Source organism: Culex quinquefasciatus, chromosome 3 (genome assembly GCF_015732765.1).
Source record: "Culex quinquefasciatus strain JHB chromosome 3, VPISU_Cqui_1.0_pri_paternal, whole genome shotgun sequence".
NCBI lineage: Eukaryota > Metazoa > Arthropoda > Insecta > Diptera > Culicidae > Culex > Culex quinquefasciatus.
This window is the reverse complement of record NC_051863.1, coordinates 83835729-83979907: the sequence shown is the minus strand read 5'-3', so window position 1 is coordinate 83979907 and position 144179 is coordinate 83835729. Positions and strand designations below refer to the sequence as shown.

The following is a 144179-nucleotide window of genomic DNA, read 5'->3' as shown; positions in this document are numbered from 1 at the left end:
CAAATGTAATCTGAACTAGAATCTGAACATATTTACCACTTCTTCCACCGCCTCGTCTCAGATGACCTGATGGTCATCGGCACAGACTGTTGTCCTCTTGATCGGAGATCCGAATCCACACCAATCGTCGTGGACCTCCGGATCGGTTCCTTCGGCGACGATAGCCTCTTTCAGCGCAATGAAGTACCCGCCGTCGAGCAGTTTTTGACAGTTCGCTCCATAAGAAATACATTGTAGAAAAAAGCAAAAACTGCTCGACGGCGGGTGCTCCATTGGCCGCGGCCGGTTCCCGTGCGGGGGAATTACTCGTTCGCACTCAGTAATCTTAGAAATAAATTGAAGGAAATCAATCTTATCGGAATGAACACTAAAGTCAAAGTTGATCTGTCATAAAATTTCATCACCGCCTGCCCAGTTTTTTACTAGCCGATCAAAACGCACGACAAACGCTCGAAAATGGCAGGACTCAATCGACTTCGAGCAGGTAACGCTTCAAATCGCACGACCGCGGGACTTGACAGAAGAAGACGTGTTTTGGTTTTCGTTGCGCGGCAAAGTGCTTTCAGATGGAGGTGGAGATGGGGGACGAGTTTTGTTCCGTAAACGGAACGCGGAAGCGGAAGAAGACCAGCGACGGAGTCGTTGTTGGAAATGGCCAAGAGGAGCATCTTCTCAACTACAACAAGTTCAGCCCGCTGGTGAAGAACAACAACAACAATGGTAAACAAGCCGGGAAAGGAGACGTCCCAACGGTACCAGTGGTTCCAGTGGCCAAGAAATCACCACCTCTGGTGGTAAAGAATACGAGCTACGCCAAGCTGATAAGTGTAATGTCGCCGTGCACAACCAAGCCAAGTTACAAGCTAACTCCGTTCGGGATCAAATTGCTGTGTTCCTCCGAGGAGCGTTTTGAGATCGCGCGGGCCCACTTGATTGCGAACAAAGTGGGGTTCTACACCCACGAGAAACGAAGCGAGCGGCAACTCCGCGTCGTTGTCCGGCGTTCACACCGGCGGAGTTCCCTCCGTCACAGAGAAAGACAGAGTCACTACTGCCATTTGATTTTTGGTTCCACTTTGTGGTACATCGCAGGTACATCGCATGCCTGCTACCAGCAAAGCTTATGGAGCCAAAAAATAAAATGACATGTCTTCAGACTGCTCGCTCTGTGTTACTCTGTGCCTCCGCTGCCGGGTGAAGGATCGCCCTCAACCCGCAGGAAGCAGCCACGGTGGCCCCCGAGACGGTGGAGCGGTGTCGATCGAAACGACACGCACGTCTTTTCTTTCGCTCTCCCTCTGTGAGGCTCCCGCAAGACTCCCAAGAAGTCCCGAGTACTAGGAGGTGACAGCCCTCGCGCTGTTTCCAATGACCCTTTTCAGAATGGCAGAGATCATAGCGGCCCAATTCCGAGGACATTGGGCATTGTCTGGCCCCGCCTAAACATAGAAGCAAGAACCGCACGGTCCACATTCTCCGGGCTAGTATACCAAAAAGCAAAGCAATCCACTTTAACGAGCCCCGGGTCTTTTGTGGTCTCTGTTACAAGTTTCGGCCGAAGGTTATGTGTGCACACTCGGCTACGACAGCTTTGAGAGAGTAGACGTGTTTGTGACGTGCGCGCTAAAGGCAACATTGAGTGCCTCGAGTTGAGTTGACGGATGGAGGTGGAAGAGACCTCCGAGACGGATGTTTTTCTACTAATCCCCGTAAATCGAAAGTGGAATGAGTCACCGGAGCTGTCGTCGGAGAAGGAAAAGGGGAGCTTTTCAACAAGTTCACTCCGCTGGCGGAAGACAAAAACAACAATAATGGCTGCCGAGCAGGAAGAGGAGACGGCCGAGCGGTTCCACTAGAGACCCTAAATAGGGAGACTGGTCGAACATTGCTAAATCGATCTGGCAACGTATGTTTTGAGCTTGGCAACACTGACAAGTTTTGCTGGGCGTAAAGGCAAATCCTCTTTTGGATACGTCAAACTCGTGTATGTTTGGGTACGTCAAATTCACTTCGACCAGTCTCCCTATTTAGGCAAGGTTACTCTAAGACAGGTTGGGCTGTCTTTGTAAGGTTGTATTAGTGCGAACACGCAGAAAAAAATAAAACGTCAGTTTTCGCATGAAAATTCATTTTTCGAAATTTTTTATCTCCGTGCACAGTTGAAGAGGAGCACTGTGACGTCACAAAGTTTGTCTTTCCTTTGAGCAAAGTGGCAGACGGGCGATTTTGAGCTAGTTTTGAGGAATCGGTAACGATATTCCGTCCCGTCTTGACTAAAATTATCGCAAAATAGTCGATAATCGTAACGGAAGGTAATTTGCAGCATGATTATTTTATCAGGACATATTTTAATTTAATATTTCCTCCAAATCCAGCCTCACCCACTCATCGTTGTCGGCTGTTCCTGACCGTCTTCTCCGACTCGGACCGAACGAAGCTAAAGGACATATTCCGCGGCAACAACGGGGCGACTTACGGTTCAAAGTGCATGAATGCACCGGAGTGTACGTAACGTGGCAGGACTAACACACCGCGGCGTGCACCAACTGCGTCGAGACGGTTCACTTTGTCGACGAGTTCCGGAACCTGTGCAGACAGTCCAATTGAAGTTTTGAACGGGCGACGTTTGGTGGAGTGACCGGGTTTGGTCCGGCACGATGGAAGAGCTACTCGAACCGCAGCAGGAGGAGGATGTTGGCTTAAGTCGTTACTTGCCGGAGACGATGTTTGTGAAGGGTCAACAAGGAGCGGTCGAGGCTGGGTTCGAGTGGGAGGACGTGGAAGAGATGGTGGTCATTAAGCAGGAGGTTGGCAGCGATGACGAGGATGATGTCGTTCGGTGCTTTGGAATGCAAGATGGTCACTGGCAGTCGTACCAGCGAGATCGTGCTTGCCACAGAAACTTGCCACGGAATTGAAAATGTGGTACAGCTTGATCGACATTTTCCGCCGGAAACGCTGGGGTTCTGACGCGTCGGACGTTCAACTCTACCAGCTACTGGTAGCATTCGCCGGTGGAGCAAATTTTTTCTACTTCTGGATAAAATGTGGATCAAAAATTCCCGACCAGCTCAGGCAACCGGGTCCAGTCCACCACCGCAAACATCTGCCCGAAGAAGTGGAACCACATCCGGCCAACAATCGCATGCAGCTCACCCAGCTGGTCCACGACCGGAAGTCATCTGGAACCGGTCCCATCCGGACCACCCCGTTCTGGCCAAACGGGACGAAGTGTTCGACGAGGTGACCCGCGAGCTGGGCATGTCGATGCCGGAGTTGAAGCAAAATGGCCACCAAAATCAACAACACGATCGCGGCCTGGTAGAGGTTAAAAGGATGGGCAGTCGCGTGCAGGAGGTCAAAGATAAGTAGACCCAGGTCGAGCCGGAAGATTACATCGAAGATGGTTATGCCAGCGGCGTGATTTCATGCATTACAAGCAAGTCCATCTGCAATTGGGGCTGTGATCCGCATAGCCGAATCCCGCAGGAAGAAGTTAAATCCAAATCGAAGAAGAGCATCCACCAAATCCGTCTCGTCGAAGGTGACGCTGAGGGGCGGTCCCCGGTCTGTCTCGACTCCGAGCTGGTCGAAGTCGCGCACGTCTAAAAGCTACTCTTATTGCAGTCGAAAATTAAATCAATTTATTTATATTTTTGTAATAAAGAAATCCTCATTTAATTCTTTCAACAAGTGTATGTATCTGCTTTTTATTCCTTTAATCCAGTTTATCTCGAAAATCGCCGTTTAATTTAAAATTATTCAAATTTTCATTCAATTTCGTATACTATCCATAAGAAACGATAGCGTTGTGACGTCATCACTTGAAGCATCGCAAATGTTGACACTTTTTTGCTTACTAATACTAAACCAACACGTTTTCAGCCCAACCTTTCTTACAGTAACCTTGCTATTTAGGGTCCTTAGGTTCCACCACCCGGTAAACAATCAAGAAAACCAGCTTCTCTGTTGAAGACTTCGACAAGTTGCAAGTGCTTTTCAAGAAGTAACAAAGTTAACCCACGAACGACGGATCGAACAATATCATCGGGTAGTTCTTCGTGGTTTACCTGATGAACTAAAACCGGATGAGGTCAAGTACTTACCTGCTGAAGATGGATCTCAAGCTTAACGCGCTGGAGGTGCATGTCACCACTTACTTACCACCTTGCACGTTGCGCCCCCCTCCGCCGCGTTCCAACCGGCTCCGAATTAAACACCAACTTCACCGGATTGATAGTCTGGTTCGGTTGGCGCGCATCCAGCGCGTCCGGCATTCTTGCGACGTGTCCGGCCCACCGGATTCGGCCAGCTTTGGCGACCTTCCGAATACTTGGCTTGCCGCAGAGTTGCGCCAGCTCGTGGTTCATTCTTCTCCTCCATCCAGTGTTCTCACGCACGTCGCCAAAGATTGTCCTAAGTACTCGCCGTTCGAAAACTTCAAGCGCTTGTAGGTCCTCCTCTAGCATCGTCCACGTCTCGTGCCCGTAGAGAACGACCGGTCTTATCAGCGTTTCGTACATGGTACACTTTGTACGCCGGGAAAGGTGACCAGACCGTAGGGTCTTGTGGAGTCCATAGTAGGCACGACTACCGGTGATGATGCGCCTCCGAATTTCTCTGCTGCAGTTGTTGTCCGACGTAACCAACGATCCGAGGTACACAAACTCCTCCACGACCTCGAACTCGTCCCCGTCGATCGTCACGCTCGATCCTATGCGAGCCCTAAGGGACTCGGTTCCTCCTGCCAGCAGATACTTCGTCTTCACCACATTCATCTTCAATCCAACCTCCACCTCCTCGAACGTTCTGCCGACAATGTCCATGTCGTCGGCGTAGCAGATGAACTGGCTGGACCGGTTGATAATCGTGCTCCGCATGTTGAAGCGCGCCCGCCTCATAACACCTTCAAGCCCAATTTTGAAACAGAGGCCGGAGATACCGTCGCCTTGTCGCAGTCCCTTGCGCGATTCGATCGGGTCGGACATAGCACCCGAAATCTTCACGCTGCACCGCGCCCCGTCCATCGTTGATTTCACCATTCTGATCAGCTTCCCGGGAAAGCCGTTCTCGTACATGATCTTCCATAGCTCATCGTGATCGACCGAGTCGTACGCGGTTTTGAAATCGATGAACAGGTGGTGCGTCGGAATCTGGTACTCGCGACATTTTTGGAGGATTTGGCGCAGCAAAAAGATTTGGTCCGTCGTCGATTTTCCCTCCACGAAATTGGCTTGGTACGTCCCAACGAAATCCTTTGCTCGCTCCGACAGACGACACAAAATCAAAAAAAAAATGTGGCTGTCATGCCATGGCACACTTTTTACGTAATGTGGTTTTGTCATTTCGGGCGTTCACCATTCGAACGCCATTTTCGCTTAAAAAGCTGGATAGGTAATCAGGCAGGCGAGCAAGCTCGTGAGAGAGATTGAACCCGAGAGAGAGCACGTGTGTGTATACGAATTGGAAATAAACATCGTTGTTAGGTAGCCCCTTACAGCTGGCCGCGCAAAAAATCGTAAAAATATGGTGTCTTCGGGAAAGTTGTTCTAAATTTAATGAAGGTTCTGCATTTGAGAAATTGTAAGAACACACAAAGAAAAAATACTCTAAATTTTAAAAGATCGTTCGTGGGATTAAAAGTTCGCCTTGGTGAATATTCGTAGAAAGTTCAAACTTTTCATTTTTAAGGCTAGTCTGCAGATCGGAAGGAAAGGGGTCAAGAAACAGCTTTACGAACAGCAGAACAAAGGAGAGGGAGCGATTTCTTGGGGCCTTTCTTCACCCTCTCTGACTTGCTTACGCTACCGCTGCTGCCCATTTGATTTTTTTCTTGACCGGTTCCTTCCGAAGTGCATATATCGCTTAAATGTTGGAAAGTTTTTGATACAACCATGCATTTTTCGAACAAAATCGTTGTATCGGTAAAAGTATTTGACTTTTGATTGGAAAAGAAACCTTTTATGGCAAGAATACACAACATTCAACACTACTACACTAATTTCAAAATGTGCTTGATTTTTATATAAACTTAAAAAAAAATTAAACAGTATGTCAAAAAAACTTTTTTATTGTATTTAACGGCTCTGGCCAAGGCAGGACAACATCCGAGTCTAAGCCAAAGCTGTACCGATTCTTACGGTACGCCACCGGTCACTTCTGAATACCCCAGGCTGGGCGGTTCCGGATGGTGGTCTTGGAGGAGTTGGTTGTTGATTCGGGAAGGGTGGTCGACGTTTCCCGGCTTTCTTGGATCCTTCTACTCACCGTGGAAATCTGGAGTTTTTTTTTGAAAAAGTCCAATAAACCAAATTTCCAGTTTTTGCTTTTTGGGTGTTTTTGAAACCGCCTTGAGTCCGGGGTATTAAAAAACACCCAAAAAGCAAAAACTGGAAATTTGGTTTATTGGACCTTTTAAAAAAAATCCAGAAATTCAGTTTCTCGCACTTGTCCAAAAACCAGAAGTTAATCTTCTTCAACGCAATCTCGTTGTTCACGCAACGCTTCGGCAGCGCCATCTCCTCGATGATCTCGCCCTGGTCCTCGCGCGTATTGACCTTCAACCACCAATCCCGATTTAGTGTTCGCCATTCGAGATACAAATGACTTGTCTCTTGCATGTCCGGCAGTTGATCGACAATTAAATACAGCCCCAATCTGACCTAAAAAACTAAACTGCATCACCCCAGATTGTCAAAAGTAATTTTTCATGCGTAACTTGCTGCACAGGAGGGAAAATATCTCCAAACTTGAAGAATTTAAACCGAAAAATCAATCATTACTCTCAATTTGTATTTGTATTTGTATTTTATTTTTCAATCATTCCACAAACGTGCGCCTCGAACTGCGAATGAATTTCCCATAAAGTTAGTGTGGTGAACTGGAATTATAATATCAATTCAATTCAATTTTTATTTTTGAATAAACAAGTTACAATAAGTTCAATTTGTGTACAATACAGAGTTTTGGAGTTCCTTGCAGCTGTGTGTTACACTAGTCCATGTTGGAGGAATTATTGTTTTGACTATGGGCTTAACAAAAAGTAAGAAAAGTTTCAAAAAACTTACTAGAGTTACTAAGGAAAAAGGATAGGGGAGAAAAGCTTACAACTAGATCACAGTTCAAATTTATCGAGTATAGATGTACTTGATCATTAATTTGCCTAAAGCCATGAATTGTTCCGCCTTGTTACGGCAGGCCTTGAACCGCGTCAGCATCTCACCCGCGAGAGTGAAGAACTCTGGCAGGGTGAAAAGATATTCGCCAGTTATTTCTTGCTGCGCCGAATCGCCGCAACCGGCAACGACGCTGGCAAAAGATCGTCCCCAGCCAGGAGGAGGCGTTGAATTGTTCAACGGGACCGTACGCTGCCCAGCTGCAGGAACGGTTGTGCTCGTACTGCGGTGAGGAGGGCGGGACGCTGCCGGTTTCTTCTTCCTCTTTTCCTGGTCCTCGATGTATGCTTTCCGTGCGCTGCATCCACGGTAATTGCTGGTATGATTACCTTCGCAGTTGGCGCACTTGATGCGCGGCTTGGTTTGGGCTGCGTCGTCCCCCAAATCCACCTTCCGTGGCAGTGAACACACCTCAGAAAGGTGTGTGCCACCGCATTTCACACAACGCGGCTGGAGGTTGCAGTGTCGCGAGCCGTGGCCGTACTTCTGGCAACGGTGACATTGCGCTGCGTCGTTTGGGTGTTTCGAGTAAAACCGCCAGTTTACCCAAAAACCGTCCAACGTTTTAATCCGCCGCAGGTCCTGGATCTTGACGGTGCCGCGGTTGAAGTACAACAAGTACAGCGTGTGCGTACCTGTCTCTGTTGTCTTGCGCGAGAGCACTTTTATCTCCGCGGTCGTACTTTCGCATTTTGGAGGTGTTCCTCCAGCTGCGAAATGGGGTGATCCATACCCACCAAGGATAACCTTCACGGGGACGTCATCAGCATGGTCAAATGTGTAGTGCCTTATGCCATTTGCTTTGAGCGTCGCAATCACATCGGCAAAACTTTTTTGTCGAGTGTGATCACTTGCACAGCAGTTTGAGTGATTCATCAATATCGTCCCTATCTAGACAATAGATAGGCGGCGGCCTTCATTCTTGCGATCGCGTTTTGTTCTTCTGGTTCTTCTCCTTTGCGCTGGACTCAGGAATGTTGCTATTGTCGTCGTCGTCGTCACTGGTCGTTTCGCCGTCTTCTTCCTCTTCCCCGCTGAGGGGCTCGTACGGGTTGCTGATAATTATTCCACCCGTTGATTTATTGCCGTCGAGTTTCGGCATGTTCACCTGGCTGGAACCGGCGGCGACTCTCCCACGTGTTCTCACGGGGCTACGTGGAGAGGATTCTATGACAATTTCCGGAATTCCATTTCCCGGAATGGACGTTTTCCGGAATGGACATTATCCGGAATGGACGTTTTCCGGAATGGACGTTATCCGGAATGAAATTTCCCGGAATGGACGTTTCCCGGAATGGAAATTTCCCGGAAAATTAGTTTTTTTTTATATTACCTGATATGAGTATTAATGGAATCTTGCCTACTCGCTTACTTGTGGTTAAGAATTATTTAGTTTGTACCCCGTTGGTTTGACCTAGTCACTGTAGTGAGCTACGCGGGATTTCGGAGTGGATTCAGAAGAGGTCTGCTTGGTTTCGTAGTCGAGAGTAAAACTGTTTTATTCCAACATGTCAGTGTTGCCATACTATCTGGACTTGTGACGTATATTAAATGGTGTGGTTCCAATGTGGCATATAAAAGGTGCGATAGTTTTCAATGTACAATACTACATTCCTCCCTTAGTTTAAGAAGAGTTAAGACTAGAAGTAATGTCAGATTTAATAATGCAAAGTTGGTCAAGGTCCTAGTTATTTATAAGCTTAAATTTGAAGTTTGAAACTGTCGTACTTCTTGCGCGTTTAAAACAAATTATTGATTTCGTAATCATCGAAGTGTGCTGGACGTTTCATAGCCCGTCGCGGTCGTAGTTCAACGTTATTGCTTGGGTTGAGGTGTGACTGTTCCCCGTCATCGGATGGTTGATCCTCAGCTCCGTCTAGTTGTCCTTCTGCGTCCGTCGTCTGATCGAGACCTGATGTAAATAAACAACCCTTATTAAAATATACATTTAAAATACCAATTGTTACCCTCCGATATCACCTATGGGAATCTTTTTCAAGTGAGAGACATTCCTTTGATAAATCCTTCCTGTGTCTCGAGACTTCACTGTTAAGCTTGATCCCGTCTTACCAATGATTGTCAGTTCTTCTGGGTCAAAAGCGGTCGACAACTTGTTCTCCTTATGAACCCGTTTGGCCACAACGGTGTCCCTGACCTCCAACTCGCTTGCTCTGGCTTGGCGGCGTTTATCCGTGTACTCAGCTCCCTTAAGTTTCTTCTCCGCGTCTCGATCGATGATCTCTTCCAAGATCTTGTGCCCTTTTGTTACTAATCCCGGCAGTTTATCCTTCAGAACACGCCCGAACATTAGAGTCGAAGGTGGTGCTCCCGTTGTTGAGTGAGGAGTTGAGTTGTGCATGAGCGTGAACATCCGGAGATCCCACTGCCAATCCGAGCCGTCCGTTTCCTGGCTGATTTTCAGTCTTTTCACTATATTCCGGTTCATGCGTTCCACCTCACCATTGGCCTGTGGCCAATACGGGGTGGTCTTTCGGTGGTCGATTCCAAATTGACTGCAGAATCTCTGTAACTCGGAGCTTATGAACTGTGGTCCGTTGTCGGTCTTCAGGGATTCTGGGAAACCAAAGCGACAGAATGTTTCATGCAACGCACGAACCGTTTGCGCTGCTGTTATCTGCTTCATTACAATTATCTCGGTAAACCGACTAAAATAGTCTACAATCACCAGCAGATTATGTCCTGATGGCAAAGGGCCAAGGAAGTCCGCGGCGAGGTCGGCCCAGGGACGGTCCGGCATCTTCGTTGTTTGCAGGGGTTCTGGTGGGTTTTGTCCAGAAACGAGTGTACAACACTTGCATTGCTTGACGTACTTCTCAACATCTTTGTCAAGACGAGGCCACCACACCTTCAATCGCAGCCGCCTTTTCATGACTTCGATCCCAGGTGTGACTCGTGTGCTATCTGCAGGGTTCGTGATCGAAGGCTTTCGGGAATAACTAAGCGATCGCCTCGTAGCAACAGATTCCCAACTCTGCATAGTTCCGTGTAGAACGGTTTAAACTCCTGGTATCGCCTGTCCAGACACCTTCCTCCAAGCTGCGAAAGACATCCTGAATAACTTCATCCTTGGCTGATCCTTGTTCCACCTCCTGCAACGTGACGGCGTCTGGAACCACCGTGATCGCTACTTGATAGATGCAGGCTTCCGTTGCAACATCAAACTCCGTCGCCTTCGAAGTTGCCAGTCTGGAGATGGCATCCGCCAAGTTTTCCGGTCCCGGTTTGTACTCCACCTCGTATCGATAGCACTGGAGTCGCAAAACCCACCTTTCGATCCTTGCACATGGTTTAGCTCGTTCTTTGAATAGGAATAAAAGTGGCTTGCAATCCGTGATCAACTTGAAGTGAGTCCCCAACAAGTAAAGTTGAAATTTATCCACTGCCCACACAAGTCCTAAGGCTTCTCGCTCGGTTTGACAGTACTTCCGTTCTAGGTCCGTTAGTGTTTTGCTGGCGAATGAAATGATCCTCGTGTTGCTGTACTTGTCGTGCTGCAAAGCACCGCTCCCAATCCTGTTGGACTCGCATCCGCAATCACCGTACAGCGATCCCTTGGGTCGTAATATCCCAGGTAGTCAGTGTTACTGACTGCTTGTTTAATCTCCTCGAAACTGCGTTGGCATTGTTCACTCCAGACAAATTTCTCTCCTGAACGAAGTAGGGTTCTGAGGCTTTCCGTCTTGTCAGCGAGACTCGGTATGAAGCGACCGACATAAGTCACCAGCCCTAGAAAACTGCGCAGTTCTGAAACATTTTGAGGCTCCCGAAATGATTGAATCGCCGCCACCCGGCTTTCCTTCGGTTTTATTCCTTCATCCGACAGCTCGTAACCCAGAAATTCCAAACATGTTGCGTTGAATATGCATTTTTCCTTGTTGAGGAGGATTCCGTACGACGCCAAGCGAAGTAAGAGCTTTTCAAGTCTCTCGTCATGTTCTTCTTGTGTACTTCCGGTCACCAGTAAGTCATCCAAATAGACTACTACCCCCTCCAATCCTGCAATGATCGATTCCATCACTTTTTGGAACAGCTCAGGGGCGCATGAAATCCCAAACATAAGTCTTTTATATCGAAACAATCCTTGCTTCGTTATGAACGTAGTAATCTCCCTCGATCGTACGGAAATCTCGACTTGATGGTAGGCCTCTCTGATGTCCAACTTTGAAAACTTCTTTGCTCCGTTTATCCCCGCAAATAGTTCTTCGACTATCGGGAACGGATGTGTCTCTCTGAGAACAGCCTGATTCGCACGTCGCATGTCCACACACAAGCGGATTTCTCCAGAGTCCTTGAGAATCGGAACCAGCGGTGAAACCCAGGCCGATGGTCCGTTCACTCGTTCGATGATGTCCTGTTCTAGCAGACTGTTCAGTTTCTGTGCAATCTTGTCTTCAAGAGCAAACGGGACCCGCCGGTAGTGTTGTTGCACAGGAAGTATGTTGTTGTTGATCGGGATTTCCACTACGACTCCCTTAATCTTCGGGAACGCCGCCATCTGCTCTCTTACCGCACCAACGTTGAACCCAATTTTCAACACCTTCAGCCGCTTGGCCGTCTCGTCTCCCAGCAAGCATTGGCCACCGTCTCTTGCGACGTAGAACACCGCTTCCGTCTGCTGGCCGTCAGCTTCGATCACAGCTGTGAACATTCCGAGCATTTCCAGCGTTTTTTCGGAACCGTATGCCTTGAACGCTCGATCTGTGTACCTCCGGAATCCAACTTCAGCTCCCGACTTCTGTAACAGCTCCCAAGTGGCCAGGTCAATTAAGTTTGCTGCAGCTCCCGAGTCGATCGCCATAGGAATTTCAACTCCGCCGACCTTGAAACGAAAACGTTCTGGCCCATGACAAAACAGATATCGTCCGTTTCGCGCTTAGGATTGTGAGCCGCCTCGCTCTCTTCCACCATCCGAATTTTCTTTGGCAACATCCCGCCTTCCTGTGGTCTCTTTGTGCACCACTTCGCAAAGTGTCCAATGCGCTTGCACTGTACACATTGGGCTTCTTTCGCTGGACAGTTTGCGCTCTCCTTAAGGTGCCCTCGCCGCCCACACGCAAAACACATCCGGTTATCCGCGTCTTTCTGCTGGTAAGCGTACTGCTGCTGCGACCTTGCCGGTGGACCAGGCAACGTCCTGTTTGGCCTAAACACCGCCCTTTGATCTGGGTACAAACGTTGATCGCGTTTGAAACCGTTCTGCTGCGCCCTAGCAAATTGCCAGTTTTGTTCCTTAAACGAAGACAGCCCGTACGCATGAGGCGATTGTCGTGCTGGATGTGGCTGCCGGTGCTGGTGTACTTCATGCACCACCGACGACCTGTTTTCCTGGTCACTGTTCTGTTTCATCTCCTTGCACTGCAGCTCGACGTCCTCGATGGTTTTTCCTATCGCCACCACCTCGCTGAGTGGGCGGTCCTTCTCCAGGATCTTCTTCCGCAGCGCTTCCGATGTGCACTTCTCCGCGATCTGGTCGATGATCATGCTCTCCATAACTTCAGTCCCGAATTGGTCGAACTCACAGCGATTTGCCTGGACTCGCAGACGCATCACAAAAGCATTGAACTTTTCCCTTGTTGCTGCTTAATCTTCCGGAAAACGTGTCGTTCGTACGTTCGCATCCGAGTAGGTTGAAAATGCTCGTCCAGCTTGGCAATAGCAACGTTGTAGTAAGGTGGATCCGGTGAAACATGGGAACGTTGTTCACGTCAGGTAGGTTGTCATAAATATCCTGGAGATCTGGTCCCCCGAGATGAAGCAGCTGATTACGCTTGTCCCGTTGGTTTGTGATCCCTTGTGCTTCCAAGAAGTACTCCAATCCACGTTTCCACTTCCGCCATTCTGCCGCGAGCTGTGACTGGTCAACCTTCCCATCAAACGGTTTTATCGGTCTCGCCTGATCCATCCCTAAAATAGTTGAACATTTAATATAAACTTACTTTTCTTTTATCCCGATTGTCTATTCCTGCGACGTTAAAACCTTATTCGTATGACAGTTTATAATTAATTTCACCCTAACAAGACAAAAAACAAATATGACTCTCGGTCACGTTAAAGACATTTTAAATCCGGCTCGGCCCATTTCTTTTGTTGACTAAAGAAATCCTTGAATCCGGCGCTCGGCCCTTTCAAATAAGCAATCATTCCTTGAATTAGGCACTTGACACGATTCATTTTCTTTAGTAACTAGTTGAATCCGGTACTCGACCCTTTCTAACGCAGCATCGTAGATATTTATGCATCCGGCCCTGGGCCCTTCTTGACTTAATTATTAATTTTCTTGAATCCAGCTCGCGGCTCATTTCATTTGATTATGTAGCCAAATTCCTTTAACCCGAACTCCGCGTATCACTTCCATTCAGTAAAAATATTGAATCTGGTTCTCGACCGTTTCAAATATATTACCCCAATTTCACTTGAATCCGGCACTCGGCCCATTTCATTTGCACTTCTTTTTTTTACTTTTCGTCGACTCTCAAATCCAGTGCTCGACCATTTTAAAGAAAATTTTAATAGTCAAATCATCTTCACTGTGATAATGCACTCTACACATTACTTTCACTTTCAGTAAACTCTTGAGTAAACTTCTTGATTTCGGCGTTTGGCCCTTTTGTTTTTGTTTGCTGTCCGTTTTCAATCGTTTTCCTTTTTTTAGTACATTTTAGTACACACCATCTGTCATTCTATTTTGTGCTTACCAATACCTTGAAGTACACTAAACTCCAGGTTGATCACACGCACACTACAACTGTTGATGTGCTCACTAATACATAAATGCGATTTCCGGTCATCTCTTGCTGCGGGAGCCATTTTTCAATACTCCAATCGGTATTCCTTTTGAAAATTGAAAATTTTTTTTTTTTATCACGATTTTTAACACTTAAGGCAAACTTAAGGTACTACTCATTTTGCTTCCTTTCAGGATCCACACTCGAAACTCTCTTGTCATTCTGACCCCGACAAGGAAAATCTTAGCCGCCATTTTTTTCCCCACATAATAGCGATTGCTTGGCTCAAATTTCTTTACCCTAACTCTATTTTTTTCCTCGGTAATCTTTTCTACGCCACAGGACAGACTCCATCAACTTTTTTCACCTTTCTTTCGATCAGACTCCATACTTACTTTCCTTTTCTTCACAAAGCAATTTGCGTCCGCACGTAAAACTTTCTTTTTCCGAACTAGTCCTCGTACTCGTCGCCAAATGTAGTGAGCTACGCGGGATTTCGGAGTGGATTCAGAAGAGGTCTGCTTGGTTTCGTAGTCGAGAGTAAAACTGTTTTATTCCAACATGTCAGTGTTGCCATACTATCTGGACTTGTGACGTATATTAAATGGTGTGGTTCCAATGTGGCATATAAAAGGTGCGATAGTTTTCAATGTACAATACTACAGTCACATTGAAGGAACTCGATATTTTGACAACATGAATGATAAAAAGAAAGTAAAATTTGCGGACACTAACAATAGATGCAAGCGTTGACTATTGAAACAATACTTTATCAACCACCACGAGATCTAACAATGGGTCCATCCACAAACCACGTGGACACTTTTTTGGGAATCTGCCCCCCCCCCCCCGTGGACAATAGTCCATACAAAACAAACTTGTATGGATCGTGGACAATCGCCAACCACCCACCCCCCAACCTTAAAGTGTCCACGTGGTTTATGGATGGTTCCAATGTAGATCGATAGATATTAGATGTTTTTAACATTCTGTCAATGTGTTGTTTCTTAAGAATTTTTCCTTCTTTTGTTAGTCAGTTGACTTTTGTGAATAAATTCTACCAATTTTTAGTAGGTATTCAAAGAAGGGCAAACCTCAAGAAAATAAAAAGGTTTTCAGAAATTCAATGTAATGTGTACTTTTTGAGGTTTTCCTTCTTAAAAATACGCGATCTTTCATCAAAGTAATGAGATTTTATATAAGAATTTTCCTTCTTTGTTAATTCAACTAAATTTTACCTAGTTTTCATTAAAGGCTTCTGCACTATAAAGCAGAGTGGGGGGGGGGGGGGATTACTTCTAGAAAATGAAAAGCTTTTCAGAAAATCAATGTATAACGTGTAATTTCTTGAGGTTTTCCCTGTGTTTCTGTGTCTGGTCCAATCCAATACCCGCTAACCGGTAGCGAAATTATGGGAAAGTATAATTTGTATCAGACTGTGTACATGCCGAATGCTGATACAGCTTATCTCAGTCCCGGGTATTAGGTGGTGATAGCCCTCGCGCTGCTTCCAACGACCCATTTCAGAATGACAGAGCTCCTTGCGGTCCAATTCCGAGGTCGCTGGGCATTGTTCGGCCCCGCCTAAACATAGAAGCGAGCATCTGAGGGAAACTCGATCTATATTTAGACTTCCAATCCCGTCAGGCAAATCAGGGATCAGCGCGTATTTAATAATATGAGAAGAAGAGATAACATGTATCAACACTACGGATCAATTCACTGATAGAGTGTAAACCTTCTGATGGCCGATTGCTTAGCGTCCCAGACCACCACCAATCCAAAGGTGTGAGTTCGAATCCCATCTGATTCATTTTAGTTTTTATTCATATTCAAATTCCTGATTCCAAATTTCAAAGGTACCGACCGGGATTTGATCCCTGAACCTTCTGCTTGGGAGACAGAAGCCGTAACCATTAAGCCACTGAGCCGGTTATATTTTTTTTTCTTGAGGTTTTCCCTTCTTTAAAAATACACGATCTTTAATCGATGTGATGGAATTTCGTTTAAGAGATTTCCCTTCTTGTGTTAATCAGTTGACTTTTGTGACTAAATTCTACCAATTTTTATTATAAAGCAGAATGATTATTTTCAAAGAAGGGAAAACCTCTAGAAAATAAAAAGCTTTTCAGAAAACCAATGTATAATGTGTACTTCCTTGAGGTTTTTCATTCTTTATAAATACACTCAAGCTATTTATTTTCTTGACAAGCCACATTACACATTGATTTTCTGAAAAGCTTTTTATTTTCTTGAGGATTTCCCTTCTTTGAAAATAATCATTCTGCTTTATAGTAAAATTTGGTAGAATTTAGTCACATAAGTCAAATGATTAACAAAAGAAGGGAAAATTCTTACATAACAACACATTGAAAGAATGTTAAAAACATCTAGCGTTTGTATAATATCTATCGATCTACATTGTTACATCTCGTGGTGGTTGATAAAGTATTGTTTCAATAGTCAACGCTTGCTTCTATTGTTCATGTCCGATCATTTCACTTTCTTTTTATCATTCATGTATTTATATTCATATTATTTTCAAAATATCGAGTTCCATCAATGTGACTAGGTGAAACAAACTAAATAATTCTTAACCACAAGTAAGCGAGTAGGCAAGATTCCATTCATTCTCGTATCAGGTAATATAAAAAAACTAATTTTCCGGGAAATGTCCATTCCAGGAAACGTCAATTCCGGGAAATTTCATTCCGGATAACGTCCATTCCGGAAAACGTCCATTCCGGGAAATGGAATTCCGGAAATTGTCATAGAATCCGTGGAGAGAATCCACGTGGGGAGATCCCACGTGGCCGGTATTCCGGGTGCAGGAGGTTTTTGACGATGACACTGTCGTTCGTTTTAGCGATGGCGGTGGTTTTGGCGATGGTTTGTTTACCACCTTTTTGCACTCGGCCGGCGGAGGAACTTCGCGAATGTTTCGAGGCCGCACTCGTCCATTCCGGAAAACGTCCATTCCGGGAAATGGAATTCCGGAAATTGTCATAGAATCCGTGGAGAGAATCCACGTGGGGAGATCCCACGTGGCCGGTATTCCGGGTGCAGGAGGTTTTTGACGATGACACTGTCGTTCGTTTTAGCGATGGCGGTGGTTTTGGCGATGGTTTGTTTACCACCTTTTTGCACTCGGCCGGCGGAGGAACTTCGCGAATGTTTCGAGGCCGCACTCGAGCTGCCACGGCCCCGGCCGGACTTCGGCATCTCGGGGAGGCAGTTTCGCGGATAAACTGGTAACTCGCGACGTTAAAATCGAAAAAACTTGAGGAGCGTCGAACACCGTGTTGTTGCTGGCTCAAGCGTTGCCAGTGTTCTGGGAATTATAATATTATTTGTGCGATTTGAACGACTGAAAACTAAACTTTCGAAAAGATATTGCGGCACTTTGAAATTTATAAGTTTGAATAAAAATAACAATAATTGAAACTGATAGAACTTGCTCAAAGACAAATCAAAAATTGACTTTTGAAATTGTGAAACATGATCGAATCTCCTTAAATTGTAGATGAAACGGATACAACTGTTGAAGCAAACTTGTAGGTGTCTTTCAGTGTCAACATTCATTTTAGAAAATATAACATTACCGTAAATAAAATGAGAAATTAATAGTGTGTGTGCTAGCTTTATTTTAGTGTCAATTTATAATGTGTGTCTATGGCAATTTAGAGTTCGAAGAGTTGAATAGACCTTTTTCTTTATTAGAGATACATGATCATCCCATGTAAGATGTTTGTTCATTTTAATACCTAAGTTCAAGCATTCATCAACTATTTATACATTTTCATTGTCGATTTGAATAGGAGGTAAGTGAGGAAGAACTGTATTCGGACGGGAAAAAAATATTGCTTTTGTTTAGATTCGGATGAACACGGATGAACTCGAACCTAAATTATTGTCGCCGCGGCACTAAACCGAATTGAGCAAGTTTAACTCTCGCGACGATTTTCTGTCGCGAAATATCTGTCAAGCACGTTTAGGTAATTTTGAAACAGTGTGTTTGCTTTTTTTGTTTTGACAGCTTTGGATGATAAGAAAACGGCTTTTTCTTGATCTGCCAAGGTGGAATGCTTAGATTAAATTATTGTTTAAAATCTTGGTTTTTAGTTCTACTTGGTAGAATAGAACTGTTTCATTTGGGGTAATTTATGAAGTTCAGTCAGTTTCCAGCTTAAGGAAAAGATGCAGAAGGGAAAAGTCTTGGTTAAGTTGCTGATTACGGATGGATTTCCGTCTGAATAAAACAAAATAAGTGGCCTCATTGTCGAAGACCCAGCTGGTTCGTTGTGTTCTCGCACCGGAGAGTTTTGGCGATGGGATGTTGCGGGTGTCGTTTGAATAATATAGAGTCAAAATGGTAGACCCAGCCACCAATTTGAAAATCAAGCGCCGTAATTGTCCTCCAAGCTAGACATCATGAAATGGTCCATCCGGATGATCGAATCCACGCTACATAACGATTTCCGGTAGATTTTCGTGATCGATTCCATGCCCGTGTAAGACGCGGTGCGAGTCTTGTCGCAGCTCAACTGGCGACATTTCAGTTTGGTGCCGCGGCGAAATTTTGTTTTGGTTTCGCGTGTGACATTTGAGGTACACTCAGAAAAGAATCAACAGAAAATTGCTTCGCGAGATGAAAAACATTCGCGCTGTTATTTCGATTTATTTCAAAAACCACAATAGCTCTCGCACAAGTACCCCGGTGGGCTTGACGCGGGTGCCAAATTAGCTTTGCAACGCAATAAGGTCCCTGCAGTGGAGATGCCCTTAAGAACCGTGTCAACCCTTCAAACGTTGCCCCAGAAATGGGATAACTCAAAAATAGTGTTTTTTTTACTGGTTTTATTAAATTTACATGGATTTGAAACTGCAACAGGTAGATAAAAAATAGTTACTAGCTAACAGTCGTTGGTGTATCGGTTAGTTAAAGTAAATCAACATGGATTTGCGATCGTCCCAATTTTCGCTTGCACAGTGGACACTTTGGCGCAGCTGATCTCCTGTTTCGCAGGCAAAACAGAACAAGTGGCCGCACACTGTGGACGAGGCTTGCTTTTGAAGATGGAATCGTAGCAGATCGGACATACCACCGACCGAGCAGTGCGCCGCCGTCCGAGCTTTGTGAAAGATCCAGCTCGCTCGAACTTTGGGCCGCTTCGCATCCGGACGATCGTTGTCGGCCACAGGTGGTTGTCGTCGTCGCGTTGAAGGCTCCGAAATTGTGTCGTCCAGCGTGATTAAATCCAATCGGGCAGTTTCGGCGGCTCGCCTTAGGCGGTTCTGTCGCGTGGTGTTTCCGGCGGTTCATTGTCGTCCTCGAATGCGGGAGAACAGAGGTCAATCGTGGGAACCTGAACGGAGGACACAAAATGCAATCGTCCGCATCGGTGTCGGCCAGCGGAGGAACGTAGGTACGGCGTCCGGTACGTCCACCTCGTACGGAATCGCTGTTGAATCGTTGCTCGTCGTCATCCGACGAATCATCATCCGTTAGCAGTTCAATCTGGCTTGTTTGATCGTTGCTGCTGCGCCCAGATGAGGTAGACGCCGTTGCGTTGCTGCTTCTGTCGAACTGCCGGGAGATTCCTCTGCAGCGTTGAAAGATTCCTGCTCTTCGACGCTCGATTCGAACATATTGCTGCTGCTGCTGCTGGAATGATTCCGCCGTGATGTTGTTTGTTCCGGTGGCGTTCGGTTGACCAGGGTGGCGTGCGCAGAAAGAAAAGCTTCGGCGCGCTCGATTAAATCCACCATGCTTTCGTTCAGATCAATGGTATCGTTGTCCATTATGTGTTGCGTTGTAGTGGATTTACGGAGAGAAACAATAAAACAGTGTAATTTTTTACACCAACATGTTGGAATTTTCAACGGAAAGACATAAAAACAAACAACAACGTTTAGTTCAGTTCACTCGCAGATTTTGTTTTTTTAATGACATTTCAAGCTTACACGATTAAATTGGTTTGCATGAGAGAAAAAACAATGTGACTCATACCCGAAACCGTTCATTTTTTACATTCTCGCTCAAGCGTGTACCCATCGGCTAGTGCGAGCTGTCAAACCTGCAAAACGCTCAAGCGTGTTTTGGACTGTGCGAAGAAATGGTGGTCAAAATGATCGAAAATCCACGTGCTGGAAAAAAACTCAAACCCGGGAACAGCAACAAACGGATCCGGCTCCAGAAGCCGGTGGTGGAAGCGGCGGAGGCGGAACCAGTTGCAGTCGCCCAAGCAGAGGAAAGGTCCATCCTCGTTGCGAAGGAGCTCAAGTTTGTGAAATCGCTCGCCGGGAATGATCCGAAGCTGCGTCGGAAGGTGCTGAAAAACCTCAAAATTTGGCTGAATACCCGAGTCGCAGCTCGTTCGGTAGGTTTCCCAGGGAAAGCGGTTGACCAACTGGATGAACATATTTCGGTTTGTTTGTGTTTCTTGCAGCCTTTACCGATGCCGACTTCCTGCGCCTTTGGAAGGGTTTGTTTTACTGCATGTGGATGTCGGATAAGCCGCTGATTCAGGAAAATTTGGCCGACGAGATCGCATCCCTGGTGCAGTGCTTCGAGGATTTGTCCATAGCGTTGCAATATTTCGGCGCCTTCTTGGAGACAATGTCCATCGAATGGTTTGGCATCGATAACTGGAGGATCGACAAATTTATGATGGTGAGAAATCTGTCAAAATCGGGGACGTTTTCAGGTAAATGTTCAACATTCTATTTTGCTTTCAGCTTGTTCGTCGTTGTACGCGTCAGATGCTTATCGCACTACACGAAGCAGAATGGCCCAAGCAGCACGTCGAAACGTTGATGAAGTACGTCGATCGGTTCTTGTTAAACTCGGAAAAGTCCCTTCGGATTGACCAAGCACTTTGGCGATTTGCTGCTGGAAGAGCTGGCCAAGGTCAGCGAGGGCGATATCGACGCGGACATTGTTCACACCATCGTCGAGACGTACGCAATCCGGCTGCTCAGCACAAACGATATGCGGCTCATCAAGCACATAACGTCGAGCGTGTTCCATTCGCTTCTGTACCAGTCGGAACTCGGCCAGGACTACCAGGAAAAATTTGACCTATGGAAAAAGACCAACTTCGTGACGGGAAACATTGACAGTGTAGATTACGAAGTCAATTGCGAGTATGAAGACGAAAAGGAGGGAGGAGAACTCGATCAGGAAGGCGACAGCGATGAGGAAGGTCGAGAAGATCGAGTATTTGATCCCCGGGCGGGACAAGTCGATGTTGTCATCAATGAGCTGCACTTTGATCCGCTGAGAATTGTGGAAGTTTTCGAAGCCAATCGATTCAAACCATTCGTCACTAACAAAGGCCGAAAACAGATGAAGATGTTGGTAAAACAGTACAAGAAATTCGCCACGGGCGTTTTCCACTTGGTATCCAAACCGTCGATAGTATCGACAATAAGGACTACAAAGTAGACATCGAAGAGCAGATCGAAGAACTGGAAAACTTTGAACGGGAGTTGGTTGGGGAGAAACCAGGCAAAAAGAAGAAGAAAAAGGTCGAAATTACGGAAGAAACTACACAAACAGATGCAACGGAAACAGATTCAGCCCAGAAAGCCACTAAAAGCCTAAAAAGAAGAAACCCACTAAGAACGATGTAAAACAGCAAAAACTGAAGCTCCTAAAAGCGAAGCGTGAAACGAAATTGGAAGCTCTAAAAGAGAAAAACTGGTCAAATCTAAAAACACTCTGGCAAAAGAAACAAACGCGCAAAATCCTTCCAGTTCCAGCAAAAACACAGTCAAAGCGGTGAGTGAAACCAAATTCGCGTCTGCTGCCTCCACCAACGGAACGTTTAAGATCGCCGACGAATGGTCAGAACCGCTAAAGGACGGAGAAACAGAACAATTTATTCCCTCCCGCAAGACGAAGCTCAAGCAGATCAAGCAGCAGCACGCGGAGGAGGAAGACGCGAAGCTAGTGCGAAACCCGTTTGCCACCCCCAAAAACAACGCCAAAGCGTTGAAGCGTACGGCTGAGACTCCGCAAACCGACGGTGCCGTTGGCGTGGCAGCGAAGAAGAAACGAGTGAAAATCGCCCTCAACAAGAACGTTTCGCAGGACCTGAAGGAGCACATAAACCAGGTGCTGAGTTCGCCCCAGGTGCCATACGACTCGAGCAAGAAGCCGTCGAAGGGAGCGCTCAAGCCGAACCTGATGCCAAGCCCGATCAATCCGTTCTACAGGAAAAAGATTGGCCTCAAGTTGAACGGTACGCTGTAGAGAAATTGCAATTTGATGTTTCATTATTTTGGTAGGTGAAATAAATGGTTGTTATTTTTGGGAATCCGAAGAACCATTTCTGGTGGGTTTAAGCAATCAATTTCTACTTCTTAATTTTATAATCGATTGATGAAATTCGAACGAATATCACAATCAATTGGCTGCGAAAATAATGTATGTACATTATCAAGCTTTTATCGTCAAACCCTTAAGTACGGTATGCTGATCGGAAGGAACGCGGTCAAGAAATGTTGCGTGTTCTTTTCGTGACCCCCCCAAAAAAAGTTGACAGCTCGGTTGACAGTTCGGTATGAGCGCGATTGAGGTTCTTTCGAGGAAAAATAAAAAGATTAAAAATATTCAAAAGTTAAAATTAAATCGATTAAAAATGTTTATTCAAAAACATTTCACAACAATTATAAACAAAATTAAGAAATCAATAAATAAAAAAAATTAGAAATTCTTATATTCTAAAACAAGAAAAACTGAAATAAAAAAAATGTAATTATGAAATAAGGAAATTAAAAAACTATCAAATTATGAAATAAGGAAATTAATATATGTATTAGGAAACCAGGAAATTTGGAAATTATGATAATAGCAAATTAGTAAAATAAAGAAAATAAGAAAATTAGGAAATTATGAAACAAGAAAATTAAGAAATTAGGAAATTAGAAAATTAATATTCGCAATTTCGCAATTTTCAGTTAGGAAACAGGCCTTGACCGATCTTTTGAAAATTAGGAAACTACGAAATTAGGAAGTAACAATTGGGAAATTAGGATCTCAGGAACTAGGAAATTAGGAAGTTAGGATATTACGCTTTGAGTGTTCGTGCTAGGCATGACACCTTAGGCAGTTAGGAAGTTAAGCATTTGAAATTAATAGGTTGGTAATTAGAAGCTAGGAAATTAAGAAATTATGAAATAAGGAAAATAGGAAATTCAGAAATTAGAAAATCAGAATAAGAAAAATAATATGTTTGAAATAAGGAAGTTTGAAATTAGAAAATTAGGAAGTGAAGTCTGAAATTAAATTATGAAATTAGAATATTTGGAAGTGTGGAAGTACAAGTTTGGAAATTGTAAATTAGGATATCAAAACTACAAATTAAATTCTCAAATTTAAAATTTAAATTTTAAATTTTAACGTCTTAAATTCTAAATTTAAATTTGAAATTTTTAAATTCTTATTTTTAAATTTCTTAATTCTAAATTTTTGAATTTCTTTATTCTTAAATTTTCATTCTGATTTTTGAATTTTGGAAGAAATAGTGTTTGATTTATATTGAGGTATTAAAATTAAAATTTACAATTTAATATTTAGAGATTTAAAACTTTTAGATTTTAGTTATGATAATTTTAGGAATTTTAAGATTATTAAATCTATTGAATTTATAAAAACATTAAAATTAAAAATGATTATACAATTCTGCATAAAAGTAATTTTTAATTTCCAAATTTCAGATTTTTGTTGGAAATTTTCTTTGAGATTTTTAAAAATGTTATTTGAAATTAAAATCAAATGTTGGATATTCAAATAGAAGAATCAGTGAAGAATTGGATTTCAAAATTTCAGATTATTATTGTATTTTCAGCAAGAACATAGATATTTGTATGATTATTGTCAAGTTTAATTTCACTCTGATTTACTTCATTTTGGTCCCGCGAGTGTGGGTAAATCGGACTTAAATTCAGAGGTAGCTGGTTGGTACTAGCAATAAATTGTTGGTGACACGATGGCCGACATCTATAAAGACAACTTCTTTTTTTACTCCATTTCGACCAAAAAACTAAATCTCTCCTTTTGGTTTCAATATTCTGCTTTTGAGATTCGGCGGGAATTTTAAATATTATTATATCCAATTCAAAATTATTAAAACGTTTGTAATTATCAGTCGCATTCAAAAGAAAAATTACAATTCTTTGATTTTTCATCAAAACATATTAGGAGCGTTCTTTTATTACGTAACGCGAAAAATCGGACTTTTAGACCCTCCCCCCTCGTAAACAAAATTTCCATACAAATTTTAAAAATTTGTATGGAGCGTAACACGCCCTCCGACCCCCTCCTCTACTGCGTTACGTAATAAAAGAACGCTCCCTTACAAACAAGCACCGCGCGAAGAAACGTCAAACGCAATCTTTCCGTTTCTGTTACTTTTCAGCTGCGTACCGCTTAAGAAAAATCTTTTTGACCCTTTCCTTGACCGTTTCTTGGGCGTTTTTTTGTATGGGACCATCCATATACCACGTGGACACTTTTTTGGGAATCTTTTACCCCCTTCGTGGACAATTGTCCATACAAAAAAATCTTTTGTATGGATCGTGGACAATCAAGTGTCCACGTGGTTTATGGATGGTCCCTATGGATGATTCCTTCCCATCTGCGTATCAGCCTTTAAGTGTATGCACTTCGGAAGGAATTGGTCAAGAAAATTTCAAATGGGCAGCAGCGAGCAAGCCAGAGAGGGTGAAGAAAACCCCAAGAAATCGCTCCCTCCTTTGTTCTGCTGTTCGTAAAGCCATTTCTTGTTCCAGCGTACTAGCCTTTACGAAGCAAAATAGACGAATCTCCGGAAAGGTGGAGTTTTTCATCCATAATTTAACTTTCAATCTATCTTATTGGCATCATTGCTGTAGCAGCCTGTTTAAGATAATCATCATCGTAAATGTGTAAAAATTTATTCCAACTGGATCGAATGAAGGTAAAGCGACAAGAAAGCGTTATCTAAATTTGAAATAGGAAGCAGCCCATAGGCTGGCACGGCGAAACGAAAGCCAGAGAGGCTGCCTAAGAAAACAAGATAAACAAAATGCCAAGTCACAAACTCGAATCTGACCTCTCTCCTTTGTGTCTGCAGTGATTCGTAAATCGACTAACATTCCCATTTCTTGACCCCTTTCCTTCCGATTTAGCATATAGCCTTTACGAAGCAAAATAGACGACATCGTGGATGTAACTTCTGGAGGTCCTGGTCAATAACGGAGTAGCAACTGCGGTGGGCACCTATGCTTATGCTTATGCATAATTTAACTTAAGCAATCAGACTTTTATTTCTATTTGGTAAACAATGAAGCAACAATCTAAGGCTATGCCGTTCCCAGGATAATATACGTAACAAAGGGTATAACCAAATTGTCCACCTGATCGGTTCTAGCCTCAATCAAACTGTTAATGATAATCGCAACTCCGGCAGTCGCTGCCTTCAGCGTATTCAACTGAACATATCGAAAATAAAACAGCGCGTAAATCGTGGCCACCTGGCCAAGCATGCAGCCCAGCGTTCCTTCCACCGATTTAACCGAGCCGGGCCATCGATGCCGTCCGAGGTAGAACCCGCAAACACTGGCCATCGTGTCACCGATTCCAACGGACAACACACCTGCCATTAGTTTGAGCAGATCGAGCCCCGCGGAATCGGTAAGGTCACACGGCACCGGATGGATCCACAGGGGCATGGAACAACCTACAAGGAGGTAGATCGGGGTGAGTGCCACCGCTCCGGCGTCTTTCTCGTCTATAAAACATGCTACCGCCCTGTCCAGGGTTCCGTATATTGGCGCGAGTTTAACGAGACGACAGGTCTAGGGAAAGAATAATGTTAGATTCGAATTAAAATCAATTAATTTAAACGTAACCTACCTCCAGCAGCAGTAGCAACGCCAGCATAAATCCGGAACCCACGTAAAGTATCGTGCACTGGTACCAAAGTCCTGGTAAGTAAACCAGCACGATGAGCAGGTGAAAAATCTTTCGCGTCGTCGTATTCGTGCTGGAACTCTTCCGGATTTGCCACACGACAAAAATGCTGGTCAGTAGGAGCATCGTCAGGTAGAGCGAAACAATTTGCATCCGCTGCGGCTCGTGCAGGATAAATTGCACCACAACTATTAGGGCAGGGTAGCACTACCCATCACCGCGATGGCCAGTAACCAAAAGAGAAATGTTTTGCGTAGCAATTTTATGAAATGACACAGCGTGATGACAACGCAGGCTCCCAGCACAATGATCTAAAAAGTACAACAAAGTATAACGATACTATACATTAAATGTAAAAATTTGATCCTACCTGCATTATCAGTGCAAGCTGATTCACCATCGGCGGTGCCTTCCCATCCAGAAGCAGCCTTGGAACCTTGAGAAACGCATTGTACAGAAACACGACAAATCCTTGGCAAATAATGGAAGCCTCCCCAAGGGTAAAGCATTGGGGCATTCGTCGCAATATCCGAAAGTAAACTAAATCGTACAACACGATTCCCGCCGTGGCGCTTGCCAGACCGATGGCGACATTGTCCTTTAGGCACACCCAGAAGAGGAAAGCGGTTGAGCCCGCGTTGCAGGTCAAGTATAGCAGCTTGGTCGCGGATCGAGCACTGGTTCGACCACGTAGGAAAGGAATATTGCCAGCGATTGTAGGAACAGACCAAAGCAAAGAATTGTGGATCGCTTGTAGGCCAGATCGACGGGAAGTTTGTCGCGACCCCAAACGTTCACCGAGTGGCATAGAACCGGCAGGATCGATAGGTAGTATCCATTTCCGGCCGGCCTGTAAGTTGAAATTTTAAAATATTTTTTTAACATAAATGCTTACAATAATTACCTTGTTATTATTCCAATATCTCTGCAATTCTTTACAGCTAATTTATTTTCCATTTTTTTTTTATTCAAACATATCTCCAGATCCTGAAAATTTTATTTAATGTGGTCAAAATCGTAAACGTGTATGGATTTTAATCATTTTGTTTTAATAATAACATTGGGAACGTCCTTTAATTACGTAAAGCAGACAGATCGGCGGAGGGGTCAGATTAACGATTGTTTAACTTTAACGCTTCAATTTTAATTTGTAGGTAGGTATGTATGCACCCCAATAAAAATTAACAAATTCCTGAGTAAACGAACTGTTCGTTTTCCCACCTTTTATACAAATTTTTGAGTTCAAGTACCGAAAATTACAAATTTTGCGTTAAGACTTAATAATAAAAGTAAATACACATATTTTGTTGCCCTTCTGGACGCAATGTGGTTGTCCAGAAAGGTAACGCGTGAACCGTCTGATTGTCATTAGCGCCTATCTAATCATCTTTTTCAGACATTTAATTTGGCGCGGCGATGTCATTCGTGTTGTTACCGGAAAATAAATATCAGATTGATAAAAATTGTATGTTTTGTTTTAAATCGCGGGTTTACATTGATTCTTAACATTCATCTGCTTAAATAAACACATATTAGTTGAATAGGTAAGTTTTTAGATGTTCTTGAATGTCATGCAAATCGTGTTTACCGCTGTAAACCCGTTTGATCGAATCAAAAATTGCGCGCTGTTAAAATCAAATCAGATTCAATTTTCATGGCTTGTCCGCGGGAACTGGAACTAGACGTAATTACTTCGGCAAACATAGACCTGGTAAAACATATCAGCGATTTCGGTGCATATTTGGCTAAAACACAAGCATGAATTTTAGTGATTGCCGTAAACTGGGGTCAATCGGGAAGCATGGTGCGAATTGGGACAGCAGTTTGAACCATGTTGGAGCACAATATTGTGATTTTTCTTGTTGGTTCCGGTTAGAACAGACTCAGGCCAACAAAATGTGTACATCCATTTCCAAATTTAAAAGCTTTAAGTGCTCTTAAAACTGCTGTCCCTATTCAGACTGTAGTCCCGATTCACCCCAGATTACGGTAACAAATTTTCGGGCCAAAATCTACAAAATTACCAAATCCACATCGAATCACTAGGGATCATCCATAAGAACGACTACTTTGATAGAATTGCTTTTTTTAGCAGGAAAAGCCAGTAGCCACTAAAAACTCCGGGTCCGGTGGTTGTGTGGTTAGCGTGATAGCCTCTAACCCCAGCAGGCCTGGGTTTAATCCCAGACGGACCCGGTGGCATTTTTCGAGACGAGATTTGCCTGATCACGCCTTCTATCGGATGGGGAAGTAAAACGTTGGTCCATTTGCGTAAAAGAGGTTTTGGGTGACTCACCACTAGGGTGACAAAGAAAAATCGACATCAGAGATACCCTCTGACTCGATTCCTAATGCAAGAATAAGTATCTGTGCCAATTTTGAGCCAAATCGGTTAAGGCTAAGGGGTCGTTTTTCATCGTTGAAGTTTATATGGAGAAAATCACGAAAATGTATGGGGAAAAACATCAAACTAAAAAAGTGTCAAACGAAAAACTGACCAACCACCGGGGGTTGAGTGTAGCCTTTTCCTACCACATTGAAGTGAAAATCTCGGTGAAAATGGTTGGTGATGAACAAAGCTTTTTCAGGTTGCGTGAAATTCCTGTCTTAAAAATTTTGAGATGGGCCTGCAAGTCTGAGGACGGTCAGTTAGCTGCTGATTCTCATCAACGTACACTCAAAAAACTGTTCATCACAATGCTGCATGAAAAGGTATGTGGATTTTTTTTCCAAACCTGTTCCCATGCGATTGTATCATGAAATTCATGCATACCGAAAACCAGCTGACACACACATTGAAATCAAGTTTGCATGCGCCTCTGACGAATTTCACCGGACTTTCATGTAGCTTCCACCGCATTGTCCTGTGCATTTTATTGGATTTTAACGTGATCCTCATGTGCAGCAGAATGTATTGGCTTTATTTGCATGCGTTTTTGCCTCGAGTGTCTTGTGATTTGTTCTAGGATTTGTTACAAGTAATGTTTTTTTTTTTGCGTTTTGTCATTACTTGTCAAAGAAAAAAAAGGTTGCTCTTTTGGCATTCTTTTACTAAAATTTTCTGCTATTTTCTGGTCAGGAGACATTTCAAGGAATAATTTCACACACGCACTCTTGGTTCTCGTTTTGGTTTATCACTCGCGGAACGCGGGCCCAGGGAGACTTCTTTTTTTTCATAAAATGGAGCACCCGCAGTCGAGCAGTTTTTGACAGTTCGCTCCATAAGAAATACATTGTAGAAAAAAGCAAAAACTGCTCGAATGGAAATGCTCCATTATTTTTATTAGACTGTCTGCAGCGCGAAGTTTTATAATTGTTTCAAATTACGAGCAGTTTTAAATTTTTGGAACTGGCGGAAATGAAACTAAAACACGGTGCTCGCAACGCGCTGATCTAAATGTTGTTTCAAAATAATGCTTTTAATTGTGTGCGTATGATTATCAACACAGCATCATAGTGTGTGTGTAAGAATACGTGGATATCTTTATATATCTGATTTTTTTTGAAACTGAGTTCTATTCCAGTTCCAAACCGTCTCACGTTTGAAACAAACTCGTCGAGCAGTTTTATTCCGGTTTCAAAATACTGCTCGAAAAATAAAACTGCAACTCCGCGTTGCGCGTGGTTTTTTTTTTTTTTTTTTTTGAAATTAAATATGTCTTTATTGAACATTCTTATAATAATTACATTTCTTTTACATGATAAGTGGTATGGCCTAATGCTCTTCATCTTTGTTGTATTTTTCGTTTTATTATTAACTGATCACATTTATTTTATTTACTTCAAATTGTTTTACATTATTGCATTGAATTGAATACATTTGGGTAAAAAGAAAAAAATCACTTTAACAGCTAATCCTAACTAAAACTAAAAAAATAAATCCATTGAAATATTCAAAATCACTAGAACGAGTAAACTACGAACTGTATTTTAAGATGAATGCTCCAAGAGTTCTTACTTGTTCCTGGCGAGTTTTGCACCCACGCAGAGTTGTTGTCATCTCGATGAAAATGTTCAGAAGTTCTTGTGGTGAAAACAGGTCACTACTGCCTTCACCCGTTGATGTTGGTTGGCTTTCCATCGGTTGCTGACTGAAGCCTGGAGGTGTTGTATGCTCTGCAACTCTTTGCCGCTGATTCAACGGCAATGGGTGCAGATTTGGAACCACTCGAACAGATCCCGCTCCAGGTGACGCCAAAGCAGGAAAATCCACGTCCGTGAAAGTTGGTGGTGTTTTGCGACGATTTGGTTGGTGCCTCGTCGTCGCTTGCTGCCGAATTTTTACAAACTCAGCACGTTTTGGGCAGCTTCGATTCTTGGTAGAATGGTCGCCGCCGCAATTGAAGCATTTCACTTCGATGTTCTCGTTGATTGTTTCGCAAGCTTGAGTTTTGTGCTCACCTCCGCAGGTTGCACAACGACTCTTGATGAAACAGTTCCTTCCACCATGTCCAAACTGCAAACAGTTCGAACACTGCGTCACGTCACGGTGCACTGGACGATAACGTTCCCAAGTCACGATGATGTTGAAAATTGCCCGAACTGCTTTCAGCTCAGACGGCGTTGTCGATCCTCTCTCGAGATGAACCAGGTACAGTTGATCACGATACTTGATGTCCTTGTTGTGTCTCGTCATCTTGAAGACTTCGATCACGTTCAACTTAAGAGTTTTGAGCTCTTCTTCAGCACACTCCATCCATGTCGTACAAGCCACGGAGGACCTGTTTCATGGGGCGTTTACCTGGATCGTCATGGCTGTAGTATTCAATTTTTGTGTTGTTCAAGAAATCCCGAACGTAGTTGTAATCCTTTCTGGTAGGTAGCAGAATTTTGAGTCCATCAGCACACAAGCGAATGGACGCTCGTAAAGCACCAGATTTGATAAACCCGGTCAGCCACTTTCGCACCGAATCCGATGACGATGTTTTCACAAAATGGGTGGCAACTTTTCCCGTCGTTCAAATTCTTCCTTCTCGCTCACGTCCACAGGAGGGTAGCGAACTGGTTTCCAGACAATTTTTGAGCGTCCTTGCTCAAACTGCCTGGCTTTGCAGGTAGCGCTTCGGCATTCTTTAGCTTCTTCAAATCTGCCGATCCTGCTGGTGAGGACCGCCTCTTTTTCTTGCCGTGAGGCATTTTTGCACTTTTTAAGCACTTTTCAGGAGCTAAAATCCAGGAGTACCTCACTGAATGATGGTCCACAAAGGAATCGCGTTGCGCGTGGTCTGTTTCAGTTCTATTTGAAAAACGAAACAGCTAGAACAAAGTAGAGCCGCGTTGCAACCAGTCTTAGGTCCTTTTCGGTACTGGGACCTGGTTAGGACCAAGTCGGCTTTTGTAATGGAGCACTTCCATTCGAGCAGTTTTTGCTTTTTTCTACAATGTATTTCTTATGGAGCGAACTGTCAAAAACTGCTCGACTGCGGGTGCTCCATTACATTTAACTTAATAATTACAGAGGATCTTGTGTGTAAATGTTAGTGGGAGGGGAGCCGATTATCCGCGGCCTACTCGGGGTTAGTAGGGAAGGGATTGATGTTAAAGACAAGGCGTGGGAAGGGAAGGGGGATTGTGTAGGGGTCTTGGAGGGAGACTTCTTTAGCGATCCTCACCTTCTGCCGGACGCGACCAGTGCCTTTGTTACCTTCTTAGCTTGTTTGACTCGTTTGTCCTGGTAGTTGATTTATTTCAGGCAGCTTTAACATGTTTGTCATTCGCTGCCTACTTCGGAAGGAATCGGTCAAGAAAAATTTCAAATGGGCAGCAGCGGCAGCTAAAGCAAGCCAGAGAGGGTGAAGAAAAGCCCCAAGAAATCGCTCCCTCTCCTTTGTTCTGCTGTTCGTAAAGCTGTTTCTTGACCCCTTTTTTCTTCCGATCTGCGTACTAGCCTTAACACACAAGAACACTCACACACAGTTATTTGAATATCTAATAATTGAAAATTTTGCGCCGCTATTAACTCGGGCTTTTAAAATCGCAAAATATATTCGCAAGCACGAAAGAACAGCAATTACTTTAAAAAATGACGCTCAAAACGCGAATAATCCTGCAAGGCAAGCGCGCTGCCCCACCATCCACAATCGACTCTCCAAGTCTGGCTGGCAGCGAAATTACTAGAAAGTATAATTTGTTTCTGACTTGAAATATGTTGATATGTATAGCTTACCACTTCCCCGGCTACTAGGTGGTGATGGCCCTGCTTTCAACAACGTCTTTCAGGAATTAGTTTTTTTTATGGGGTCGTTTAGCATAAATATGCTCCAAAGTGTTTTATTCATTTGGTATTGTAGCATGCAGTCATGATTTGATTATCCCAAGTTCCTTTGAAGACCTTCGTATAATCTATACTGTAGATAATTAAGTAAGACTTTATTGTTTGTTACACTAGTATCAATAATGTCCTTACAAATAAGAAAAAAAAATATCATCTTTTTTTCTAAACAAAAGTTTAGCTCACGATGTACTGGAATCCCAACCACGCGGACAATGAATCTGAAGACGACCAGGAGTTTGGTTTCGGCGGACGCGAAGGGTTGCTGGCGCTCATTGATTGTTCCGATTCCATGTTCAACGAGGCCAGCGGAAAACACAACTTTAGAGAAGCACTCGAGCTGATTGAAGCAGTCATGAAAAACAAGATCATCACCAGCGACAAGGACTTGGTGAGAGTAGATTAGGGTTACACGCTCGAAATTTGGGCATCTTAATAACAGCACAACTATTTTTCAGATTGGAATCGTGCTCTACAATACGGAGCATAGTCCGCCTCCTCCGGATGATAGTGAAATCGAGACCGGCATTGTGGTCCCCAAACATACGGCCATCTTTATGCCACTTGCAAGCCCATCGGCGGACTCTATCCGCAAGGTCATCAATTTTCGCGAGTCGGAAGATTTGTTCGACTTTGGCCGCAAATTCGGTCATTCAAATGGTGAGTTTGCTTATCGGATAAATATCGTTTTGTTTTGTTATTAGAGTTTAATTTCAGACAGTAACTTCTCTGACGTGCTATGGCTATGCTCGCGGCTGTTCACACGGTGCGGGTACAAGCTGGAGCAGTCGAGCATCGTGCTGTTCACTTCGAACGATGAGCCACATTCGGCCGGAAGCTACCAGTATCAGCAGAGCTATGTAAAGGCCCGCGATTTGCAGCAGCTAGGCGTGAATTTGGTTCTGGTTCCGATGGTGGCCGAGTTTGACGGGTCAAAGTTTTACCAGGAATTTATCTGCACTGTAACGGATGAGGATCCGGAACAGTTTCGTTTTCCGTGCTACCAGGAGTCGCGCGATTGTTTGCTTAACCGAATTTTTCGGCGGGATTTCAGGAAGAAGGCCCTGTCACACATCAATTTTCAGCTTTCGGAGGATGTCGCGCTTGGCGTGAATATTTATTCTCTTTCAAGGTAATACGAGGTTAGCTTTTTTTAATCTGATTTTAAATGCAAGTTTATTGTTTTTTTTTTTTTAAAGAAAAACCAAATATCCCGCCAAAGTTAACCTGTTGAGAGAAACAAACGAGGTCATCATTTCAAAGAGATCGTATCAGGTCGCAACCGATGAAGAAAACGAAACTGGTTTCGTTAGTCAACCACTGCTCCCCGGCAATCAAAGGTAATCGAGATACTTTTAATACACGTTGTCCAGATCTGATTGATTCCATTTTAAACAGAAAAACACAAAACATCGGCTTCATGTCGAAGGTTTCACTGGTCAACCATTTGCGATCCTCGCTTTTCCTTTATCCGGACGAAAATTCCATCAGTGGATCCACAACGCTGTTTAGGGCACTTTACGAAAAGTGTCTCGCTAAGCACAAAGCCGCCTATTGTATGCTGACCATGCGACGCAAGCAACCGTCCAAGTAAGTTCGAAAAACCGGACTTAAATTCTTAGTTTTTACTTTGAATTTTACCTTTCAGACTGATTGCGCTTATCCCCCAAGAATGCTGCTATGACGACGATGGAGAACCGTTTAGGCACAGTGGCTTTCGGATAGAGTTTATTCCCTACGCTGGTAATTTTCTTTAATGTTTCTCTATTTTTCCCACAACATTAACCGTAATTATCTATCTTCCAGCCGATATCAGGAAACTGGATGTGCTGGAACGGCCACCGCCTAGCGTCACCCAGGAACAGGTGGACGTGTTCAAATCTGTCGTCAAGAAGATCAAATTCAAATTTCATCCGTCCCAGTTTGATAATCCAGTTTTGATGACGGTCTACACGAACATAGAAGCGCTGCTTTTTAATAGAGCGGAGGAGGTTTATGATTCCACCAAATCAGACCTTGACCGAATCGACGCAAAGTTGGAACCATTTGTGGAAACGATCAGAGAGCTGTTGGGCGAGGTAAGTTCGATTTGTGATTTTTCCTTTTTAACCCTCTAACGCCCAGAGCTGTTTGCTTATCGTAAAAATAGTAAATGGCTTAATTTTGGTACAATAATGCAGGAAATACTTTACTTTGACCCACAAACATCGAATTGAGGCAAAAAAGTAGAATTTGAAGTGGTGCACCAGAGCACCATCAGGAAGATGAGCAACTTTTTTAAACCACAAAATCTCGTTTTCTTCAAATCTATTGGTTCATTTGTTTGAAAACGCTTCGAAATGTGTTAAAAACTACTTATTCTTTGCTGTAAGACCATATTTCTGAAGTATTAACTACAATTTCTAAAATCTCTGCATTTTCAGGTTTCTTTGATTGGCTCATTCAAAATCCACAAACAACCATTTTCATGAAAAATGAAAAATAATAAAATATCGGTCTAATAACAATGTTTTGTCTTGTTTATGAATAGTCAAAACGTTTATAAACTTTGTTTTGATAAAATAAGCTTTTCTGTAATTTAGAAAAAGTGCTCCTGAATATTTAGTTGCTCATATGCCTAGGTGGTGCTCTGGTGCACCAAATGAAAAAGGTTGAAAAACACTAAAACCGGTCCAAACTCACAATGTTATTCACAGGGTTCTTGTCCAAGGTTCAAATGATAGCAAAACATTTTTGTTTCATAAAATTTTGTGTTTGGTATTTTTACGGGCTTTCGAAAACAGGTCTTATTTATTTCCCTAAAATTGGCCCATTTTTGTTTACATTTCACACTGTAACTTGGCTTGTGCTTAACCAAATTTGATGAAATTTGGGGAGATGTTAGTATACATTCTAAATGAACACCTGCAACTTAAAGCATCATGAAAAGTTGTGTCAGTTCCGAGATATTTGAGTTCAAAGTTTTGGTGCTCTGGAGTAACCATGGGCGTGAGAGGGTTAAATAATACAAAATGAACCAATCTCCAATGAATCATTAGTCCAGTTGATAGGTCTATTCCCGTATTTGCAGAATTGCAGAATTCTGCAGTACAAAAAAGGTTGGTTCATCCACCGACATAAATTTTCGTCAATCAAAACAATATGGAGGAATCACAACAAAGTTGGCTTACACACTGATCAAGTAATACCAAATTAAGCTTGACAGAAAAAGGCCGAGAGAAAAAGTGCGGCGAGAGTGAAAATCGCTCGATTCGGTTTAGTGCCAGAGCGACAATACATCCGTAATGCTGTTAGATCTATTGGACTTTCAGAGCAAAGGCAAAACACGTCCGGCTCGGGAGAGAATGCACACGAATGATGTTTATTGACTAAAAATAATAATAATAATAATAATAATAATAATAATAATAATAATAATAATAATAATAATAATAATAATAATAATAATAATAATAATAATAATAATAATAATAATAATAATAATAATAATAATAATAATAATAATAATAATAATAATAATAATAATAATAATAATAATAATAATAATAATAATAATAATAATAATAATAATAATAATAATAATAATAATAATAATAATAATAATAATAATAATAATAATAATAATAATAATAATAATAATAATAATAATAATAATAATAATAATAATAATAATAATAATAATAATAATAATAATAATAATAATAATAATAATAATAATAATAATAATAATAATAATAATAATAATAATAATAATAATAATAATAATAATAATAATAATAATAATAATAATAATAATAATAATAATAATAATAATAATAATAATAATAATAATAATAATAATAATAATAATAATAATAATAATAATAATAATAATAATAATAATAATAATAATAATAATAATAATAATAATAATAATAATAATAATAATAATAATAATAATAATAATAATAATAATAATAATAATAATAATAATAATAATAATAATAATAATAATAATAATAATAATAATAATAATAATAATAATAATAATAATAATAATAATAATAATAATAATAATAATAATAATAATAATAATAATAATAATAATAATAATAATAATAATAATAATAATAATAATAATAATAATAATAATAATAATAATAATAATAATAATAATAATAATAATAATAATAATAATAATAATAATAATAATAATAATAATAATAATAATAATAATAATAATAATAATAATAATAATAATAATAATAATAATAATAATAATAATAATAATAATAATAATAATAATAATAATAATAATAATAATAATAATAATAATAATAATAATAATAATAATAATAATAATAATAATAATAATAATAATAATAATAATAATAATAATAATAATAATAATAATAATAATAATAATAATAATAATAATAATAATAATAATAATAATAATAATAATAATAATAATAATAATAATAATAATAATAATAATAATAATAATAATAATAATAATAATAATAATAATAATAATAATAATAATAATAATAATAATAATAATAATAATAATAATAATAATAATAATAATAATAATAATAATAATAATAATAATAATAATAATAATAATAATAATAATAATAATAATAATAATAATAATAATAATAATAATAATAATAATAATAATAATAATAATAATAATAATAATAATAATAATAATAATAATAATAATAATAATAATAATAATAATAATAATAATAATAATAATAATAATAATAATAATAATAATAATAATAATAATAATAATAATAATAATAATAATAATAATAATAATAATAATAATAATAATAATAATAATAATAATAATAATAATAATAATAATAATAATAATAATAATAATAATAATAATAATAATAATAATAATAATAATAATAATAATAATAATAATAATAATAATAATAATAATAATAATAATAATAATAATAATAATAATAATAATAATAATAATAATAATAATAATAATAATAATAATAATAATAATAATAATAATAATAATAATAATAATAATATCTTAATAATAATAATAATAATAATAATAATAATAATAATAATAATAATAATAATAATAATAATAATAATAATAATAATAATAATAATAATAATAATAATAATAATAATAATAATAATAATAATAATAATAATAATAATAATAATAATAATAATAATAATAATAATAATAATAATAATAATAATAATAATAATAATAATAATAATAATAATAATAATAATAATAATAATAATAATAATAATAATAATAATAATAATAATAATAATAATAATAATAATAATAATAATAATAATAATAATAATAATAATAATAATAATAATAATAATAATAATAATAATAATAATAATAATAATAATAATAATAATAATAATAATAATAATAATAATAATAATAATAACATAATAATAATAATAATAATAATAATAATAATAATAATAATAATAATAATAATAATAATAATAATAATAATAATAATAATAATAATAATAATAATAATAATAATAATAATAATAATAATAATAATAATAATAATAATAATAATAATAATAATAATAATAATAATAATAATAATAATAATAATAATAATAATAATAATAATAATAATAATAATAATAATAATAATAATAATAATAATAATAATAATAATAATAATAATAATAATAATAATAATAATAATAATAATAATAATAATAATAATAATAATAATAATAATAATAATAATAATAATAATAATAATAATAATAATAATAATAATAATAATAATAATAATAATAATAATAATAATAATAATAATAATAATAATAATAATAATAATAATAATAATAATAATAATAATAATAATAATAATAATAATAATAATAATAATAATAATAATAATAATAATAATAATAATAATAATAATAATAATAATAATAATAATAATAATAATAATAATAATAATAATAATAATAATAATAATAATAATAATAATAATAATAATAATAATAATAATAATAATAATAATAATAATAATAATAATAATAATAATAATAATAATAATAATAATAATAATAATAATAATAATAATAATAATAATAATAATAATAATAATAATAATAATAATAATAATAATAATAATAATAATAATAATAATAATAATAATAATAATAATAATAATAATAATAATAATAATAATAATAATAATAATAATAATAATAATAATAATAATAATAATAATAATAATAATAATAATAATAATAATAATAATAATAATAATAATAATAATAATAATAATAATAATAATAATAATAATAATAATAATAATAATAATAATAATAATAATAATAATAATAATAATAATAATAATAATAATAATAATAATAATAATAATAATAATAATAATAATAATAATAATAATAATAATAATAATAATAATAATAATAATAATAATAATAATAATAATAATAATAATAATAATAATAATAATAATAATAATAATAATAATAATAATAATAATAATAATAATAATAATAATAATAATAATAATAATAATAATAATAATAATAATAATAATAATAATAATAATAATAATAATAATAATAATAATAATAATAATAATAATAATAATAATAATAATAATAATAATAATAATAATAATAATAATAATAATAATAATAATAATAATAATAATAATAATAATAATAATAATAATAATAATAATAATAATAATAATAATAATAATAATAATAATAATAATAATAATAAATAATAATAATAATAATAATAATAATAATAATAATAATAATAATAATAATAATAATAATAATAATAATAATAATAATAATAATAATAATAATAATAATAATAATAATAATAATAATAATAATAATAATAATAATAATAATAATAATAATAATAATAATAAGAAAAAAATAGCGCGCGGTGCTGTCAACAACTTGGCAGGGTTGCCAGTTTAACAAGATCATCTTGGTCAAAACAGTTTAGCTGGTTCCTTGCAAGTGCCTTATATATTGTCCTACCTCCACGTTGGCTTGGTTTAGTCATCATGATGACAAGGTGTAAGCTAGCTGGTGTTCTGTGGAAACGACTCATAAACCTTAGACCAGCGAGGTCAGAGTCGAGACGGCTAGAAGAAAGGGGCGAGTCATTGTGGGAAAGGGAAGATATTTTGTGATTGTTGACGGTACTGTTTTGATTCGCAGCATGTTGTAGTTGTACCTGAACCATGGCTTTCTACACCATACCATACATCTGATCTGATATACAGCCTTGTACCTGAACATCGCAGAACAGGGTTTCTCTTCTTATCATTTTAGGAAAATTGCAGGAGGAAACAATACACAGTTAAATAACTATTAGTTTATTGATAAAAAAAATAAACTGTTTTTGCTTCAATGAAAGTTGATAGGCACACTATAAATGGTTAGGCGCTTATACTTACATCAAACCCAACAATATATACCATCCCGGAACGAGTTAAAATGTGTAACCGGAAAAGAAGGTGCAGGGTTGTTACGGACGGCGCGGATCGCGCGGATGGCGCGTTTCGCGCGGATTAGCTGGCTAATTTAGCTTAGGCGCGGATTTCGCGCGAATGTGAAATTTGATTAGTAAAATAATTGAGAGAGATAGAATTACTTTCAAGTTAAAAAGAAAAGTGTTACCAGGAATCAGGGTAATTGTTTTTGAATTTGCGCTTTGATTTCTTAGAAAATGTTACTGAAACAAAATTGAATTTTCTTCCGAAAATGTTTGTTTGTATTCTTATTAAGAGCATACGTCGAAATAATCTTCTGGCTTGGTTTCGTCATCATGATGACAAAGTGTGACCTTGCTGGTGGCCTGTGGAAACGGCTCGTACAGTTTTGACCAGCGATGGTTAGAGTCGAGACGACTAAAAGAAAGGGGCGTGCCAATGTGGGACAGGGAAGTAATTTGTGATTGTAGACGGTATTGTTTTGATTCGCAGTATGTTGAGTCAACTGCTGTGGATGTACCTGAACGTCGCAGAACGGGGTTTCTCTTCTTTCCATTTTTATCTACCATCTATCTTCTGTTTATTTTGTTTCACTGATTCTCTAACACGCCTTCTGTTTATTATCGTCCTTTGTTTTCGATTTTACTTTCTTGATTCTCTTATTTCTCAACGCTTTTCCACTCTATTTACTAATTAATGCTGCTGTAACAAACTGTCTTTTTTTCCTTAATTTAGCAGTGTCAATTTTGTTTGTCATGTGCCTTTTCTTTATATATATATACAGCAATTCCATTTGAAAAGAGCCTAAACCGAAAAAAAATTCTCCAATCGGGCTCAAAATTTTTGTGGGGGTTCCTTGGCCAAAATAATTAGACCCGTATTTTTTTGTTTGGCCATTAGGGTGACCTACATCTTGTTAGGGTGGTTCGAAAAAAGGCAATTTCCGTAATTTTTCGCAAAAACCACTTTTTTCGAAAAATCTTATCTCCGCGCCATTTCATCCGATTTTAGCTGTCTTAGACGCAAAAGAAAGGTGATGAGTTTGGCTATTTGAGAAAAATAGTAAGAAGTTCCAAAAAACTAGCTTAACTATTGAAAAAGTTGTATGAAAACTTAAAATGGCGTTTTGACCGTGTCTGGACCAAAGAGCCTATGTCTGCAAATATTTTTATCGGATTTCTCGGAAAATTTCAAAAAATTGGCGATGTCGAACCGTACGTTTCCAAGATATGATTTTTTGAAAATAAAAACTGAGTTTTTCGACGCGCCACGCGCAAAAACAGGAAAATGACGAAATCGGCAAAAAATCAACTTTTTTCACTAAAACTGCGATAACTTAAAAATTTCAGCGATTCCCAAATAGCCAAACTCATCACCTTTCTTTTGCGTCTAAGACAGCTAAAATCGGATGAAATGGCGCGGAGATATGATATGCCTTGCACGAACACTCAAAGCGTGTTCTAGCGTGTTGCTCGTACTGACTCAGAGCAAGGGTGAGATGTAGGTGTAAGGGCAGTGCGTGTTCGTCGGGAACATAGTGCATAAAATCGGTCAAGGCCCGTTCTTACACTGAAAATTGCGAATTGCGAATGTATTGTTGGAGGCCGTGTTACGCTCCATCCAAGCTTCCCTGCACCGTGCGGTACACGCGGTACACTTGCACCTCGGGTTTGCTTTGCGCCTGCTTTGTTCGGTTTACACCCGTACCCGACTCACACGAACCGAGGGTATTTTGGTTCATCGTACCAGCGCACCACGACACTCTCGGTTCGCCGCGTCGGTTTTGTGTCTGGCACTCACCCATGGCATGAACCCGGTATATGAGCCAAGGTGCTTCACTCGTTACGAGCCGAGGTACGTGCCGTGGTACGCGCTGGCGGTACAAAACGGGTTCAATACCACGGCACGCTGGGTTCATGCCATGGGTGAGTGCCAGACACAAAACCGATGGGGCGAGCCGAGAGTGTCGTGGTGCGCTGGTACGATGTACCAAGATACCAATACATAAATGGGTTCAGGCACGTACCGAAGCTAGAAAACCAAACCCGCGGTGTGCGTTGGCACTGGCGCATGGGAAGCTTGCTCCATACAACATTTTCAAAATTTGTATGGAAATTTTGTTACGAGGGGGGAGGGGGTCTCAAATTCATTTTTTTGCGTTACGTAAGAAAAGAACGCCCCCATACCAGATAATTTTGTTCAAACAACCAACCCGTGAAAATGCAGTCTGGTGTGGTCAAACCGACGTTTCTTAAAAGATGTGTGCCTTGCTTTTTAATTTATTACAGGACGGAATCGATGGCCCAAAGAAACGGACAAAGGCACCCACCGGGGAGGGTCCAAGTGCAAAAGTTCCCAAAGTAACGGCCGAAGTGAACCCAACGGCAATCGTAGAATCGGTTAGGAACGGAAAGGTATGGTTTGTTCAACATCCTAGGGGATTATACTTTACAGTTTTAAATATTTCAGACAACCGGATTACTTGTGGGCACGCTTCGTGCTTATCTTCAGCAGCAGGGCGTTGATGGCACCGCAAAGATGAATAAGGCTGCTCTTATTGATCAAGTGAAGCAACTTCACGATTTGTAAAATAGTATCATTTATTCGTTTAATAAACTATCGTTTCTCGTTACATAACATACATATACGATGTCTCACAAATATTATACTGGATTTCAATTGGATATGGCACGTCCATGCAGATGCCGCCGCCTAAACTATAAAAATGCAAAATTGTCTTAGCTAGAAATAAGGTGTATCACTCGGAACGTTGCTTCTATTTAGAATCCGTTTTGTCGTGCAGCCATGGTCTGAAAATTGGCAATGTTGACGGATAGTGCGTGTCCGGCCTGTACACGGTTTCGGCCCATTCGTTTGTGTCCTCGTCGTCGTTAGTTTTAAACGGATATGTGCCTAGTGTGATGGGCAATTGCAGCTTAACCTGTTTCTCCAATGATTTCGGTTCGATCAAAAACTGTAAGAAATATTTTGTTTGTTAAGTTTAAAAAATATCTAACACATAGAGTTATCTACGCGCGCATGTATTGCATGTACGTACACGAAAAAGATTGAGGTTAAATTTTTTACCAGCCAGCAAACCAAATGGCGTGCTAGTGTGCGTGAGCGCGGGCTTAGATAACTCTATCGAGAAATTAAAAGTGAGAGTGTGTGCAACATGGAGTTAAACTAACTGTCAAGGGGCTGTGAAGATTACCATGGAACTTTAAAAAGTTTAACCCCATGTTGCACGCACACACTCTCACTTTTAATTTCTCGATAGCTCTAATAGAGCTTTATGACGTTTCGCGTACGCACACTAGCGCACCATTTGATTTTGCTGGCCGGACAAAATTTAACCTCACTTTATTTTCATGTACATATACGCAATACATGCGCACGTAGACAAAAACTATAAGGAAAAGTCAATTTGCCAAAGCGTAGAGAATTACTCAGTAGGGTAGGGTAGTCATCAATGAGATACTTTTGGTTTTTAACATTCAACGATTGTTTTATTTTTTTTTTCATCAGCATGTTTTATGAGCTTTTTGTTGCATTTACTTTCTTTTAATGTGTTCTAACACTGACCAAAATATGACATCGATATAACGTCTACAGCCCGAGTTATTCAACTGTCTCATTGTAGACGCACTTGGCAGTAACAATGAGACCACAGAGTAACACAGAGTTACCACTGCCTCTTGATTTTTGGTTCAACTTTGTGGTACATCGAACGCCTGCTACCAGCAAACCTTATGGAGCCAAAAAATAAAATGACTTTTCTTCGGACTGGTCACTCTGGGTTACTCTGTGATGAGACACTCTACGAAAATCAATAATTTTCTTGTGAAACGTCATGTTTTTGTATTGTTCCGTTGCAGGTAACTTGCCTTAGTTATTTTAAAGCAATTTCACCAACTTGAAAGTTTAATTAACAAAAGTTATACTAAAAAGTATTTTAATTTTGTAAAATCCATATATTTATACCATACAAATTTATATTTTTGGTAAAATAGAGTTAAAACTCAATAAATATGCCAAAAATCACTTTAAATTCATGTTTTGAAAGAATTACATAGATTTTGGAATGTTTATTGAAGAAAAATCTTAATTTTGGTCAAACCTAAAGAAAGGACATTGTAGCCCAATTCATTCGCTATGAAACGACGGAGAAAAAGGTGCAGGTGGTTATGTTTTACATGACCAATATGATAAAGAACTTTGTACAAAACTCCTAAAAAATTATTTTATATTATTTCATATTTTTAAATCATTGCCTATTTATTAAATCCTAAATAATTTATTCCAAATAAATGTTTTCAATCTTTGGCACCTCTGGGGAAATAAATTGCCAAAACACGAAAATATTGCCAAAACAACTATGGTTCGGAAAATGTCCCCCCGGAAGGACCTCCCAGAGGGAACCGGCCACTCTAGGTTGTGATCAAAACAATCAAAATGGTAATTTTCATGTCCAGCATCAACCATGAATTTTGATGCCCATATTGCCCCAAGTCGTATGGTTCTATTAATGTCCCCCCGGTAGAACCTTCCCGAGGGCACTAGCCACTCCGGTCAAAATGGCCATTTTCATTACCAGTTTCAAAAACCATGAATTTTGATACCCATAGTGCCCCAAGTCGTATGGTTCGATTAATGTCCTCCCGGTAGAACCTTCCCCAGGGCACTGGCCTCTCCGGGTGTGGCCAATATCCTATAAATGTGGTCCCAACCCCATTGCCCCAAATCATTCTGGTTTTCCAGAATTCTTCATTAGAACAGAATTCCTCCCAAGTTGGTGCACAAACTGTGTCTTTCAATGTGTGCGTGTGTGTGTGAGCAATAAAATTACCACCGTGGATCCATCTTTGATGAAACCAAGGTACAGTCATCCCACATATTCGGAACACCCACAAATTCGGAACACTTTTGTGTTAATTTGTCAATAGAATGCCAAATGCATCTTTCCTGGTGACCCTTTTATTTTTAGGACCTTGTTTAGGACCTTTATTTGGACATTCTCTTGCTATTTCACTAGCAAAAGTAGTTAGCATTTTGAGACTATTTTATTCTGAGCGGCAAAACACTGCCTCCAAATTGCCTGTTCCATAACTGTGGGATGTTATTGTGCCTCCCACAATTGTGGAACACCTGAATTTAACAGATATTTTCACAAAAAAGTTATCAGACCATTCATAAAACATTACTAAGCTTGAGTTTCACTGGTTCCAGTGTGTGAAGTCATTATTTTGTAGAAAATATGTACTCCTGGAGAGAATCAAAGTTTGTTTACATCCGCAAGAAAAAAGTGTTCCGAATTTGTGGATTTCAAGGGTAAATGTTTTTCTTTGAAAACTTGATATAAAACGTAAAAATGTACAGCCGGTCAAAACATCAATCAAAAGATCGCAAGAAAAGCTTTCACATGCAGGAAGAAGCAAGTTATTATGTTCAATTATCGATTTTCTATGATTTTTCGAACATTGGCCGATCTGTAAACTGTTCCGAATATGAGGGATGACTGTAGGCACTGAAATTTTCTGAGGCTAAGTGCTAGCTGAAATAGTTCACATGAAATGTGGCAACAGTGGTGCAACATTCTCGCGTAACAGTTCCACGAAAGCAGGAGACAAGGCAAAATTTGCTAAGTGCTCTCAGCCAATCAGCAGCCGGGATTTTTCCTGCTTTCATTTTTTATTTTCATCTTAACGTTTGAATACTTTAACAAAGTTTAATCAACTTTGTGAGGTAGTCTACTTGCAATTTAAGACTTCCCCTTTCGTTTGGTGGATAAAGCATGCAGATTGCTTGAATTGGGTGGAAGATATAAGCGTTCAAACAATTACACAAATCGTTACACTTTCGCTTCGCGAAATTTTGGATTGACACCCGTAGACAATGCCCTTAGGACAAAGTTCTTTGTCAAAATCCGAAGAAATGTTAGTTTTGGTGTTAACGGCAGCCTACGAGCGAAATAGTAATTTTTGTCAGTTATGGCGAACGTGTATCCTGTAGACACACTTTTCCCCAAAATATGAGCCTGATTGGTTGAAACTACTACTTGTGAGAGCCATTTTATCATTGTCCCCGTGTCTCATTGATGACTACTCTACCCTACTGTGCTTTGAATAGAGTACCTAACTTAGATGGCACGTGATTATAAATCAATTTCTTTGATTAATAGTATCTCAAAAGATGCACTTCAAAATATTATTGCAACAACAACTCACGCAAACATCGTACTGTATCCGGATGAGATGGCATCCGCGTAGGTTCGTTGGAGGCAGCGGGGGAACATACAGAGATTCGTTTTGCCAATCGTCCCGACAGCCAGCTCGAATTTTTCCACGAGCAATTACCGCCAGCTCACGTTTTTCCGTTTGTACCACCTTATCGTGCGCGAAATATTGAATGGTCTTAAACAATGAAAAGGTTAGATATTATATAGTGTATGCACTTAGCAAACGATCTTACCTCTGTTAATGCAGCCTTCGTGCTTTTGATTGTTACATTGCTGGAGTTGTTTACAGTTGCATTAATCAAAATTGATTCCCCCGGTACATATCCGCCTCTGTCCAGGATTATTTTGCATTTTACGATGCCACCACCCACGCAGGCAACTCCGAGGTTGTGCTCAATGTTGCACTTGAAAGGATCCTGGTTTCAAATTAAAATTTAACGTTAGATCATCAACGAAATTATTGTTGAGAAATTTTACCGCCAAATAGGATTGTTCGGTGTTCAGGTCGATCGGATTCATAACAATGAACACTTGGTGATTTTTGTGAATCAGCCCGGACGGCTCGCGCAAGGCAGCTTTGCAAAAGTATTGCACCCATCCGTAGCGGCCAAGAAACGTGGAAGGGAGATCGACGGGAAGCCCCAGCTTAAACGGAAAACTGTGTATCCCAGGTGAAAGAACGGTCGCTCCTTGATGGTCCGGTTCGCCCAGAAGCCGCATGCGAAAATCGATGTAGTTTTCCTTGTCGTACGATCGCTCATGTCTACCGGAACGTACCCGCACCACACATTCGCCAACCACGTGGAAGTGCAATCCTTAAAAAGAAATAGGGAACGAAATAGACTTTTTTTTTAAGGGAAATCAATGATTCACGTTAATCGGTAAGACGTGTAGGAAAAACAACGGAACCATTCGCTCTACATCTACAATCCACAGGTCTTTGCGGTTTCTATATTGCAAGATTTCTATTCGAAACTCGAAGCAGTTTTCTTCCATCCAGGAAAACGAACTGACAACGTTTGGATTGCGAGTCCAACTGCCGAACAGCGACTCCATCGAAGCAGGAGAGACCTTAAATCTTCCACCGTAACAAGCAAAAGGTCAGCGGTTTTTGACCACGGATCATTTTTTTTTCTTAACTTATTTTTATTAGGTCCTTTTAGGTGCTGTGACCAGGTTGGGACCGAGGATCAGTAAAACAATATATTACAACAAAAAAAAAAAAACTTAAATTCCATACTTGGAGATCATGTAACTGACGAGGGTTACTTGGTCCAAGCGCGGGTCTTGCATGTCTTGAACCTGCCGATGTACTCGGAGAAAATCCCCCACAGCTCAGCCGAACTGTAGAGTACCTCCCCGGCTTCCTTCTCCGTGGCTCCACCGTCTCGGGGGCCACCTTGGCTGCTTCCTGCGAGTCGAGGGCGATCCTTCAATTTTCCGTCCGGAACTGCGCCCGGCAGCGGCGGGAACTCCGCCGGCGTGAACGCCGGAACTGCTGTACTCTGCTTCTCCGCCTTCCTTGCTGGCGGTTTTGGTTTCAACGCCTGCTGTCGCCGCTGGATGAAATTCGCACGCTTGGGGCAGCTGCGGTCCGTAGCTTCGTGGGCACCAGAGCAGTTGGCACACCGCTTTGGCTGGGCTTCCTGCACTTCGCACTCGTCCGTCTTGTGGGGACCCCCACAGTTGTTGCATCTCCCCTTGAGGTGACAGTTCCTGGTTCCATGACCCAGCTGCAAGCAGTTCCTACACTGGGTCACGTTCGGTCGCTTGTTCCGGTAGGCCTCCCTCCGGATGTGAAATCTTTTCAAGCGCTTGATTTCACTCAGCTGCTTGAGGCTGGTGTACCCCTTGGGGAACGTAACAATGTACGGGGTTTCCTCAGACGAGGCGAACTCTCCCTTTCTCTTGATGGCGTGCACCTCCACAGTATCCAGGTTTTGCGATTCCTTGAGGTTCTTCTTGACGAATTCAGGTGAAGCCGACGGAAGTCCTCGGACGACGACGCGGAGTTGCCGCTCGCTTCGTTTCTCGTAGGTGTAGAACTCCACTTTGTTCGCAATCAAGTGGGCCCGCGCGATCTCAAAACGCTCCTCGGAGGAACACAGCAATTTGATCCCAAACGGAGTTAGCTTGTAACTTGGCTTGGTTGTGCACGGCGACATTACACTCCTCAGCTTGGCGTAGCTCGTATTCTTTACCACCAGAGGTGGAGGTTTCTTGGGCACTGGAACCACTGGAACCGGTGAGACGCTTCCTTTCCCGGCTGGGATACGATTGTTATTGTTGTTGTTGTTGTTCTCCGCCAGCGGGCTGAACTGTTGTTGAGAAGATTCTCCTCTGGGCCATTCCCGACAACGGCTCCGTCACTGGTCTTCCTCCGCTTCCCCGTTCCATTTACGGAACGAAACTCGTCCCCGTCGGAGGATTCTTCCACCTCCATCCGTAAGCACTGTGCCGCGCCACGAAAACAGCAGAAAAAACAACCGCTGTCTCCGGCTGTCAGACGTAAACTCTGACCACGGATCATACCCGCATAGCTTCAGTGAGTATGGTAGATTACTTTTCTATTATGTTGGGATGTCCGAGTAGTCTACGCTACTCACGGTAACTATACGGGTATGATCTGTGGTCAAAAACCGCTGACCTCTTGCTTGTTACGGCGATAGACCCACAGATCTTAAGTCCAGAGAGTTCAGTAACAACATTTCAAAAGGGCGAAACCCACAATCCTGCCGTTTCAGGAAAATCAACATTCGAAATTTTGCCATTTCGATCAATTCCTATTTCTTCAAAAAAGCATGAAAACCATCAATTTTGTCAAAACGTAATAGAAAATAGCAATAATTTCATCATAGAGAGCAATTTGAAATTAATTAAGGTGTTTTTGCTATTCAAAATTGAGAAAAAGAAATTACGCCTTTTTGAAGAGCGTGCACGGTGGGTAAGAAGGGGATTATTATGCAACTTGCATGCACCTCGGAAATTGTTTCTGGAGGTTGTTGGGGGGACTATTCTGAGTCAGAAAAGTCAATTCTCAAAATATGCTGTCGGTGAAAACTGATTTTATCTCGACTTGAAGTTAAAAAACCTAATATTTCACCTAAAAACTCAAAAATACGTCTGAAAACTTGGTCTATTTCTAAACAAAGATGTACATTTTCATCTAAATATCAATTTTCAGTTCACAAAATATATTCCTGGCATAGAACACCTTAAATCGATCCATTACTTGATTCCCAGCGTCATCACGAGGTGTAAAACAATGTTATTTCTAAAAAATATTTTCAAATTGCTCTGGTAAATAAACTGTCATGTCTGAATTCAAAAACTAAAGTTGTAGCATTGTTGCAAACGAAATGAAGAACAGTTTTGCAGAAAAATGTATGACATTTTATCCATTTACAGTAAAGTTATGTCTATTTTAGTATGAAAATTTCTGCCAATTTTCAAAATTCTTCAATATTTAACTCATTCCTGTTACAAACAGCTACGTCTCAGCAGGAAAGATAAGCGTCGCGCCATTTCATTTTGCTCAAAACATCCACAAGGATCTGTCCTTGTGATTATGATCATAGTAGCTGTTTATAACAGGAATGAGTTAAATATTGAAGAATTTTGAAAATTGGCAGAAATTTTCACACAAAAATAGACATAACTTTTCTGTAAATGGATAAAATGTCATACTTTTATCTGCAAAATTGTTCTTCATTTCGACTACAACAATGCTAACATTAGTTTGAATTCAGGCACATGGCATTTATTTACCGAAGCAAATATTTTTAGAAATAACATTATTTTATACCATCTGAAACGCTGGGTTCAAGTAATGGATCGATTTAGGTGTACTATGTCAGGGATATATTTTGTGAACTAAAAATTGATATCTAGATGAAAATGTACATCTTTGTCCAGAGATAGACCGAGTTTTTAGACGTATTTTTGAGTTTTTAGGTTTTATATTAGGTTTTTGAACTTCAACTCAGAATAGTCCCCCCAACAACCTCCAGAAAGAATTGCAGGTGCATGCAAGTTGCATAATAATCCCCTTCTTACCCACCGTGGCGTGCCTACATTTTCGCCCCACCGTATTCGCCACCCACCCAACCAAAACAACGGTATCGCCCGTCAGGTTACGGTGTATATTTTCATTTTTCGGGTTTTTAAGGAAAAAAGTGGTTAAACAACTAATTTATCATTGTGAAACGTTACAGTCAGTGATAATACAGTGATATTTGCGGCCTCAGTGATAAAAAATGGGTCTAGAGAGCCTTCAAAAGGAGTCCGACCGATTTAAATTGTCTTATACGCAAATGAAAGGTGATAAGTTGGCCTTTCAAAGAAAAATAATAAGAAGTTTCAAAAATCTTGCCTAACATATGAAAAGGGCGTATGAAACTTTAAAATGCCGTTTCGACGGTGTCCTGACCAAAGAGCCTATATCTGGAAATACTTTTATTGGATTCCCCGGACATATTTACATAACATACTAAAAAATGGGAGGAGTTTTTTAAAAGGATTCCGAGATATGGTTTTTTGAAAATAAAATCCGTGTTTTTTGACGCGCCGCGCGCAAAACCCGGAAAAAGACAAAACCTTTTTTTTTTACTAAAACTGCGATAACTTTAAAATTTTAGCGATGACCTATAGATGTTAGGGTATCATTTTTTTTGTAATTAAAAGGCGCATTTTTTGGCGGCTCTTTTTAATGAGCGAAAGAAAATGAGCGGCTCCTAAAAAAGAGCGGTTTTGCCCACCTCTACTTAAGTGCTAATTACTTTTGATAGGGTTGTCAGATCTCCGATGTTTTAGGCTCATTGGAAAGGTCTTTTAAATACATTTCTAAAAATGTATAACATGACGGGATATTTTACAAAAACCACCCTTTTTACAATCTTTCGGACATTTGCTAAAATCATTTTTTTAGCATAACTTTTGAAGTACTTTACAACACTTCATAATATTAACTAGGGTCTTGTGGGACCCCGAGACGGATCGAATGAGACCAGAACGGATCAAATCGGTTTAGCCAGTCCTGAGATAATCGAGTGCATTTTTTTCAGTGCACGGACTTACAGACATACACACTCACAGACATTTCGTGCTTTCCATTTCGTTAGGGCACACAACTTTTGTAAACAAGAGTGTATCCCTCCTTATGCAAACTGTCATTTGAGTGATTTTATAGCCTTTCCTCAGTAAGGTGAGGAAGGCAAAACCGCTGACCTCTTACATGTTACGGTGGTAGACCCACAGATCTTAACTCCAGGAAGTCCTTAGATGACCCAGAACATCACAAAAAAATATAAAAGTAATTTACCATACCGTCAACTGGGGTGAATTGGGACACATGAGGTGAATTGGGACAGCAGTTTTAACCATCTTAGAGCACAATATTTTGATTTTTCTGGTTGGTTTCGGAAAGAACAGACTCAGACCAACAAAATGTGTACATCCAGTTCCAAATTTAAAACCATTAAATGCTAAAAAAACTGCTGTCCCTATTCAGACTGTAGTTCCGATTCACCCCAGATGACGGTACTCACTGGAGTATGCGGGTATGACCTGCGGTCAAAAACCGCTGACCTCTTGCTTGTTACGGCGGTAGACCCACAGATCTTAACTCCAGGGAGTCATTGGAGGACCCAGGACATCCCAATGGGTTGTTGCAGCCATGCCCTGTAGCCCTCCATAGTCACTTAAACCATCTGCCGCAGCCTTCTGTTGTCAAAATCATGAAATGTTTTTCAATCGCTCATTGATGGTCCCTCTCACTTTCGAGTGGGATTGAGAGGTGAGAGGCAACCACGCAAACCTAATGGTGTAATCACTGCCAATGTTCGCATAAATGTCCCTTGTGCAAAAGTTGTAAGCTGAGAAAAAACAAGGCAAGTTTGTTCCACACAAATGACTACACAAGTGGTAACGTCATGATTCGAAATCCGGACACTTAGTACCATATTATTTTTGTTATAGCTGGCAAAAAATCATGTAATCAGTTGGAAATGTAGAAATATCATCAGGATTTAGTATAAATAGTAGGATGTAACAAAACCACACTTTTTTGCGGGCATTTCAGGGGATGATCCCCTAGGTGTACTGAGTCAGAATCCCAAATATGAGCCCGATTGGATGCGACAGGACCTGGCGCTCCGGCTTTAAAGTTTAAATGGGTTTTAACCCGTAAAATCGGTGCGTTTTGGTTTTTGCCATTTTTGAGTCCTTCAGCGATTTTTGGATTTTTCAAAAACCTCATGAGCTTATAGTTTGTGTTCAAGGGTACAACTTTGCTGAAGACTGCGAAGAGATTTGATAATTAGTACTGCTTGTACAATGATTTGAAAATAAAAAAACTTTTTGCCATTAATTTGTTTGATTAGTATTGGCAACACTTTCTTTGAACGCGCGCATCCAGAACCAGGCGTCGTAACTATAGCAGCGAGAAAACAACCAGCGTGCAACGGTCAAAGTTTGACACATTTGGAAAATTTGGAAGTTGTGCTTATGTTTTCGATGGTGCCGAAGGATTCAATCACCGGTGCTGCTCTTTTAATCTGTCGTAGATTCCTGTATTCTATTTGGCAGTGACTCGCAGGATTTAGTTCTAAACCCACCTGGTCCTGTCATTAACCCGTGTGGATCATTTTCGTCTCGACCAGTTGTGGTGCTGGGGGACATGTTAGCGAACCTATGCTCGAACATAGTGCAATTGGTGTCTAATGAATTCACAAAATATCTAGCCAAAAAACCCTGCTGTATGAAAATTTTATTTACTTATATTGTCAATGCAATACATTAATTTGTTTATCACCGATTTTATTGCCACATTGCCATAACTTTTTGATTGATTACAAAGCGACTGGAAACTCTCACTAAAATGCGTGTCTCTCGAAATATCTTCCGGAATACGGAATATTCAAAATGCACACAACATCCGTGCGTGATAAAGCGCTTTCAAGACAGCCGCGTTAGTTGGCACTCGAGCAAGGTTTAGAATCGGTTCTGCCTGGGCATCCAACAGAACCCTGAGAGCCGAGAGCTATTGCAGTTCCATAAGAACTTTAGTTCTCAACAATCACAACAACAAAAACAACAACACGACGCTTGGACAAATCATGCCGACGTCACGACCTATCGCGACGCCCATAGCACGTTGCATAGTTGCAAAAGCGCGCTCAAAAGCAGTGTTGCCAGAACATATTTTACGTTATCAGAAAAACAAGAAAAGATTTGTAAATTCTGTACCATTTTCAGAGCGGTCAAATCTCTTTGCCAGTCTTCGGCAAAGTTGTATCCTGGAACACAAACTATAAGCTCATGAGGTTTTGAAAAATCCAAAAATCGTTGAAGGACTCAAAAATGGCAAAAACCAAAACGCACCGATTTTACGGGTTAAATCCCATTTAAACTTTAAAGCCGGAGCGCCAGGTCCTGTCGCAACCAATCGGGCTCATATTTGGGATTCTGACTCAGTACACATAGGGGATCATCCCCTAAAATGCCCGCAAAAAAGTGTGGTTTTGTTACATCCTAATAAATAGTCAGTTTTAAGAGAATGCATGCAAAATATGTCTTTTCTAACAATTTTTCATCAGAACTTGAAAATTAAAATGACTTGTTGTGCTTCGAATTCCGGACACTGTTAAAAGGTGATTTGAAATCCGGACACTTTTGCTTCGAATTCCGGACACTCGATTTTGCTTATGAATCGCACAAATTTAGACGCAAATGTTAGTGAATGGCATTCTTTAAGTCTCAAATAAGCTGTTAACATCAAAACAATCGATAGTTTATATAAAAACTTGCTAGAGTTTAAAGAAATCAAAAACATAAATTTCTGCTTTGCCTTCCCGGTGCTTTGGACGCCTATGAAATATTTCCGTTGAAATGTTTCGCATTTTTGGTAAACGTATAATTTTATTTTATTTAATTGTTTTGGCATTAACTACAGCGTTCAAACAAACTTTAATTGAAAGCTGATGTTAGAATTCACCAAATACCAAAGTTTTGACATTCATAATGCGAACTTTTATCCAAATAATTGATAAAACAAGTTGAAGTGTCCGGGTTTCGAAGCGTCCGGGAATTCAAATCATGACGTTACTAGCTTTCTTCCAAATTTCGAGAACAAATGCTGATTTTTTTTTTCAATAGTAATAAAAATGACCACGGGACATTTATGCGAATAGGGGCAGTAGGTTGGTTCGAAATCATGTGCTCTTTCAGAAAAAACTGAAAATATTCAGTATTTTATTCTAGAAAACCGGAGGAAATCTTCCGGTAAAAATGGACCTTATTTGTCCCACATCTGACAGTTTAAAATATAGACAAATCTGGATCTTTTGCAACCAGAAGCATCCAATTTGATGAATTTCACCAAAATTTATAAGATTTTTAAGAAAAAAATAGGGGTCTAATGACTACCCGAACGTTTGAGTGTTGTTATAAACCGAGATTTATACGTAGAAAATTGTGTTCTACCGGCAGTGTTGTGATCCTCACGCGCTCGTTAACACAATTTTTTTGCTCATTCGTGAGGAGGAGCGCTGCGTGAGCTAGCTCTCGTTTGCTCCAATTTTTTCAGCTCGCGTTTGCCCCACGCTCGCGCTCGCGCTCATTTTTCGCTCACGGAGCGCTCATTTTGGAAGTATCACTAAATCGTTTTACATTTTTGAGAAAGTTGCAGTTCAAGTTGGATTTTTTTTGCTTAAGGTACAGTAGAAACATCACTTTGTGAACAATTGTTTTGATTTATTAATTGGAATAACTATATTTTTGAATAATAGGTTGGGTCAAATCATTCAAATTTTCACCTACACAGAAAAAAAAGTTGAATTTTGTAATGTTGAAAATGTGGTAGGTTGAATATTACCACTTTTTTGAATAATATTAAATAAAAAATGTGTAAAAATGTGCATCTGATGGATATTCATCAAAAACTGATGAAAATTTATAATTTTTTGAGGTTAAAAATATTCTTTTTTTACACAAAATCTGTCACCATTTCCTGATGCATATTACCATATTTTTTTCTGTGTACAGTCAGAGTTGAAAGTATAAATATTTTCGAATTAATTAGCCTTACCTTGATACAAATTAAGGTAAGCAGAGACAGGTGCGGAGGGAAGGTTATAACACCTAAATATTGAAAAAGGGCATGAAACCCAAAGAAAACTTACAGAAAAACTCTAGAAATGTTGAAACAGTTCTCTTTTTACAAATAAAAATAAATAAATAAATTACAAATGTATGCATCAAAATTGCTAGGGTTTCAAATAATAACCCACATAGTAAAAAATGTGTTAATTTGGAAGGTGTAATTTTGGAAGGTTGAATATTATCTGTTTTATGATGTAATTTTACCTCAATTAAGACTGAAATTTACACAAGAAAAGTGGTTAAATTACACATTTTTTCTGACATAAAAGATGTACTCCTTCCCAGATGCAATATTGTCATGATTTTTTTTACTGTGCATTTGAATCAGATCATATAAAGTTTATAAAGTGGCAGTGCGTGGCCGAATGGTTACGCTGCCCGCTTTGTAAGCGGATGATTCTGGGTTCGATTCCCATCTGCTTCAACCTTCCATCGGATGAGGAAGTAAAATGTCGGTCCCGGCCTTGGTTGTTAGGCCGTTAAGTCATTCCAGGTGTAGGAGTCGTCTCCATGCCATTAGTACAAACAACACACCAAACCAAGCCTACTCCGGTGGAATCGCTGGCGGCGGTTGGACTCGCAATCCAAAGGTCGTCAGTTCAAACACTGGGGTGGAAGGTTCCTTGGAGTAAAAAGAGGTTTGGGTGCTCTCCCCATTCAAGCCTTCGGACTCCTAGGTTCGAGCAGAAACATGCAATAGAGACCACAAAAGACCCGGGGGTCGTCAATGTGAATGGTTTTTTTTTTAAGTTTCTTCTTCTAGCAAGTGGATTTGATTTACCACTTCCTCTACCAAGCCTCTGAAAATATTCAATTACAGATTGAAATATAAATGATTTTTAGAGTATTGGACATATTCTGAAATGTTTCGAATTTGAGCGATGATTGTAACACTTTAAAGGGAGCGTTCTTTTATTACGTAACGCGAAAAATCGGACTTTTAGACCCCCTCCCCCCCTCGTAACAAAATTTCCATACAAATTTTAAAAATTTTGTATGGAGCGTAACACGGCCTCCGACCCCCTCCCCCTACTGCGTTACGTAATAAAAGAACGCTCCCAAAGGCTTTTTTAGATGGGAATCGAACCCACAATTATCCGCTTACAAAGCGAACAGCGTAATCATTCAACCACGCTGTCCCTAGGCTAATTCTGAATTTAAAATAGAACGTATATTTCAGTTAGCCGACCAAATTCAATTCAATACTTATATTAATTTGTTTGTTCAACACTTTCTTGTTTGTGTTTGCTGCCTGTGCTGAGATAGTTCTAGAATCTTCATTTCAAACGCGCAGCTGCTTCAACTGGAAAAATAAACTAGGGGAACTATACCCTTTCTCAGCCTATTTCTATTATCGGCCTATCAGCACTTTGATCATGAATTACAGCTGTCATAAAATGTTTTTGACTGTTCCAAAGTAATAAATAGCTCAAATAAAAGTGAGCAAGCAACTTTCTATTGTTGATACATCTTAAAATGTTGATTTAATAGCGGAAAACGGCAAAAGTGATGAGAATTGGTCGAACGGCTTAGAGTGATTAAAATGGGCATATTTCCCCTACCTACTTTGTTTCACCAGCTTACGATAGAGAGCCTGGAGCTTACGAGCGTGAGCGAGCACGAGCTACCTGATAAAAACTCACGCTCCAGCTGGAGCGAGTACGCTTTCCGTGAGCCAGCTTACGATGAGTCTGCGATCAGCAGAGAAGCGAGTCAGACGTGCGTCCCTCACACACAAAAAAAAAGTGCTAAAAAGTGCAAAAAATGCCTCACGGCAAGAAAAAGAGGCGGTCCTCACTAGCAGGATCGGCAGATTTGAAGAAGCTAAAGAATGCCGAAGCGCTACCTGCAAAGCCAGGCAGTTTGAGCAAGGACGCTCAAAATTCGTCTGGAAACCAGTTCGCTACCCTCCCTGTGGACGTGAGCGAGAAGGAAGAATTTGAACGACGGGAAAAGTTGCCACCCATTTTTGTGAAAACATCGTCATCGGATTCGGTGCGAAAGTGGCTGACCGGGTTTATCAAATCTGGTGCTTTACGAGCTTCCATTCGCTTGTGTGCTGATGGACTCAAAATTCTGCTACCTACCAGAAAGGATTACAACTACGTTCGGGATTTCCTGAACAACACAAAGATTGAATACTACAGCCATGACGATCCAGGTAAACGCACCATGAAACAGGTCCTCCGAGGCCTGTATGACATGGATGTGAGTGTGCTGAAAGAAGAGCTCAAAACTCTGAAGTTGAACGTGATCGAAGTCTTCAAGATGACGAGACACAACAAGGACATCAAGTATAGTGATCATCTGTACCTGGTTCATCTCGAGAAAGGATCGACAACGCCGTCTGAGCTGAAGGCAGTTCGGGCAATTTTCAACATCATCGTGACTTGGGAACGTTATCGTCCAGTGCACCGTGACGTGACACAATGTTCGAACTGCTTGCAGTTTGGACATGGGGGAAGGAACTGTTTCATCAAGAGTCGTTGTGCAACCTGCGGAGGTGAGCACAAAACTCAAGCTTGCGAAACAATCAACGAGAACATCGAAGCCAAATGCTTCAATTGCGGCGGCGACCATTCGACCAAGAATCGGAGCTGCCCAAAACGGGCTGAGTTTGTAAAAATTCGGCAGCAAGCGACGACAAGGCACCAACCAAATCGTCGCAAAACACCATCAACTTTCACGGACGTGGATTTTCCTGCTTTGGCGTCACCTGGAGCGGGATCTGTTCGAGTGGTTCCAAATCCGCAGCCATTGCCGTTGAATCAGCGGCAAAAAGTTGCAGAGAATACAACACCTCCAGGCTTTATTCAGCAACCGAGGGAAAACCAACCAGCACCAACGGATGAAGGCAGTAGTGACCTGTTTTCACCACAAGAACTTCTGAATATTTTCCTCGAGATGACAACAACTCTGCGTGGTTGCAAAACTCGTGCGGAACAAGTAAGAACGCTTGGAGGATTTATCTTAAAATACAGTTCGTAGTTTACTCGTTCTAATGATTTTGAATATTTCAATGATTTTTTTTAGTTTTAAGTTAGGTTTAGTTGTTAAAGATATTTTTTTCTTTTTTACCCAAATGTACCCAGATTCAATGCAAAAATGTAAAACAATTTGAAGTAAATAAATGGATGTGAACAGTTAATAACAAAACGAAAAATACAAAAAAGATGAAGAGCATTTAGCCATACCACTTAGAATGTAAATGAAATGTAATTATTATAAGAAAGTTCAATAAAGACATATTTAATTTAAAAAAAAACAGCTTACCATAGAGAGCCTGGAGCTTACGAGCGTGAGCGAGCACGAGCTACCTGATAAAAACTCACGCTCCAGCTGAAGCGAGTACGCTTTCCGTGAGCGCTCGCTCATTCGCAACCCTGTCTACCGGCCTAAATCAAAATGTATACTTATCAAATCTTTTTTATTTGTAGGTTTTTAGTTTTTGGTACGGATTTTAATTGATCTGGCCTTAGAGTCGCTTGTGGACGATGGGGCAGTACAGTGGACCGTACGCTTGCCTTGTAGGATTATTCGTCCTGCCTCGATGGAGTCGCTGGTAGGCGGTTGGACTAACAATCCAAAGGGCGTCAGTTCGAATCCCGGGGTGGATGGAAGCTTAGGTGTAAAAAGAGGTTTGCAATTGTCTCAACAATCAAGCCTTCGGACACCTAGTTCTGAGTAGGAATCTCGCAATCGAGAACGCCAAGGCAATGCTGTAGAGCGAATAATTTGATTTTGCGTAAAGCGTCGGGTAAATTGTGCTTTAATTTTTCGAACAATGTGTAAAATTTTCACGGTGAAAAGTAATTTCTATTGAATCGTTTATCGAAAAACACGCTGACATTTTGCTGGTATTAAAATAACTGTGTGTGAGTGTTTTGTGTGTTAACACGTTGATGGTGTTGAGTTCGCCGGGTTTGTCGCTTTACAAAATTATTTTGATTCAGCAAGAACGTTGCGTGGTACGCGAGTGTTTTTGTGTTGAAAAAGACCTTCCCGTAGCTTCGTAGCTCGGAGGCTTCCGTGAGGCTTGAAGGAGATGATGTGGATTCAACGGTCTCATGCGGTGTTAACAGGTATATAGCGAAAAGCTGTATGGTCGATGAGTCTGCACCTTCAACTATCGGACTCTAACATTCCCCATTTTTGTTGAACTACAGGCTTCTTGAGAAGGCGCCGGTATTGACTAATAAAGTTGGGATCTTCAGAAATTGAACAGTGAACGGATGGTTGGCTCCCACTGATTATGTTTGATTCATTGCTTAACTTCAGCTGATCTGTCAATAACGGAGTAGCAGCTCATTGGCAGTCAACCAAGCTCATACTTATGCTCATGCTTATTTTTAATTGATCTAGCCTTAAAGGTGGATCGATCTTCAAAACATATTAGTTACAACAGATTTGTAGAGAATGTTTTTACCTTTTAAACCCTTTTTATACTAGGTTAATCCGTTTTGATTGTCAAAAGATATATGGGTCATTCCTTCCCAAGTGACCACGCGTCCAACATCGACCTTCGCCAAATCTGCTCATATTTGGCATGGGGGTTGTTTTTGCCCCAAAAACAAAGAATCCCAAGTTTGGTGACATTTGGTCCACCCCCGCGCCCGTGGCACCCCCGCGTTTTGGGAAACTTTGTCGAAGAAGATGTTAAAAGTGAAAATTCCCCATAGTAAATTAATTAAAGTTCCATTCTAACTTCAGGTCAAAACTGGACCCACCAACCCTAACCAAATGGGCTCATATTATCAGGCTAGCTTCTGGGGCCATAAAACTAGAAAATTCCGGTTGATGCGCTTGAAATTAAACATTTTGTCATTTTCTTATATCCGTGATCCACGCCAAGTCCTGCCAAGACGAAGGTTCAAATGCATACAAACAATACATACATACACAAATACAGACATACATACAATACATACATACATACATAAATTCCATTTTGGGATATTCACTTGCTTCCGTTAAGAAATTAAAAAAAAGAATATATTAAAATTTCAAGGCCTACTATGCTCTCACGCAATGTACTGTTGAAAATTGATGGTTAAGTAAAACATTTGCTGTGCAATACAGAGCTTTCCAACTTAAAAATGTGATATCTCAAGAAATATTCATTTTACCCTGAGGTTTTGATTGAATTTAATGTAAAAAACTCTCAGCAATCGAATGCAATTGTCAGTTTTCCCGTAAGTGCTCGTCCAAAGGGTTAAAAATGCATTTTAAAACTTAAAGCGCAAAATTTTCATATCTGGCAACACTGTACGTAAATTTTGAGTACGCCATTCGATTCTACATCAAAAAATCTTCAAATATGCATACCCAAAAGTTCCCTTTTTGTAAACTTTTCTCTTAGCAAAATGCATTTTAAAATGAGGTTTTTCAAAAATCTCAGAAAAGAGGGTGCCACGGGCAGGGGTGGACCAAATGTCACCAAACTTGGGATTCTTTGTTTTTGGGGCAAAAACAACCCCCATGCCAAATATGAGCAAATTTGGTGAAGGTCGATGTTGGACGCGTGGTCACTTGGGAAGGAATGACCCATATTCCAGTTTGAACAAAACCATATTTCGACGGTAACATTTCAAAAGGCATCATGTACATTTTGACACTTTCTGGGTTATTGCATATTCTGAAAGTACTCCTAATAACCTACCTCTCCACCAAAAATGAGCAAAAGTTACTTCAGTAAAGTCTGTTTGATCATGATTTTAAATAAAGTAACATAAACAAAATCTCTGCCATCAGCAGTCCCTGTTTATGTAGCCCTGTCAACCTGTCAAACAAAAGACTATATGAACCTCGTGACGAAAAAAAAGCAACATGAACAAAGCGCCATGTACATTCGGCGAAGAAAAAAGAATCATAACAAAGCGTCCCCCTCAATGACAGCAGGGTGATATCGACGTTGGTGATTTCAAAAGAAGTTATGTTTGTTTTCTCAAATAAAATTACGGAAATAATGTTTCATTGAATTTGGATGATCAAGTATCAATGAAAGCAACGTTTTTCATCGTTTGTTATCATTAAAAGATCTTATTTTGCTTTTATATTAAAATGGGAATTGAAAATGGATGCTCAACATTCAAATGCGTTTTTCTCAAAACGCATGGTTTGTACATGGTGCTTTTTGAAATGTTGGCGTCGATTTATGCCGATTTTTAAGTGACATTTATTGGACATTCATGAGTCCCAAAATAAATATGTTCGAAAAAAAGATAGTATGTATAGCCAACAAAAATAATTAAAAAAAAAATCAAACCATCCACGTTAGCGTCTTCTGTGGTCACTATTGCAAATTTCTGCTCGAACCTAAGAGTCCACGGGCTTGAATGGGGAGAGCACCCAAACCACTTTCTACTCCAAGGAATCTTCCACCCCAGGGTTCGAACTGAGGACCTTCGGATTGCGAGTCCAACCGCCACCAGCGATTCCACCGGAGCAGGCAAAAATAATCGAGACATTTGCTATGTTTTCGTTAAGTCTTAATGTTTTGAATATAATCCAATAAGCATAACAAAATATTAAAAATATGTCATTAAAAAAAAACAATGGGCAGTGCAAGAAGCACTAAAATCGTGATCTTATATTCTAAAAATATGTTCACTTCAGTAGCTTATAACACACAAACCACCTTAACACCGAGACATTAAGTCTTCATACAAAAAGGGTGACGTCGTTTTCCTTCTGGGGCCAAACCCACCGTACAAGGTCTTCCCGTATATGAGCATCTTCAGCTCGTTTTATGGTTGGTTGGTTTAGTCTGGTGTGTTGTTATACGTGTTTGCGTTGCGTAATATGTAAGAAGCAAGCATGTGACTGCAAGCGTATGCGTGCGTATCTGCGTAAGCTGATTGAGATATTCCAAATCGCAGCTTGTTCTCATAATAATGCAAATTATGTGTTTTTGCTAAATCTTTGCCGAAAATAATTCGAAAATTTTCAAATTGAATTCCATAAAATCCAAACATTAAATTTCCTGTTAAATTTGCATATCTATCAGACTCCAAACAATGTTCAGTCAACCATTCTGGCGATGGCTCAATGCCATGTCACGACACAATCCATCACAGCACGAGCCATCTTAGAATTAATTATGGCATTGTTGTTGGACTTACCTAGTACTGGCGTGTTTTCCTGTAGTTCCAGTAAAACCCTTCCGGATAAAAATTGACCCGGAAAATACAACAGTGACGTGTTGTCGAATAAAATGAGGAATTTCAGAAGTTTTCTGGGCATGATTCAGCGGCTGTAGAATTGACTTTTCTTAGTGCAATTACTGTCGTCAATGTAAGAGTTGCACTTTTTTCTAATAACTATAAACAGATCACAAAATTCACTTCATTATCACTACAATACTGTTTCCAAGAGCACCATCAACACATTTTCACAATAGATTAGTATTTTATTTAGACGTAATTTGTAGCATCTTGTTGGTGCAGATATTTTTTCAGTACTACACCTAAATTAGTCAGTCGATCATGATCGCTTACGCTAGTTGCAATTGTATAGCTATGTTGGTTTCTCGAGTATAGGTATGGGTGGTATTGAAACATGTTAGTTGTATGTGTGTTAGCTTTATTTTATCTTAAAGAAGACAAGTTATACATTTTTGTTAAAAACGTTTTCAAATCCACTTTTGATAACATCATAAAAAAGTCAATTTTCTGGGGAAAAAATAATCTGCGAGTCTGTGTTGCTTTATCTATTCTTTCTATTACTTTAGAATTTTCCTTAACAAGTTCACAATCAACATGGGACTTATTTTTGGTTAAGAGAAAAAATAAATAAATGGAGTTCGTTTCTATTTTTGCGTTGAAGTCTTTCAGAGGTGAGACATCATCATAGCCTTGGTCGTGGTATTATGATTTATGTTTTGAATTCATATTTTATTTGATTTGTTTTACAAACATAAACGTAAACTATCGGTGTTTTTGACTCTGCAAATAAGCTGTCACCTGCAGTGTATGGCAATATTGTTGTACAGTGCATTTAATGCGATTGCTCACTAACACACTTTCCACAATCCCGATGTTGTCTTATATTACTAGCAGCAGAACCTTTGGTTGTCTTATCCACCCATAATAATAACACCTTTTCTTGTAATACAATTTGAAAGTAGGGTATTTAATTTCAATCATTACTGGACCCCTTGGTAAAGCCGACGAACATTTTTCTAAAATGTTAGATTTTCAAAGTACTATTTGTACAAAACTATATAATATTGGAAGTCTTTTAAGTAGTTTTTACTGGTTTTGCATCAGTCTATTGCTTTAATGCTGATAGAAAACCACTTCAAAATAAAGTTTTCTCTTGTCTGTTATGGCCTAGTTTACCATGTACCTCGCTAATTCATCCCGAAGCTTGTTGGGAGGACAGTCTCGAGTCAGGGAAACTGTTTTTTGAAATCATCTATCGGTGTAAATTGGGTACTAAAGCTCTATGTCAATTTTTATGTACAACGGTGAAAAACACGATCAAAACCATTTCTGATCACTTTTTTCATTTTAATGCAAAAAAGATGACAAGACAACATTTTGTCGATGGGTCAACTATGATTCCCTTGGAACGAGCTATCAAGTAGGAACTTTTCTGTCAAGAAGGACCGCGAGGTTTATTTTTCAAAATTGATTTAAAAATCCATTTTAAACTTTTTGTGGTCGTACAAAGGGTCATTGTATTCAGAAAAATAAGCTTTATCGCTGTAAACAATAATATCAGCAATCTAAGCTTTATTTTAGGACCCAATTGTTTTTTTTCTCTCTTTTTGATGATTTTATACCATAAAAAGATATAATCTCGAAAAGTCTTAAATATCACACTGAAATCAAGATATTGGTTGGCTTTATTCCATTCGTTTAGAGTTCCCTGAAAATTTTTATAAAACTTTTGCTGGATTCGGATGAGAAAAATTATTTCCAACAATTTGGAGTATATCTTTTCAATAGTTGTTTGATTTGTCTATGAGAAAACTGTAAATTTAGAAAGAGATAGTAATTTGGACTATTTGGCAAGAAAGTCTTTCAAAAATCAATAAAAATTGATGAATATACGTTAACACATCTGTTATCAACTATATAACTGTTTATTTCATTGATATCTACGGGAAAACCCATTTTTTCGTGTTCCAAAACATGTTTTTTTAAAAAAAAGGTCACAAATTTTTGTGCGCCCAAAAATTGATGTTCATTATAGAGAATTTGCAGCAAAGCTAAAAGACACGTGTCGCCACCTATGAACAAATAGCGTAAACCTATGATTTTTAGAAAAAATGTGTTTTTTCCTTCCTAATCAACATTTTTATAAAACTTATGCCGGATTCGGATGAGAAAAATTATTTCCAACAATTTGGTGTATAACTTTCCAATATTTGTTTGATTTTTCTATGAGAAAACTGTAAATTTAGAAAAAGATAGTAATCTGGACTATTTGGCAAGAAAGTCTGTCAAAAATCAATAAAAATTGTTGAATATACGTTAACACATCTGTTATCAACTATATAACTGGTTATTTCCTTGATATATACAGAAACTCATTTTTCGTGTTCAAAAACATGTTTTTAAAGAAAAAGGTCACAATTTTGCGCGCCCAAAATTTGATGTTCATTATTTTAAAGCAAAAATTTTCTCGTCTTTTGCAATCAGTTTCATTAAGATTGATGCAGGGAATCATGAGAAATAAGCGATTTTGTTCTTCAATCTAGCTGAAAGGAATACGATTTTTGGCAAGTAACCTCATTTTGGCGCCACCTACATTTGAAACACAGTCGTGCTGCAAAACCTCAATTTTAAAGCACAAAAATTTTTCTCGTTTTCTCGCAGCGCGACTGTGTTTCAAATGAAGGTGGCGCCAAAATGAGGTTACTTGCCAAAAATCGTATTCCTTTCTGCTGGATTGAAGAACAAAATCGCTTATTTCTCATGATTCCCTGCATCGATCTTAATGAAACTGGTTACAAAAGACGAGAAAATTTTGCAAAATAATGAACATCAATTTTTGGGCAAAATGTGAACCTTTTTAAAACATGTTTTGGAACACGAAAATGATTTCCCCACTATATAATGAAATAAACAGTTATATAGTTGATAACAATGTGGTAACATATCAACAATTTTCATTGATTTTTGACAGACTTTCTTGCCAAATAGTCAAATTACTATCTTTTTCTAAATATACAGTTTCCTCATGAAAAATCAAACAAATATTGAAAGTTATACACAAATTGTGGAAATAATCCAATCCGCATAAATTTATAAAAATATTGATTTTGAAGGTACAAACACATTTTTTCGAAAAATCATAAGTTTACGCTATTTGTTCATAGGTGGTGTGTCTGGTGTGTCTTTTACATTTGATTACTTTCAACTTTTGCAACATTTAACTCAAGTTATCCAAAATTTCACAATTAATCACTACAAAACACCACGCATTATGATCGTTAGCGAAATTGCCACACTTTGCAATAGCCACGGCAATACCACACTTATCGGAAAATGTTGGATTTTTCATTACAAACGCATTTTTTCGGTTCTATCCCATTCCCCAGAATGGTCCATTCCCCAGAAACTCATTCCCCAGAAAAGTTTTATTTTTATTATGAATGTACTTTATTTCAAAAAATGATCAGTTTTAAAGTGTGAAGTGTTTAGATTTCGCCTTTATTGTGATAACTGCTGACAAAAGTTACATTTTCCCTTCTTTAAAGAAGAGATAACTCTCTTGACTGTCTGCCGAAAGTTTAATTTTCACTTTAAAGTAGATTTTTCCCTTCTTTAAAGAAGGGAAAACACTGTTGGCTTGTGATGATTTTTTCTTCAGAAGTTTTCCCTAGTAAAGAGAGTTTTCCCTTCTTAAATAATAAAAAAAAAGTGTCGGCAGTTATCACAAGTCGAGAAGGCTTTTTTAAACCGATTCTAAAAATGAATTAATGTTTAATATCATTATGCCAATTGACCATTATGCGCCATTATGCAAAATTATGGTATGCCAAACGGCGCTATACTAAATGGCATTGTATCAAATGGGAAACATAACATGTTTTTCAAGGTCATAAATATGTCTGGGGAATGGGTCATTCTGGGTTAAGGAGTAGAGCGGGCTTTGCGTTGCGACCACGCTCCATACACAAACACATTAAAAAAAAACTGCAGAACCCAACCCTTGAGACATGTGAGACATCCACGAAAAGTATAAATATATTTTTCATACTACACACAAGACCAATAACAGTTTATTCACATTATATCCTTACAAAGTATTCCAAAAGACGTAATGCTAAATTTTTCGGAAGTCAATTGCAACCAAACTCAAACTCCGAAAATTTCACGAAAAAGATATCTAACGGACAACAATTTTATGTTTACTGACACTAACGCAAAAGATGTTTGAAATTAAAGTTATGTCCTCAATCCGACTTTTTTGGTCGTCCCCGACGCTTGACTTTGCTTGATGGTTCGTCTAAAAAAAAAAAAATGAGGAAAAATGCCATTTATAAACGATGCACGATTTAAGCTTAACTAAAAGACTCACCAGTTTCCTCGGATATGGTCTCGAGCGTAAGCTTTCTTGAAGGACTTTCAGTTTCGATGCTCTCCGCATCACTGCCGCCTTCCTTTCTCGAAGACGCTGTGGACCGGGTCGAGCGGGCCCTTCCGGTGAACGGAGGTTTTGCCTTACCCCGGGTTGCGGAAACTTTCCCCTTCTGACTGGTGCGCGAACGTTTCGAGCTGTTGCTCGCATTCGACACGACCGACTCCGATTCACTGTCCTGAGAAGGATCGGCGAGCGGGACGTTTTCCGCATCTTCGGCAATTGTGCCGATTTTACGGACGATTTCGAGCGATTTTTCTATGACGGCCGATTGGTGACGAGTGAGGCGACGTTTTGTCGTGTACTCTGCGAACGATTCTTCCTGGGCTTTTGGCGGGGACGATGGGTTGGGGGCGTCCTCTTCCGATATTGCTGGTTGCACGGATGCGGGTTTGCGGCGCAGGCTGCGGCGGCTGCTAACGCTAACGTTTGATATTTCGGACCGGGCGTCGTCCTGCGTCGAGAAGCTGTCGTTGGCTTTGCTTGGCGAAGCGTGAACTGGCTCGACTGTTTCCGCGTGGAACGTCTCGGAGAGTCTTCGCCGTCTTGTGGGGGTGCTGGTTAGCAGTTCTTTTGCTAGCGATGAAGCTCTCGTTGACCGTCTGCTGGGCGTTAGGGTTGCGGTATCGGGAGTCGACGCTTGTAGATTGTTCATTGACGAATGCCGCTTGGCCTTGATGAGCGGCGTGCTTGGTGGGGACGCAGTGTCTTGTGGCACAACCGAGGAGGCTCGTGTCGCCCGCTTGCTGGGCGTAGCTTCCGTTTCCTCGATCTTTTCCATGGCGGACATTCGTCTTGTTTTGATATTACTTCTGGGAGTCGACGTTGAAGCATCGCCACTATCAACCGAAAGCCGTCTGGATCTTCGCGGTGTTGCCGGAGTATTTGACTCGAGGGATGATGTTTTGGCAAGTTGCTTCGAAACAATGTCCCAAAGTGGCGGTTGCTGTTCTGGGCTGGTCGTTACTCGCGAACTTGGTCCTTCCAAGGGATCAACTGAATCTGTGATTTTGCGCTCAGGCTCCACAGCAGCTGGTACAGGTTCTTCTTCAGCTTGCTCCGACCCGGACAGCGGTTCATCAACTCGCAACGGTTCCGCAAGTTGGCCAGTGGACAAATTAAGTGCAGCAGAGTCGTCACTTTCGTCGCTTTTACTGTTTTTTCTGTTTGCTCCATGGGCTTCGTCCGGTTTAACTGAAAGGTTCATCGCCGGAATGTCCACTTCGTGGGCATTCTTCGGTTTGCCCAAAAACTTTTCATCCGCCTTGGTTTTGAACGACTCCTCTCTAGAAGGTGAAATCAACTTGATTTCTGCGTCCTGCATCGGTTGATCCTGCCGCTCGTTTCCAACGACCGAAAGGTCTCTTGCGCTGCTGCTACTAGACGGTTCCGGAGTTCTTTCGCGGTGTTCCTCCTCAACAACTGCATCTTCCTGTGGAATGGTTAAATCCTGTGCTTGATGTTTGTTTGTTCCACAGTCGGGACTTTGCCGTTCGGCAGGTGGAGTGGTTTCCGGTTCACCTCCCTCCGCGTTTGATTCGGCTGATGAAGTTGTTGTAGAAACCTGAGCTTCAGACGATGCTGGTTCGTCCGTTTCCGGGTCCGGGTTTTGTTGCTCCATGATGACATCCGGTACAGTGTCCGAATAAAAATCGGCATAATTCGCATTTGCTACACCGCCGGCCGACGGATTATCCGCATGACCTGCTGCACTCACGGCCACCTCAGATCTACCACGGTTCATGGTTATAGTGCCCGCGATAGAGGAATCTTTTCCATCGTCGTTGTCGTCCGAAGAGTCATCATCGCTGCTTTCGGGGTCACTCTGGTACTCCGGTTTCTCGGAACTGCTCGAAATATCAATGATCTCCTCGACCGACGCCTCACTGTTTTGAACATCATCTTCCTCTACCTCGTCCAGATCCGACTCACCGTACTTTAATTCTTCGTCGTCGTCGCCATCATCCCCAGTGGATGATTCCGCCACATCTATTTCCTCCTCATCCGCACTGTCGCTGCTTTCACTAGAAATAAATAAGTGGTAAAAAAAGTTCTGAAGACAGATCTATAAATACCCACTCTGTGCTAGTTTTGTCCAACACAACCAGCTCGCCAAAGTCCTCTGGATCAACTTCAGTCGGCTCATCGACGACCACCTCTCCCAGTTCCTCCGGAACTTTCACTGCAACGGCAGTCTCATCCCCTACCGAAAAGGTCGGTTCTTCCACGACTGAAGCAACTTGATCGCAATCAGACTGAATGGCACCACCTTCCTTGCCCGCTGCCTCATCAATCATCTCAACGTACTCTTCCTCCTCCTTTGGTGGCGGAGACGGCGTCGTCGATGCCAGTTCTGCTTCCATCGCTTTCCGGGCGTTTGCTTCTAGCACCAACCTGCCAAGCGGTTTCCGACCACCGAACGCCTTCTGAACCGGTGCTTCAACCTCCTCCTCCTCGACAGCACTGTCCATCGGTTCATCGGGCTCGGATGCATGCTTGCTGGACGAATCGTCATCCACGTTGTCGTCCTCGATGATGATGGCAATGTTGTTCTCGACCGGAGTGACCGACCGTGAGCGACTGTGGATCGAGGGTCGTCTCTTGGGACCGCTGGACAGAAAACTGGACCCGTCTTCATCGCCAAACATAACTACCGAACCTTCCGGGAGAAGAACTCGTCGTTTGAAACGAGCGATACGTCCGCCGGTTCGTCGGTTGCTTTCACCACCGAAGCAGCAATCGCAAACGATGGCTGGCTTTTTCGACCTGCGGCGATTCTGGCAAATCAAATCGCAGCACCTTCTCTTCGGACCTGTCGTGCCACCGCGTAGCACCGAAACGGAAACCGATGCCGGCGAAACGCTTTTTCGGTGGACAAAACTTTGCACCGACGTTGTCGAGCGGAGAATTCCGTGCGGTGTGTAAGAGCTGACACTCTCCGGGGAGGGTGGATTGTACGGTTGTCGTTTTTGCACCAGCGGCGTAGTGAGTTGCGCGGACGGCGATCGGCTGAGCGACTTTTCCGAGGAGGCGGCGAAGGTTTTGCTGGTAAAGTTGAAGCTTGGCTTTGTTGGGCGAAACTCGGTGAGGACACTTTTGGGGGCAACCAGTGAGGTCTGGTACGAAGCGATAGTGTCCGTGTCCAGCTTGCGGCGCTTTCTAGGCTTCTCGTAGTCGACGAATATCTCGCTGGGTTTGGACTTGGATTCGCCCTCCGGAATGTCGTCGTCCAACTTCCGTTTGGGCTTCTTCGCTTCCAGCTTAATTGGATAGCACACGTTGCTGCTTTTGATCTGCGAACGAAACTGGAACATGCCTAGGCCGGGTCTCTCCAGGAACGGCTGAGCGTGTTCGATCGGTTCGGCAGCCTCCTTGATGGAAATTATCGACTTGTGGTAAATGCGGCTCCGATAATCTGCCCTGCCACGAATCAACCGTGAGCTGAGCGGTTCCGCGTACGGTGCCTTCGAGGGTTTCAACTCTTTATGCTCTGCGTACGCCAGATAAGACAAGTGCTGCGTGGTCGGTTCCAGTGCCGCATGGTAAAGAGTCAACGCTTCCCGGAGCGCTTCCAAGTTGTACTCAACCGATCGCTTCCGTCCGAGCTTCTCAATCATGTGAACTGCTTCGACAAAGTCAAGCTTCTGCAGAAGATGCATAAAATGAACGTTATCTGCCATCGGTTGGCTCGTTTTCGTCAGATATTCTCGCAGGATACGTGTCTCTTCGTCAGTCAGCGCCAAACCCAGCAAAACCTCGTACTTGGTCGATTTCAGCATTCCTTCAAAGAAATACTGCAGCAGGTTGGTGTCGTGCTTTGAGCGTTGAAGTTTAAACGCTTCCGAGATAAGATTGTTTTCCAGCAGCGACTTTAGCTCTAGAAATGGTGAAATTGGCATGCCTGGTGCACGAAGGACACGTAACGCCAAGTGAGGTGAGTCGTATCTCAACAACGCCGCTATAAGGAACTCCCGCTGCCAGGTGGGAAACTGTTCACTCTGGGATATTGGCGAAAGAAGTTCTTCGATGGCGCACTAGCGAGCGAAAAAAAAACAGCAAATTAGAACAAAATTGACGCATCTCTCTCTCTCTCTCTCTCTCTCTCTCTCTCTCTCTCTCACATCAATGTTTCCGTGGTCCAAAAACCAAAACGCTTGGGTACGCTTAATAATTGCGGAATTCAGCTTGAACACAGACGGAAATTTGATCAGATTTTGCACGATACCACCATATCTAAAAAAAAAAGAAAAAGATATTTCCCCCATCACACCACTGTCACCAGCTGCTATGGACACCAATTACCTGCCGTCGCTCAGCACCGCAGTCATGTCCATAAATGTGTAGCACAGCAGAACGTATTTGGCCTCGACGCTAACGTTCGGGATGAGCAGCGCCCGGAGCAAGTTTTGCATCGAGTTTGGCGGGTAGACGCCGGTGGCGTTGTTCTCCAGCCAAACCTTTCGCAGCGCTTCCGACTTGAACTCACGCTCGATAAAGTTATCGATAAACAGATACTTGCAGCTTTGATCTTCCACCCCAGCAGCATTGGCTCCGTCCACGGGCTGCTGTTTGTCGCACAGCATGGTGCGCTGCGAGGCAAAGTACGTACGGATGGCCACGTACGGAAATGGAACGAGAAGAAATTCGTCCGAGAGGTTTACCCCGTCGATGTTGCCCTCGGGCAGGAGGCCGACATTTAGGAGCCATTGCACCACTTCCTGATAGTCGGCCGCCAGCTGGATCGATGCGCCTTGGGATGTGAGGTTTTTGTATACTTTCTCCGGGATGTACTGCTTGCACTGCACCAAGATAACATCGTACAGCTTGGCCAGTTGTTTCAGCTGCCGCGAGCAGTGCAGCAGCGTTTTTTGCGTGCCACAGTCAATGCGTCGACCCGAAATGTCAAACAACGTTACGCACATCATATTGCTCAGCTCTTTCAGTGCCTTTGCGCGGCTCCAAATCCAGTTGGTCAGCGTGGACAGTGATACGCCTTCGCCCGGTTCCTGTCCGAGGTGGCTTCCGTCGGCCCAGCTGACGGCACACTCGCGTAGTAACGAGCCACAATTGTACTCCAACGCGACCGAGAGGATAAATTCCCGCTGGACGTCCACGGGAGTGTCCACCGTGTAGTTGTAATCAATAAACTGTGGAATAAGTGCCGCTCGTAGCATAACCTGATACAGCTTGCCGGGGTTCATCACCGCAGACGAACCCATTTGTTCGAGATATTCGAGAATTTTGTTCTGAAGTCCGATCCAGTGGTAACGAGCGCAGCTGCCGTTGTTCAGCGTCATGATGTCTGTAAATAAGGCAAACAGTTGAATCGAAATGCGGTAATGACTACTGAAGTTTGCCTACCGAAACTAAGAGAATTTGGATAGAAATGCTCCTCCGGACGTTGGATCGAGTTGAACGGGATCAGAGAGTCTACCATCAGTCGGGTGTTCATTGCGACATCCTTCACGCTGAAGAATACGGTATGGTTCAGCTCGTGTCTCCAGTCACAGGAGAATGGCATCTCAGCCTTATACCATTGGTTCAGATCAAAAACCAGAATATTGGTCGACCTGTCCGAGGTGACCCAGCTGAGCACGCACAACGTCAAAACCTCTTCCTCTTGGCTAACATTTTTCATGATCGATTGCACGCCAAGCGGGAAGCTTCCCTTATCATAGCAGGACACGTTTAATCGAGGACTGCACGAGATGAACCGTTCGTAAACATGTCCTTCTGGTTCCGCGTACTTTTCTTCGTACATAAGCGTATGCAGCACGGCAAACGCACCCTCAACGCCAGCATGGAACGTCCAGATGTACACGCAAGCCTTCGGATCATTGGTTGGCTCTACCAAATTCATACTTATAACGGGACTGTCCTCAATTGGCGGATTAGCCACGTGAAGTATGCGCAACTCCAGAAGATCGTACAACACCATCCGGCCATCGGCATAACCAACGGCAATTGCCATAAGGGAAGGCAAATCCAGGAGCGCAATCACGGGACTACTCTCCTCGTCGGTGCATTCCAGCTGCAACCCAAAGTAGACTTCCCGTTGCCGAACCAGCTCGTGATTTGTGGCCACATCGACATTTGCAAACTCAACGTGACACTGGTTCTTATCCAGCCGGTTCATTACCTGTCGCTGGCCGAAAAATGCCGTCATTTCATATCGAAGGCACGCGTCAATCAACAGCACCTTCCCCGAAACTGTCCCAACCGCGATGCAACCGTTGAACGAAGAAACGCGTCCTCTACCGTACGAAGCTTTGCTAACCGGTTGCACGCTGGATATCTTTTCATTCACATCGATCCGTCCCAAAACACGGGCACCCTGAATCGTCATAACGAAGACTGCTCCGGCGTTACCGTACAGCTGAATCCCTACGGCGATAAGGTACGAACCCACCTCCGACTGTTCCATCCCGTGGACATTGCAGATGGTGCAATTCCGCGTCCGGGAATCGCTCTCAAAATTATGCGACAAGAGTTTTTCGCCACTCCGCGTACAGACCACGTCCAGGTGGGCTCCTTTCGCGACCCACGCGTACAGCCCATCCGCCAAAAATCCTCCGAGGCCTGCGGTAGAGAAAAAATCTTCTTTGAATCAAAATGTTCGTTTTTAGCCGACAACCCCTCAAGCTTACTGGTTTGTCCCGCTGCTTCTTCTTCATCTCCGACGCCGGCCTGATTTTGCTGCTGCTGTTGCTCCAAATTAATCCGAACAACGCCCTTTAGCTCCAGATGAATGTCGCTGGACCACATTGCCGTTGGTGTGCCGAATGAGAGTAGGCAATATTTATCTGAACAACTATTTCGCACGGAAACACATCAATAATTTAAAGAACAACAGCACAAAATTGTCCGCAAAAAATACTAGCGCGGCGGATGACAGATTATTACGGACAATGACAGCTGTCGTTTGACATACACTGTAACTGAAAATCGCACTTTGCTGAGTTCGTTTTCGCACCTCCCGATTTTTTTAGTTCAACTACGATTACACTTTTTTTGCGTAATCGCAGTCGAACTGAAAAAATCGTATGAAAAAGTGCGAATTCGAACCACGGGGATGCTACACTGAAAAAAACCAACATAGCAAGTTCACATGCTTTTTCACGTGAGCTAATCCAAAAACTAACACAATGAATTAACATGCTTTTCCTTTGACTTAGACATGACTTTCATTATAAATGCAAGTGAAAACCGCGTCAGCTACACCGATCTTGATCCATTCTTTTTTCATGGGATTTTCATCCCAGATTCACGTGAATTGCACTTCGATTCACCCCAATCGACTTTTCCTTTAGGTTTCAAGTGAATTTCACGTTACTATCGAATGTTTTGATATTGAAGTTCGAAAAGAAAAAAATAGTCTCAGTCAAGATGGCCACTCACTTTAAATCTGAGTCAGAGCTCTCGCGTTTAAATTGGATTATTTGCCAGAAAAGAGGTTCTTTTTTCCCCAAATTGTGGCAGGATTATTTCTAAAACTATGGTAAGTATTTTCTAAATATTTCTTTGGACAACAATTTATGCCTAACCATTTTTTAAAACATATTTCCAGGGAATTTTCGTCTGCTTCTCGCCGCCGCTGCCTCAATTTTTTTTGAAGTACATATTTGAATATATATTTTTTTTTGTGGATGATGACTGACCCCCATCGAGGCATGTTGGATCCGGAAATGTCCAAGGAGACCCGCTAGGGTCCCGGTGTGTGGCGCAGAGCACGGTTTGCTGCTCATACGGAGAGCATTTTTTGTGTGAAGTGTGAATGAAAAAGTGACGTGTGTTCTCGAAGAAGACTAAAAGTGTAATATATATTTAAAAAATAAATGGAAAACTAATGAATGCACGAAATGCATTTTTATTTCAAAACATGAATATAAAAAAGAAAAAGAAAAGGTTACCAAAAATCTTCACTTGAAAAGCAGTTGAAAAACATTTGATTTTAAAGTGAAATCCATTTAATTTTCATAAGCATTTCTTATGAAAGTCACGTGAAACGACACATGAAGCTAACGTGATTTTCACTAGGTATGAACATGCAGCGCGATGAAAATTTTCTATGTGATTTACACATGACTTTCACATGCAAAGTGGTATGGGGCAGATTCATGTGTAAAACATGTAATATTACTATGGGCCTTTCTTTCAGTGTGGTCGAAGTGAATTTGACGTACCCAAACAGACACGAGTTTGACGTATCCAAACGAGCATTTGCCTTTACGCCCAGCAAAACTTATCAGTGTTGCCAAGCTCAAAACATACGTTGCCAGATCGATTTAGCAAACTTAGACCAGTCTCCCTATTTAGGGTCTCTACTAAAACATATCAAAAATTAAAAAAATTGAAAATAGTGTTTTTTTTTGTAAATCAAGTTTTAGTGACAAAAAGTTCAATTAAAAATCACCATTTTTTTTACCGTGTATCATTTTTTTCAGTGTAGTCCTTATCCATACCTACAAATTTGCCGAAGACACCAAATCGATCAAAAAATTCCTTCAAAAGATACAGATTTTCGAATTTTCAGCTGCCAAATTTGTATGGAAATTTATATGGACAAACTAATGATGGAAAATGGCTTCTTTGGGCATACCGAAGGCACAAAAAAAAAGTTTCAACCGGATTAAAATATGCAAAAAAAATCGAATCACCGAAATCTCAGAGAATTGCTCCTTTCTGAAAAGTTGGATTGTTCTAAAAAGTTTGTTCAATGCTTATATTGTTACTAGATGTTATTACTAATGTTAACAACCAACAACGGAACCTTCAAATCATTTAGAGGCTTGGTGGTGGAAGTGTTACATTAAAATCCACTTGGGGGCAGAATGGACCTCCCTTTGTTTTGATGCTTATTTGTAAAAATACTGTCTGATTACAACATATTAACTCTTTATTCAAAAATGTTTGTTTCAGTAAGTGACTATTTTTTTATAAAAGTAATCAAACTTCATGGAAACTATGTTAGAAATGTCCCTTAAGTCACTTCTTATCTCCCTTCAACGTTGTATTAGAAGAAATGCAAAGAAATGGCATGTTTTCTAAGGTGGCCCATTCTGCCCCGCACCCTGGAAAAGCAGTCGAAAAACATTTTTTTTTTAAATTGCATCAAAAATTTTCATCAACGAAGTATCACTGACGAACTGACGTCAGGTCAAAACAAAAACATTTTTGAAAGTGGTTGGTGTGAGGAACGAGACTGAGCTTAATTTGTTGCTAGTATGGATTTTAGAGTGGTGAAACCTCGGGTGAAACTATTTTCGGACACTATAGGAAAGGGTAGTGTGATGAGCAAACATAACACAATCCGTATTTGAGCCAAGGTGTTAAGGCTTTGTTTTATTGGGCTGGGAAAAATAAATATGTCAACAAATGAAATGCCAATTTGAATCGAGCCCCTGTTTTAGCAATATTGTTTTCTTTAATCCTTTTATAACCAAATGAATTGCTTGCTTTCCGCCATCAGAGTGAATACTTTTGATTTGTTTTTTTTTTTCTGTGCAAGCTAGCATCTACTGCAGGCGTAGAATACTTGCAAATGCTTTTTTCGACCATTGTTGCGTTTTTGCACAAAGTCAACTTTTTTTTTTTAATTGTTTAGTTACCTTTGTTCTGTGGTTCACCAACCCCTACCCTATAAAATTGGTTTGCGCTAAGAATAGGACAAAGAGCTGTGCTGCTGAAGTTTTAGTGAATGTTTTTGGTGGATAGTTAAATTTCATGTCAACATTATTGCGTTATCACTATTATTTTCCTATATATCGTGTTTGATGCTTTTGCAAATGTGGCTTTTGCAGGCTAGAATATTGTGTATTAACTTTTATTTTATTCGGATATTATCATAGCAGCGGTTTCTAGTTTGATTTGTGTTTAATCCTTGATAATATTCTTCTTTAGGTGCTCCTTATAGTCCAGGATGTTACCGTTCCATTTTGTGACTTTGCCATTCTCGCAAATCCAGATTTCGTTCGCGACCTAAAATATGAGAAAAAAAATTTAAAAAAAAAAATAAGCTAGTACATTATGATGCTTACCTGGTTGATAAGCCGGAAATCGTGGCTAACGAGTACAAGGCCACCCTCGAAATCGTTGATAGCTTCGGCCAGCGCGTCAATGGTCTCCATGTCCAAGTGATTAGTAGGTTCATCAAGCAGCAGCAGATGAGGCTTCTTCCATGCCAAGTAAGCAAACACCACGCGGCATCGCTGTCCGTCCGACAGTTGTCGAATGGGACAAACCTGTTGACGGCCAGTAAGTCCATAGCGACCGATGATCTTACGCATTTCTTCTCGCTCCACCACTTCTGGGAAAGATTTCAACATGTAATCCAAGGGGCTCATGTCCATGTCAAGCAATTCGTGCAAGTGCTGATGATATCTAGCGATGCGCAAATGTGAGTTCTTGCGGATCATTCCGGACGTAGGCACAAGATCTCCATACAGCAGTTTCAGCAGCGTACTCTTGCCAGCTCCGTTGGGTCCGACCAAAGCCAACCTGGTGTCCAGATCAATACCAAACTCAAGATTTTTATAGATGTGCGGAGTTTTTTCATTGTATCGGAAGCTGACGTTCTGTACCATGATGACAGGCGGCGGAATTGTACCGCAAGACGGAAAACAAAAGTTAAGCTGCTTGTCGTCGACGGCCTTTTCGGTTAAACCTTGGGCCATCATTTTGGCAAGGGTCTTTTCCTTTGATTGCGCCTGACGAGCTAGCTTGGCGGATCCGTGACCAAAACGAGCAATGTAGTTCTTCATATGGGCTATCTGATCTTGCTCCCAGTTGTATTGCTTCATTTGGTTTTCCAACAGTTCCATTCGCGTCTTGACAAATTGTTCGTAGTTACCCGTGAAGTATTTCAGCCGTTTTTGTGTCATGTGGACAATGTTGGTGCAAACGCCGTTTAGGAAATCTTGCGAGTGGGAAATAATGACAAGAATACGTTTGTAGGTCTTCAATTCTTCCTCCAACCACACGCAAGCGTCCAGATCAAGATGGTTTGTAGGTTCGTCCAGCAGCAAGAGATGGGGTTTCACGTACAGCGCACGTGCCAGTGCGATTCGCATACGCCAACCTCCGGAAAAGTCCTTGGCGGCTTTTTCCTGCATCTCTTTGCTGAAACCCAAACCGTGCAAAAGTCAGGAAGCTTTCGCTTCCGCACAATCCGCTGACATTTCATCCAGACGATCGTAAATATCCATGAGCCGTTCCTGGGACTCGTCATCTTCCTGGTCAACCAACTCGTCGGCCATTTTCTCCAGCTTGATGCGTTCCGCGTCCACCTCCATGACGCACTGGAGCGCACTCTTGGAGCTGGCTAAATTGGATAATTAAAAAAAAAAAAACAACTATAGCATGGGTCTAAACTACAACAGGAATCTCGCAGGATCGTAGACGCAACCGCAAGTTTTGAACACAAGCAAATCAATTTGAATTTTTACATTGACAATGTTGCGGTTCTGCGATTCTGTATCAAAAACGCAGGACGCAGTTCGCAAGTTCTAAATTTTAAAGTATATGAAAATTTTCGCAGGATTTCTTAGAGAGTTAAGCATGATCAAACTTTCTTATGTAGGGGAAAGTGGAGGAATTTTAACAAGCTAAGGAAATGCTCGTTATAACCCATTAAAAACGTTGAAAAATCTGTCAGATTTTTTAATAATCATCTTATTTCAGGTCTTGACTAAGACTTTGATAGAGCAAGTTTTTAAAAAATCCAGGTTTTTAATGTAAAAAAATGATTTCAAATTTTTTGATTTTCCGTACTTTCTACTCAACTAGTGGGCAAGACGAACAACCAGTTGGGGCAAGAGGAACAATGCATGAAACAACATGTTAATTTGCTAACAATTGAACTTTTATCACTTAGAAACATCAGATTAAAATGTATTTGAAACTTTCTTTGATTTTTTGATTAAAGAAAAATAGCGAAAAAAAACTGAAAAAGAGGATAAATAGTAAATATTCATAATATCAATATATTTTGTATGGACAATTATTTTTTAACGATTGTTTATCTGTTTTTAAGTACTTTTATGTATTTATTTCCTAATAAAATATTTTGTTGCAGCAATTCGTAATTTTTTCCATACTAAAAATCCATATGGTACACTTGCCCCACCTGAACAAGATTTTTTAAAAGCTCTCAACAAAAATAACCAAAAGTTAAATCATACTTTATCACAGGTGCAAGTCATTAGTAAGAACACTACTCATCTAGGAAAAATAGCATTTTGATAGAATGAGCCTTAAAACTAGAGGTGGGCAAAAAAAGAGCGAGCCGCTCAAAGAGCCGATTCACTGAAAAGAGCGAAAGAACCGTGGCTCACAAAAAAAGAACCGCGGTTCTTTTTTAAACTTCAGTCTTTGGAAAGAACCGGCCCAACATGGCATGATTTTTGTTATAAATATAATTTATTGAATTTTCAAAAAATGTAGTATTAAATTTGTTTTTGAAAATTGAAAATGCAATTTCAAATATTTCAATGCCTATAAAAAAACCAAAAAAAAATGATTTTTTTAAACAACATGAAATTATTTTTCACTTTACAACTGATTATAAATTAAAGTACTACTGGAATACAAATTTGAGCATTTCAAATTGCATAATATTATCAAAAATCTTCTGAATAGTTTAGAGATTTTGAAAAAAAACCTTCTGTCCAAATCAACTTGAGCGTTTATAGACTTTATCAATTAAATCAGAATGTGGAAAAGAGTTCACAGAGAATGTTTTCTCCAAATAAAATATCAGCATTAGTTCAATTCTTGCAGAAATAAACGCAATTTTAAAATTAATAGCAATTTTTCCAATCTCAGATTTAAGTTTGGATGCCATTCAATTACTCGAATGTTTCGGTTCGAGTAGAAATCTTTACATAGAGACCAATGGTTTTCAAGGACATCTTCTCGTTTTCAGTTTTAATTTTATTATCAAATAATTTGTAAAAGTCCAGTGTGAAATAACTTTTAAAATCATACGATTCTTAAAAAAAAAAAACATTTTCATCAACATTTTTAAAAAGAGCGAAAGAGCCGTTCAAAAGAGCCGTTCAAAAGAGCGGCTCTTTTTAATGAGCGAACGAAAACGAACCCTAAACCTTATTTTGTACTTTCCAAATATTATAATAAAACCAAAGTTTTGAAAAAACTTCATTAAATCTTATGCTCCGTGTGGTTTACGTCGTTTTGGCGGTTATGTGTTAGTAGAATCAGCTAATTGCATTGCTAGCAACAATTCCTCATACTAGAAATAATCAAAATGGTAAAAATCATGACCGTACGAATGATTCCTCTTGCTCCATATGGTCGTCTTGCCCCACCTTCCCCTATGTATGATCCCCATACCCGCGGGTAACTTGGTCTTGAAACACACACCGCTAGATGAACAATTCGAGTATCTTATACTCAGAAATTAATAATAAAATGCTCTGAAAAATAATAAAATAAAATAAAAACGAAATCTACAAAAAGGGCATCCCTGCAATTCTCTCGTCACGTTCCACTTGAATCTTCCCTTTTCTTGAGTTCTTTTTAATCTGCCTTGATCAGCAGAGCTTTCGGCAGTGGACCTGGTACCGCACGATGTACAGCAAGCAACACACGACAGGATCAGCCATCAAATACATCCCCGATGCCGTCCTGGATGTTATATGGCAGGAACTGGACCCACAGGAACGCTTGAGTTATTGACCACTTCACGATTGTTGTTCCCTTGTCGTGGAATCGAATTTCTCATGTCCATGAAAATAACTTCCGATTCACTTCCACTGTAAATGTCTGGCACCAGAATAACTTGTAACAAGATCGTCGTATTTTAACTTATTTTACACATTCATGCATTTTAGTACAGAATATGGTGCTAACATTGTCATTGTAGAAGATCAGATTGATTTGTATGTGATCAAAACTTGCGGTTGCGTCTGCGATCCTGCGAGTTTCCTGTTGTAGATCAGGCTCTACTGCATTCGGTGGGACAAGACATTATTACCTGGAATCTCCCGGGTCAAGTGGAAGATGTCGATGTGGTCCGGAATGGGAACCTCACGGTTTCCCAACACCGCCAGCAGAGAGGATTTACCACATCCGTTGGCTCCGAGCAAACCGTAACGACGGCCACAGTTCAACTCGAGCATGGTATCTTGCAGCATTTCACTACCGAAGAACGTGATGGAAAAGTTGGCAATCTTGATGTCCCGGGAGCGTGGATGCACGGCCAGCGACCCGGTGCAGGCTCTGGCCTCCGCGTTGATTCGCGCCTCTTCATCCAACTTGGCGCAAAGTGCCTCTGCAAGAAAAAAAAAAGTCAATATTTTACAGCAAAACAGATCAACCTTGAACTCTAGAAACAGATCGGCCAATCTTACCTTCCTCGGTCATCTCGGCCGTTCCGTTGGTCGCACCGTTGGTCGTGGCCTTGTCATCCTTTTGGAGCCTTGCACAAGGGTGATCTTCTTGTTGCGTCCTTTTTGCTTCTTGTCGGGAGCCATCGTGGTTGCTTTGGTAGTGGAAAAACACTGGAAAACGAATTGAAAATTATTTGTGTGCTTCCACCTACTGCGATTCAAAACTGCACGGAAGCAGCTGTTCTGCTTTTCCCCCTGCAGGTAGTGAAGAAAGTGGTTTTAGAGACAGAGAAAAGATGAGTCAAATCGAAGCTTTCTCAACGCGGCCTGCTGTTGCCTACTCTTTTGCGCTTCCTCTTGCGTGCTGCGGGAAGGTGCGCATGAAAGATGCATTGGGTTGGAGCAAAGAGGAAGAAAAGAGTTGCGAACAATGAAATTTCAGTGCCAACTTTGGTTTTCCAATTTGTAGGCTAAACTTTGCGTTAATTGATCGGTAAACTAGCTAAATACTTAACCCTTAACCCGAACTACTATTTACACCACAAAACGCACGTTTAGAAGCTAATATTCACCCGTAATATCGATTAAAAAAGAGAATTCACAAACCTGCAAATTTTCTCTCTGCCTTGACGAGACGAAAGGAAGGAGCGCGGTCGTGTCGATGGGAGTGACAGTTCACACATGTTCCGTGTGACAGATGGGAGGTCTGCGAATGCGGAACAACTACAGCAGGGATAGGTATACACGGTTAAGCAAAATCATTTCAAATTAAAATTTGGGTTCATTTTAGTAATTTGTAGTTTGTTGTACACTCAAACCCCGATGGTTTGACACCAAATTTGACACCAACTGATGTCACACGAACGGGGTCACTTTTTAGTTTGACACCCCTTTTACACGGAGTTCACACATACTATCAAACGTTTGTTTTGATAGTGTGCGTAAGCTCCGTGTAAAAAGTGACAGGTCGTCACTTTTTAGTTTGACTTTGAGCAACCAACGAGGTACAAACTAAAAAAATCAAACGAAAAAGAGACCAACCACCGGGGGTTGAGTGTACACTGAAGATCAGAATTACACCAAAAAGTGTAGAATCCAACCATTTTCGCACAAGACCACGCTTGAACCATTGCGCCGTGTAAACAGCCTGGAACACATTGGCTGGATTCTGGGCAAAAACGCATCCAATGTGTAACTTTTGTTTTGGTGGTGGCCACCTGGTGGCAAAAATAAGAAGCTCATGAATAGCGAGAATATTGTGCTGCCACCTGTTGGAGAGTGGATCAAATATTAAATTTTTCTTTTCCCTTAGTTTATTTAAATTAAAATACATTTTTAAACATTTTATTCAAACAACTAGTTAATTAACATTTATAATTCATACCCACAAAATTTTCGCAGCACTTCAAATGCGCAAATTTCGATTTGTCACCGTGGTTTGATGCCGCTTCGTAACCGTCACAAATAGTGTCGGTAGTGGAACTACACGAGCGCGCTCCAGCACTCGTCAACCTGTTTCGTTCACCCGGATCTTCGTCACGTGCTCCCCGCAACCTTCTTCGTCACGATCCGCTTCGTTCCATCCAACGACGCTATCTTTCAGACTTCTTGGTCAGTCTTTGTCCCGCTACTTGCACAATCCGAGCTAGAACTGCGCTTCTTCGCCGGTGGCCGCCGGGAGGACGAGTCCGCGACCAACTGCTGGAGCTTGAGTCCGAGTCGGACGAATCGAAACCGCTGCTGCTGGATCTATCCGAGCTGGACGAAGAGCGACGGCGCAAATATGTCGCCTGGGAGAACGGAACCGTGTACTGGTCGAACATTTTGTCTCGTAGCATTCAGTGCGTCCAGTCAGGGGACCGGAAAAGCGTTCTCGAAGATTCGTTTGGGATTCTGGAAAAAAATGAGATTAGAAGAGTTGAATATGATTGTGATTATTCTTAAACTTACGTGTGTCCGGCCGTTCCACTACCACTAGAATAATCCTTCAAGGTGTGATACGACCCGTGCTAGTGCTCATCCTGCTCATACACAAGCAGTTTCCGGTTGCCGTCCAACCCGTTAAAGTCACTCTGTTCGGCCAGATCAAGAGAAAGGTGTCTACTGAGCTGGCAGGTTATCCGCAACAGGTCCGCAATGTTGCACGTAACGTCCGGTCCGTTCTCTTCCTTCGATACCAAGGGCCGATTTCCGAAACCTTTCGTGATGGGCTAAAAATGAGACGATTTGAAATATTAAACTAATCTCGAAGCATGATTGAATAACTTACCGTATAATATTGACTAAACTTGCTCCGCAGTTTAGGCGTACGCGTACTCATCTTCCGGGGTGGTTGCATCCTGCAGGTTGGCAAGTTCCGTCCTCCCGTTTGTTCCGCGAACAGCCGCCACCTTGGTTCTGCGACAAAGAACCGCTACCGCCGTATACAACCGCACCGGACCCAGTGGCAACCGGCCATCGCCTTGTGGTGCGACGAGTACTTGTTTGAGTAGACTGGCGCGAACGCGGGACTAAAAGGGAAAGGAGCGTTACAATCTGTGACGATCGTCGACCGGATTGGGGAACCAACCGTGACGCCTTGGTTGAGTTCGAGGCGAACTCGGCCAACATCTGGCCGGCAAAGTCCTGCGCCTGGTACCGCTTCTCATACACCTCGATGCTGAGGTGCAGCTGTTCACGCTTGAGATTCTCGTGCCGCTTGATCATCTCCAGCAGCGTCACCGCTCGGCTCAGATCCCGCCTGGAAGAGTTGGAAGAGATTTAATTGAGATACCTGAATCAGCTCCGACGAACTTACCTTAGCTTTAGCATCTTCTCGTACGGTTCTTCTTGGTTTGCATCTTTTCGGTTCGCCGCCGGAATGTCAGATACGGATTGTTCGGTGTGATGTTGCCCCTGCTCTCCGTCTTCACCGACCGTACCAGTGGGTGTTGGCCACCACTTCAAACGGGTGTCCTCGGCAAACGAATCCAAATTCTTCATGTTGGTCGCGTAGGAAACTCGTGCTTTCCGGCGCGATGACTGCGGTTCCGGCAGAAAATTCGGGGCGGATCTCGTTGAAGTTGAAACTTTGTACCGCCACGATGACCCTGGCCGTGACTTGAAACGCTTGCAGTTATGGCTTAGCGTTACAAGTCCGAAATTTAAGCAACCTATAAAAAATATTTTTTGGATTAATAAGTTAAGAAAACATTGAAAAAATCAAGAAAAATTACCAATCTTTTGGCAGACTCAGAAAACCGCATGTTTTCCACGCTTCCACTAACGTCAAAGTCCAAGACTGGTGGCGACACCCAACGGCAACTTTGATAAAGCTGGCAAAAGAAAAATTTACACATTGGATGGCTTTTTGAGCAGAAACCAGCGCAATGTGTAGAATCGACACATCGATTTCAAAACAACGCGGTTTAACCATCCAATGTGTACCATCGACACATTTTGGTCGTAATTTTTATCTTCAGTGTATGCACTTCGGAAGGAATCGGTCAAGAAAAAAATCAAATGGGCTGCAGCGGCAGCGAAAGCAAGCCATAGAGGGTGAAGAAAATACCCAAGAAAACGCTCCCTCTATATAGTTATCTAAGCCCGAGCTCGCGCACACTAGCACCCCATTTGTTTTGTTGGCGGGTACAAAATTTAACCTCAATCTTTTTCGTGTACGTACACGCAATACATGCGCACGTAGATAACTCTATTTTGTTCTGCCTTTCGTAAAGCTGTTTCTTGACCCCTTTCCTTCCGATCTCCAGACTAGCCTTAAATTGGTTCCCGCATAGTCAGAACTATGTAACTACATACATTATGACAAATAGTTATCTCAATTTACACAACAAAAAAATGTGTAATTTTGGAAGGTGTATTTAGAAAGTTAAATATTAGCTCTTTTATGATGTATTGTGGATTTAAGGCTAGTATGGAGATTGGAAGTAAAGGGGTCAAGAAACAGCTTTACAAAGAGCAGAGCAAAGGAGAGGGACCGTTTTCTTGGGGCTTTTCTTCACCCTCTCTGGCTTGCTTCCGCTGCCGCTGCTGCCCATTTGAAATTTTTCTTGACCGATCCCTTCCGAAGTGCATACATCGCTTTAGCTGGTAGCTGGATTTTGCTGGCATCTTCTCACGGTCATTGGAAATGGTCGTGGATAGACCTAGGGGTTCCCAATTGGAGTAAAAAAGTTCAATTTATAGAAAAATTATGGATTAAAATTTTTATTTTTAATCACTTCTTCGACATCAGGAGTAATTGTTTGAACATGCTCGCAAATTTTTTATTCAGTCGGAAAAACATTATTTTTCATTGAAAAAAGTTTCATTTTTATCCAAATGATCACCTCTAATTCTGGCTCATTGCCGCCATCATGCGACCGCGTGCTCCGTTTGTTTGTCAACAAAGGGCAGCTGGATGGCGAGACGATGTGAGGGGGGGGGGGAGAGGTTTTGACATTTTTATGCCCGCATCTGGCCCGCCGCCTATTTCGTCGGTCGTTGAACCTACGGTTGTGCCCGTTGTGGAGACCAGCAAGGTACTGATCGTATAATAAATTAGCTGTCAAAAAAAAACTGAAATTTCAGTATTGCGCATTTTGCACTTTACTAGAGTCCTGCGCAATTATTTTCATCACAGTAATTTTCTATCACAGTGAGTTTAGTTTTTTTTTTTTTTTTTTGACGAAAACCCGTTGCTAAGGCAGGTTGTTTATGTTTATTTATTTTGCGAACGTTCATAAACTTATGGCTTGTCCAGTGCAGTGAAAGTGATTCGGACCGGATAATCCCAAGACTGGCAAGGTAATTGATTATTCGAGGGAGACAATTAGGACAGCTTGTTCTGGCTGAGGAATTTTAGTCTTTGGTCTTCTTGCAGCTATGTTCGCGCCACATAGATGATGGAAAACCTGCGGGCGTTGGAGACACGCGTCTTCACTTCTTATTCTCGGCATCCCCATTAACCGATCCGGTGCTGCCCAGAGGGTCCTTTCATGGCGATGAAGGCCAGAAGCCTGATAGTTATTGTCCTCTACGGCCATCTAATAGGGAGGAGACAGTCGGCGGAGGTGGGATAAACTGCAAGGGAAACACGCTACAGATCAATCCGAGATGGACGGATGCTCACCGTTTCGCTGTTGGAAAAGGCGATTGGTCATCCTTCGCTACCCTGGAGCTTTTCAGATCTATCAATGCAATTTAATGAATGTAATCTTTTCTAATAAAGTAATTAAAAAAAACGAAATTTTCCCACTTTTAGTATTTAGTCTGAGGCATAAAACCTTGTAGGAACCTAATAACAAGCTCTTGCTTGTTGGATGCGGTAAATGCCCAAATAAAGCTATGAAACAATCTGGATGCTACCATAAAACCTCAATAACACTAGGTGGTAGTTAGTTGGTTTAAAAATGTTACTTGGGTAGGGTAATTAGGAGATGCTTAGAATTGAAAATGAGAATATTTTTACTGTAAAATTTACAGATTTCTTCCTTCCCCAAAGCATATGTTTTAGTCAGAACATTGTTCAATTTACAGACAATACCATATAATACTCGGCCGTCACAGCTCGAGGTGGCCGATAGAATTGTTCCCTCGAGCTCATTAAAAAAAACCGTCAAAAAAATTCAAAAGTTCCGACTACGAGAATCGAGCCATGAACCTTTAACAGACCATCTCAATGACTTAACGGTCTCGGCCACCACAGCTTGGTGACTGGATTGTGATCAGAAGTCGATGCATTACACTTGTTTTGTTTTGATGGTGTGATGGAAAATCAGTTTGCCAACTGTGATGAAAATTATCCCGCAGCACTCTACTGCGGTGCAAAGTGCGCAAAGTTGACAGTTATCAGTCCTGCAATGCAGTGTGATGAAAAAATCTAGGCCTAGCACGATTGACACAAAACTCTAGAAATTGCTGCAAGGCGCAATAAAAGAAGCGTCATTTTTTTGCTGAAAATTTAGCAATTTTCTTGTGTCAGTTTGACAGAACAATTGCAGAAGATTCAGCAATTGTTGCTGGTATTTCATTTATCAGAATTTGATTTTGTTTGCAATCAAAAATGTTCACAGTACTGTTATGTATACATTTATCTAATCAATCCTCCAAACCTAAAAAAACAGGTTGTTAGCATCGAGGCATTTGTTATTCACAATATTCTTACCTTTGATTCCCATTCCCCAGAATCCCATTCCCCAGAATTCCATTCCCCAGAATCCCTCTCCCCAGAATGGCCCATCCCCCAGAATTACCCATTCCCCAGAAATATTGGTCGACCTTGAAAAACATGTTATGTTTCCCATTTGGTATAATGTCATTTAGCATAACGCCATTTGGCATAACATAATTTGGCATAATGACGCATAATGGTCAATTGGTATAATGATATTAAATTTTCAATATTAATTCAATATTAGAATCGCTATAAAGAAGACATCGTGACTTGTGATAACTGCTGACACTGATGGATTTTTTTTCTCTTTAGGCCGTTGCAAATATTTTTTGAAGTTTATGTCCATAGATTAGTCTACGTTATGTCCCTCGGCTCTGACCAAAGTCGAGGGGGGGCAAAAAATAAAAAAAATATAAAAATTAAAATTTCAAGCCCAGGTTTCAAAATTTGGATTAAAAAAGTGTTTTAAAATGCATTTTACAGGCGTACAGTTGCTTTCCAATCATTAGTTTTGAAAATATCGAGGTATTGACGGATTTTTTTCGCAAAAAAAAACTTTTCGTGGGACTGTACATTGCACAGTGGTCCAAAACCGAAATCTAGCGTGACAAAATTGATAGCGGCCACACGTTAAGATTTAGAGCTTTGGTGTCTTCGGGACAAATGATCAGGGTCAATAGGGGCATCTTTTGCTATGGTGGCCATTAGAGTGGTCCAAATTTTAGGGTGGTTCAGAATTTTTATTTTGGCGGGATGACAAGATAGCGCTTTGGTGTCTTCGGAAAAGTTGTAGAGAACACCATTCTAAGCAACTTTGCTGAAGAGCATAAAGCTCTATCTTCAAACGGGAAGTTTCTAGAGCCATTTTTGTAATTTAGGTTGAAGTGCTTATGAAAAAATGAGTTTTTTGAATTTATCAACTCAGGCTTGTGTTGTAGCGAGTTGGTGTCTTCTAGACATTTGTAGAACTTATCAAAACACACATTTATCTTCCAAGAGAGTAAAAATCGGACCTTTAAAACGAAAGTTATAGCCAAAATACGACGAAAAAGACGCCATTTTGAAATGTGAATAACTCGAAAAGGTGGTGGAGTTTGACCTCGCTCTTAGAAGCATCTGAAAGTACACATTTTAGAGTACATTTGCTGAAAATATCTCGGGGGTCTTTTTTGTTAAACTTATTTAATCTCAATTTGAAAATGAGCATTTTTTAATCGTTTTTTGCCCATAACTTTTGATAGAATTGACCAAAATTCATTTTTCAAGAATAAAAATGTTCATTTTGACAAGCTCTACAATTGTCTAGAAGGGCTCAAAAATGTACAAAATGATCTAGTGGTTGTAAAAGAAGAAACAAGTTTTGACTGAAATATTTCAGGAATAAATTTAATTATTTTGTTGATTCCTGAAATATTTCAGCCAAAACTTGTTTCTTGACATAAACTTTGAAAAATATTTGCAACGGCCTTACTAGGGATAACTGCTAAAGGAAAATTAAACTTGTGTCAGCATGCTGCAGTTATCACAAGTCAAGGGAGTTGTCCCTTCTTTAAAGAAGGCAAAATTCAACTTTTAAGCGATTTTTTTTGTAAAGAAGGGAAAATTCTACTTCAAAGGGAAATTTAACCTTTGGCAACAGTACTGCCAGACTACAGTTTTCCAGAGCCTCGAGACAATTTTCTCAGTTGCAAGTTAAAAACCAAAAGTATCTCATTGATGACTACCCTACCCTACACGCAGAAAAATGTTTTGTAGAATCAGCCTGTACGAGGTTTGAATCAACAAAATTTTTGTTGAATATAATCAACGCCGATTTTGCGTTGAAACAAACCTTGATTTTCTCAATTCCACAAAAGTCTTTTGTTGTTTCGAAAAAGCTGCTTTGACGTTTAGCGTTGATTCAACAAAAATAATTATTTTCAAATCAACAAAACGTTTTGTTGATTCAAATATGCCTTATTTTTCTGCGTGTATACACGTTTCAAATAGTAATACAAAATAACCATCGTGTTCCAACCACTTGAGGGTAGAGAGCCTCCCAGTCACGACGTTCTAGCAAGATTCTAGCAGAATTCTTAGAGAGCTGGATATTCTTAGAGCATTCTAGCAGAAATGTTCCACCGTTCTAGCAGGATTCTGACAGAACCAGCTCTGCTAGAATATTTCGTGACTGGGCTCTCTACTTGAGGGCACTGCTTTAAAAGAAAATCTAATTCAAAGCGACTAATTGATGACATCCTTGATTCAATGCTTTTACACATCATACGCGGAAGTTGTTCCTACCTTGTAGCAAAATTGTTGCATTCTCGGATCCAATCTTGAAACAACTTGATATTTGTATAAATACACAATGTGACTGCTCTCGCGGCTTAATTGTTTATTATTGGTGTTTTGATATTATAAAACCTCGAGATTTTTTTGAAAAAGTATAAGATGAACTTTTCTAAGGTTGATGGATTTCCAGTCAAATAGTTTTTTGATTATATAAATAAACTATTTATGAAAAAAAAAAACAAGTATACCAAGCATTTGTTAATTTTGTCAAGTCCGAACCTACATGAAAAAAATGTTTCATTAGGATATTTATAATAAAAAATATATAACATTTGCTGATTTCAAAGAGAATCGGCCGAGGGAGCCTTCTTTCCATAGCGTATGCTGTTTGAGTTTGGGGAGCATGAGAGCTTGGCGTGCTCAGCGAGTCAGTCTATCTTCTCCATCGTAGTTGTTAGGTTGTAGAGCAGTCATTTCCAAAACTTTTTGCATGTTTCGCGTACATATAATCGATTAATAGTCACTGAAATCCTTCAAAAAACGATTATCATATCATCCGGATCTTTTATTCACTACTGTGTTGATCACTTGGGCACTTGCGGTGTAGTGAAAATTATGAAAATTCCTGCAGATTGAATAAATTGCAGCAAAAGTACCAGCTGTGAGTTTTTCGTGTAAAAAATGTGTGTGGGTAAACGCCCCTGCGAGCCGTGCAGCTTATGTTTTATGTTACTTATTTGAATATTTGTGTATATGTGTTCTGTTCACCGAATCGAAGATAGTTCAATTCAAATGTTGGTATTTTATTCGGGCCTCGAAGAGGACGTCGTGATATCAAGAAGAGTTCGAATGCTTTTGAGTGATTATTGATAAGAGCAACAGCTATAACACGTACTACTAAGAGGAGTCTTATCAGCAGATACCGCGTTCTGTGCCACGGGAGTCATCATCGATCGCATAGCCTAAAGGTAATTTGATTGCTGGTTTAACTTTAAATCGTTGAAAACATTATAGGGAAATATTTAATTGTGGTAAATGATGTACATTCTACGGAATTTTATATATTTAAATAAAAGTTTATTGAATTGTTCTAGAGTAAATCAGTAGTAGATACTGCACAATTCGATAATACGTAAGTTTAATCATCCAAAGTAGTAGATATTCAATTTAGGGCATAATAATGTCGTCAACGTTTACATAATATATAAAGAGATATTTACTTTCGGAAGTGGTTAAGAGTTGTTGGTTATGAAAAAATGCGAATCAAACTGTCAGGATCAATATGAATATTTATCGCACATTGCCTTGAAAAAGAAGCTAAAATGATGTCATCAATTATCATAATTTATTTCAGATGGTAGTAAAATGGCTAGGAAAACTATTGGTAAGCCGAAAACAACAATGAAGAAACCATAGCGGCAAAATGTAGAAGAAAATCGTGACAGAATTTAGTCTCCTTCGGTGGAGCCAAACAGGGCCAGATAAAGATTTTCTTATTATTCCATTTACTATTTTAACTACATGGGGTACATTGGCGGCCTAGAAGAGCTTCGACTGCTGACAACAACAGTGAGTGTTGTTGGCTAAGCACACATCTGCTTAAAACGTGCAATTTCTTCGTTGCCATATGAGAAATGTAAATTTACCATAAATACGCTCTGCTCTGTTAGAGGTTATTTTTCTCTTTTGCTGTACATACACGAGTGTGTTGTATGCACAAAGTGTATGCGGATAGAGACTGTGTTGTGTGGAAATTGATCTTTTCCTGTCATTCGAACTGGCCTGCACAGCACGTAACGATCAGGAAGGTCAATCACTTTCTGACTTTCTGTTTGGAACTCGAGAAGGAGGATTCACATTTCCATTTGTACAACAGTCCACTCTTTTGAAAGGATAGTTAGTTACTCAACGTATAGAAATTATTATTTAGTGCGTCTACTTAGCCACCTCATAAACAAAGCGGATATGAGCTCAAAACTATTCGTTTTGTGGCGTGCGGAATCGAGCAAACAGTTTGTATCGATAAAACATTTCTCCACATCCATTCATTTCAAGTATCTTAAGAACACTGCTAAGATTAAATTTGCATGCACTCGGTTATGCTCATAAAAACTTTTTTGGATGATGGATCTTGGACAATAATTATTAGTCGATTAAACTGAATATTTGATGCTCTCTCTTTCACGGAATCTTCTCTAGGTCAACGCCTCCCTATCTCGATGGTTCTTTCAATTTATTAACACCATATTACCTATTTGACTATGTCAATATTATCTGTTTCGCTTCTATGCAAAAAAGCAATTTTATCCCACGGCCCATGAAGAGTATCCGGGCCGCGTTTACAAAGCGGATACAGTGACTATTTCTTGATTTAATGGTTAATAATGTAAACATTCCGTACGTCGCCTTTCCTTAGGTTGTCATGATAAGGATCAAGCTTGTGATGATACACTTCCTTCCCTTTACTAAAGCAATCTTATCCAGAAGGGAAAAGATCACCAGCTGTGTTGGTGGACCGCGCCGGGATTTAAACCCCGATCTACTGCTTACGAGGGGGAGCGTTACCACTAGGCTATGTGGCTCGGGCAGGTAGCAATTTTAAAAACCAGAATCGTACATATTGCAAGACAAAAACAATCTCCCTTCAAAGCTAAATATAGCAACAAAAAAAAAAAAAACATCAAGTTATTTTCAAAAGTTTCTCCGTCTTCTGCTGATATTTGTTGATTTGCTTTTGTTTGCCCACGAAAAAACCTGGAGAAGTCGGACTCAGCTGATACTTCCTGTGGCAGCGACGACTGTGCGACACGAGCGAGCGATGATGGTGGCAGCAGATAAAAGAGATGCTTTCGTGTAGCCGTAGTAAAGGTATTAATCCGTGTCATGCTTATGCTGCCCACACGTTTTCCGATCGGAATACATAAACGAAAACACATTAAAAATATCGTTCGTACGGTATAGCTGTGGCATAGAGTGAACAGGAGATAGTTTTAAGGTGGCTGTAACTTGATGATTCAGTTTTAGATAACTGTGAAGTGTTTTGACATTTAGTAAATGATATTTTTAACCATGCACCTATGGTTAAATTATTTTCTTTTTCATAAAAAACAGAACTCAGTTAAATTGATAAACTAATGCAATTTTTTCTTCCTCAATCTGCATATGTTTAGTGACGTTTTCTACAAACCTTACACATAAAAATAAACCGAAAGTGTGACGAAAAGTGCCTACAGTTTTTGGTTGTCTCATTAGTAAAGTGGGCGGCACGTGGCCAACAGACTAAGTTATTGCCCCCATTTCACCAATGTAACAGAGACATAAAACAAGCCATATCACCTGTAAAATACAGCTTCGCAAATTGAATTTGTTTGACCGGCTAATAGTCAAAGTAATATTAACGAGTACCTAATGACACATAACAGCATTTAAAATGTATACGTTGGTTGGAAAACGTGTCTCCATTGCTACTTGCAATGGCTTATGTCGCACACCAAAATGGAAATCATTTCCGTAAGGGCTTCTCCGAGTTGGGTACAGACAGAGCTTGACTTAGTCAGCAGGTTCGTTGTACATAGTTTTGCAACGTTTTGCCCCGTAGAGAATGCCGTCAGTATACAAATTCAAGCGGCATAATATTTCAATAAATCAAACTACTAACGGTTGATAACTCTTTTGGATAGTTATTAAATTGTTTGCAAACTTCTGAAGTTCATTCTTCCACACTTGAAGGAAATCTGTCTTGGCGAGACGGTCATGAAACTGATGCCTACGTGCATATAAATTCCAGTTGATATCCCACACAAGTTGAGCCATTCGGCTGCACTCTCTATGCCACTCAAGTAGGTTTATATATTATCAATATATACATCCCACCAATGTGAGTCCACGCAGTCCACGAAGTGATAAATGCGACCAATAAAATTAATTCATAGTGGTCACCGTGGTTTTTGTAAACAATCATCGACTTATATTAGGGTTCTGGAATAAACCTCATATGATCGGATTAATGGAATGATAACACGACATGAAACATATACATATAAAGCTAACCAAAGAATGATAACTTCAGATGTCGTGAAAATTAGATTTAAAACTGTAATCAAATTCATTTAGAACGAACGCAAGTGACTTTATAGCTGTCGGCCACTATTGCTGGTAGGGAAATGTTGACATATCAGCACTTTGACGATCAATTACAGGTCATAAAACGTGTTTTCAACTGAAATCAGGTGATAAATAGTTCAATGGGAAGTGAGCAAGCAAGTTTCGATGAACAGTTTTCCAAAATAAGTTGTTAATACATATAGTGGAAATCAGCAAATTGGATGGAGCCACTGCGCCATGGATGCTTGATGAAAAGTGAGTGAAAGAGCACCAACATATTCTTCTCTTTGGAGTGTTGCTCGGGGACGGGCCAGCATTATATGTGTTGGTGAGAACTGCAGATCGCTGAAATAGGGGGATGGCGTCGCTATTTTTAGACCACATTTTCCACTTTTTCTCATCGAAACCGACTACTTTATCGACTTCATTTTGCTGGGCGAGATAGGACGCCGACTATTTTTAGACGATGACTCAGCACTTTTACACTCTTGCGCTTAAAAAAACCAGGTGGCAGCACGATGTAACGCCACGTCCCTATATGGGGATAGGCCCCCAAAATCAAAGCTAAAAACTCGATTCGCCACCTACATTCGAGTAGGAGAACTTTGGTGCAAGGTTACGTTTACGTTTTTGCGCGATAAGTGCAAAGGGAAGTGAAAACTATTTTAAGGCTTTTTAAATGAAAATTGATCTTTGGAATAAAATAAAGTTAACTGGAGGTAAGAAATAAAAGTTCTATCGACTGACTTTTTGATTTTTTTGCTAAGTTGCCATTGTCATTGAAAATTCTGAGATCCGGATTGAAAACGCGAGAATGAGGTTAGATTGCTTATTTTGAAAATCATTCCAATTATCATTTTTTAAGCAGAGATTTGCTTTTATGGTAGATGTGACTTTAAAAAATATTTGCACACTTGAATAATCTACATTCTCAATTGATTAGTTAGGTTTTGGTTGATTAAAACATTCCATTATTTTGAATCAGATAATGAACAGGTTAAATCGGCCATCACAAAAATATTTTCGTTTATATCAATTAAGCGATTTATTTCTTACCTGAAAATGGTATAATTTGCTATTAATGTCGATTTTATGATGAAATAAAACAATTTCAAATGTCAAACCAATTTACTTGCTGTAGGTTATAATGAAAACATCACCCCAAGTTTCAACGCCCTCTAGTGAGGGGTAGTTTTGACGTTTGATTGCCTATGGCGTTGCTGTTTTTAGACCACGTTTTCCACTTTTTCTCCATCGTAACCGACTACTTTATCGACTTCATTTTGCTGGGCGAGATAGGACGCCGTCTATTTTTAGACAATGATTCAGCACCTTTCCACTCTTGCACTTAAAAAACCAGATGGTAGCACGATGTAGCGCCACGTCCCTATGTTTACACGCGGATAAAAATGATCTACGGGCTTGCTGCAAAAACTGTTATAAAATGTGATATTTTTTGCAGCAAATCCACTGTTGCAGATTTTGAGATATATTTTTCCTTTGGGTGTAGAATTGATTTTTGCTTTTTAAGCTCAAGTTAGGTAATCCGAAAGAAATTGAAATAGTTGATTTCATACTTCATTTCAAAATGAATTTTAGGCCGATGCAATTATTTTTCAAAGTTTTTGTCCCTCGGCTCTGGCCGGGGTTGAGGAAGGAAGGGGGGGGGGGGTGTCTAAAAAAATATAAATATTGAAATAACAAGCCATAGTTTCAACATTTGCATGGAAAAAGTGTTTTAAAGTGTATTTTACCCTAGTTCAGTTGTTTTGCAATTATTTGTTTTCAAAAAAAATGTAAAATTTGACGAAAACAAAAAAAAACGAATAGCGAAAAAAAAAACAATCGCTCACATTTTGCAGCAATCCTAGAATCATTTACAAAATCAACGATCCAATGAGTTCTTTCATCATGAATCGGTTATCCGAAGCTCATCGAATAATCGTTTCGTGATCTTCTACAAAGTTGTTCTCTGGATCAGACAGCAGTAGAGCAGAATGCTCCTATTTGAATATAATCGCAATAATGTCACGCTTACCACTACACCACCGGTCTCGGTTGACTCATGTAGAACCTCATAAAATCAACCAAAAAATCTGAACATTCATTACAATCTCTTTTTCAAGTATCATTGAGTTCATTTTAGAGTCCCATAATGTGCTAGGACTGTATAACCAAATTGGCTCTCCACCAAGTTAGCCTAAACAACTTTTCATTAGGTTAAGAAAATACAAGCTAAACCACGAGCTAAACCATTATTTCATAAATAATGAATTAAACATTTTTTACTAACGTGTAACATTTCAAAGTCCATTTTTTTATAATTTACAGTAAGTTTATCCAATTGTGATGTTCATATCTGATCTGGATCACCATTAATTACCGGATTGTTTTGTGTGTGATTTCCCAGAAGCGGCTTTTTTGCCCTTGCGTCGCCTTTTAGTACTGAAATTGTGGCAGCTAAGGCTCATGCATTAAAAATGTGCAATCGCGAAAGTTGTCAGTGCAAAGTAGGTGTATGGTAATGAACTGCGGACGTGGTGAAACTATTAGTAGCAAAGACTGTAGCGCGCTGCTGGAGAGCCGACACAGTTTCATTCAAGTATAGATGTGTGACGTGCAGAATGGAAGATTAGCACGAGTGGTTCGCTGATGGCGCCTGTAAGGACGCACATACGTTGGCATAACCTTTTCAAAGTGACTTATTAGAAGTAAACTTCATAAGTGTTTGTTTTTTTTACTTTGATCCTTTTATCAAATTTCTTAACTTTAATATTTGACTTGATGTGCAAATTTTGTTACCTTTTGAAGAACTCTGTTCACGTTTACGCGAACTATTTTTTGTTGAGTGTACACTAGGGTGTAATATGGTTGTATGGAAAAAATAAATAAAGTTGTCCAAATTTAGTGAGCAAAGCACTTTTTCAGTTCCTTTTGGGGTCCTAGCTTGTCCCTAAAAAAAGACACAGGGTGTTCAAAACTCGCCTAAAACGTGTTTTTTGCTCAAAAATCACGTTTTAGACGAGTTTTGAGGACGCTATATCTTCTTTCAGGAGCAAGTTAGCACCATACTCTCTTCGGCAAAGTTGTAGAGCACATTCCAGATTCCACATTCCGGTTTTGATATAGCATGAAACGTGAATTTGATAAATACCAAAATCCAAAAAAATGGTTTTCCCAATACGCTTTGCGCAAAGTGAGGACTAAACCAATCGGTACCAAACTGTGGGGAGTTGTTTAGGGCCCCAAAAGGAACTGAAAAAAAGTTGTGCTGGAAAATCAATTTTGATATTACACCCTATTGTACACGCCTGTGGATTCGTTGACGAAACCGCAAGGTTTAAGAGGGCCACATTATAAGGTGGATTCCGTTTTTCCGTATTGCACATAACCATGTCAATTTCTCACAAAACTATGGACGTTTTGCTAAATTGAAAGCTTAAACATTCAACTATGTTTGGATGATAAGGATATTTAATCAGATGAACTCTTCGAATCATACGAAGCGTTTTAAAAAAAATATTTTAAACCCGCATTTTCAATATGTTAGGGGTTACTTGATCCTCCTTTCAACATTTTGATGAAATCTTAAGCAAAATGTTTCTTATTCATCTAAATTTTTGATTTTTTTGAAATAAAATATGTTTTTATTGAACCTTCTTATAATAATTACATTTCATTTACATTCTAAGTGGTATGGCTAAATGCTTTTCATCTTTGTTATTTTTCGTTTTATTATTAACTGTTCACATTCATTTATTTACTTCAAAATGTTTTACATTTTTGTGTTGAATCGAATACATTTGGGTAAAAAAGAAAAAAAAATTACTTAAAACTAAAAAAAGTAAATTCATTGAAATATTCAAAATCATTAGAACGAGTAAACTACGAACTGTATTTCAAGATAAATCCTCCAAGCGTTCTTACTTGTTCCGCACGAGTTTTGCAACCACGCAGTTTTGTTGTCATCTCGATGAAAATGTTCAGAAGTTCTTGTGGCGAAAACAGGTAACTGCTGCCTTCATCCGTTGATGCTGGTTGGTTTTCCCTCGGTTGCTGACTGAAGCCAGGAGGTGTTGTATTCTTTGCAACTTTTTGCCGCTGATTCAACGGCAATGGCTGCAGATTTGGAACCACTCGAACAGATTCCGCTCCAGGTGACGCTAAAGCAGGAAAATCCACGTCCGTGAAAGTTGGTGGTATTTTGCGACGATTTGGTTGGTGCCTCGTCGTCGCTTGCTGCCGAATTTTTACAAACTCAGCACGTTTTGGGCAGCTTCGATTCTTGGTAGAATGGTCGCCGCCGCAATTGAAGCATTTCGCTTCGATGTTCTCGTTGACTGTTTCGCAAGCTTGAGTTATGTGCTCACCTCCGCAGGTTGCACAACGACTCTTGATGAAACAGTTCCTTCCACCATGTCCAAACTGCAAGCAGTTCGAACATTGTGTCACATCACGGTGCACTGGACGATAACGTTCCCAAGTCACGATGATGTTGAAAATTGCCCGAACTGCTTTCAGCTCAGACGGCGTTGTCGATCCTTTCTCGGGATGAACCAGGTACAGTTGATCACGATACTTGATGTCCTTGTTGTGTCTCGTCATCTTGAAGACTTCGATCACGTTCAACTGAAGAGTTTTGAGCTCTTCTTTCAGCACATTCACATCCATGTCGTACAGGCCTCGGAGGACCTGCTTTATGGGGCGTATACCTGGATCGTCATGGCTGTAGTATTCAATCTTTGTGTTGTTCAGGAAATCCCGAACGTAGTTGTAATCCTTTCTGGTAGGTAGCAGAATTTTGAGTCCATCAGCACACAAGCGAATGGAAGCTCGTAAAGCACCAGATTTGATAAACCCGGTCAGCCACTTTTGCACCGAATCCGATGACGATGTTTTCACAAAAATGGGTGGCAACTTTTCCCGTCGTTCAAATTCTTCCTTCTCGCTCACGTCCACAGGGAGGGTAGCGAACTGGTTTCCAGACGAATTTTGAGCGTCCTTGCTCAAAATGCCTGGCTTTGCAGGTAGCGCTTCGGCATTCTTTAGCTTCTTCAAATCTGCCGATCCTGCTGGTAAGGACCGCCTCTTTTTCTTGCCGTGAGGCATTTTTTGCACTTTTTATAACTTATTCGGTTTGTGAGGGACGCACGTCTGACTCGCTGCTCGCTGCTGATTTTTTAGTATATTTTATTGGGAAATAAATACACAAAAGTATTTAAAAACTGATAAACAATTGTTAAAAAAATTTCCATACAAAATATAGAGATATTATGAAAATTTACTATTTATCATCTAAGTAATATTTGTTTTCGTAAGACGATCCAATTTTTAGTAAAATATTATTATTTAATCAAAAAATGAAAGAAACGTTTCAAATACATTCTAATCTGATGTATCTAAGTGATAACAGTTCAATTGTTAGCAAATTAACACGTTGTTTTATGCATTGTTCCTCTTGCCCCAACGGGTTGTTCGTCTTGCCCCACTAGTTGAGTGGAACGTAAGGAAAATCAACAATTTTGAAATCAATTTTTTACAAAAAAAAACAGTATTTTTTTAAATTTTTTTTCTATCAAAATCTTTGCCAAGTCCTGGAATAAGATGATTATAAAAAAATCCAACAGATTTTTTAACGTTTTTAATGGATTATAACGAGCATTTCCTTAGCTTGTTACACTTGCCCCACATTCCCCTAAGTCATGTACACCTATACTAAAGAAAACCATGTACGAAAAACCAAATCAATTAATTAGGCTTGAACGCGCCAAAATCAGGTCTCAACAGATTTTGTGCTCCAGTGCAGATTATGCTCTAGTACAGCAGCACAAAACAGAGAGCATAACACAAACAACAATAGAAAACAGAATATCCAGTGATCGTGTAGCTTTGGCCAGCAGGAACCGACTAGCGGTTTGTCATTACGCTGCGAACCGTACTACTGACCAGTTCAGATTGAATCAGACGCTTTTGGTCCATCCAATAACGCGAATAAAACCTGACGAATAGAGAATTTTTTTCTGTTTAACCCGCGAGTTCTGATTTGTTAAGAAATATCCGATTTGGCAAGGCACCGGGAATCTGACGCTAGTATGTGCGCAAATAAAGCATAAGGCTGATTCCAGTGAATGTAAATATGCAGTAGGGTGCTCAGAAAAAATAACCCCCTGCTCCACAAGCGGAAAACGATTTTTTGGGTTATTTCAAGCATATGTGTAAATTTCGAGTGAAATTCGTTCAGATTAACCCATTGATACCGAGCCTAAAGTTGGTGAAAAAATGTTTTTCATGCAAGAATGACTTTTTTAAATCAATAATTACTTTTCTCCGATCGGGCTCAAAATTGTTGTGGGGGTTCCTTGGCCGAAATAATTAGACTTGTATTTTTTGTTTGGCCATTAGAGTGACCTACGCCGTGTTAGGGTGGTCCGAAAAATTGCAATTTTCGTCATTTTTCGCAAAAACCACTTTTTTCAAAAAAATATATCTCCGCGCCATTTTATTCGATTTTAGCTGTTCTAGACACAAATGAAAGGTGATTAGTTTGGCTATCTGGGAAAAAAGCTGAAATTTTAAAGTTATCGCAGTTTTAGTGGAAAAAGTTGATTTTTTGCTGATTCGTCATTTTCCCATTTTTGCGCGTGGCGCGTCGAAAAACTCGGTTTTTATTTGCAAAAAATCATTTCTCCGAAACGTACAGTTCGACATCGTCAGTTTTTTAAAATGTCATGTGAAATTTTCCGACGAATCCGATAAAAATATTTTCAGACATAGGCTCTTTGGTCCAGACACGGTCAAAACGCTATTTTAAGTTTTCATACGACTTTTTCAATAGTTAAGCTAGATTTTTGGAACTTCTTACTATTTTTCCCAAATAGCCAAACTCATCACCTTTCTTTTGCGTCTAAGACAGCTAAAATCGGTTGAAATGGCGCGGAGATATGATTTTTTGAAAAAAGAGGTTTTTGCGAAAAATGACGAAAATTGCCATTTTTTGAACCACTAGTACGATGTAGGCCACCCTAATGGCCAAACAAAAAAATACGGGTCTAATTATTTTGGCCAAGGAACCCCCAGAAAAATTTTGAGCCCGATCGGAGAACTTTTTTTTCGGTTTAGGCTCTATTCAAATGGACCAGAGTCCTAAAATAGCTCAAGTAATAATATTCAGCTTGGGGAGCGAGGTTTTGAGAAAAAGTCCCATATTCTGGGCAACCTAATATGCATGGATTAAGCCTCCCTAAACGCACATTTTTAAACAATTGAGGGTTTTGTAGTTGATAAGTTTGTCAAAAAAAACATGTACAAAAAATATATCTTTTTCAATAAATTTTAAGTGTTTTCTATACATATCAAAACAAAGAAAAAGATCTCTTGGAGTTTTTTTGCAGCACTTTTCAGAAAAAAGTGTGTAACTTAGTCCAAACATTATTTTGTACAACTTTCTAGAAAAAGTTAATTTTTTACCCACTCGCTGAAGAAATACAGGCTTGGGATCAAGTTTTCCCGGGGATCAAGTCTTCCCACTCTGCCCTATACAACTCAGTTGGGTTAGGCTTGCGATCATCATTGCAAGGTTGCATATTTAATAGAGTGCAACAAAAATGACTTTTTGGTGGGCATTCAAGGGTTTGTTCCGGTGGGCATACTAAGCCCAAATCCAAAATATGAGCTTGATTAGACGTAACAGGAGCTGGCGCTTTGCATTTGAATTTTATGCCTTCAAAGTTTGGCATTTTTTTGAAAAATCGGCCCCAGCAAAAAGATATGCGTCGGGCCTCGCGACGCCCTAGACGCATATTTTGAATTTTTTTTAGATTTGATGGTTTAGTTCCTTATGAATTGTTTCAGTCCAGTTTAAAAAATTATTTTAAAAAGAATAATTGTTAGGAAATATTGATTGTTAAAACTATTTCTTTGTACCTTAGTCGACACAATTGAAAATAAAAAAAAAATGTAGAAAAGGGTTTTGTTACAATAAATAAATATTATCATATTTTTACCACTCAAAGTTGAACCACAGTTCAGCAACTAAACAGTGCTCCGGAGACTTTTATTGTAAGCTCCACATGCTGTCCCGGTCAACCCCGAAGCGCCATTCAACCGACAATCGCACACTTCATCCACCGCTTCTGCACTTTTGGGGCTGAAACTCGTTTTCTATTCACCTGGGATTTATCCGTGGAGACAGCCTCCAATACCGTGCGGAACGAATAGAGGTGTGTTTCTGCACAAAATTTAGAAAGTTTTAGCATACGGTCAGCGTGGTTTCCATAGCATTCGTTGGAAGATAAAATCATTGTTCAACCATGTTATTTGTGTCTTAAAGAACTTAGAGTGCAACGATACTCTCTAAGTTGTCAAATTATTTTTCGCAAGTTTATGAACATTTTATATTTTTTTAAAACTAAACTGACACTTGTTTTGATACATATTCCATTCATAATCGGCATTCAAATCAGCATAAAGCTAAAGTTATGCATAGCATATGCAATGCGTGTAGCATAACTACCGGGCGTTTGAGTAATGTTGCACGGTAAGTTTTCTCGATTCTCTAGCTTTGGCTCACTTTATAGCATATTTCAACCCAAAAGCTTGCTTGTATTAATCGATGTGAAGGTTGTTAAAGATGCAATTATCTTTTTTTCAGATTCGCAACACAATGACTTCGTGTCTTACAGAAGACCCCGATAAGCTGTTGAACGAATGGCTTGGGGAGTTGGAGAATTTGATTGGAGTAAGTATCACCATTGTTTACCACATTAATGCATCTAGGATGTTTCAATTACTCAAATAACTCATTCTAAATATATTTCAATTTTTATGTCTCTTGACTCTGCAAAAAGTCATTGGATGTTATTTCTAAATTGCAGTAAAAATTCTACGATATTTTTAATTAATGATAAAAAAACCTTTGCGAACCTTATTTTTTGCTAAATTTATTTTTTTTAAATAAAAAAAAACACAGAAAATTCTCCATATCGATGCCTCTGTGCTCTCTTATGCTCTACTGCAAGCTTAGTACAAGAGAGCACAGAGGCATTGATATGTCACTACTTCGACGTGATCGTGTTATTTTGTCGCATGTCGATTTTTGGTGTTCCAATATGAACGCTTTAATGTTTGACCATGAATAAACAGAAATAGAGAATATGTAAAAATTAACAAACACCTTTTGTTTGGCTGACCTTTTGTTTGAGGTTCGGGGATATAATCGAAAATGTAAACAGTAGACGCATGCTAAAGTGACAAATAGGCCTCTGACTAAAATTACTTTTGCAAGCTGATTCGGACTCAATTTCAAATGAATTATGCGTATCTGTAATGGTCAAAATGCGAGAAAACAACGTGTTGCGCACTGGCGAAAGAGAATGAAGATAAATCAGTTTTATAAATAAAACTGTGAGAATAATACGTGGAGTTTCCTGATTAAAATATGTTGATTCAAAATATTCTATCGGTGAAAATTGCGTTTTAATGTTAATATGAATAAACAGAAACTAGAGCACGCAAGTCCGAAAAATAACAAAGAATTTATGGTTAGATTACGCCTCAAGTTCTTTCTTGGGTTTATTATATAATCAGTAATGTAAAACCCTGAGGTATTACACATGCTAAAGTGACAAAGACAGATTCTCTGACGGAATTACATTTGGGTTCATTCAGACAATTTCAAATGAATTATGCATCTGTAATGGTCAAAATGTTTCAATGTTCGACGTGTTTGTTACGTCAGGACAGGACACTTGAGGTCACAATGTAGTTTGTAGGAAGCAAAATATTTTAAATCGAAAACGCCATGAGAGATTTAAGACGTAGGAGGTTCCTGATTTTCAAAATAATGAATAGATTTCAAAATATTCTATCGGTGAAAATTGCGTTTTTTCATAAAATATCTAATACTAATCTAATTAATCGAACTCAAGCGCAGCCAGTAAAAAAGAAAGACATTTTAATGAAAAAGAGTTTGGTTGCATTACACATCAAGTTGTTTCTTGTCAGTAATATGTGATTGCAGAACTTTTTAAACCCTCAAAAATATTACACTCACTAAAGCGGCCCGGCCTACTGCGTTGCATTAACCGCAAGAGACAGATTCTATGGAACCCATTTCATGGAATTGTCAGGGATAAGAAGAAGATTTTCATTACAAATTTGAAAGTTATTTATAGAATATGAATTAATTAGTGTGGGAGATCATTTTGGAAAGGATTTTTTGTATTAATATTTATAAATGAAATTTTGACATTATTTCACCTAACAAATTTAATACTACAATTTATGTCAATTCGGTGGCCGAGTGGCTTAAAAATCATGCTACAAACCCAAAGAGTGAGTTCGAATCCCACCTGATTCCATGCGTTTTTGACCACGCTTTGAAGTTCAATTAAAGTCAAATAATTTCAGGATAGACCGGTCGGGATCGACCCGGAACCTTCACTCAAGGGGCGGGAGTTCCATTAAACGGGCTGGTCTTGCGTTTTTCAGACAAAATATGTGTTTTCGAATACTGATAGAAACGCTGCAATTAAATAAAAATTGAAAAAAATGATTAAAAACACTTTTTGAAAGTCAGGCCTGCCCAACGTCCGGCCCGCGGGCGGATCCGGCAAATGAAGCTATTATATTAAATTAACTATTTTTCAAAATAAAAAAATAAGATTCACATAAAATTTTTGCACAATAAAAAAATTTAATAGGAAGTTTTTGTTGTTTTGCCTTTGTAATTTTTGGTTTGTAATTCAAACATTTTTATGTTGTAATTTAATTCTTTTTATTTTTTATTTTTCAGAATCACTTATCAAACTGATAAACTGAGCAAGAAAACAAAATTATCAATTTTGTAAAATATATGCAAAAAAGATTGTTGTCTTAAAATTTACAAAAAGACACTAAATATTTTTCTAAGCTTACTTCGAATTGAAATTTTAATTTTGAGGAATTTGATTAAAATTTATTTTTGAATAAATGAATAAGCAAAAACTAGTGTATTTTTCAGAACAACTTTACGGTGTTAAAGTTTTGGTTAAAATAAAAGCTTGAAAACGCGAATTATTTAAAGTAAAAATAAAAATCAAAAGGTATTTTTTTGTAAAGAAGATTTGGATACATATTTTAATTAAATAAATTTTATCATGTCTTATTGATTTTTTTATATATTGGTGTGTTGAGGAAGTTGAACTATAATTACTTTCCATTTTTTAACAAAAACAAATATAAAAAATATAATATATATATTTTTTTAAAGATATCTTTGTGTATCTGTCTTATAATCAAGATTTATGAATCTTATTTGCAATACTTGTTTATTTTTTTTTACTTTAAAATAACTTGATAAAAATCGCTTGATGAAAAAAGAATTGTTGATTTTTTCCAACTTTTATTAAACATATTTCCGGCCGCCACAGCTTCAGAAAAATCAAATCTGGCCCGCAGGCCAAAAGGTTGGGCACCTCTGGTTTATGCTTTCCAAAGGTAGAAGAAAAGTAACACATTTTGAAACACGACATGTAATCCCAAGTAGCACTTATAACTTGTCGACTTGAATAATATTAGTTCTCCATGTTTTATGATCAAACAATTTTCTGAAAAACACAATTTCACGATTAATATTTTGAATCAGACATATTCTAATCAGGAAGGTGAAACACAACTTTCTATATATAACTCAACGAAAGACTTTTTGCTTATAAGTGTTAAAAGCAGTGAAGTTCAGAACAGAATTACAGTCTTTGACGAACATTATAAAATGAATAGAACTGTTTATACTGAGGTAAGCTATAATCTCTAAAAATGAACTTTGCATAAAATCGTGAACACCTTCATGTATACATATCGACTCAGAATCGAAAACTGAACAAATCACTGTGTATGTGTGTGTGTTGTGTGTGTATGTATGTATGTGACCAACAAACTAGCTCATTTGCTCGGCACTGGCTGAACTGTTTGACCTGAACCTGTTGCATTCGACTTGGTTTGGGTCCATAGATCGATTTTTAATCAGATTGAAATTTCGATAAGTAGTTCAAAATTTATGTATAAAATGTGTTTTCACATTATCCGATCTCACTTAAATTATGTAAACTTTGTCAGGTCCATCATCCGACCCATCGTTGGTTAGATTATTATCAAAGACATGCTTTCCAACAGTCCAAAACATTGAAGATCTGGCAACTCTGTCTCGAGATATCCCGACTTATGTGATATTGATGTACTTTTTTGGAAGCCGGATCTCACAAATGTATAAAAACTATGTCCAGATCCATCATCCGACCCATCGTTGGTTAGATTATCAAAGACCTTTCCAACGAGTCCAAAACATTGAAGATCTGACAACCCTGTCTCGAGATATCCCGACTTAAGTGATATTGATGTACTTTTGAAACCGGATCTCATAAATGTATGTAAACTGGAATCACCATCTTTGAAACGAAAACGAATATTGTTTCGCCCGGGACATGGCCTTCCTCTAACGTGAATTCTGCTCCAGCGCCTCGAGACAGGAACAAACCGGGACCGACGTTTTACTTCACCATCCGATAGAAGCTCAGTGGATAAGGCGGAGAATCGAACCCGTCTCATAGCATCATGGGATCGGCAGCCAACCGCTACCTGCGCCACGAGACCCACACACCATCTGACCCATCGTTGGTTAAATTATCAAAGACCTTTCATCAAAACATTGAAGATCTAAACCTGTCTCGGATATGGCCTCTTAAGTGATTTTCACACTTTTGGATGCCGGATCTCGCCATGATGTAAACTTCGTTCGGATCCACCATCCAACCCATCGTTGGTTATTTTAAGAAGATCTTTCAACAGCATAAAACATTGAAGATCTGGCAACCCTGTCGAATATGCCCACTTAGTGACATTGATGTACTTTTGGAAGCCGGATCTCACAAATGTATGTTAACATGTTCAGGTCCATATCGACCCATCGTTGGTTAAATTATCAAAGACCTTTCAACAGTCCAACATTGAAGATAGCCCTGTCTCGAGATATCCCGACTTAGTGATATTGATGTACTTGTTAGAAGCCGGATCTCTTAAATGTATGTAAACTATTCCGATCCACCATCTGACCCATCGTTGGTTAGGTTATCAAAAGACCTTTCCAACGAGTCCAAACATTGAAGATCTGGCAACCTGTCTCGAGATATACACTTTAGTGATATTGATGTACTTTTGGATGCCTCACTTAAATGTATGTAAACTATGTTGGATTCACCATCAACCCATCGTTGGTTGGTTATAAAGGACCTTTCCCATGAGTCCAAAACATTGAGATCTGCAACCCTGTCTCAGATATGACTTTTCTAAATGATATTTATGTACTTTTTGGATGCGGATCTCACTTAAATGTTATGTAAACTATTTTCGGATTCACCATCAACCCATCGTTGGTTGGGTTATCGAACCTTTCCAACAGTCTATTGCATTAAAAGATCTGGCAACCCTGTCTCGAGATCTGGCCATTGATATTTATGTACTTTTTATTATCTAAAATAGATGAAATTTTGTAAATTCCATCATAACAACCATTGTTGGTGAAGAAGGCTCCATACATAGGTGAATTAAGTTAGTTTTAATATTCCATCGAAATAATTATTATGGTAGAGCTATTTAAACAAAAAAATCAAACATATTTCTCAAACTAAAATTTCATACTATTTATTAATCAGCTAATCATATTAAAAATTAGTTAATTTTAAATTTGAAACGTAACCAAAAACTCTGTAGTGGTTCAAGTATTTTGACCATAGAACAGAACTAGTCTCAAGTCTTCAGCTGTCTGAGTGGAGTACAGTTGCAGAAACGTGCCTTTGGCAAGTTGAAATGTAGACAGAAACCCAAAAAATACATACAAACTCGAGGACAATAAGCCCCGCTGATACGGCCGCATGTGGTCGGAGTGCCTACGAGGCGAAGTAAAATAAAATTCATTTGTAAAGCTTGCAGCAGACGGCTCTCGGTACGGTGAGGATTCGTGGCTCGGAAACATCTGCTCTTACGAGTGACCAAAATAAAAGATTGAACCGTGTAGATATAGGGTAATGGGACTTGATTTGGGCATTCTTTTGGACGATCAAAATTAATTGATTACTCTAATTTTATGAGTTTTCATAATCCACCATCGATTAAGAAAATGTGTGCTTGCTGAAAAAAGTGTCGCCTACCCTAAGTAGCAGCAAGAGCCTCAACATATTACTGAAGGCTTTTAAATAAAAATGTGGATATTTTTTTTCTGACAGAAAGGATCAAAACGTGAAGATAAAATAAAGCTGAAACCGCGGGCCAGGACTGTATTCCCGAGCACGTGTTTCTTATATTTAGTTGATGGATTAGAAAGCTCGTACCACCTGCTCTTACTTACCTTTACGAAAATGGGCCGCGCCCGATATGCAGAGTTCTTTTTCGTTGGATTCTTTTGCTGTGTTTGCTTCTTTGTTACGGCCAAGGGCAGTGGTACAGTTTGGACGCCTCTTTTAGATGGACCAGTTTTCGTGGCATTAATTTGTTGTTGACGTTCGCGTATAATCACAACCCCGAATGCAACGCACCTGTTGAGCTTTGAATAAACAAGCATAAATGTGTGTTTTTGGGATGAATACATTCCCAATCGAAAACTGTAACTTTGGGCAAATTTTATTTTTATAACATTATTATCATACCAATTGTAACATTTTATGATAATGTGAAACACATTATTTTAATAGTAACTGTTGCTCGGACGACAATTTGAAGGATCGATATGTTTTTAAAAGTGCACCCAAAATTCAGAGTCGAGATAATCGTTCTCTCAAAATTTATTGAGGCCTCAGTGCCAAAATCGATAGAATAATGGTACCAACTCACACCATCATAACAGTTCATTCGTTAGTTGAATCAATAAATCTCCAACAAGTGTCATACATCGACTTCTGACTTCTCCTTGGTCACCAAGCTGTGGTGGCCGAGGCAGCTAAGTCATTGGATTGATTTGTCAAAGGTCTCTGGTTCGATTCCCGTTGTCGAAACTTTTGGTTTTTTGTTTGACGGATGAACTTTTTTTGCAAATGAACCTCGAGAGAATAGTTCTATCGCCCATCTCGAGCTGTGTTCTCTGCGTCCGTGAATGGTACCACTATTCTCTCGACTCGAGACCATCATTCTCTCGGACTATCGCTGCCAGTTTTGGGTGTGTTAAGTTTAAAAATAATTCAAATATATGATTAGTTAAGATCTTATAAAAAATGGTATCCCTGCTTTGGGACCATCCATATGCAACGTGGACACTTTTTTGAAGTCTAACTCAAACGCAGCCAGTCCGATGAAAACATGCTGGAAAGTCTTGTGATTCTATTACGCCCAAGCATTTTTTGTCATTATTAATAATTTCAGTAAATAAATCAGAGAACACACGAACATTTTTTTAAATAAAAATAAAGCGCACATCCCTACTGCATTGTGTTTACCGCAGAGAGCATTCTGAGAACGGACCACATTTCACAGAATCTACAGGGAGGAAGGATGCGTGGACATACCGTACCAAACGCTCCAATTTACAGTTTCATATGTGTTTTGAAAGGGAAATACCCTCAAACACCTATCTTCGTGAGATAGTGATGCCAGGACATTTTCTCTATAAATGCTACTTTTCGTGAGTGTTCGCTTAAAATTTCATCAATTTTGGCAGAGCGCTCCAAAAGAGCGCTGGAAGAAAAAAAGAACTATGTTGAAAATAGGAAAATGGGTGTCCCAATGCAATAGACTGATTAGAATGCATTTGGGAAATATTTTTTTAAATGCTTGTAAAAGGAATAGCATAACTTTTAATAAAAGTGAAAGTAAACAGAAATGTTCACAAAAAGTTGCTCTACTCGTTGGTGTACTTGGTTTTAGTAAATTTTAAGGAACGCTCCAGATTGCCCAGCATCATTCAAACACGACCGCTTATTAGGCTTAAAATGGGTTTATTTCCCTTAGGATGTGTTTAGTGTAAAATATAGTGTTGTTACTTAATCACTTAAATATAATATGCAATAATTTAATAAATTCCCTCCAGGCACATAAACAGCGTCACAAAAGAAATGAAAATTTAAACAAAAAAAAAAAAAACAGGACTGCACGTCCTCGTAGGCACCGCTGCGGCACTGCTAATACACAAATTAAACATATAAATTAAGAAACTTGCTTGCTCCAATCAAGCCATTTATAAATAGAAGTTTGAATCGATTTGAAAATGGGCGTCAACATAAAGTATTTTACAGATCATGATTCATTTTCAATTCACTTTTGGGCTCTGTATTCAGAACTATCATTGACAATCATTGCTTCACCACCTAGGTTAAGAATATCCGATGAAAATAATTAATTTAAATTACTTTTTTTTTCTTTTTTGCCTTCCTCACCTCACTGAGGCAAGGCTATAAAATCACTCGAAAAATGAATTTCTTAAATACACCTCCTAGATATACCTTCACGTATACCTATCGACTCAGAATCAAATTCTCTACAAATGTCTGTGGGGATGTGTGTAGCATGATTTTTCCACGATTATCTCAGAACTGGCTGAACCGATTTTGGCCGGATCACTTATTCTGTTCGTTTTGGGGTCCCCTAAGACCCTATTAAATTTTATTCTGTTCAGTGAAGTACTTTTAAAGTTATGACACGAAAAAGTTTTTTGTAGCTGCAAAAAGGGTGATTTTGCATAACCTCAAAGGCCGGATCTTTTATCTTACGCGCGAGTCGCGCAGCATTGTATCGCCCGGTTGCCACATTGTTTGAAATGAGAGTCTGCATCTCTTCTTGAAAAGTTCTGTATAGATTATGAAACAAATCGTCGTCATGTCTCGATTACATGAACTTTTGAGTAAATAAAAACTAATAAAACACTTAACACTTAGACATTAACTAAGTTGATAACTTAATAAAGTAAAAATGTAAACGAATAATAATTACTCTCCGCACCATTTCCGGGGAACGGTGTTTGTGGTGCTGCGCTGTTCAATTTATTTTTGCGGAACTGGCATCACTTCCATTGAAATGTTTGTCAAAGTTTGTTTATATTTATCGCGTAAAAAATCGTTCCGACGACCTCGAGGTTTTCTTAATTTGGGCGCTGCCTGAGTTGGCCCGGGTTCGATTGTCGTGCGTGCGCATCGTAGAACTTTGTATTTCCTCAGCTGACCCAGCTTCGCGAATCGCCAGGTAGGTCCAATCTGTCCCAATTTAAAGCTTTTGACCAGCTCGAACCGGACGATTTTGGACATGGACCAGACCGTGGCGGCCACCCAGACTCGCTGCTCGGGCTGTTTGATGCGCTGACGCAGTTTCAACGTGGTATTCTGGAATTGAGGCGACGGATGTGGTGCTACTAGGAATGAGCTGTGCCAATTTGGTCGAAATCTGACGTCCCTGACCGTTACGGTTAGACCAGCGGAAGAGGATGCCTCGCTGGAGATTTTGTCGGTGCATCACGCGGAACGGCTTACCCGGATCGACTCTGGCCAGTTGACCAACACGCGGCTTAAGCACGTCAGTCTGAAAGACATCCACGATTGGGTCCGCTGAAGGGCAAATGCGGCACAGTTGAGCGGAAGTCTTTGGTGCGGTTCAGCAGGCAACGGTGTTGCTGTTTTGCACCTGAGCAACATCCGGGTTCAGTTTGGCTGCGATTGTCTGTCGGCGTGGGTCTTGAACCTGCAGTATTTGATGCTGAGGGCGTGCGACGTGATCAGGGTATGCTGCTGCACCTGAATGTGGTGTGCACGGTGTTGAGGCAGGTCCAGCTGGGCCTGATGGCGACCGTCGACGATGCCATCCTGATGACGCTCTCTCAGTCTCCTCCGACTGGCGCTGTTGATCGTGTTCCGATGTCCCGTTACTGATGAATCAAATGTAAATGTGAAAATTAAACGTAAATTTCCGGCTAGTACCTTCCTTGACTTTCAGTTCTAATTTTGAGTGTATCTCTAATTCAAGCTCTTTTTCAATTTGCCTTATTGTGACAAGCCCTTTTCAAACATACTTCAATATCTGCAAACAATTTTGCCAGCAATAGTTTCCAGTTAAATGAAAATTAATAATATTCCTTGACCAATAAAACAACAAATTATAATAATAAAATGATCTTGTTTTCAACCAAAATATGTGTAAATAGCATTCAAATAATTTGTATAGCTTTTTAAATATAAATATATTTTTCTGAATAAAAATCCTTTTTTCAGAATCAAAAAGAACCAATTTTTGAATAATCCAATTTGATTCGCCCTTCACTGAAAATACGCCACACTTTTTGCATTCCTCACCTTACTGGGAAAGGCTATAAAATCACTCGAAAAATGAACTTATTAATTTGACCTCGTAGACCCACCTTCGTATACAATATCGACTCAGAATCATGTTCTGAGCAAATGTCTGTGTGGATGTGTAGGTGGGTGGACAAATTTTTCACTCGATTATCGGACTGGATGAACGGATTTTGACCGTATTAGTCTCATTCAATCCATCTTGGGGTCCATAGGTCTTTATTTAAAATCAGCAAGTTTAGTTAAGTACTTCAAAGTTATGCTAAAAAACGATTTTGGCGTATGTCAGAAGATTGAAAAAGTGGTTTTTGCAAGAAAACCTATCATGTTACATTTTCAGAAAGGTATTGAAAAGACTTTTCCAATGTGTGTGTGTGTGGTCAATCCAATACCCGCTAACTGGTAGCGAAATTATGGGAAAGTATAATTCGTATCAGACTGTGTACATGCCGAATGCTGATACAGCTTATCTCAGTCCCGGGTATTAGGTGGTGATAGCCCTCGCGCTGCTTCCAACGACCCATTTCAGAATGACAGAGCTCCTTGCGGTCCAATTCCGAGGTCGCTGGGCATTGTTCGGCCCCGCCTAAACATAGAAGCAAGCATCTGAAGGAAACTCGATCTATATTTAGACTTCCAATCCCCTCAGGCAAATCAGGATCAGCGCGTATTTAATAATATGAGAAGAAGATATAATCTTTCATGTTTCAAACACTACGGATCAATGCACTGCTAGAGTGTAAACCTTCTGATGGCCGACTGCTTAGCGTCCCAGACCCACCAATCCAAGGTGTGAGTTCGAATCACCTGATTCATTTAGTTTTTATTCATATTCAAATTCCTGATTCCAAATTTCAAGGTACCGACCGAGATTTGATCCCTGAGCCTTCTGCTTGAGACAAGCCGTAACCATTAAGCCACGGAGCCGGTTGAAAGGGACTTGGTTCTCTGTATGGCTTTTTGCGAGATGAGAGCAGAGGACAACAATCATCTCAACGTTTCCACTTTACCCGGGGTAACGGCCGGCAGTTCCAGTTCACGATGATTTCCCTTCATATGTTTAAAACCACTTATGATTTTGGCACATATTCCGTTTGTCAGCGTTTCCTGTCATTCCTGGCGGGAAAAATCTACGTGGAATCAGCTGTGCAGACCTCATGTGAACAGGAATGCAGGTTGAGCGACTCCACGGGCAGTATTGAAAAGACTTTCAATGAGCCCAAAACATTGAAGAGATCTGACAACCCTATCAAAGTTATTAGCACTTAAGTGTTATTTATACACTTTTGGAGGCCGGATCTCAGATATTTCAATAAAAATGATGTCCGGGTCCTTTATGCAACACGTCGTTAGTTAGATAAATGAAAAACCTTTCAAATGAGTCTAAAACATCGAAGATCTGATAACCTTATCAAAGTTATTAGCACTTAAGTGTTTTTAAACACTTTTGGAAGCCGGATCTCAGATATTGATAGAAATATTGTCTGAATCTTCCATTGAACTATCGTTGGATAGGTTTTTTATCAGACCTTGCCGATGAGCCGAAATATTGAAGGTCTGCGAACCCTATCAAAAATGAGTAATAAAGTTGTAAAAGTAATAAGTTGTTGTTTATGTTAAGGGGAATGTTGCTATTTTTACTGAATGTATTGACTTAATGAATGTGAGGAAGGCACAACCACCTAAAGGTGGATTAAGTAACGTTTTGGTATTAATGCTAATAGGGTTTGTTAAAGTATTTGCAGAAAACTGTATCTTTCATCTTTATTAATAAGAAAAAAACAATTATATTTGTTGCTCTATTTCTAATGTATGACACTGTATCAGATTTTCTTTATAACCCCACTATGGTAGATGTTTGATGGGTGAACTTTCACGTGTATACATGATACCTTCTATCGACTTATTATTTTCAGATATTGAGCTGATACCTACACACAGACTTGAGGCAAACGACAGGTGCTTCAGTAATGGGAATCAATTGATCAAGTTTTTGCATCATTTTAAGTAATTGTTCAAAGCCTGATCAAAATTCATCAAACAGGAAATACATTTAAAAAAGCAGGTGCATCCAAACGAATTTTCACTGCCCAGAATAATTTATTCGTGATTTCATCAAGTCTACTCCACTTCAATCGGCTCTATAAAATTTGAGTGATGAGTTTATTTCATAAAGCTCCATTGGGCGGAGTTGGTCAGCATCGTATAACCTCTTTGCGTCGTTTTGCCTGGCTTCCAATTTATTTCTATTATTGTGTTTGAACTGAAGACCATCTGCTTACTTTCAGCAGCTGAAATAGAATTCAGTGCTCGAGTTCTCCTTTATGCTATGCTATTAGTGAGGACATCGCTTCTGAAGAACCCGTAGAAAGTTGCATCCCAAGTCCGGTGTTGGTGGTGCAGACATTGGGAAATAAGAGAAAATGAGAGGAAAAGGAGAAAGAGACGTTAGAAATAGCAGCCGGTCGATGTCTGAGATGATTGGTTAAGAAAACGTACGAAATTCGATACTGTGGCACACACCCGGATAACAGATCACATGTGAATAAAGGAACTTCAGGATCATTTTCCAAAACGGCGTATCGGTAGGCTTGGTTTGTTAAGATGTAGAAAGGAAATGCAATATTTTTCGGTTTAGAATTGAGTTCCATATTTTTTAGGTAATGAATAACAACAAACAAATAAAATTATATTGTACTTATAATTTTCAAAGGAGGTTTCAGCTAGCTTGTTGAACATGATGTTTGAATAAAAGATGCAAATACTCCTTTGCTGATACCGATTTGATAGATGTTCTTTAACATTCCACAACCCACTATATTTCTTAGAGGTCACAAAAATAGAAAATGTTTCATAAAAAAAATAGTTGGTGTTAGATTATAGTAAACATTTAATTAGAAAAATTCTAATTTCAAAGTTGTAGGCGTCATAGTTTCCGAGATACACGATATCAAAGTCAAAATTAGTTAAAAAGGTTAATTTTTCCAGAAAATATCTGTAATTTTCAAAATGTCGTAATAAATTGATTTTATTATGTTTTTTAGAGTTTTGGAAAGGTGATAAATTAACTTTTCAAATTGACATAATGTTTACATGTTTTAGTCTTTAATTTTTTTAAAGAATACTAAAATTATTTGTGATAAAATTACAAATAACTAACTTCATGTACCTGGTACCTGCATAAGCACGCGTAGTTGAATAACGTCGCATATAGGAAATAAAGCGGAGTCTAAAACATCTAGTACATAAAACTGCTCTGATTCATCAAGATGTTGAAAACTTTGCATTAATCACTAAAACGTTACTTAATCCACCTTTAGGTGGTTGAATTTTCCTCACATTCATTAAGTCAATACATTCAGTAAAAATAGCAACATTCCCCTTAACATGTTAAACAACAACTTATTACTTTTACAACTTTATTACTCATTTCTTTTGATAGGGTTCGCAGACCCAATATTTCGGGCTCATCGGCAAGGTCTGATAAAAAACCTATCCAACGATAGTTCATGGAAGATTCAGACAATATTTCTATCACAATATCTGAGATCCGGCTTCCAAAAGTGTTTAAAAAACACTTAAGTGCTAATAACTTTTGATAAGGTTATCAGATCTTCGATGTTTTGACTCATTTGAAGGTTTTCATTTATCTAACTAACGACGTGTTGCATAAGGACCCGGACATCATTTTTATTGAAATATCGAGATCCGGCCTCCAAAAAGTGTATAAATAACACTTAAGTGCTAATAACTTTGATAGGGTTGTCAGATCTTCAATGTTTTGGGCTCATTGGAAAATCTTTTCAATACTGCCCGTGAGTCGCTCAACCTGCATTCCTGTCTCACATGAGGTCTGCACAGCTGATTCCGTAGATTTTTCCGCCAGTAATGACAGGAAACGCTGACAAACGGAATATGCCAAAATCATAAGTGGTTTTAACATATGAAAATCATCGTGAACTGGAACTGCCGACATTAGCCGGGTAAAGTAGAAACGTTGAGATGATTGTTGTCCTCTGCTCTCATCTCGCAAAAAGCCATACAGAGACCAGTCCCTTTCAACCGGCTCCGTGGCATGGTTCGGCTTCTGTCTCCCAAGCAGAGGCTCAGGGATCAAATCTCGGTCAATACCTTTGAAATTTGAATCAGAATTTGAATGAATAAAAACTAAAATGAATCAGGTGGGATTCGAACTCACACCTTTATTGGTGGTAGTCTGGGACGCTTCAGATCGGCCATCAGAAGGTTTACTCTAGCAGTGCGATCCGTAGTGTTTGAAACATGAAAGATTATATCTTCTTCTCATATTATTAAATACGCGCTGATCCCTGATTTGCCTGAGGGATTGGAAGTCTAAATATAGATCGAGTTTCCTTCAGATGCTTGCTTCATGTTTAGGCAGGGCCGAACAATGCCAACGACCTCGGAATTGGACCGCAAGGAGCTCTGTCATTCTGAAATGGGTCGTTGGAAGCAGCGCGGGCTATCACCACCTAATACCCGGGACTGAGATAAGCTGTATCAGCATTCGGCATACACAGTCTGATACGAATTATACTTTCCCATAATTTCGCTACCGGTTAGCGGGTATTGGATGGACCACACACACACACACCTGGAAAGTCTTTTCAATACAAAAAGAAATGTAACATGATAGGTTTTCTTGCAAAAACCACCCTTTTTCAATCTTCTGGACATACGCCAAAATCGTTTTTTTAGCATAACTTTTTGAAGTACTTAACTAAACTTGCTGATTTTAAATAAAGACCTGGGACCCAAGATGGATTGAATGAGACTAATACGGTCAAATCCGTTCATCAGTCCGGAGATAATCAGTGAAAAAATTTGTCACCCACACATCCACAGACATTTGCTCAGAACATGATTCTGAGTCGATATGTACGTGAAGGTGGTCTACGAATCAAATTAATAAGTTCATTTTCGAGTGATTTTATAGCCTTTCCTCAGTAAGGTAGGAATGCAAAAAGTGTGGCGTATTTTCAGTGAAGGGCAATCAAATTGGATTATTCAAAAATTGGTTCTTTTGATTCTGAAAAAAGGATTTTTATTCAGAAAAATATATTTATATTTAAAAGCTATACAAATTATTTGAATGCTATTTACACATATTTTGGTTGAAAACAAGATCATTTATTAATATAATTTGTTGTTTTATTGGTCAGGAATATTATTAATTTTCATTTAACTGGAAACTACTACAAATGTTGCAAATAGTATTGAAAAACTTCCTAATAAATTGATGAAATGCGTGAAAGTCAGGAAAGAATACGTTTAAACCATTTGTTCATCATCGGCAACACGACAACCGAACGAGGACTGAAGAGGCTGGCATCGTCGATTCGTGAACCTGCTGTTCAGGCGCGATCACGTCGCACGCCCTCAGCATCAAATACTGAGTTCAAGATACGCCGACAGACAATGAACAGATGTTGCTCAGGTGCAACAACACCAACCTGGGCTACACCAGCTGCCATTGCTCAGCCGGATTGTCAGACTGATGCGTGTGAAGTCGATCCGGGCCATCCGCGTGATGCACCGACAAACGAGGCGCTGTCTAACAAAACGGTCAGAGACGTCAGAATTTCGACAGGCACCATCGTCGCAATCAAATACCGTTGACTGCGTCAGCATCAAACAGCCCAATCCTGGTGTCTGGTCCTGTCTAAAATCGTCGGTTCGACTGGTCAAAAAGTGGGACAGATTGGACCTGGCGATTCGCGGCTGGGTCAGCTGAAGGAATACCCGATGCCAGGCAGGCAGCGTGAAAACCTCGGGTCGTCAGGTTACGCGATAAATATAAACAAACTTCAATGATGATGCCATTCAAAATTGGGCTGCCTGAAACATTTCCCAAATGGTAATAATTCGTTGTACTTACCAAAGTTATCAACAGTTAAGTGTTCAAGTGTTTTATTAGTTTTTATTACTCAAAAGTTCATGTGGTATGACGGTGTTCATAATCTATACAGTCTCCAGAAGATGCGAATGACGATCACAGCCTGCGACTCACCTGCTAAGATCCGACGGAATCAGCAAAAATCACCAGCGCTACAAAATGATCACTTCACTGAACAGAATAAAATTTAATAGGTCTAGGGGACAAACAACGAAGGCTAAGGCGGATCAGCTGGTCAGTTGAAATGTGCATCATGTCTATCCCCACAATTGACATTTGTAAGAACATTCTGAGTCGATAGGTATACGTGAAGAATCAATTTAGAAATCTCAGTGATTTTACCTCAGTGAAAAGGCAAAAACAATGATTTTGAGCCACCTACTTGTATGGAAACCGTCCATAGTGTAACCCTCAAACAAGTTGGAACGAGTATTTTCAACTCGCAACTCGACCAAAGAGATATCCACGGTTTTGACAGCACACTAGATGGGACAGACTCGCCTGTAAAACCAGCTGTTTACCACGTTCTCGTGGTGAAACAAAGAACAGGCTGACTCGATTTGCATATGTTACGAACTAACACTCTCGCGCGTGGATATCTCTATAAAGTTATCTACGTGCATGTATTGCGTGTACGTACACGAAAAATATTGAGGTTAAATTTTGTATCAGTCAGCAAAACAAATGACGTGCTAGTGTGCGTGAGAGCGGGCTTAGATAACTCTATTGGGACGATTATTTTTTCAGTAAACACTGTAAGGAGTCTACATGGAGAAAAATCAGTTCCCAAAATCGTGAACAAACGTTCAAAAATTCGGAACCACAAAAAATTTGTTCAAATGGCATGGTATGATTTCCAAAAACGTGGCATGGAATTTGTACACTTTGTTCATGGTTCCGAATTTCATGAACGCTTGTTCACAATTTTCTGAATTGATTTTTCTCCGTGTAGATGATCCTAGAATTTTGCAGAACTCGATTTGATGAAATCTGTAATTTTTGCGATCAAAAACATCTTTGCAACAAATCAAAAACATCTTGGCAAGCACGACAAAAACAGTTGGAACGATGTTCTCTTGTGACAATGACCATTTTGGTCGACAATCAATTTATGATAACTTTTTGTTAAACTCAACAAACCTTCCATTTCCCGGATATTGAGCTTATTTAAGTTTTTATAGGAATTCTGTGAACTTTTGTGACAAGTAGTACATTTTCCACTTTCAAAACACACTTGTGACTCGAGTTATTCTAATTTTTAAGACATTATTTACTGTATCTTTTAACCGGTGGCCAAATTAGTTGAAACTTGGAGCATTTATTTAGCGATGGTATATACACCGATTGCTTCAAAATGTTTCATTCATGGTTTTGAAAATATTCATCATCAAACATTAAAAATCATTTTTTTTCGAAAAGTACTAAATGGTTGTTGTCACAAGATAGCACACGAAAGGAAACGGAAACCGTATTTTATTAAATATAAATAGTTTTGTTAATTAATATTGAACAAAAAAATTGGTCAGAAAACCACTAAACAGAAGCTACTATAAAAACGGTGTAAATGCTGTTTGTATGATGCAAGAAAAACAGTGGGGCTATGACTCATCGCTGGATTTTGTTTTCGACACACAAATGCGTGAACTAGGAGTTTTTCTTGGGAGGGTTTGTTTGGGTTGATATCCTGTTTGGAACACGAGATGGAGAGAATTCTTTCATTCCTCCCCTTAATCTATTAGCCGGATTTCAGAGCTATCGAACGAGACATATATAAAATATATATAAAAGTTGTATAACAGTTTAAAGCATTGATCATTTTATCATCTCTTTGTGATTTTTATGTTTATTTTAAGTAAATGATTAATCACAATTCTTACCCTGGCTTTATTTGAAAATTAACTGCTTTGCACAGAAGTTTTTGTGCTTCAAATGAACACTGTTTTCTTCAGGGTAATCGTATTAAATTCAGATATAAACCACGACTTATAAAAAATGTGATCTTGTCCTCTGGCAGATGCCATTACTTGTCATGCAATCAGGTGCAACTAAAAATATAAATCTGCGCTGAAAAAAAAAAACGGATAATGCGGGTCAGAAACATCTGGCATCGGACTTGCAGCTTGCATTCGCAGATTTTGTCCTACTTTTGCAAGTGTGAGTATATTAAACAACGAGGCAAGTGTTCCGGGTATAATAAATACATGTGCAATTCTCTGTAATTGCACAAATCAACTCAGGCCCATTCTCAATTTGAAGCAAATTGATACTCGTGTACGAACACTAGTGCGTGAACTCTACACTCACACAAGCTGTGCCAGTGTGTTGAGTTAGTGGTAGCTTCACTTTTACATACGACGACGCCATTCATCGCTTTGCCTTATAACTATTTTGACCTTACTGAATGAGCAAGCGAGAGGCCCCGCGAAGGAAAGAAGCGTATCGGTTTATTTGTGAGCATCTTATGAACCTTCTAAACCAGGGTGACCAAAGTATGACCCGCGGTAATTTTTTGGCCCGTGGATCCATTTTGAATAAACATGTAAAATGGCCCGTTGATCAAATGTAGTGATTTATTACTTCTTAAAATAAAGGTTTATTTCAAACTGTTTTATGTTCTTTTTTATTCTGTGTTAATATAAAACTGATGATTTATCCATATTTTGATTCCCATTTTACGACATGAATATATTGTTCAAAAATCTTTCTAATTTAAACAATTTCAATTTAATAAGTAAATATCAAAATTATTTTTTTCAAATATTTATAGAAATGTTAATGAAACTTTCAAATTTAACTTAGTTAGACAACTGTACACGGAGAAAAAAGAGTTCCCAAAATCGTGAACAAGCGTTCATGAAATTCGGAACCACGAACAAAGTGTTCAATTTCCATGGTACGATTTTGAAAAACGTACCATGAAATATGAACACTTTGTTCGTGGTTCCGAATTTCATGAACGCTTGTTCACGATTTTGAAACTCATTTTTCTCCGTGTAATAAAACCAAAATTTAACATTATATATTAATTTAAAAGTCATAATGACCATTTTCATGAACTGTGTTCAAACTTACTTTGCACTTAGAAATCTTTGGATGACGAATCTGATTGACTACCATCTCATTCAGACAGACAAAATTCACAAATTTCAAGTGCAGCCAGCTGAAATCAATTTCTCGGCGTTTAGAATCATGTTGAGCACGTTCGGGTTTATTCAAAAATAATTTGGATTTTAGTGAATTTTCGATGAACAGTTCCACAGATTTCATGTCGCCATTTTCAAATTTGAAAAAACTTTAAAATTTCATTTAGAACACATGTACATTCAACTAAAATCCTTTTTTTTCAAATTGCCTAATCAACTAAATCAACAAATTTGATGGAAAACTTTCATTTTCTATTTTTTTTTTGTATTTTTAAATAACGAAAATGTTCAAAAAATAACAGAAAATTTTAGTCCTTTAAATGAACGCAATATTATTTTTCATTGTTTTTTTTTTAATTTGGCCTGCTAATATCATTTGAGTTTAATTGGCCCAGCATCAAAAAACTTTGAACACCCCTGTTCTAAACGCGTGGTTGTGGTGATAGTTTAGTCGCGGTGCATTCTACGCTGAGGAGAAATTAGATTCACATTAAATAAAAAAATAACGATTGGCATTTAATAAATTCCCGATTTGCAATAATCGTGTTCTTTCAGTCACAATTCTGGAGTTTTTTTTTGAAAAGGTCCAATAAACCAAATTTCCAGTTTTTGCTTTTTGGGTGTAAAACCGCCTTGAGTCAGGGATATTAAAAAATACTCAAAAGCGAAATTGAAAATTTGGTTTATTGACCTCTTCAAAAAAACTCCAGAATTTAAAGTTCATGTCTGTTTGTCTGTGGTGGCAAATTGAATCCTAGAAATATCAAATCTCGTCCGCAACGCTGCATAAAAGACAAAACACCATGCTTTATGCGAAGATTGACAACAATCATCCTTATTCTATTTTTTTCATGGAGACATGGTGTTTCCATGTCATTCCATAAAATAACAGTAAACCCTATGATTTAACAATAGCTGTTTGCAATCGAACTTCAATGTATTAAGTTACTAGCGTAAATGTTTTAACAAACAGCGTTATGCTAAAATGTTATAGTACCAATAAACAAACATGCGTCTCATTAATATGTTTATACAGCTAATCAATGAATGGAGCTGCGTGTTATCTCTAATACATGAATGCCTTTAAAGACTAAACTACTGTTACACTTTTATGACAGGGCGTGTTGGGCAAAATTCAACTGCTTTCATGTGCTGGCCAGAACTTCACAACATGATTTTGATTAAAATTGACATTCTGTCGTGCGCCTTAATATTAAACAATGTATGCTTGTATAGGTGCTAATCATTAACCACACGAAACCAACTCACTGGTAGAGCATGCTGAAGCGCGATGTATGCTCGTACAAAGATGTTGGTAAATGAACCATTTTTATGTTTTGCGTGGATGAACATTCAATTTATATTTTGCTGGTGGTGCAACATAATTCACGTTTTATGTGACACCGTGGAGTGGGTCGAGAGTGATGACTCATCGATGTTATTATGCTCGCAATAAAATTCATTAAAATCTAGATTTGTTCATGTCCATTACATTTTAAAGCTTTTTCAAAAGACAATGGTCTGAAATTATGAACTGTTTAAATTTCTTAAACCATTTGGCTTGCACTCAAATGTGTTCGAATGCACTTTGATTCAAATATTCGCCTCCAGTTCAGTAGAACAGCTTCCAGTGCTGTATTGGTGCAAAGTGCCTCTTTCTGGCGCTGCTGTTTCATTGGTGTCTGTTCATTCTTAAACATTTCCTTTGTGTATCTATAGCACAGATGGTGGTAGTGGTTGTGACCGAATAATAAACATGCCGTTCAATGCTTCTCCTCTCTCATATATACATATTTGGATGAAAGTTTTATGTTCTTTTAAAAGTATAATTTTCCATTCAGTTAGTCTTGTGAACGTCGTTGTTGTGTAAGAACCGCTCTCAGTGGTGCCGTAGAATTGGTAGAATTTTTACTGGGGTGTGCTTCCTTGAAATATTGCGTGTGCTGTGAACATTTAAGACCGCATTTTTTCCCCCAAAACCATAAAGTAATTTTTTAAATTGATAGTGCAGTGGATTTGCTGAATACGCAAAGTGGAGTAATATATTACGCTGAAGGATTAGTTCCGGATACTTTAACATTAACGTAGAATACTGAGGGAAAAACTACATGGAGATGAAGTGATAAAGTGCATGCACAGAAAGAGTGCTTCATGACGATTGTGTTGGAAAAAGCATTCTAGAAAGCAGCGATTATAATGGATTATAGCTGGTCTGATTATGATTCTGCATCGACTTATTCCTGTGAATCTGTAAGTTTTTATTTTTCTTACACTCTAGAAACTAGTTAATTCGTTGTATGCACACAGTCGTAGCGATTCAGATGCTGTGTACGAGAATAAGTGCCTATTGTGGGTGATTGAGTCTTGAACGCCCCTCTTGAATCATAACTAATTCACGACATAATGGCGGATAGCGAAGGGAGAGCAGATGGAGAGATTCAATTTATTGAAAACGGAGATAACCTTCTGCTGGAATGTGTTTGATTTAATACAAATGGCGTTTTCAGATGCTTTTTATGGATTCAATTTTACAAAATTTAGCAATTGGAAGAATACAACCGACTCTAAAATGTTATGTTTTTTTTTATTTTGATTGTTTAAAAAATAGTAATTTGCGCAAACTTACTGGATTTTTTAATAAAACCAGCATGAAAATACATCAGTTCGACCACATGTCTGGTTTACAGATTAAAAAGTCCCTAAGTCGGAATGTCGTGCGCAGCGACTTACGCTGCTGGTGCTAGTGAGTGTGAAAACATAAGCTGTCGCCATTAGAGCGAGCACCCTGCGCTGCTGCGGAACTGGGACCCGCGCTGTGCGCGCATAAACATCGACGATTTTACGAAATATGCTGACAGCCTCGGGACACGACCCATGGGAGTGTTGAGTTTCTGTGGGAGGATGCGATACAGACATGTACGCACAGACCGACAGACAGACGGTCGGTACAATTGATTTGTTGGAGGAGGAAGTACCTCAAGATGGAAATACTCGATTCATTCTTCCCCTTCCTGTTCGATTGTTGTTTGGGTGTATCGCTTTTGAAACTGAATTCAATTAAAAGGAAATGTGTCTGATGATTAGTTCCTTTTCTCTGAATATGTGACCAATTTATTGAAATGAGAAAAAAACATGCAAAAATTATGTTATTCATGACAAATACTGGTTTCAGCTCTTGAACAAATGGTAAAGCTTTTTAGAGTTGGTTTTACTCCAAACAACCCAATGTTGATGTTGATCATGGTAAAGAAAACGTAAAAAAATCATTGATTAATGATGATTTCCCTAACTTTACAAGGAATGGGATAATCGTTACCAAAAGGAATCAGCATGTGTAGGGCACTATTCTAAACAACTTGTTGAAGGAATTTTGTCAAAATATTGAAAGCGACGCAAAATTTATATCTTTGAACGAAAAATCATGACAAAATTGAAGTCTTCACGTTAATCTGTTAAAAGCTTACTTGATTGTAATAATTTAATACTCATTAAGCAAGATCTATTCCCAGTTGCTTCAAAATTAATATTATCAGAAATAATTGTGATATCATAATTTCTGATAATCTGATTAATTTTATATAAACCAAACAATACATTTAATTGAACAAAATCATTTTGAGTTTGTTCATTTATTTTTCAGAGCATTTTAAAAATAGTTCCAAAATTTAAGAAAATGTATACTTCCGCTTAAATTTCGGGATTTCCGGAAATTTACAAATTTCCCAGGAAACGGAAATATTTTTTCGAAACCCGGATTTTTTTCCGGGACGGGAAATGGACACTCTATTCTACAGTGACGAAATTACCTACTTAACATCACCAAAAGTAACAGTGCTGAATAGTTTATTATAGCACTCATCTGCTTGCTGACAAGTTGAGTTTGCAGCACGTATACGAAAATATTACACTCCTTGATGTCGGACTAAACTGGATAAACAAACTTTTTTGTTAAACAATTGTATGCAACTCGTTGAAAAACAATCTTCTTCAGCACTCGTCGTATGTTTTCAACTTGGCAGATCATCGTTGTCTAAATGTACGACTCGTTAGTTCATATTAGTTACATTTTATTTAAAATAAGATTTTTTCAAAACTACGTATTCGCCAGCATTGTGCAGTTTATTTAACTCTGCGGTCATTGCGTTGCCGCAAAAATGCGTACCAAGCAGAGTGATTGATAAGACTCTGAACCTCGCCTTGAAGAAAGAGCAGCTTTTATTTAAGTTTTCCTAGCTTATCAGCGTGCTCCCTCTGACCCAGAAGCGTTTCGTTTACTGTGAATCGAATGAATGTTTAGTACACAATGAAGCGATTGATAGTGATATTCGCTTGTAGTAGTAGTTCCGTCCGCGGAATATTCTGATTATGATGCTAACATCGCTTGATCGCATTTGATTTAATAATAAAATTTGGTTGATTTGATAGGTTTCAGCGAATCCAAAACTTTGTTCAAACGATAACAAATAAATTTTAAATTTCCATAGTTTAACTGCATTCTTGTCCCAAGAATCTATATGGAATTCGTTTAAATGTGGAACAAAGTGACGTCCGAAATACGTTTCGGAACGTGCGATTTATCTATATACACGTAGAAAATGGGTTTCGATGAAAATACACAACAGGAATTTACTCCCGAAGAGTTATTTCTATAGTGATTCTTGGCTGTTTTATTTCTCAATTTCTATCTCTTCTCTTCTGAACAGCACCTATCAACATAGAAGGATTGATGATCGGTGATCACAAAACGGAATCAATGAAGATTCGAGAGGGTAGATTGATGGCTTTTTCAGCTCGATCCACTTTTGGAAGAATTTTGTGTGAGCAGGCAGTGTCTTTCAGTCTTTTGAATGACTGAGTGACACTATTTATTTAAGTTGTATAATATAGAGTATCCAAAATGTGACTCGATATTTTCTCTTTCCACGAGTCCGACTTGATCTGATTGACGGCTTCTTAAAATGCATATCATGAAGCATTTTTCGTTGTATACAAGATTTCGTGGAATTTAAATGCTACCATATTATAAGCAATGCATGACCAGCGTATGATAAAGCGGAATTCGTGTACTGAAGCGGCCGTGATGCTCTGCCTGAGGAATGGCCGCTCTGTTTTTGGACCAAATTTGAAACAGCAAAGTGTCTGCGTTTACCGAGCACACAGGCATTATGTTATTCTGGCCCACATGCACTCATGCTCTCGCATATTCTTCCCTTCTACGTTTTAAGTCATAGACAATAATACTTTAGTACTAAGCCTGAATTGTTACGTTTATATTCTTTTTTTATGTTTTGGGACGTTTCAACAACGACATTATTGTTTTTTTTTCATTGGGGTTAAATTCAAAGCCTCAATTTCCAAATTACATACTAGCTTACATTCGAAGTCTGTTTATCTTTGCCTTGATTTGCCCGGTTTGCCAGATACTCTGAAAAGAAAAGTGCCTATCTCTGGTGTAATGGTTGCACAAAAACGTTAGCGGATCAGAGTATAAAAATAAAACTTGCACCTTAGGAATTTTATGCATTTTCTGATCACGGCGTCGTAGCTCCCAAAGGGCTTTGCGGTGATTTATAGTCGTGTATCACACTTTTCAAAATCTCACATTAACGTTGGTGCGAACAAAACAAAAAACCGCCCAAATCAGCAATTATGTTGTTTCTGTTACTGTGCCGTGTCAAGCTAAACATTTGCGCCTTCAAAATTGAAACCAACCGCACTCTGGTTTGTGGAAATGAGCAGAAGAGTGCCAGTCAACACAGAAAAAAGCTCGAGGGCATAAGCATTTTTTTAAATAGAATCCTGCCCAACGAACACTTTGATGTTGTTTATGAAATGGTGCAAACGTAAACATTTGCGCGTGGACTTGTGGCACTTGTGGGATATTTGGATGTTGACATTTAAAATGTGAGGTGCTGCAAGAGGATTTTGAGTTGACAATGGCAGAACTCTTACCTATATAAATTATTTTCGAATCATGCCTCGGGAACGCTCTGATGCGCATTCGACACTTTATGAATTAATACGGTGAGAATGAGTTAAGTTGGTTTGCTTCACTGATTCACGAGCATTGTTAATCAATTGAATAAGTGTTGAATTAAATAAGTTGAATTCATCGGCTATCATTCAAGATTAAAACGAAGCATTCGATACCTTATAAGAGCGTTCATATGTTTATTGCTTCAGTTTATAGCTGTGGATTCCGTACTATCGTGCTTTATAAAGCCACCAAGTGTGACATGACAGCTAAGAACCATTTCTTTTGTATTGAAAATGGATTTAACGCATAAACAAACGTACTCATATCTTTATATTCAAATGACGACTTCCGTTCACTTTGTCCAGGTTGTCTCATCGTGAATGTGCTTTTGCCTGTTTAATAAATTTTTGGCATCCCACTTCCCATTTCTCTCTCTCTCTGTTCGTATTCTTACTGGTCACGTAATTCCGTTTTGAATTTAATTAACTTTCCATATGGGAGTGTTACATCCGATCCTAGAATAGATTTCCGTTGCTTACTGTTGATGCATGTCAGTCAGTAAATGTATAAAAAAAAACAACAACCTGCTTGTATTGGCCGGGAAGTCGTTTCAGTGGGGTGTTGTTCAATATGGTACACGACATTTCCCTTGAAGTGAAATACGAAAGAACAAAAACCAAAAAATGACAAAGAAATGAAGTGCACAGCGGAGAGGGGTGGAGTGTCTCCTATTCTTTACGAGTGTACTCTACCATGCTCTCCGTGACGGTGTGATGTCATAACCGCGGCATAAACTTGGGGGCCAGGCAGGGTGAGTGCACAATTGTTCTTTTCATCTCTCGACGACAATCACTGCCATGAAAAGGGGTGATGAGTTGAGAGTGCAGCCAACATAAAGCGCTACAAGTGTTTTTTTCTATCTCTCTTAATCCTGCGGTAATCTAAATGATTTGTGTTTGTCTCATCACATGTGCCACTTGTCAAATCTTCCTTTAAAAATGAAATCGAATATTCAATGTAATTATCAAAACTAAACCCAACCCCAAGTGTTTTCCACACTTCAACCATCATTTGATCGCGAATGCAGCTTTGACTCTGCAGCAGTGATTCATGCCGACTCGGTAAAACGTAGTGCACTCGGCCAAGTTCTTTGTTCATCTTGACGGCTCGGTGCAGCAGTGCGTGGACTGTTGGCGCCAATATCCACCCACCCGCACACAAGAGGTCTGTCTGAAACTTCTCCAAAGCCCCTGCAGACTTGTCAAACCAGTTGCGACGATTTGCATGTGCATTTGAATCTATTAGCGGAATATTTTATTTTTCTATACCGCGGCTCATTTGACTAAATCCCTTGCCCTTTCTGAACTTATCTACTTTTTCGGAGTTTTCCGCTTGAAATGTTATTCGAACTTGTGCGACATAAGTAAACAGTAGCGGTTTAATTCGAAGAATAAAGATTCTTTAAAGGGCATTTTGAATTGAACAGATGATAAACAACATAGAAGGAAGTGCAGATTATGAACTGCAACAAGTTAGGCAAGTGTTGTAAAAATATTTAATATAAATTAGATATTTCTCAACCAATTTTCAGCGTGCATTGGTAAACGGGGCATCGCATCGTACTAAAAGGTTTTTAATATTCTATGAGCACACCCCCTCCGGCGAAGCTCGTGCTACATTTGCTGCTGCTCAATAATATTTATTTTAACAGCAAACGTGAAATATGCGCTCGATCGTTCACCTCGTTGCCACCGCTGAGTAGAGTGTGCTTAGAGCCGCTAATCTTGATTGCCTGATGTTTTTTTTCTTCTTCTAAGAGTGCATTCGCTGCTCGGTGGTCACGACGATAAAATGGTTAGGCTTTCGCGGGTTTGAAAAGAGTTGTACAATAAAATTTATGAATGCAATCAAAATAAATCGTGTGTGATCTTTTTCCCAGGCACTTTTCACTGAGGGTCCCGTTCTTGGGCGACCAGATCTCGGGAGGGTAGCAACGGTTAAGTCGTCCAGAAATGTATTTTTTAAGTAGGGGACCATCCATACACCACGTGGATACTTTTTTGGAAATCTCAGCTTCCCTCCCCCCCCCTAATGTGGACAATTTCCATACAAAACAAAACTTTTTTGTATGGAGTCCCCTCCCCCTCCCTTAATGTGTCCACGTGGTTTATGGATGGTTCCTAGGGTTTGTTTGGGAAATGTTTAAAAATCAGTGGGTTCTACTATTTGAAAATCATCGCACAAAATTCACTCAGCTGAAATTAATCCATAACCTTTATAAGGACAGTTCTTCGAGCATAGTTTTATGCCATATTTATAAATGTGTTTTGAGTTCGTAACTTCCTACTGCAATGTAGCTTTCTACAAAACCAGCCATTGTCTCAGGATACAACTTTACATAAATCAAACAAATTTGGATGACTTTAGTCATGAGCAAGGTAGAATTTGATTTGGTCCATTCTAAAAAATATATTGAACTCACCATTGAAAGTCTTACGAGAAAAATAAAATGATTCATACATTTGGTCCGGTGAATCCAATAAGATGCTGGGGGTCGTGCTCCCCTCTGGCTTTTCACTAGCCGAGAGACAGCACGCGAGAAGACATTCGCGCTAGTGTTACAAATCGTCGTGAATGTTGTCAAAAATTTCAAAGAAACAGCCAATAAATAGAAGACGAGCACGGGGTTTGAATTTTGGGGGAATATTTGCTGACCGCGCGAAAGCCAGCTGCAACCGGTGTGTGGCGAAAAATGATTCATCTAAACGTTTCCCAGAAAAATACATCACGATGGGTGATGCTGGCCTTGGCCGTTAGCCATTTGGGTTGGCACGGATTTGCTTGAATAACCTTGTTTGCTCCGGTTGAGTGAGATTATCAAATTTCCCGTATGAGAAGTCAACAAATGGAAAATAATTGAAGCGTGTTGAGTTTTGATGGAAATCATTCGCTCAACGCATGTAATCGAAACAATGCTTCGAACAGGTGTAATTTAACTCCTTTCGTTGACACCGGTCAGGTAAAATGATTGATTTGTGTACATGCGAAATCTCTAGCTCGTCAGTGGGGACGCAACTGACCCCAAATTATGCTGAAGCTGTGAAGATGCTATTTGCAGAGCTTATCGATTTCATGTCGAACGCATGCGCTTTAAAGTTTTCTCTTGGAAGTGAAGTTGCAAAAATTAAACAGTCTCGCCTAGATGTCAGTGTTTTTCTCTCGTGATTCGATCGTCTCAACTAGTTTCGTTCAGGTTTACGAAGCCGGCAAGTGAAAACTTTCAATCTTTCGTGACTTGAGCAGGATAGTGATCATCGCAGTGTAGTGGAAAAATTTGGTCGAGTTGGATGTAGTAAAGTGTTAGTTTGTTTATAATAGAATTTGCTTTTCCTCACCACATGGAATGATTAATTCTCATGACTGAATTCCGCTCGGAAATTCCAGGTGTAATTGTGCTTGTGATAGTTACAAGTCACCATCTTTGTGACATTGCCGTCTGACTGTACTGCACCGATTTGTCGTAATCACGCCATGATGCAGTAAGTGTTGAAGTCAGTCTAATGTATACAAATTGTTCCATTAGACTAGCAAAACTATGAGATGGTAAAGGGCCGCTTTGCCGTAAAGTGACTGTTCTAGAAGGTGAAAAAGTGTCCCCAATTCGCTTGAACAGGCCGCCATTCACGAATGGTCGTCAGGCTTTTCTTGTAACCTGGTTCTACGACGACAGTACAGTGTCCGCTGACTCCTTCCATCAAACCCCAACCAAGTGTGTGGGTAGAGGTAGAGGCGCGACTCTTTTATAAACCTAAAGCAACTCTGTGTTATTTTATGTTGCTCATACTGAAGTTTGTATGAATCTCGCACGCTGCACACGACTTTTCTCTGTGGCCGTGCGGTGGCCTATTTTCAGGACGGTCTTGCCTTTGGGTGGGATTGGGGGAAGTTTGGCAGCTTAGAAATGGAGAACGCGGTTTGCAGCATCATTTCTGATTCACAGTATTGGTGTACACGTGAAAAACTTTGACTCGGCCATCCTGAACACGGCCATTACCAAGCAGTTCTGGCAAAGATGTATATATATATAGACCTTTGAATCTAAACAATGAGTCACTGTGTGGAGGTCAAAAAAGCCAATAGTAGTTGCACGATGCTTTTGTGAACGATTTCGCCGATCCAAAGTCCACCGTGAGTTTCTCCTCGGCTGATCCACTAGTAGTGGTGACTATTCTGGTTTTGCATGTATGCAGTTCTCGGATTTGCCCACTCTCTTTCGGTTATACACACACGTTGGTGTGCTGGTGCGATTGAATGCAATGCAGTAAAGTCGCCGCATTCAGTGTGGCAGAATGTGCACAGACTAGAATAGTGCGAGTGATGGCGAAAAGCATGGTCTGACATAGGAATTTCGAGTAAATTCAATATTTATTTTTGAATAAGAAATCATTATTTCTGAACTCATTCTTTTGAGATTTCGGATGCTCTATTATCACCTCAGCATGCTTTTATTTAAGCTCGACGTGAATGATTTTTTTTGAGTGAGTAATGTGTCTCACAGCCGGTTCCGGTAATTATGTAACGCAAATGATAGTTTGTCTATTCATGTAAGCAGAAATACAGAAATGAGATATAATTGTTTTAACTTTCAAGACTGCAAGAGTAAAGCACTAGTTCACAATTCAAAAAACCTTGAAATATCTCGGAAATAATTAGTAAAACAAATAAAAAAGTAACAAACGTTTTAGCTCAGCAGGTAATCAACAACTTTTTTGTTTCATTTTTTCCAGGGTTTGGAAGCACCCAGCGCGACAGTAACATCGTCTGTAGCCAGATTACGACCCAAAAGTAACACATTGGCTGATCGTACCGACTCCTACCGTTTTTCAATGGCTAACCTTGAAGAAACACACGAAGCTGAGCTGGATGCAATCCTAGGCGAGCTTAGCTTGCTAGAGCAACGGGGTGATTTGCGCCAAGGTCGAAGCCACAGTCGCACTAACTCGACTATCTCAGCAGCTACAAATACGACCATTTCGTCGGAAAGTGGTTGCAGCAGCGTACCGGATAGTGGTGCAAGTATCAGTTCTTTACGTGAACCTCGTACAGACAGTCCGGACAATGATTCGGCATTCAGCGACACGGTTTCACTCATGTCCAGTGAATCGTCTGCATCCAGCAGTGTTAGTTCACATTTGAAGAGTCTCCAACAGCAGGCCCAGAATACGACAGACTCTGGAAAGCAAGCAAAGATTCATCTTGCATTGCAAAAACTAGAACAAGCCACAGTCAGGCGACTGTTTGTGAAAGCTTTCTCAGCCGATGGAGCATCAAAGTCACTTCTAGTAGATGCCACGATGAGTTGTGGTCTTGTCACACGACTCTTGGCGGATAAGAACCACTTACAGATGGAACCATCTTGGGCCATAGTAGAGCACTTACCAGAACACCAAATGGAACGATTATTTGAAGATCATGAATTGTTAGTAGACAATCTAATGCTTTGGAGTAGAGATTCCAAAAACCGAGTAATGTTCCTTCAGCGACCCGACAAAATAGCTCTCTTCAAAAAACCGGAACTATTCTTACCGGGAACTCAGATGGCACCAGGGAGCGATCATGATGAGCATACACGGTAAGAAAATCTCGTTTTGTTTACACATCTCAACAGAAATTAACTTCAGTATCTTTTCTATAGGTCAATGCTGCTCGACGAGTTCTTTTCGGGTAATAATTTGATTCCACTGGAAGGACCACTTTATTTGAAAAGTGACTCTAAGAAAGGTTGGAAAAAGTATCACTTCGTCCTGCGCGCATCAGGGCTGCACTACTACCCTAAGGATCAGAAAACGCGTTCCGCAAAGGATTTGTTGTGCCTCGCGCTCTTTGCAGGTCACGAAGTATACCGAGGAATCGGTTGGAAGAAGAAGCACAAGGCTCCAACAGATTACACATTCGCACTACGATGTCCGAAGGTTCCACCTGGTGCCAAAGGTATTCGATCGGTGAAAATGCTCTGTGCTGAGGATGCGACAGTGCTAGAGGCATGGATCACTGCTATTAGAGTTACTAAGGTGAGTTTAGCTGTGAGAAGATTGAGTACTTTGAGTTTTAAAATTCTGTTTATTTTTACAGTACGGCAAAAAGTTGCTGGACAATCATCGATCTTTAACGGAAGATTTAGCAAGGGAGGAACTCGATAAACTATCAACAGCCCGAAGTGGATCGATCGGTAGCATTGTTTCTTCAGTACCTTCACAGTGCAGTAGTAGTAGCAGTAACAGTAGTAGTAGCGGAGTAAATCGTTTAGTTCCTGTACACAATAATGGCCGTTTATCGCGTGCATCAAGTTCAAGCTCCAGCGGTTGTCTATCCGATGAAAATAATGGCTTCGACTCAGAGTTTCCGACTGGTACCATTAAGAGAAACCATCGATGAAGCCAAATCTACCACTGACATCGATGACTCGACAACTGAAGGAAGTTGGAGAGACAACACGACTGAATGACACCTCGCCGGCATCTCCCGAACGAGGAGGTACTTTAACCAGGCGCCACAGCCGTAGAAGAAGTGAGGAAAGCAATAACAGTGGAACATTGAAGCGAAGACCTGCCAACAATCGGGGATCAGTAGAGAGTATGAGTTCTTCCACTTCAACTCCTACACCAACTCCCGTAAACAGTGTTCCCGGAACGCCTGTTAATCAGCAACAGATGCCAATACTAGTTAATAATAATAATAATAATTTAACTATTACCGAGATCAATACTCCTCCTACGCCAGCAAAACCGATAAACGCGCTCGAAGCAATGCCGGCGTGTATGACAGATTCAACATTCTCACTGCCACCACCTCCAGACGATCTCGGAACAAATTTCTCAGGTTCAACATTATCGCTGGACTCGCTGCCTCCACCTCCGCCACCAAACGAATTAGACAATAGTTTTAGTGGATCTCAGTTGTCGTTAGTGAGTGTGCAAATGCCGCTGCCTCCGCCACCACTGTTGAACATGCAGTCCGTCGTACAATCACAAGCTGTCATTGAAAATGTGAAGCAGGCATTGCAAGACATTGCGAATGAGGCTCAATCAAACAGTTCCACATCACAAGACGTAACTCCAACTAACGAGAATCTCGAAGTTACTAGTAGCATTAAACAATCAATTATGAAATTTAATAGTCAAACTTTACCAACTCCAGCACCAACTAACTCTATTAAAATAGAACCAATTTATTCAAAAACTATGAAACCTTCGGCACTCAAGGCACCTCCATACAAAGCTCCTCCACCATACAACGGAGATGTGGCTGTAAGTCAGTCTCCGCCACCATCTGTTTCGAACAAGAGTGTCAAGTTTGCCGATTCTCCAGTGCTCCTCAGGCGCAAAGTTTGCTTTGAGGATGAAGTTCACGAGGCTCAATACTCACCGCGTAGAACTTCTAGAGACGTTTACTCGACCCCCCCAATACCGCCTCCAAGAGCGGAAGCCACGCGACTTTCGACCTCGTATACTTCTCCAAAGCGTTTGAGCGATTCGGCGTCAAATCCTCCGAGAGACTTTCTCAAAGACCTGCAAAGGGTAATGAACAAAAAAAATATCTCAAAAATGTAAACTGGAGCCGGCCACAACGCCTCACGAAGTTCTTGGATTCCGTGATTTACCGAATGAAAATCATTCATCTCACTACTACAGGGAATCGGCTAATGTTAGCCACTGGGTCCAAGAGCATTATGGTTCCGACGCACTATACGAAAATCTCGGAATCAATTTGGGCATGGAACCCGTACCAGCAGCACACTTGCAAAGTGCAGGTTCGATTAAAAAAAGGCCTCCACCGCCTCCTCCAAAGCGAAGTGAGAAGACACAGCTTACAACAACGACGCCACAACAAAGGTTATAAGATTGGGCCATTCTCGGCTTTTCAAACTGTCTGTTGACGGTAAGAAAAACCGTTCGTTGCCAGCGGTTGGAAGGATCCTCTTGCAATGTTAGTGAAGTGTAAATATAGAATGATATTTGTGTAGATTGGAATAGGGAAATAAGGGGAAAACGGCACTCAATAGTGTCATAAGATGGCTGCAATATGATTGAACCGAGCAAATTGAGACTGCGTGGGACTAGAAATATTTTCAAAAATGTCAAATCGAAAACATTTAAATAAATTAAAAAAAAAACAGGCTTAATATTTCCAGTATCCGCAAAAAAACGTGATTGTGATGGATTTTATAGAAAGCGACATAATTTATTATCATGAAAAAATAAATATATGACAATTAAATAAAGCTACAGAGCGGTTGTACGAAACTATGAACACAAAAATTGATGAAAACCGCTTAAATCGAAAAATAAACTAGACTCCGTATATATTTATGTTATTGCAATAATTTGAATGATTTGAAACAGTTAATTATCTTTCTGTGAAATTTCCCAATAAACGTCGATGGTATGCAATGAAAGTAATAAATAAGGAGTAGAAGTTGTAAAAATATTATGTTATAATTCTTATGATTATGTGTCATTACGAATTTATTTCCCAAACAAGTGGGTGTAAAAATATACAAATATTTGTAAAATGTTTATCAAACAACAAAAAGTGCCATAGGCTAATTGTGGAAAATAAAAATAAAAGCTACATTTCCACTCAGTACTATTTATTGCATCGAGTCCATATTCCGCACTTCTCAGAAGGATTATTGAAAACAAAACAATCTCCTTTGCAAAAATTTTACTCTAAATTATTCTTCGTTTTGTGTTAATCATCACCAAAGCTAGCACTAGCGTAAAATCATCCAGGCTAGCAAATTTTACCAGCGTGTAATAATATTGCAGTAATGCGAAATTAATTTAGGAACATGAATTATACTGGATGAAGTTTTACATCAAAATATACACATAACATTTTTGAATCAAAGGTTTTGTAGTGTCCACGTATTGGACAATAAAATATACAACAAAATATAATAATATAAAATTGGTGCTTTCGAAAAGAAACAATATTCAACACATAAAATTCCGAAGAGCCAACTGCTAATCGTTGCTTATAAAAGGTATGCAAATTATTATATCATAATTGGAGCAATTATCGATTAATTCAAAATTCACTTCACATAAGCAAGATTCTATTAAATCCAATACAACACAAAACTAAAATAAAACACACTGAACCCTCAAAACGGTGTCGATAGAACCGTCTGAAATATTAAGGTGGAAACAACAATACAAAACAAACCGTCTAAACTATTAAAAGTTGTGCCACTAGCAAAAAACTCTGCAAGTATGTAAAGAACGAGTATATTGTGTCGTGAATTATAAGAACAGAACGAGTTAGAACGAGAGTATGAGAGAAAGAGTAAACGATGAATGTAAACTGGGAAAAGAGATATATTAAGTAAAGAGGAAAATTTGAGGTGGAAATTCAATTTTATGAATTTACAATACTTCCAAGCGATTAAATTTGTTTGTGCTACAAATCGCAACTCGATTTGATTTGTATAGCAGTTGCGAAAGAGTTCGAACTATGTCAAATAAATAAATAACTACAGTAAACGCTGCTTACTTCTCTTTTTGATGACAAATTTTCAATCATACAAATCTAAAATAAGCAACGAACAAATAAAACAACGACATGAACAATCCACAGGTCTCTATTGCAAGTATCTGCTCGACCCTAGATGTCGGAAGGAGTACACCCAAACCTCTTTTTCTTACGCCAAAGACCCTTCCACTCCGGGATTCTTTGGAATGCGCTACTCATACTGAACATTTAGCATAGCATAGCATTGGTGTTTACCCGTAGATGCTACTTCGTTATTGACTCCTTCGAATACAGGTGAAAAGTAGTAACCAATCATCACCCCTTTGCAATTTTCAAAGGTCTCTATCATGCTGATCAATACCGACGCCGGCCACGACCAGTTGTAGTACACAGGGAAGTGGATGGGAATGTTAGCCGATACTTGAGTGATGTAGACCGCTAAATCGGCTGCGTCTCCGACAAAGTATCACATGAGTTTTGAGGGGTTAGTAAGATGGGTATGAGGTCTGGATTCACTGTGATAGGTGATGCGACCATAAGCAATTTTTTAACGGTTGAAAAATTCAAAATCTTAGGCAGCCGGCTGCGGAGAGATAGCTATTTAGAGATTTAAATATAGAGCAATTCTCTACGAAATCGGTCTTTTTTCTTCAATTTTAATTTTTGTATTTTTTAATCCGGCTGAAACTTTTTTGGTGCCTTCGGTATGCCCAAAGAAGCCATTTTGCATCATTAGTTTGTCCATATAATTTTCCATACAAATTCGGCAGCTGTCCATACAAAAATGATGTATGAAAATTCAAAAATCTGTATCTTTTGAAGGAATTTTTGATCGATTTGGTGTCTTCGGCAAAGTTGTAGGTATGGATACGGACTACACTGGAAAAAATAATACACGGTAAAAAAATTTGGTGATTTTTTATTTAACTTTTATCACTAAAACTTGATTTACAAAAAAACACTATTTTTATTTTTTTATTTTTGATATGTTTTAGAAGACATAAAATGCCAACTTTTCAGAAATTTCAGGTTGTGCAAAAATCACTGACCGAGTTATGAATTTTTAATCAATACTGATTTTTCAAAAATCGAAATTTTGGTCGTAAAATTTTCAACTTCATTTTCGATGTAAAATCAAATTTGCAATCAAAAGTACTTTACTAAAATTTTGATAAAGTGCACCGTTTTCAAGTTATAGCCATATTTAAGTGACTTTTTGAAAATAGTCGCAGTTTTCATTTTTAAATTAGTGCACATGTTTGCCCAGTTTTGAAAAAATATTTTTGAAAAGCTGAGAAAATTCTCTATATTTTGCTTATTCGGACTATGTTGATACGACCTTTAGTTGCTGAGATATTGCAATGCAAAGGTTTAAAAACAGGAAAATTGATGTTTTCTAAGTTTCACCCAAACAACCCACCATTTTCTATCGTCAATATCTCAGCAACTAATGGTCCGATTTTCAATGTTAATATATGAAACAATTGTGAAATTTTCCGATCTTTTCGAAAAAATATTTTTGGAATTTTCAAATCAAGACAAACATTTTAAAAGGGCGTAATATTGAATGTTTGGCCTTTGTGAAATGTTAGTCTTGATTTGAAAATTCCAAAATATTTTTTCGAAGAGATCGGAAAATTTCACAAATGTTTCATATATTAACATTGAAAATCGGACCATTAGTTGCTGAGATATTGACGATAGAAAATGGTGGGTTGTTTGGGTGAAACTTAGAAAACATCAATTTTCCTGTTTTTAAACCTTTGCATTGCAATATCTCAGCAACTAAAGGTCGTATCAACAAAGTCCAAATAAGCAAAATATAGAGAATTTTCTCAGCTTTTCAAAATATTTTTTCAAAACTGGGCAAACATGTGCACTAATTTAAAAATGAAAACTGCGACTATTTTCAAAAAGTCACTTAAATATGGCTATAACTTGAAAACGGTGCACTTTATCAAAATTTCAGTAAAGTATTTTTGATTGCAAATTTGATTTTACATCGAAAAATGAAGTTGAAAAATTTTACGACAAAATTTCGATTTTTGAAAAATCAGTATTGATTAAAAATTCATAACTCGGTCAGTGATTTTGCACAACCTGAAATTTCTGAAAAGTTGGCATTTTATGCCTTCTAAAACATATCAAAAAAAAAAATTAAAAATAGTGTTTTTTGTAAATCAAGTTTTAGTGATAAAAGTTAAATAAAACATCACCAAATTTTTTTACCGTGTATTATTTTTTCCAGTGTAGTCCGTATCCATACCTACAACTTTGCCGAAGACACCAAATCGATCAAAAATTCCTTCAAAAGATACAGATTTTTGAATTTTCATACATCATTTTTGTATGGACAGCTGCCGAATTTGTATGGAAAATTATATGGACAAACTAATGATGCAAAATGGCTTCTTTGGGCATACCGAAGGCACCAAAAAAGTTTCAGTCGGATTAAAAAATACAAAAAAAATCGAATGACCGAAATCCTAGAGAACTGCTCTATAGTATTAATTCGACCGCGATTCTCCAGAAATTCTTCGTCGGTGTGCCTCCCGATCAACGGTGATGTAGGAATGGTTTCATTCATTAAAACGATTTTATATCATAAGCCTTAAAACATATTCGTCAGCGTGCCTTCCGATAGTTCTATTCTCTGCGAAGTAAACTTTTTTTTTTCATTTTGGTGTAATAAAAGCGCAGTTTGTTTCTTTTAGATTTTCTTCCGAAAAAAAGAAAGGTCTTCCAAAATGGCAAGGGGACTGCATGTATCTCGCTTAGCATTAGATTATGGCAATCCTTTCGAAATATGTTTGATTTTTTTTTTCGAAAGATCAGGGAACAATAAAATAATTATAACATAAAAGAGCAATTTCTATTGAAAATGTGTAGTCATCATCACGGGGAACAAAAAATGGCTCTCACAAGTCGTAGTTTCAACCAATCAAGCTCATATTTGGGGGAAAGGTGTATATACTGGATACACGTCTGCCATAATAGTGGCTTTGGTTATGGACGCTCCCTTGAAAAGTTATTCATAAATGTTTGTACCATACCAGGGGTGTAAAAGTAAATTATGGACAAAAATTACATTTTCGCTCGTAGGCTGCCATTGACACAAAAACTAATATTAAGCCAAATTTCATTCGTCATTTAATAGGACATGAGATGGGCTACAATGTCCTTTCATAAGACTTGACAACATTTCAGAAAACACCCAAAATCCAGAGCTGTCTCATTGTTCCCCACTTCTTTCAGCCCATGGGTAACAATGAGACTTTGATTTTTCTTCATTAAACTTTTCAAGATCTATGTAAATCTTTCAAAACATGAATTGAAAGTGATTTTTTTCCTATTTATTGAGTTTTAACTCTAGTTTATCAAAAATATAAAGTTATTTGGTATAAATATATGGATCTAGCAAAATTTAAAGACTTTTAAGAATAACTTTCGTTAATTAAAATTTAAAGATGGCAAAATTGCTTTAATATGTTCAAGGCAAGTCACCTGCAATGGAACAATAAAAAAACATGATGTTTTGCTAGAAAAGTATTGATTTTCGAAGAGTGTCCCATTGTTCTCCAGCTGTCTCATAGTTCCTGCCAAGTGCGTCTACAATGAGACAGTTGAATAACTCTGGCTATAAAGGTAAAATCGATCTCATATTTTGGTCAATGTTAGAACACATAAAAATATATAAAATGCAACAAAAAGCTCATTAAAACATGCTGGTAAAAAAATACAAAAGTCGGTGAAAGTTAAAAACCACAAGTGTCTCATTGATGACCCTAATCGACTATTAACTATATTCGATATACATTGTTTAATGTGCATAAAATATTTGGTGATATTTTTTTGGACCACAGCTTGTAACTACCTAGACCTAGCACTTTGAGAGATTCATTGATAATTGTCAATTTTTTAACTATAATAATTTATAAATGATTTTGTGATAATTTTTATTTTAAAATGTTGAAAATTAGGCTTGAAAGGCAGATGAAAAAAAACTCACAATAAAATTGGTACCAGCTTTAAGTATTTCAAAATGGCAACATCTCATTTAAACTTCAAGACCAGAGCGCCATGCCCTGTTGCATCCAATCAATCAATATTTGGGATTGGAGCTAAGCATAGTTAAAAAATATTCATAAATTTAATCATGTACTGACATGTTTACAGAATTGACCCGTTTTGTTTTATTTAAACTAATCATACCATACGCACATAGCTTTTCACTCGCATGACAAATTTCATGCGCCATCAATGTAAAACGCTCATAATCTTGCATTCAATAAGTTTAATGTTGTATGCAACTTTATGTTGCTTACTCTTATGTTAGTATTGAATGCAACATAGTGTAAGCATAAAAAATGTTGCAAGATGTCTTGTATGGCATTTTGCTCGAATTGCTGGATAAGATCCAACACGTCTCACTCATTAACTCGTGCAAAATTTCATTCAAAATCAATTGTGTTCTTTTGAACATGATTTTGAAATGCATTTGAAAATAATTCATTTTGCAAATATTATTGTTAAGGTCTTATTCGATGCATACCTACAATAAATATATATACGGGTACACATCAACCGGTGAGTTGTTGACTTATTCTTCAAAATCGTTGCATTTATGAAATCTAGGCTTTGTTAAAAGGACCTGTAAACATATGAATCACAATACAAAGAACTCTAGAAATTAACATTCCAACTCCCAACAGCTAAAAAAACGTTACTTAATCCACCTTAAGGTGGTTGGTGCCTTCCTCGCATTCAGGTTGTATTTTAGGTTGTATTTACAAATTAACTAAGGAGTTTTACTTTAAATTTTTTAATTTTGTTTTCATTTAATTTTTTTATAATTATTGATTTTACCAGAACAGCAATTTTCAATTCTTTTTTTACCAACTCTCCAAAATGAAGGAGAAAGGGGGGGGGGGCTGTAATTGAAAGTAGTGCTGATATGCCAACGATGGAATTGCATGCTGTCCCCCTAGTCTTAGTAAACAACGTCTCATGAGTTGTATATTTCAGTAAAAAGTTCGTGTAAATCTTTGTCGAGACAAAATGATGTATTCAGCAACATAATTAATACAGACTTTTTCTAGAAGAGACGCAGACACTGCTTAAGCCATGTGGCAACCGGGCGATACGCATGCTGCGCGCATGGCTTTCTACCTATCGTTATCTCTGACTCTCTCACTCCACTGACACTGACATTGTTTATGTTTTGGTTTTCCTGGTACGGTCCATTGTTTTTTTGTTATTGTTTTGGTTTTAGTGGCACAGAGTCATGCACTCACACTAATGTAAAGCAAGATGACGAGTACCTTTGATATACAGCCTTGTGCTGCGCGACTCTCGCGCGTAAGAAAAAAAAGACCCGGCCTTTGAGGTTATGCAAAAATCACCCTTTTTTGTAGCTACAAAAAAAACTTTTTCTTGGCATAACATTACAAGTTCTTCACTAACAGAATAAAATTTAATAGGGTCTTAGGGGACCCCAAAACGAACAGAATAAGGCGGATCCGGCCAAAATCGGTTCAGCCAGTTCTGAGATAATCGTGTGGAAAAAAATCATGTCTACACACATCCCCACAGACATTTGTTCAGAATTTGATTCTGAGTCTGTAGGTATACGTGAAGGTATATCTAGGAGTCGTATTTAAGAAGTTCATTTTTCGAGTGATTTTATAGCCTTGCCTCAGTGAAGTGAGGAAGGCAAAAATGGAACGGTAATTTTAATTCGCTGGTTCTCGAGCATAACTCAACAAATCAGGACGACTCTTTTTTCCAATGATTTATAAAGATGTCTAGATTATCCTTGAGGAGATCATCCTAGAGCTTTGCAGAACTCCATTTGATCAAATCTGTTATTTATACTATCAAAACCATTCCACCTTTTTTTTGCGCTTGTAAAAAAATATTTGCCCAGAATTCTGCGGAGGCAATTAAGCGTGACAAAAAAAAAGTTGGAACGATGTTTTTGGTCTCACCATCGAGTAAAAGCTAACGTTCTAACTTTTTTGGGAGGCTTGGGCGTCCGTGTATGTTTGTTGTAAATCCTTGTGAAGACAATGCTTCAAGAATAAATTGAAAAATACTATCGATAGTTCACGTAGTTTTTGAAGATATATTTTTTTAAATAAAAAACATTACGCACCAGACTCTGGTTGATGAGCGCCTTAAATTTAGGTAATTAGGATACAATCATAATTCAAAACTCAAACCCTGTGAGGCCTGTGCTTTGTGTGAAATAAATTTGAAATTCTTCCGACCAACGACTCCACCAGAGCAGACTGGGAGCGACGACTCCTATACTTTGAAAGAACAATCGACCGTACAACAACTGAGGCCGGGACTGACGTTTTATCCCCCATCCGATAGAAGGCGTGATGACTCATTTCTCGATTTTAGAAATGTGGACGGGGTCGGAAACTGGGATGCAACCCAGGCCGACTGGGTGCGAGGCAATCAGGCTGACTACTACGGGACCATCGACAAACCACGTGGACACTTTTTTGGAAATCTCAACCCCCACCCCCAAAAATAAAAAAAAATCAAACCATCCACATTAACGACCCCCGGGTCTTTTGTGGTCTCTATTGCAAGTTTCTGCTCGAACCTAGGAGTCCGAAGGCTTGAATGGGGAGAGCACCCAAACCTCTTTAACTCCAAGGAACCTTCCACCCCAGTGTTTGAACTGACGACCTTTGGATTGTGAATCCAACCGCTACCAGCGATTCCACCGGAGTAGGCTTGGTTTGGTGTGTTGTTTGTACTTATGGCATGGAGACGACTCCTACACCTGGAATGACTTAACGGCCTAACAACCAAGGCCGGGACCGACATTTTACTTCCTCATCCAATGGAAAGTTGCAGCAGATGGGAATCGAACCCAGAATCATCCGCTTACAAAGCGGACAGCGTAACCATTCGGCCACGCACTGCCACCCCCCTCCCGCCCCAACTGACAACTGTTCATACAAAAAAAAAAACTTTTTTGTATGGAGCGTGGACAATTGCCATACCCCCTCTTAAAGTGTCCACGTGGTTTATGGATGGTCCCTACACCACCAACCCCGACCCCGAAAATGTCTTAATGCTGTGTTATTTTGTATCTATTTTTCATGCTAGTTTCCATTTATTACAGTTTTCCAGTTAAGGTTAGATAATGTGGAGTTTCGTTTACTTGATTTTTATATTCAAACTCAAAGGCCGTAAAAGCAGTTTCATAGTTTTCTTTTCATATGTTGGTGCAGGTTATCTCGACTATCGATTTTTTTTATTCATAGCTTATTTTTATTAGGTCCTTTTAGGTGCTGTGACCAGGTTGGAACCGAGGATCGTTAAATAACTAATATATAACAAAAAACAACTCCTTAAACTCCATACTTGGAGATCATGTAACTGACGAGGGTTACTTGGTCCAACCGGGTCTTGCAGGTCTTGAACCTGCTGATGTACTCGGAGAAAATCCCAAGTAACATTTTTTTCAGGAGTTCTACAAGAGCTCTTCAAGATAGCTACAGCATAGCAGCTTGGACCGTGGTAGGATAAAACTCTCTTCAAGTACTCTTCCAAACTCCTGAAGAAGTTTTGAAGAGGATTTTATCCTACCGCGGTCCAAACTGCTATGCTGTAGCAATCTTGAAGATCTCTTGTAGAACTCCTGGAAAATAATGTTACTTGGGATGCTACACAGCTCAGCCGAACTGTAGAGCACCTTCCCGGCTTCCTCCTGCGTGGCTCCACCGTCTCGGGAGCCACTGCTTCCT

At 39.2% G+C, this 144179-nt stretch overlaps 9 protein-coding genes and 1 pseudogene across 9 annotated transcripts; 3 read left to right on the top strand and 7 right to left on the bottom strand.

Moving 5' to 3' along the window:
- Window positions 1-8670: 8670 nt before the first annotated feature.
- Window positions 8671-10074, bottom strand: LOC119769410 (uncharacterized protein K02A2.6-like). The gene is made up of 2 exons (XM_038261683.1): window positions 9156-10074; window positions 8671-9087 (listed from the first exon to the last, which is right to left on the bottom strand). The coding sequence occupies exons 1-2, from the start codon at window positions 10063-10065 to the stop codon at window positions 8915-8917; spliced, it is 1083 nt and encodes a 360-aa protein (XP_038117611.1). The 5' UTR covers window positions 10066-10074; the 3' UTR covers window positions 8671-8914.
- Window positions 10075-18626: 8552 nt separating this feature from the next.
- LOC6034048 lies at window positions 18627-19881 on the bottom strand (annotated as a pseudogene).
- Window positions 19882-19973: 92 nt separating this feature from the next.
- LOC6034047 (ribosomal RNA processing protein 1 homolog) lies at window positions 19974-22235 on the top strand. Its single transcript, XM_038261685.1, is given in 7 exon segments — window positions 19974-20305; window positions 20371-20594; window positions 20660-20769; window positions 20771-21309; window positions 21312-21521; window positions 21524-21616; window positions 21619-22235. Coding segments are annotated over 7 exon segments (2004 nt in total). The 5' UTR covers window positions 19974-20037; the 3' UTR covers window positions 22179-22235.
- A 2974-nt stretch (window positions 22236-25209) lies between these two features.
- Window positions 25210-27189, bottom strand: LOC6034046 (dolichol kinase). Its single transcript, XM_001844373.2, is given in 6 exon segments — window positions 25210-25765; window positions 25824-26083; window positions 26086-26191; window positions 26251-26576; window positions 26579-26730; window positions 26785-27189. Coding segments are annotated over 6 exon segments (1392 nt in total). The 5' UTR covers window positions 26838-27189; the 3' UTR covers window positions 25210-25270.
- An 89-nt stretch (window positions 27190-27278) lies between these two features.
- LOC6034045 (X-ray repair cross-complementing protein 6) lies at window positions 27279-42315 on the top strand. Its single transcript, XM_038261196.1, is given in 11 exon segments — window positions 27279-27424; window positions 28469-28592; window positions 32333-32542; window positions 32610-32811; window positions 32869-33283; window positions 33351-33491; window positions 33493-33741; window positions 33800-33894; window positions 33958-34229; window positions 41963-42088; window positions 42144-42315. Coding segments are annotated over 10 exon segments (1845 nt in total). The 5' UTR covers window positions 27279-27424; window positions 28469-28577; the 3' UTR covers window positions 42264-42315.
- Window positions 42257-62585, bottom strand: LOC6034043 (arrestin domain-containing protein 4). The gene is made up of 5 exons (XM_001844371.2): window positions 62193-62585; window positions 46390-46727; window positions 46146-46328; window positions 45902-46087; window positions 42257-42648 (listed from the first exon to the last, which is right to left on the bottom strand). The coding sequence occupies exons 1-5, from the start codon at window positions 62311-62313 to the stop codon at window positions 42451-42453; spliced, it is 1026 nt and encodes a 341-aa protein (XP_001844423.1). The 5' UTR covers window positions 62314-62585; the 3' UTR covers window positions 42257-42450.
- A 3687-nt stretch (window positions 62586-66272) lies between these two features.
- Window positions 66273-73575, bottom strand: LOC6034042 (protein ELYS homolog). Its single transcript, XM_038260100.1, is given in 10 exon segments — window positions 66273-66531; window positions 66604-68687; window positions 68743-69331; window positions 69334-69420; window positions 69423-69495; window positions 69498-70697; window positions 70785-70896; window positions 70966-71965; window positions 72025-73242; window positions 73311-73575. Coding segments are annotated over 10 exon segments (6534 nt in total). The 5' UTR covers window positions 73429-73575; the 3' UTR covers window positions 66273-66478.
- A 2566-nt stretch (window positions 73576-76141) lies between these two features.
- On the bottom strand, window positions 76142-81182 carry LOC6034041 (ATP-binding cassette sub-family F member 2). Its single transcript, XM_001844369.2, is given in 5 exon segments — window positions 76142-76641; window positions 76701-77983; window positions 80657-80953; window positions 81033-81087; window positions 81090-81182. Coding segments are annotated over 5 exon segments (1806 nt in total). The 5' UTR covers window positions 81156-81182; the 3' UTR covers window positions 76142-76536.
- A 1220-nt stretch (window positions 81183-82402) lies between these two features.
- Window positions 82403-84192, bottom strand: LOC6034040 (enhancer of polycomb homolog 1). The gene is made up of 5 exons (XM_001844368.2): window positions 83809-84192; window positions 83581-83751; window positions 83281-83521; window positions 82962-83221; window positions 82403-82904 (listed from the first exon to the last, which is right to left on the bottom strand). Exons 1-3 carry the CDS (start codon window positions 83991-83993, stop codon window positions 83425-83427), a joined length of 453 nt encoding a protein of 150 aa, XP_001844420.1. The 5' UTR covers window positions 83994-84192; the 3' UTR covers window positions 82403-82904; window positions 82962-83221; window positions 83281-83424.
- Window positions 84193-89882: 5690 nt separating this feature from the next.
- On the top strand, window positions 89883-136421 carry LOC6034039 (abnormal cell migration protein 10). The gene is given in 7 exon segments (XM_038264298.1): window positions 89883-90407; window positions 102194-102280; window positions 131664-132508; window positions 132572-132947; window positions 133009-133294; window positions 133297-134467; window positions 134469-136421. Coding segments are annotated over 6 exon segments (3060 nt in total). The 5' UTR covers window positions 89883-90407; window positions 102194-102205; the 3' UTR covers window positions 134776-136421.
- The last annotated feature ends 7758 nt before the right edge of the window (window positions 136422-144179 follow it).

Bases quoted from the DNA above. Each gene is read 5' to 3' on its own strand.
- LOC119769410 (XM_038261683.1), bottom strand. From the start codon at position 10,065: ATGAAAAGGCGGCTGCGATTGAAGGTGTGGTGGCCTCGTCTTGACAAA. The intron at 9,088-9,155 runs GTGATATCGGAG...TATTTACATCAG, and splicing joins CTTGAAAAAGATTCCCATAG to GTCTCGATCAGACGACGGAC.
- LOC6034043 (XM_001844371.2), bottom strand. From the start codon at position 62,313: ATGCCCAGAAAACTTCTGAAATTCCTCATTTTATTCGACAACACGTCA. The intron at 46,728-62,192 runs GTAAGTCCAACA...TTTCTTTTTAAG, and splicing joins GGAAAACACGCCAGTACTAG to GATTGCACTTCCACGTGGTT. The intron at 42,649-45,901 runs GTGAGTTGTTGT...TATTTCTTACAG, and splicing joins GGATACAGTACGATGTTTGC to TTTTTGATCGAACCGAAATC.
- LOC6034040 (XM_001844368.2), bottom strand. From the start codon at position 83,993: ATGAAGAATTTGGATTCGTTTGCCGAGGACACCCGTTTGAAGTGGTGG. The intron at 83,752-83,808 runs GTAAGTTCGTCG...CAACTCTTCCAG, and splicing joins GAGAAGATGCTAAAGCTAAG to GCGGGATCTGAGCCGAGCGG. The intron at 83,522-83,580 runs GTTGGTTCCCCA...TTTCCCTTTTAG, and splicing joins AACTCAACCAAGGCGTCACG to TCCCGCGTTCGCGCCAGTCT.